Source organism: Abrus precatorius, unplaced genomic scaffold, assembly GCF_003935025.1.
Source record: "Abrus precatorius isolate BTA unplaced genomic scaffold, Abrus_2018 Scaffold9, whole genome shotgun sequence".
Taxonomy (NCBI): domain Eukaryota; kingdom Viridiplantae; phylum Streptophyta; class Magnoliopsida; order Fabales; family Fabaceae; genus Abrus; species Abrus precatorius.
Window position 1 is genome coordinate 12,781,241 of NW_020874439.1, and position 129,924 is coordinate 12,911,164.

Genomic DNA, 129,924 nt, shown 5'->3' on the forward strand with positions numbered 1-129,924 from the left:
GAAAACCCCTTTTCACTTTCTTTTTAGAGGACAAAACATGGGCGAGGAAAAGGGTACACCGATTACAAATTACAAGCCTTTAACTAAAGTAATGCTTCAAATGTGTAACATTTCAAGTTCTTGGTATAAGCTTTCCTTCTAATGTCTCCAACTTGTATGTTCCATTGTCTAATCTTGCCGATACCCGAAAGGGTCCTTCCCAGTTAGCTGCCAACTTCTCTTCTCGTCAGTCTCGTCATGCATCTCCGGTTACTTGCCATACCAAGTCATTCTCATAAAATTGTCTTTGGTTGATTTTAGAATTAAACTTCCTAGCCATCACTCTTCTGCTAGCTTCGGTCATTATTGTTGCTTGGTCGCGTACTTCATCTAGCAAGTCCAGGTTGACACCTAGAGATTCGCCATTGGCCGATTCCTCAAAGTTCTCCCTTCGAAAACATGGTTCTCCAATCTCGACCGGTACCATGGCATCAGTACCATAGGTTAGTCGAAAAGGGGTTTCTTTTGTGGTAGTTTGCGGTGTACAACGATAAGCCCATAGTACCTCGAATAGCTTCTCTACCCATTCTCCTTTTGCCGACCCCAACCTTCTTTTTAATTCGCGTAAGATGACTTTGTTTGTAGCCTCGGCTTGGCCATTGGTTTGGGGATGTTCGACGGACGTGACCCTGTGTTTGATGTGAAGCCCTTCTAAAAATTCGTTGAATCGTTGATCTGTAAATTGCAGCCCATTATCTGTAACCAACGCATGGGGGAGACCGAAACATGTAATGATGTTTTTCCAAGTGAACTTTTGAACATTATTAGCCGTAATGGTAACAAGGGGCTCAGCTTCAATTCACTTAGTGAAGTAATCCACAGCGACAATGGGAAATTTACACTGCCCTTTTGCTAAGGGAAAAGGGCCGAGGAGGTCCATACCCTAAATAAGAAAGGGCCAAGGAGAGCTAATAGGGCAGAGGGTGTCGGCATGTTGGTGCAGGTGAGGATCATGTTGCTCACAGGGGATGCATTTCTTTACAAACACATGGCAATCTTAGGCGAGTGTTGGCCACCGCTGAGGATGGAAAGGGTCAAGACCTTCTTCACGGCTTTCCAATGACCCAAACATGGGTTGCTCAAGTATCTATCCAAAGCATTAACAACATAAGCAATATCGGGACGAGTACAAACTTAAGCATACATCAAACTCCCAACAGCGGAAGTGTATGAAACTTTCTCCATTTCAAACAACTCTCTATCATCATGAGGACACCAAAAAATTAGAGAGTTTCTTACCCCTTTGAACAAGCGCGACACATAGGGAGCAAGAATACATATTAAATCTTTTAAGGATCCTATCAATGTACCCTTTCTGAGACAATCTAAGAGTAACACAAGACCTATCACAACATATCTGGATGCCTAGAATAACATAAGCATCATCAAGGTCTTTCATATCAAAATGGCTACTCAATATATTCTTTGTCTCATTCAAAGATATCATCAACATGTACGACAAAGATGATAAAATTGCTTCCACTCATCTTCAAATAAATGCACAGATCTCAAGCATTTTCGTTGAAGCCAATAGAAGTGACCACTTGGTCAAACTTCAAGTACCACCGTCTAGAAACTTACTTCAAACCATAAGTGGATTTTATTATTTTATAATTAAATTCAAGTTATAACAAAATTTGATTTATGTTAGTCCACACAAAATATTCAACAATTTATCTCCCACTTGGACAACATAAATCAAAACATCTTATTATTCTAGACAGCACGATTAAACAACATGGTTTAATATTTTGACATCTAATTAATCTAGAATTAAATTCAAGTTATAACAAAAAATTGATTTATGTTAATTCACACAAAATATTCAACAATTTATCTCCCACTTGGACAACATAAATCAGAACATCTTATTATTTTAGATTAATCAATAATCTGTGGCCATAACAAGATGCCAAAATAAACTAACACAAAATATAAACATTTTAACAATGCAGAAAATCATACTCGAATGAGTAGTGATATCATACATTATAAGATACATTATAAGATACTTATATCATATGACTCAACAACTCTAGTGGTATAAGTTGGACAATAAAATCTAGAATCCCTGGAGTCTACACAATATCCTACAAAGAAACTGCTAATTGATTTTTATGAACAATAAAAGATAGTAAGCTTTCTCCGTCTTATCAAATTCCTTAAGTTTCTTGCCTAGAGGCACTATTAAGATTTCACAATTTTGCGACGAATTTTTGTCAAAGAATTTGTCACTAATTTATCGGCAACGGATATTGTGACTAAACTTACTTCTTAGTACTACTCATCTTAAAAACATTGTCTATAATGAACTTCATAATTACTAGACATATTTTATTAGAATGAGCCCATTTAACATGTTTTACTATAACCGCAGCGAAAGATTCAGGTGTAGAAACTTTAGACTTATTCTCAATAAAGGCAACATTCACATTAGAAAATGGCAAGAAACAATTTAATAGAGTCAACTCAGTCCTCATAATTGGTCCTATTCAAAGTTTTCACCGAAGTGGGCATAGACACTGATATAGGAAACAACAAAGTTTAATATGCGCAATTAGCTCAAGTGCAACAATAATATGCCCATCACAAAATTTCTTACTTACTATGATCCCACCTAAGGGTCCCGAATCACAATAAATAAGAAAGACGAATACAATGCACAAAACTTCATGTCACAAGAATCCTAACACCGATAGGGTATCAGTACAAAATTGACATAAGAAAAACACAATTGTATAGTATTTTCAAATCATATTAATAACAACACATCGATAGGATATAATTATTATTAATGCAATATATAATTATATAATTTACACAAGTCATGTATAAATGGTCTCACGATAGGTGGGATGACATTTATACAGAATAATCATGGATTAAGAATTAATTTAAATATGTATATTATGCATGAAATCATAATTATACCAAAATTACATCAAATAATTTATATAAAACTAAATTATTATTTTTTAACATATATGACATTCAAAAAGAGAGTGAATAGTATAAAAAATGTCATAAATATCAAATATTAGTATAATCATGTATATAAAAAAAATTGGATCATATTCCATCAATACAATAATTATTTAATTAATTTAGGCACGAGTTAATTAATTAAAAAATATTTATAGTGCCCAAAAAATTATGAAAATTGTCCAAAAAATTTAATATTAAAATAATCCTCTACTCGACGCTCTCTCAGCCACGCGAGGGGGCTTCATACACTTAAAAAAACCCATCAGCTGCAAAACGGGTCCAACAAATTTAGAAACTCGACCCAGTTCAATCTTGCATTCTAAAGTACCAATTCATATTATTACAAATGGTGTATTTTGAACAACAAAAGAGAGTTGCAAAGGCCAAAATCCGCACAGCCATGGAGGATTCAAAGTAATTGAGAATTCAAGCAACCCAAACAGTTTCTTTCAACGAGTAGGGTCCACTACGTTCTTTGCAAAAATAGGGCAATGACGAACGCAAAATGAAAGAAAGAATAAATTCTCAATCTAAAATTGAACGAAATAATGAATTAATTATTAGATTATGTTCGTGTTTAATTTATTAACAAAAGCCCTTAATCAATTTTTAAATAAACCTTTGCCCTGATGAGAGAATTTGAAAGAAAACGATTTTAGGGTTCATAGTTTCAAAAAAATAATAAACTGGAAAATTCTCTAAACATACCCGGTGAAAATTAACAATTTTTGGATATGATATTTATGAATATAAGAAGAACAAAAAAACCTAAATTATTTTCCAAATCCATACATAAAATTATAGCATTTTGGTTGCTCAAAGTTGGAAAATTACGATGTGTATTAAGTTGGCTCTGATACCATTTGCAGGAATTTTATATATAAAATTAAATATAACACAATTATATATAATACACATCATAACAACTCAATATAATTCCAACTATATATAATTAAATAATTACGTTAAACGCGTACCTGATGAGAATCACGAGTCATAAGCAATCCTGATGAGAATTCATAAGTCATAAGCAATCCTTGTTTTGAGTGAGCATGTATTACTCTCTGTTATCCCACACTAGAGACTGTCTAATGGGGCAACAATTATATAAACTGAATCAGATGAGAGTAGAAACTTCTCATTGGGCACATAGAATAGTCTAACCAATCATAGACTATTCACACTAAAAGCCCAATTACAAAATCTATATAATAATAATTATTATTATTATTATACACATTTATTTTACGTCATAATTAATAACAATATAACCATAATAATTTAATAATATTAATTCATAAATTAATATAAATATTAATATTAATGTTAAAAAATCTAACAGAATTACCATACAAATAAAGAGGGACCATCCATCATTGCCACTAGAATCACGTCCACGCTTAATGCTGCGCCTTAAAGCTGCAAAACCAAACACTCCAATAATCACAACCACCAAAACAACTCCCCCAGCAATTATTCTCACTCCTGTATGTGTATGATTCTTATTCCTTGACAAGGAAGGGTGAGCTTCAACTGTATCCTGCTTAGGAAGAGGAAGAGGATTAGACCCTGTTAAACTTCCCGTGGTATCATTAATCTTGAACACTTCAATCCCATTCAGAATTGCATCATAGTACTGAGATTTGGAAAACGTGTGAGGGTGAAGTGAAAGCCAAAGATCTTGACGCGGTTCCCAGTTGGGAAGAAACACAACATAGTCCTTATGCACGGGAACCCCATTGGAATGCGTGAGTCCAAACTCTTTAGTCCATGCAATGACATCTGCACCCTCCATGGCTGTCTGGTTGTTGAGGAATATATCGAACACCCTCTGATTCACCTTGGTGATATTTCTAGACCCTTCACAAAAGTGAAGCCTAACCAGATAAGAGAAGCCAGAATCAACGTCCAAAATCCAAGTCAAGTTGTAATTGACGTTGATGTTGGCATTTGGACCCATGGACCTGGCAGTGGCATAAACATCAAGGGGTGCAACGTAAGAGGGAGTAGCCGGAGGGTACTCGATCTTCACCTCGTCATCAACAAGCTCCACCACTCCACTTGCAGCAGCATACAGAAAGAGTGAGTCATCCCTGCATGACCTGAACATGCCAGTGTCACGCGAGGGGGAGATGTCGTTCCCACCAACGTTCAAACGATAAACGTTCTCAAGGGCGGTGGTGTTGTCAACGGTGAAAGGTGTGTTGGTGCCCACCAGCATGCTCGTGCTGGTTGCATCATCACCAGAGGGGGAAGCATAAATGTCAGGCATGGACACGATCTCGATGCCGTTCACGAACGCATAGGAGTTGGGGTGGGACGTGGAAGGAGTGAAAGTGAGGGTGAGCTTTTGGGTTTCCACGTGGATGGAATATTCCTTCAAAACGAAGTTGTAGTTTAAGTTTTGGCTGGTTTCGAAGACGCTGAAGCGGGCGTCGTGTTAAGTAAGAAGTCCCACATCGGTGGGAACTTCAAAGGCATGACCCCTCCTTTGCTTATAAAAGGGCAAGGGGGCTTACTAATCAATCCATCCCAAAAATCATCTTTTCCTCATATCTTTGTATTACACTGAGATCTTGTACTCGGTAGTAATAGTCTCATATTTTGAGGAGTAAATTATAGAGTGAGGATTAGTGTAATTTTTCTTCTGTGATAATTTTATATTGCATTTATTGGCTCTTATTTTCTCATCTCTTATTTTAGTTGTGTATTATTATACCGTTACTCTGGTCCTAACAGTGGTATCAGAGCATTTGGTTTAGTTTATTCTGCTGCTATTGTCATTAGAATAGTGTTGGTAAAATTCTGAGTATGCTCTGTGATTGCGGTTTAATCCGATCTTTCACATCAGAAAAGAGTTGTTACTGGAAAAGTTTGGTAGTGTGAAACTGCTATCTGAGAAAGTTCTGGCTAGGAAAGATTTGGTATTTAAGAGTGTCTATAGTGACCCAGCTCTCTTTCCTGGGAATTTTTTGGTGTGTTAGTTCATGGTCTACCTGTGTTATTCCAGTAGACAATACTATTCATAGTGAGAAGTGCATAAGTCGGTATAATAAAGAGAGAAAATATGGCAGCAAAATATGAGATAGAGAAATTGAATGGGAGTAATTTCTCCCTGTGGAAATTGAAGATAAGAGCAATTTTGAGAAAAGACAATTGTCTTGATGCAATTGAAGGCAGACCTGCAGATATTTCAGAAGAAAAATAGAGAGAAATGGATAATAATGCTGTTGCCAATTTGCACTTGGCATTGGCAGATTCAGTGTTATCTAGTGTTGCAGAGAAGAAGATTGCAAAGGAGATTTGGGACACACTGATCAAATTGTACGAGATCAAGTCACTTCACACCAAAATATTCTTAAAAAGGAAACTCTACACTCTTCGAATGAGTGAGTCCACACCTGTGACGGACCACATCAACAATCTGAATACGTTGTTTGCTCAACTTACAGCTTCAGATTTCAACATTGTAGAAAATGAACGTGCAGAACTTCTACTCCAGAGCTTGCCAGATTCATATGATCAACTCATCATCAATATTACAAACAACAACATCATTGGTCATCTATCCTTTGATGATGTTGCTGGAGCAATTCTTGAAGAAGAATCCAGGCGAAAGAATAAGGAAGACAGACTGGAAAGTTGTAAACAAGCAGAAGCTTTGACGATGATGAGAGGGAGATCAATGGAGCGTGGTTCCAGTGGGAGCCAAAATCATGGTAGATCAAAATCTCAGAGAAGGAAGAACCTCAAATGCTACAACTGTGGCAAGAGAGGGCACGTAAAGAAAGATTGTAGGAGCAGGAAGAGTGAAGGAAGGAAGAATATGGAAGCATAAACCTCACAAGGTTGTGTTGCTAGTACCTCAGATGATGGTGAAATTCTATACAGTGAAGTAGTAAATTCTAGAGGCGGAAGACAACTCCATGAATGTTGGATATTGGATTCAGGTGCAACTTGGCACATGACTCCATGCCGAGATTGGTTTTCTACTTATGAACCTATCTCAGGAGGATCTGTATTCATGGGAAATGATCATGTCCTAGAAATTGCTGGAATTGGTACTGTCAAATTAAAAATGTATGATGGTACCATTCGAACAATTCAAGGGGTACGACATGTGAAGGGTTTGAAAAAGAATCTATTGTCCATTGGGCAATTGGATGACCTCAAGTGCAAGATCCACATTGAAGGTGGGATCATGAAGGTAGTTAAAGGCAATTTGGTAGTGATGAAAGCAGAAAAGATCACAACCAATTTATACATGCTTTTGGGAGATACGTTGAAAGAAGCAGATGCATCAGTTGCAATTAGTCAAGAAGAAGAAACAATGATGTGGCATCGTAGACTTGGTCATATGTCAGAACGAGGCCTGAAAATTCTAGCAGAACGTAATCTCTTGCCCGGGCTCAAAATGGTAACCTTACCATTTTGTGAGCACTGTGTGACAAGTAAGCAGCATAGATTGAAGTTTGGCAACGTGACTACAAGAAGCAGACACATACTGGACTTGATTCATTCTGATGTATGGGAATCACCGGAAGTATCTATTAGAGGAGCAAAATATTTTGTATCATTCATTGATGATCACTCAAGGAGATTGTGGGTGTACCCAATCAAGAAGAAGTCAGATGTGTTTCCAGTATTCAAGGAATTTAAAGCACTAGTAGAACTTGAAACTGGGAAAAGAATTAAGTGCTTAAGGACAGACAATGGAGGAGAATATGTAGATGGTGATTTTCTGGCATTTTGCAAGCAAGAGGGTATTTCAAGGCAATTCACAGTGCCTTATACACCTCAGCAGAATGGTGTAGCAGAGCGGATGAACAGAACTCTTCTAGAAAGAACAAGAGCTATGCTAAGAACAGCAGGAGTAGCTAAATCTTTCTGGGCAGAAGCAGTGAAAACTGCTTGTTATGTAATAAACCGATCACCATCAACAACAATTGGTTTGAAGACACCAATGGAGATATGGAATGGAAAGCCACCTAATTATTCTTCATTACATGTGTTTGGATGTCCTGTGTACGTGATGTACAATTCACAAGAAAGAACAAAACTGGATCCAAAATTCAGGAAATGTATATTCTTGGGTTATGCTGACAATGTTAAGGGGTATCGCTTGTGGGATCCCACTGCCTGCAAGGTTGTTGTTAGCAGAGATGTAGTCTTTGCAGAAAATGAACTGCACAAGGAGCAGAAAGATGACAGTACTACCAAAGACACTACTTCAGTAGTGATAGAAAGGAAAGCTAAAGAAGATGACAACTCTGAAGCAGAACATGAGCAAGGAGAACAAGAATCAAATGATGCCAATGATGGAGAAACTCAACAAACAAGACGTGAGATAAGAAGACCATCTTGGCACTCAGACTATGTTATGGCAAGTCATGTTGCATATTGCCTTCTAACAGAAGAAGGAGAACCATCAACCTTTCATGAGGCTTTGAGGAGTTCAGATGCTTCTTTATGGATGACAGCAATGCAGGAAGAAATTGAGGCCTTACATAGAAACAATACATGGGAACTTGTTGAGCTTCCAAAAGGTCGAAAAGCTATTGGTTGTAAATGGGTTTACAAAATCAAACGAGATGGCAATGATCAAGTGGAGCAGTATCGTGCCAGATTGGTGGTTAAAAGATATGCTCAGAAAGAAGGCATTGATTTCAATGAGATATTCTCGCCAGTTGTCCGATTAACCACAATCAGAATTGTTCTGGCAATGTGTGCTGCACATGATTTACATCTTGAGCAACTTGATGTAAAGACTGCTTTTCTACATGGAGAACTTGAAGAGGAAATATATATGCTCCAACCAGAAGGTTTTGAAGAACAAGGAAAGGAAGACTTGGTTTGCAGGTTGACCAAATCTCTGTACGATTTAAAACAGGCGCCAAGGTGTTGGTACAAGAGATTTGATTCCTTCATTAATAGCCTCAGATACAACAGACTGAGTTCAGACCATTGTACGTATTACAAGAGGTTTGGTGATAATGATTTCATCATTTTGTTGTTGTATGTGGATGACATGCTGGTGGTAGGCCCCAGCAAAGATCGAATTCAAGAATTGAAGGCACAATTAGCTAGGGAGTTTGATATGAAGGACTTAGGACCAGCAAACAAGATTTTAGGGATGCAAATACACCGAGATAGAAAAGATAGGAAGATTTGGCTCTCTCAAAAGAATTATCTTCGTAAAGTCTTGCGGCGCTTCAATATGCAAGACTGTAAGCCAATCTCTACCCCACTTCCTGTCAGTTATAAATTATCCTCAAGTATGTGTCCTAGCAATGAAGCGGAGAGGATGGAAATGTCTCGAGTGCCGTATGCATCAGCGGTGGGAAGCCTTATGTATGCTATGATTTGTACTAGAACAGACATTGCACAAGCAGTGGGAGCAGTCAGTAGGTACATGGCAGATCCTGGTAGAGAGCATTGGAATATTGTAAAGAGGATCCTTAGATACATCAAAGGAACCTCTGATGTTGCATTATGTTTTGAAGGATCAGAATTTATTGTGAAGAGCTATGTTGATTCAGATTTTGCAGGAGATCTGGATAAAAGGAAATCTACTACTGGTTATGTGTTTACACTTGCTGGAGGAGCAGTAAGCTGGTTATCTAAGTTACAGACTGTTGTGGCTCTGTCTACTACAGAAGCCGAATACATGGCAGCTACTGAGGCATGCAAGGAAGCAATCTGGATTCAAAGGCTATTGGAGGAACTTGGGCACAAACAGCAAACTACTACTGTGTATTGTGATAGTCAAAGTGCTTTGCATATTGCAAAGAATCCAGCTTTTCATTCCAGAACAAAGCACATAGGTATACAATACCACTTTGTTCGTGAAGTAGTAGAGGAAGGTAGAGTGGATATGCAAAAGATTCACACCAAAGACAACATAGCAGACATAATGACAAAGCTAGTGAACAATGACAAGTTTACATGGTGTCGATCCTTGTATGGCCTATTAGGAATATAAGCAACATGTAATTGTAATATATATATTAGTAATGTGTGTGAAGATATGATTAGCTTAATCATAATCTTCAAGTGGGAGAATTGTTAAGTAAGAAGTCCCACATCGGTGGGAACTTCAAAGGCATGACCCCTCCTTTGCTTATAAAAGGGCAAGGGGGCTTACTAATCAATCCATTCCAAAAATCATCTTTTTCTCATATCTTTGTATTACACTGAGATCTTGTACTCGGTAGTAATAGTCTCATATTTTGAGGAGTAAATTATAGAGTGAGGATTAGTGTAATTTTTCTTCTGTGATAATTTTATATTGCATTTATTGGCTCTTATTTTCTCATCTCTTATTTTAGTTGTGTATTATTATACCGTTACTCTGGTCCTAACACGTCGGAGGGGTTGAGGATGGCGTAGGAGGGGGAGTAGAAGTGGAGGCGGAGGAATTTCCGGCCAGGGGATACCGGAAAGTGTAGGTGAAGTTGGAACGGAAGACGCGGGCGTTTATGTAGGGGACTTGGGCGACGGCGGGGTCTTACGTGGCCGCCGGCGAGGTGGTGGACGGCGCCGGCGAACTTGGAGGCGATGTCGGTGGTCCATTTTCGGGCGTCGGCATCGGAGTTGTCCGGTGGGGCGCCGCAGTTGAGGAATATCTTGTCAGCAGAGTCGTAATCTGCAGCTCCGATGAGTTGAGCACTGAATAAAAAGAGCAGAGAAGAAGGAAGGGGACGCAGGATTTGTTGTTGCTCTTCTTCATCGTCGAAAAGCAAAAGACTTTCTTCTGCTTTAGTTGGTGTGGTTTTCGAAGAATCAATGGTGAAATTTGGAGTGGAGAAAGAGTCACAAAAAACAGTGGTGACGATTTTGCTTCGCAATTTGCACGGTCGATCTGAACTAACTAAGGAGAGAAACTTGGATGTATGTAATGTAAGTAACATAACGTATTTGTGTCCTTCAAAGTTCAAACCAAACCAAACCAAACCTTCCACTGATTGGATGACAGATGAGTTTAGCAGTGAATGCAGTATCACACTTCAACTCGGTTACAGCCTTGCCCGATTCTCCCACTTTAAACGTACCTTTCTTCTTTTCTATAACATGCGATAATTTTATAACTTTTTTCTTAATTGAAATAAATCAAAATTATTAATTATATTTTTTTAAATTATAATATTTACAAGTATTACTACATTAAATTATGTATTTGTTAATATTATAGTATTTTCATACATAATTTAACGCACTAGTTCTCTTAAATATTCTAATTTTTAATGAAATTTTATATCTTTTTTTTATAGAAATTTATATTAATAACTTATTCAGTCACTTTTTGTATAAATTAATATATATATATATATAATTAATTTAATATTTAATATTATGAATATTTTTAAAATATAATATATAATTTATTCATCTCGATAAATTAATTAATTATTTTTTATTAAAAGAATGAAATGAAGTAATATATGAAAAAAATTTATTATACCAATTTAAAAGTTTGGATAAAAAACACTTTATTTCTTAAATAAATAAAATTATTATTTGAGTTTCTATACTCATGCATAAAATTAAGTATAGTTTATCTTAGTTTAAAATAATTTGTTGTAGTTTTTTTTACCTAGTTTAACAATTAATTTTAATGAAGAGAGTTTATTTGTAGGTTATATTTAGTAAAATGAGTTTGTAGCTTATGAAATTAAATTATTTATAAATTAATTATTAATTTAAGTTAAATGATTTAAATATATATATATATATATAATATTAAAGTTAGATCTTAATTTATTTTAACTGATCTTATTAATAAAAAATATATTATTGATTTAAATAATAAATTAAATTTATTTTAAATTGAACATTAATTTCAATAAATATTATATAAATTAATTTAAATAATTAATTTTTTAATTTTAAAAGTATTATTTATCTACTTAATTTATTTTTATTTAATAAAATATACTATTGATTATTAATAATAAAAAGAAAAGCTATTATGAAAATAAGAAAATAAAACAGTTAAAATACTAGAGTTTTAATAGTGTAAAATAAAATATTTTTTAAAATAAATAAAAAATGAAACTATTGATTTTTAAAAATTAGAAGCATCTTTCATTTTTAATTTACAAGACATTTATAAAAACTCATTCACTGATTTATAGCCTTCTCCTGGGATGTGTAATGTGTTTCTTGAAAAGATCATAAAAAAAGACCGAGAATTGAATCTTCAAGAGGTAAACTAGCCACGATTTTGGCTTGATATATGCTTTAAATCATGAATTTCAACCAAAAAGAAAAAAAGAAAAAAAATTATGAATGAAAAACAAAAAAGAGGAAGTATTAATATAGCGTCATTTTAAAGAATTAAAAATAAGTCAAATTTATATTCAGTGCATAAAAATTTCATTAAGATACAATTTAATTAATTCATATAGTCATAACCAATAAAATTTTAACCTTAAGATTTAAAATTTTAACAAATCAATCAATTTTAGTAAAATTAACTTTTAATATGTTTTTACCAATTAAAATAGAGTTTCAAGTTTATTAGAATTTTAATTATAGTATAATAATTTAATGTCTTATGGTGTTACAAATTGGTGGAATTTTTAATCTTAAAATTGTACTAACTAATCAAATTTAATTTGATAGTTAAATTAGTCATATTAGCCTGAATTGAAATATATATTTTATATTTTTAAAAAAAATTTAACATGTAAAATATGTCTAAATCATCTAAAATTTAATTTTGGAAAGTTGTTTATCTTAGTTAGGATTTCAAGACTTGAAATTAGGGTTTAGTTGATGAAAATTAGGTTTTGGTATAGTTACATGCTTAGTTGACCAAGCTAGGCTGTATTTTCTTCTAATTTATTTAAAAAGTAAAGTAAGGCTAGTTCTCACTCACACACTATGGCATACAAAAAAAATTAATGGACAAATAAACTAAAAATGAGTTGAAATTGGGGATATTACTGCAGGTCAACTCTTAACCATCATACCCACAAGCACATACCATTTTAATACATTATGATTTATATTTTGTGAGTTTGAGTTATGTTGGCACTCTTCATGGAAAATTGGGTAGATTGAATGCAAATTCATGAGGAAACATTTGTTAAAAAAAGAAAATTTCTTTTATGCTTTCTCACACTTTAATCAATTATATTAATAAATAATAAAATTAAGAGTTAATTTTTAAATATATAATATCCTTTATTAAAAAAATTAACCGGGTCGGGTGGGGCATAAGTTTCCCGAACTGAACGCGACCCGTTATTAACTTATTACATATAATTTTACCATTTCCCTTTTCGTTCCTTTTTCTCACTGTGTTTTGATTTGCTTTGCCTTCACATCTAACGTCGCGTTGCAGGTAACATTTTTCTTGCAAGACATTCGTTTATGATGCTTTAACCTTCTAAATCTTCTTCATTCGTCCATTTCTTAGCGTAGTTTCTTCAATTTACAATCCCAAATTGACAAAATAAATTTTAGGAGCTAGAACGATTAACAATTTGAATTTTGAGTGTTTATTTTTACTATGAGGTGAACGATTAAATTAATTATTGAAATGCGTAATGCACTGTTGTTAATTCCATTCAGTGGCTGGTGCTCTGACTACCTCTTTCGTCAGGTTTTTCCCCGATGCTCAAGCGTTTGCTCATAAACTGTTCGATTAAATGTGTTACCATGTTTTTCAGAGACGTATTCACTGTTTCTTGCTATGAGTTTATATATATATATATATATATATATATACAGTTTTATGGATATTTGCTGGTTGTATGGCACTGTAACATATGCCCACTGTTGTTAGTTGTTGCTCTGGTCATTAGTCAATTTAACATAGTCCATTCTTTTTTTTCCCTTTCAATTTGTATGTACAACCCAGTTATCATGAAATCTGAATGCATGTGGGTTTATTTGATTCAAATAAAATTTCTTTCCTTACCTATTTACTATTTAGATTGCAGTACCAACATTCTCTGTACTCTCCTATGTTGCAAATGCAGTCACTGTCTTTGAACATGCAATATGGAAAACATGCCTACTTTTCTATGAAGTGTCCTTCACTATACATATTGCATATATTTCTTTTGAGTCAATGTGGATTCTAAGAGATAGCTTGGCTCTTTCAATATCTTCCCCAATGAAAATGGGATTAATGTGAGAGATTATCATGAGCAAATTGACACCTTCTCCCTCCATATATGGCAGATTCATTCTGGTTAATTTTGTCATCAATGCCACTCTGTCTAGGTTCTCAAATTTGTGTCTTGAAGTCCTTCTTAAATCTACAGACATGTGCATGGTCTCTAAGCTTCTTTTTTTTCTTTCTTAAGAAGAAACTATACTATAAAAGGGATGAAAGATTAACTAACTATTACTTGCTACCAGTTGCTATTTCTAGTAACCATTCAACAATATTCACCATTGGCATATAGCTGCAACCTGTTTTAGTCATTGCTTGTTTTCTTACCTCTATGCCAAGGCTTGCTCACTCACACTGGACTGTAACTTGTTTTAAATTGCCGAATTGACTTTCAATTACTAAAATCTAGTTCTGATACCATGAATTTTGTTGAAACTTGTTTAGATACTGAGTTAGTAAATATACTATTTTATGGATATGATTCTTTAGGCTATTGTGCATCCTCAACATTTTTTCTTCACTGGGACCTATGTGTTCTACGGACACTACTTTGAAAGGGATTTTGTTTTTTTTATCACTCATAAGTGGGCTCAACCACCAGAATGTGGTTGAGTGGTTCTTGTTCTGGCAATTTGTGATTATCTTCTACTCATGTGATTTGATTCATTACAGGTCAGATTTGAATTTTGTTTTCTTGGTTTTATATTTTGTATGGTAATACGCCTAATGAAAACTGACTTTTGGACCTATTTCCCTAATATCTCAAATGTAATTATCAAGTATTGACAATAGGGAATTTAGTAGTTATTCATTCTCAACCAAACATGTTCACACTTCACACTAAAGCCTAATGTTGTTTTAATTTCTGTTTTCCTTTTGGGTCATGCTCTCTTAAGTGTTTTGGTGTTGAACCTGCTTCCACCTAAGTGATGGTTTGTAAAACTCAATAATGGAAACAAAATTGACCCTGCATGTCAAGGATTTCCTGGATATTTGTGCTAGGGTATTCATATTTCTGGTTTTATCTGAAGATCTGTACTGGAACTTCTGGCCTGAACCCAAAAAGGTTTTAGACATTTGACATATTCTTGGACTTATAACAAGCCTCTTTCTAACACTATGACAAATGTGATACATGTACATAATTTTGAAAGAGGAAATGTTTCTCTTATTTAGTATTGTTTGATGATATCCGTGGAGTGTAATTGTTGCAGAGTCATATGGTACATTTTTTATGATGTTCTAGACTGCTATTTCATGGACACACTCAATTGTGCTGAATTTTAAATTGATCTATAGTATCTCTGACTCTGACAGCTGCCTTTCTATTTAGCTTGAATATAGGAAAACATCATCTCCAGTCAGAGTTCACTTAATTGTTTATGAGTCACTCACTGATGCACTCCATACTGTTGGTGCTCAGTTTTGTTTGTGGAACTTAATCTCTTTCTTTTTGTTGCTAAGATTTCCACAATGTGGTGTATAGATTTTTTCTTGGAAATGCTGGCTAGTGGCTATTGATGATATTTTGCTTTGCTCACTTAATCTTTTGTTTTCATGGCATGTTGTGGTAGTTTAAGATGTTTCTAATTGTGCTAATGAATATGGAAGATTGTGCTTATATATTAAGCATCCAGTGAATAACATTCAGATTAAAAGGGGTCTTTGACGACATTTTTTTTTATGAAAGTTATGTTACAAACACTTACATGCCTCCTGTTTATGGATTGGCTTTTCTTCTGGGTTGCAAAATATGTGATGTGTGTTTACACTCTTGAGGTTTGGGCTAATATCATTTCTGAATTGGGTTTCATAATATAAGCTTTGCACATATTATAGGTAATATTGTGAGAACATTTTCTTTTTGAGAGAATATTTTACTGTGTCATTTGAATTTACTCCAGCATTTACATGAACTTTCCTAATCACATTATTTTCCATCAAACAAACAGTCAATTGCCTTAAATATCCCTTTGTGCCATTATCCATTTTTCTAATTTGGACTTAAAAAGTCTTTATAGTTTGATTCATCATGATGAAAACTTATATAGTAATTATAAATTGGTCTTAAAAGGTTGAGGTACATCATTATATCAAATCAGCATGTTTAGTGCTGAAATTTTACCTTGTTGTGCATATATATTTTGTCTGTTATCCTGTAAAATTTCATACCAAAGTCTGAGTATAGCTGGTGAAGACTGTGTTTTTTCAAATAATGATTGTAACCTACATATTTTGATTGCTCGGAAGCTCTGTCTAGTGCTTCCAATGGATAGATTACATTAGAAATGTTTATCTAAGAATTCCTTGAGAGGAAAAGTATATTGGTGCATTTGCTGTACACATGAAATAATTATGTGTATTAAATGCAGAGAGGAATGGGATTTGCAGGAGCCCTAAGGAACATTATTCGTCCTCTCTCTGTCTCAACATCAAGAACCTTAACATCACGAATATCTACCAATGCTTCAAAGGAACCATTTCGTACTGCTTTCCCATCTCCCTGCAAGCCTCCCCAGTGGCTTCTTCCTCTTAGGAATCACTTCCACAGCTTGACAGACACTCGCTTCCCCAAGAGACGACCCTCTGATAAACCCCGTCGAAAGAGGGCCAGTTTGAGACCCCCTGGTAGGTCCTTTTTTCACTTTTCGTGCTTTCACTTTTGAAATTGATCTCAAACTTTGAAACCTGTTTTTGTGGTTCAGGGCCTTATGCTTGGGTTCAATATACACCTGGCCAACCCATACTTCCAAATAAGCCCAATGAAGGGAGTGTCAAGAGGAGGAATGAAAAGAAACGTATGAGGCAGCGGCGTGCCTTTATATTGGTGTGCTCTCCCTTTATAGTATTGTGTTTAAAGAAAATGGAATTGACAACCCTTTTTAATATAATCATGTTTCTAAGAAAAGTGATTTGGAAAAGAAATTGGGGAGAAAATTTCCTCGTACTTGCTAACTGTGAGAAATGGATGATGGTTACAAAACGAAGTTATTCTATTTCTGAATTAGTTTCACCTTTTGAGTGTCATCTTATTTAATGTTGAAGAGGACACCCTTTAATTGGCAAAAAAATGACATGTACTCTTAATTATGCGATTAAATGTTGGATGGGATTTGTAACAACGTAATTTATAAGTCTTTTAGAACTTTATGAATATTGTCTATGAGGGGAATATACAATCTTTCTAGTAGTATAATAAGGTGAATGAGGTTTGAACAATGGTGTTATCTTTTCGTTTAGAGTAGTTTCCAGTGAAAGTTGCATGTTGTATTATCATTCACTGGTTTAGCATTTGTACTTTGCTTTTTAAGATTAATAATATTATAGCATGAACCGACCTTGTTGACTCTTTGTTTGCTCTCACGAGGTTAATTAACATGAATTTGGCCACAGGTTTGCTTTTCGGTTATTGTCACTGAACTTGCAGCCACAATGAAAGCAAATTAATATGAATGATAGATAGGATTTAGTAATCCATTGTAAAAGCTCTAATTAAGTGCATGTGTTAACTCTTGGCCTTGAAAGCATCTGCCTCCTTTTTTATTCATTGACAGTACATTTTGTTACTATATTCCTTTACTTTTTTAGAGGACATTGTTTTTGTCGTTTGTTTCTGTAACCTTCATAACATTACATATGAAAAGTACAACTCATTTAGCTATTGTAGATGGTGCAAGTTTGAAATGCAACCATCTTACTTTCATGGCTAGTTAGTTTGCTATTGGATGTCAGAAGTATTTCATAGACATGGTTATAGCAATAATAGTCACAGCTATGAAATTCAAATTTGATAAACAAGGTAGATGGCCTATATCTATTTTAATAGTATTGGATCATTATGTGATTGTGGTTTTGACAATAACTTTGGAATATATATTGGCATTGTGACAAATAATTGACTATCAGGTGTCAGTCAAAGTAAGTAAGATTGTTTGTTTTGCAATTTCAAAATTTTTTGTGGCTAAAGGAGATGATTATGACCATTTATCTGTCAGTAGCTGTTCATTGTTTTAGGCTTTTAGCTATTAGGGAGGGTGCGATAATTTTCTTAAATCTTATCAAAATACCAGTAGCTGTTCATTGTTTTAGCTATCAGGAAGGGTGCGATAGTTTTCTTAAATCTCAACAAAATACCAGTGCTATGTTTCAATTGATTTTTTTGTTCGTAAACTATAAGTTTCTCTAATGCATCAGTCTGAATATCCCTTATTGGAAGAGATGTTTAATTGGACTCTTGCATACAGGCGGAAAGGAAGAAAAGGAAAGCTCAGCTGCAAGAGGCTAAAAGGAAGAAAAATATTAAGAGGGTAGAACGTAAAATGGCTGCAGTTGCAAGGGAAAGAGAGTGGGCAGAAAGACTGGCTGAGTTGCAGCGACTTGAGGAAGAGAAGAAAAAATCTCTGTCTTGAATTTGTTTGAGATCTCCTAGAGTTGGTAATAGCAGCTTTGAATTCTCCAAACACACTTTCCTTCAATATGTTCTATGGTGTCTGTTATTTGGGAGACCTTGTGCCTATTTTAAGCAATTTTTTTTAATCTTTTCTGAAACATGGAAGTGTGAAACTCCCCCTTACTTTCTCAACCCCTCTCCCCAGCTTGGATAGTAATATGCTCACCCTTGATCTAGAAACAAAATAGAAAGAAAGAGAAAACTATCTCCTGTTTCACAATATCACTCTGTACATTACTAAATCTAGCGATCTACATTCATGGGATACTGTTTGTAGTCACGCAGATTGTTGTTTTGGATCCATTTTGATAGAGGTCCAAGATTAGGCCCAGAGGAGGAAAGCCCTCCAGAGTGGCTGGTCCACACTAGAAGAAGGAAAGGAGAGGGTGAATTGGGCAAAGACGAGGAGAAACCGTTAGGTATATTGTTCAAACTAATATAATTATTAAGAAATTTAATTGGTGTATTGAGAGTGTAACAATTTTGACTCTGTTATCTAAATATGACTTATTAAATTAAAAAATTATTAAATTTTAAAATAATTTACAGTCATATCTACCGTGCATTTTATTTAGTTGCAGTATAAAAAAAAATACAGCGCATTAAAATTAAACTCATTATTAATATAGTTGTGACGTACATATAATACATGTTGATTCTTGTGACACAAACATATATAAAATAAAAAAACGTGCCAAAAATGTAAAAAGAAATAAAATGAATGGTTATATTTAATTGTAAATATTACTTCATGTGTACAATTTTTTATTCTACATAATTATAAATAAATAATATTTATTACTAACAATTATAGTAAATGCAAGTTTATTTCAAAACTACACACAAAAGTCTGAAATCTACTTTAAGCATAATTTAAATACATTGATAGCAAAAAAAAATTTATTTATGTATATTTCACACTTTTGAATTTCTATATATATTCTGATATTTTTAATCTTGAACATTTAGAATTATCACTTTTACAAAACTTGGAGCAGTTGGATATGAGTTACAATAATCTTCGCAGCACCTTTAGGCCTCAAGGTACATGTGTTACTTTTGGGTTATGTTTGAACTTGGAACGTTTCAAATCTCAAAGGCTCCCTTCATGACTATTATATTTAGTGATTTGAAACTTTTAAAGTTTTTTTTTTTATTATTTAAAAATGTAAAAGTTTCTATCAGCAATGTAAAAACTAACGAATGATATTACTGCACATGCATAACAAATTATTGATTTGTTAAAATGTACTTTTTTAATCATTTATATAAATAAAATATTATTTTAAAACTCACTTTAAATATTATTTGACATTTTAAACCTAAATTAATTACCTTTTTGTTTTTACCATTAGTTTTACTAAATTCTAAACAGAAAAAGATACTTAGTAATTGCTAACTCATAGAGTTTATTTATGACGTCAATTAATAAAAAATACTTTAAATATAATTTTTAATTATTATAATAATTAATATTTTTTAATTACACTCTTATAAACTCCACCAACTAAAAGCAAAAAGATGACACCACCAAAGCATCTTTAATAGATTAACATAAATAACACATCCAATGCATAATTTCTCGTATATGTAAATAAAGCTGTCAAAATGGACCATCCAGCTTAATATGGGTAGCAAGCTCAAATGAGTCAGACTTATTTAGTCTAAGATAAAAATAAGCTTACTTTTTTTACTGTCCAAGCCTTATTCTATGCAGACTATGGACTTTTACGAGTCAGCGCGACAACTTAAATATTTTTTTTTATTTTCTTTTTCTTATTTTTTTAACAGACCATTATTTTTTTTGCTGTTTTCAGTTTTCGTAACAGGCCAATTTAGGCTGTTTTTATAACAGCCTAATTGGTCACTTATTTTTTTGTCTAATTTTTGTATTAGATTTTTTTTTTTAAGTTGTAACAGGCCACTGGTTTTTTTGTTGTTGTTATTTTTGTAACAATCAATTTTTTTTTAATTTTTATACATACAATAAGTACACAAAAATATAAATAAGTTCACAATTAAACAAAATTTTAAAGACAAAAAGTCCATACACATAATAAGTTCACTAAAATATATTCTTTTCCAAACTCCTTAAAACTCAACGTTTACAACTCTTACACTCAATTATAACCATTCATTTAACTTACATTTAACGGCTACATTTTATAATACTATTTGACTTACACTCAATTTCTCTCTCCCACTAACCTTATTTAATGTTATAATTTATTACTTCACTACTCTTACTTTTTATTTCTCTTTTCTAATACTCTGTCTTATCCTATTACCTGTATTTTACTTCAAACAATACAAGCTAACACTTTTGTAATAAACTTATACAAATAGTATGACTTATTAATTAATTGGTATTTTATTTTATAAAAAATATATAAATAATTTAATAATCAAAAAATAAAATTTTATATTTTATAAATAATTATATATAATAAAATTATTTTAAATAATAATTTAATATAGTTTTGTAATTACAAATAGTATGTTTAAAATTATAAATATTTAATAAAAATAAATAAATTTAAAATATAAGTTATTTAAAATAATATTTTTATTATTTAGTGTAAAAAATATTTAATATATATTGATAATCATAAATTTAAGAAATAAAACTCTTAATAAATATTTACAATGAGCTTCTGTTTTTATTAATTCTTATTGTTCATTTTTCCTGCCTATTCTAATTTTTCCCTTATTAAATTCACCTAATTACAAATTATCTTATTAGTAAGAATATAATATAAATTATTTTTATGATATATTTAATTAATTACAAATATACTTTTACATGTAAGAAAAGTGTAAGTTATAATATTATTGATGCGTGCACTATTCTGGTTCCGTGCATAAGATTTATTCCAACTTTAGGTGTGTGTACAGATTCTTGTTTGAACCGTAATGATCTATAATTATATTAACATTATTAATGCAATTTTTATATTTATAATATTTTTAACGTGTTTTTATATATACACTAAATTGAAAGACATTTGTAACTAAAATATTAATGAATGTGCTATAAACTTAATCGGATGAAGTAAGATATTTTTCAAAATAAAAAAGATCTCAAGAAGGTACTTACTGTAGTATTTGTGACTGGGAATTTAGACTAGGTCAGGCCGACAAAGTGACAAAACATGTCAAAATCCGTAATCATTTTTTATATTGTTTCATTCCAATTCCGTCGTGAAAATATATATTATAATTACCCACTCATCTCTTTCCAACATTATTAGTTGTTATTAATTTAGATTCATTTTAAAAATTGATTATTTTTCATGGAATATATTAAATTATATAATTATGAATAAAAAATGATATATAAATGATGATTACGTGGAATGTTGCAGAACTGAAAAGAATGGTAGATAATTTTGAAAGCTGATGAAGATGGGAAGAGGAAAGGGAAAGAGTTTTTCGCAAGAAGTTCTTTGAAGCTTCGAGTAGGGCCCAAAGGTTTTGGGGATTAAAAGTGAGTGTGAAGCTGCTCATTCTCCGCCCAGAGAAAGCCCCAACATATCTATCCTCTTATTTATTTTTTCCAGTGGGCCAATCCTAATGCCAACTAATCAGCCAGATTCCATTTTCCCTTAATCAAAGATGATGTTGAAGATGAAGACGAAGATAGTGCACCGATTATTGGGCGGATTAACCTATTTGTTAGCCTTGTTAGTGAATAAGCTTATGACCATGATTGGGAACCCCAAACAGAGTCCTGCGTCCGAATCCGAGGAGGATAACGAAAGGTACGGCCTCAGTTGGAGGTTAGCCGTAGAGGCAAACAATGTGCGTCCATGGCGAACGGTCCCTCCTCAGTGCTTCAACCACATCCACAACTACATGTCTGGTGGCCAATACCATCACGACCTCAAACTCATCGTCGACCATATTCTCTTCTACGCCTCTGACATACCCCTCTCTCACGATGGCTTCGATGCCTGGATCTTGGACGTTGACGACACTTGCATCTCTAACATTTCTTATTACCAGGCCAAGCGATTTGGGTATTCATACTCTTACTATTTATTCTTTAATATATAATATTATTTTTTATTCTAATTAAAATGCCCCATGTGCAGGTGCGACCCCTTTGACTCCACCATCTTCAAGGCATGGATCATGAAGGGAATGTGCCCCGCAAATCCTGTGGTTCTTGGATTGTTTAATGCGTTGAAAGAGAGAGGATTCAAAGTGTTTTTGCTAACTGGTAGAGACGCAGCAACACTCGGCAAAATCACCACTGACAACTTGCATACCCAGGGATTCATCGGCTACGAACGTCTTATCATGAGGTAATTAAACACACATAAATTGCTTACAAACCACCCAACTTTCTTTTATTTCATGCTATTGCTATATCGACTTAATTGGGTAGATAGAGACTCCTCCGCCGGAAAGAAGAAAAACCTGAACTAGTTAGGACAAATAAGTAGCAATTTCACACGCTTCAAACACGAACAGATAAAACTATCTAGAAATAGGAATATACGCTAATTAATAAAATATATTCATCGTGTACAAGTAAAACGCATAAATGTGACATTGGTAATCACCACAGACATAGGACAAAACAGGTGGCGTAATTGATGGTGTGAAGGGGATTCCAATTATGTGTTGACCTTGCGTAGCTTCCTAGAACCACTGCTCTGTTCGTCTCTATCCACTCATTATTTTATGTCCTTCGGTCAAACTTCCACCACATGCATGCCATTACCACTTTCATTAAAGGAAAATAATTTCCAAATTTTTAAACTCAAATTTCTGGTTTAACTCATCCGCGTGTTTGTTCATAATAGTATAATGCACGCACGCGAAGTCGCCAACTGAAAACAGGTGGAGTTAGGTATCTAATTATCTGCGTATGGACTTGAAAATGACACAGCCAAATAAGCTTGTTTTGAAATAAGTAAAATCTAGCATATATTATAATATTGATATACTGAATTTAAAAATAAATCACCTCTAATTTTTCATTGAAAGAAAAAAGAGTTTATGTAATTGACTGCACACAGTTAATTTAAGGATAAAAATATATGAAAATTACCGACATCCATTTTAATTTTATAGCAAGATAGGGATTAGTGACTTGGTTGATTAGAAGTTGATAGGACAGGGTCGCAGTATAAGTATGACAAAGTCCGTTGTCCAAATGGCATTTGCTGTGCCTGCATTTTCTATTATTTAACTGTTTAGTGGATACAGGAAACTTCCTCCGATAATGCAATCTTGTCCCAGAATTAAAGATAAAAAGGATATGGAAAATATGTGCTGAAATCATGCATTTCCATATGCAATTTTTCTACCTAAATTCTTGTTATATTGGATGACTTTTATGCGAATCCCACAATTGCCAACTTCCATCTTATTTAATCTTTGATTTAATTAGTGAATTGCATAGTCATATCGTGGCAATGGGCACTTAGAAAGTGTGTGATTAGATATAGCAACCACACTCCTTAAAATGAGAATGCGATTTTGAATTTTAAAAACTTCTTGCGTAAGAAATTGCACAACTTGTGCTTCCGCAAATGAATAAAAATTTATTTTATGGTTAGTTAAAAATGAACCAAACATGTTACGATCACTCGTGATGTCACGAAGATATTACATCAATTCCATGTGCATGATATGTCATTAGGTAGGAAAATAAGGTAGATATATTGAAATGAATATCTGTGTTTCACTGCGTACGCTGCTATCTTGAATGCCCCACCCACCATTTTTAGGATCGTATTTTGTGAATTTGGAACTATGCTTTTTCTTTTTACCATGGAAATAAGCATGCCTTTTCATTTATTATACTCCAAACTCTTTTGATAAAAACAGGTTTGCTTATTTTTTGGTTATATATGTAAGAACTCCTAACATCTCTTTTTATATATAAAAATAGAACTAAATAGAGAATTGCATCTTGTGTGAATTTACCTTGCTTATCATTTTTCCTTTCATGGAATGACCGTTGTCCTATCATCACTTTAAATTTTCTTTCTAGCATTTCTTTTAGTAAATAAAAATAAATTAATAACAATAGATTAAATAATGAATATTTATTTACAATAATTAAAAATTTATTATAATATTTAATTAGGAAAGTTTTTAATTATTCTCGCTGAGAAATTTACTCTTAGGATCTTCGTTTCCTTTTTGTTTAGTTGTGAAAAGAAATAGGATAAAGGATAGAAGAGAAGAGAAAATGAGTAGAAAATGGATGGATTTCTAAGTTACTTAAAATAAGAAAACTAAGACAGAAATTAAAAATCAAACTCTCTTTTTACTTATTTAATTGAATGCAAAATATAATTATGTTATATGATAAAACTAAAGTAAAATAAATATATTTTAGTAATTGTTACAAAATCTCTTCCTTTTGTCACCTTCTTTTCTTCAAATTGGAGAGATTATATAATGTTGGTCTCATAGTATTTTTGTTTTCCTTTTCTATTTCTTTCCACATGACCAAATGAAGTACATTTTTTTTGGGAGCATGACCTCCATGCTAATTCGCTCCTCAAATTCGAAAGAGTTTTAGGAAGGGTAAGTACTCTTCAAAAATCGTATCTGGTCTGGTGCCAAGACGTAACACTGGATGATGTCATACTAGCAATATCACGGTCTTTTTTCACTTAAAAAAAATTAAAACTTTAAATCATAACATCTGTTTTTCACTTTTTGTAACACGACTAGTTATATATAATTGACTATTATAGTTAGTAATTGGGTAGAAATGAGCAAATTAATGTGTTGGAAATGAGTCGATTAGCATATTAACATTCCTAAGCTTTTATACTATAGATTATTATTGGATTTTGACCGTTTGTTATGAAATTCCTGTCTGAATGTAGAAAAAAAAAGGCAATAGACTCAGTCAGTCAACTATTTTTCATTCTTTTTGAACTTATGATTGTACTTACAAAGTCTACACCGCCATGCTGACATGACAATGCCAAACTTGGCCTGCTTCCGTATGTTGTCCAAGTCAACGTCCGTGCATGCAAAATGAAGAAAGAAACATTTTGAAAGCTTCCCCTTTATTTACTTTTCGTCTTGGTATGGCGTGGCAGACAACGTTAGCCAAACGACACAGACAATTTACTTTTGGTCTTGTGATTGGAAAAGTCTCGTTTAACCAGCTCTTAATGTTAAATCATTGGTTAATGAAGAGTATTACTTGTGAAATGACTTGGGTCAATTATGTATGCCAAGGCTAGTTAATCATGGGTACGTGTTAACAATTGGTTGTGGATATATGTAGGACTGCTCAGTACAAAGGGCAAAGTGCAGTGAGATACAAGTCAGTGATTCGAAAGGAGATAGAAGGACAAGGCTACAGGATATGGGGAAATGTGGGAGATCAGTGGAGTGATCTCCAAGGAGAGTGTTTGGGCAATCGCACTTTCAAGCTCCCCAATCCCATGTATTTCATTTCTTGATCCATCTATTTACCAACCTACAATGGTCAACCATAAGCAGCTAGCTAATTTCATTTCGTCTTGTGCTCAAGAAAACGATGCTTTTGGATCATTTTAGTTCATGCTATTATCACCGTATTAATCCTTCAGATGTTCAAGATTAACATAATCAACCAAGACCACCTTATTTAATATATCTTTCCACCAAAAAAAGAGAGAGGGAGAGAAAAAAGAAACTTGCGTAATGTATCTTTGTGGGCGTGTACATATATTATATTATGAATGCACGAGAAGATAAAACGCAAGTATACGATCAAAATAAATGATCAACAACACTTTTAATTTGAAAATAATTAAATGTTGTGACTTGGGTTTATATATATACTTAGTGTTTTCCACCGTGTATTGCATAAGATAATATTTAATATTATTTTTTAAAAATATATTATTTTTAAGAAAATATAAAATAAATTCAAGTTATCTAAATTTTAAATGAATAAATTATTTTGTGCAGATTAAATTTTAAAAAATGATTTAATATGACACATTAAAATTTTCACGTTAAATTAAAGTTAAATATTAGATAAAAAATTTCATTCAATCAATTCCAATGATGCTTTTGTTTGCGACAAATCTTTACGATAATTATTTATTATACTTGTTTTATAATAGTAGATACAATTATAAATATTATTTAATATAAACTTTTGTAAGAGAATTGACGGTTAGTCTAAAAAATTATTATGATAATCAATGTCAACTTAGTTATATCTTTATTGTTAATATATATATATATATATATATATATATATATATTAATACTATAAATATATGAATTATTTTTTACTATTCAAATAAATGCAATTTGGATAATATTTAAATCAACTATGATTTTTTAATATTTTAAATTAGATAAATTTAATATATAATGTAATAATTAATAGTTTTTAATTTTTTTTGTAAAATGTATATTTATAAAATATATATTTTGTTAGATAAATATATTATAAATTTAGTAAACAAAATTGAAATATAATTAAACAATATTTAAACATTTTGTTATACCTTGTCACAAATTTCTTTGAAAACTAAATTAGATTTAAAATATAATAAATTATAATCTTAATATAAAATTAATATTTTATCGTTGTTTCTTTCTTACTATTGAAACAACATATAATTAAATAAATCTTTTTATTAAATCACTTCTAATAAATTTTTTTTTACAAGAAGCAGTTATAATTATCACTTATTAAATTTGTGTTATAATAGTGGATACAAATACAAAAATATTTTAACATGAAATTTTGTAATCAAATACATGATAATTAAAAATAAAAAATTATTTATAAGTATTAATGTCATCTTGTGCAAATATTTATAATAAAAAATATATTTCAAATATATATATATATATATATATATATATATATACTATTTATTATTATTGAGCTAAATATAATGAGAATGATATTTAAATCATAAAAATTAAGTATATATTATAAAGGTTTAAATATATATTTGGTCTTTATAAATATAACATATTTTGTGATAAGTTCTTATAAATTTTTTTGTTAAAATTTAGTCTTACTGTCAACTCTTTTTTGTTAAGTACAAAGTTAGTTAATAAAAAGTCAACTAAGTACTTACCTGTGACATGCCATATTTTTAATTTTTTTAATATTTAAATTTAATATTTACAAATAAATTCTTAAATATATTAAATATTTACAAACAAGTCTCTTCGCGTTTCTCTTTCCTTTCCCTAATACCCCATGCAACACCCCCAACCCCAATGTTACCAAGTTGAGAGTAGGAGTTGGACTCTTCTTTAGTTGTTGCAAAAGCTGCAGTTTATATTGATCAAGAATACTACAACAAGAAAATATGATCTTATAATGATGTTTACACTCATGGAAAGCCCACAAGGTAACTTTGCTAAAATCACTATTTTTGAGAAAAATAATTGATTAATAAATTAGTTAACTCATTTATTTTATTTTAATTTGATTAATTAATTTATTTGATTTGGCTGTGACTAAGTTTGTTGTAAAAATACTAGAGGGATTTGAGCCAAAGCAAGTTGTGGAATGGAGGAGGGGATGGAGGTGGGATGGGATTAAGGTTGGGGCAATAGAGAAGGGGAAGGAAAAAAAAACAAGAGACTAATTATTCGCAAATATTTAAAATATATTTATAAATTTATATAAAAATATTAATTTTAAATAATAAAATATTAAATAATATGGTATGTCACATGAAAATACTAAGTTAACTTTCTGTTAGCTAACTTAACATTTAATCGAGCAGAATTGACCGGATGGATTAAATCCTAACTTCTTAACATTCAAAGAACTAAATTCTAACAAAAATAATTTGTAAGAACTTATCACAAAATGCGCCATATTTATATAGACCAATCACATATTTAAATATTATAATCATATGCATTTAATAATTAAGACAATAATTAATGGATTCTAATTAATTTCTGTACAAAATATATATTTGTATGTTAGATCTTTTGTCAAATAAATATATAACAAACTTAGTAAATAAAATTTAAATAAGATTAAGTAATAACTATAAATTTGTTTATATCTTCTCAAATTTTTTTTTGAATACTACATTTGATGTAAAGTGTGATGGCTTCTCATCTTTATCTAAATCAATATTTTTAATCTTTTTTTTTTTTTTTCACTCTTGAAACAATAATATATAATTGACCATGAGACAACATTGGGCTTGATAACTAAAGACTAACATTAGAAAGTGTTTGTTCTTAACTCTTATTGATAGTCATTGCAAAATAAAGAGTTAAAAGAACTTGTTTATGTAAATTTTAAAAGGTAATATTAATACTGAATATGAAAGAATTAAATACTTTTCATTAGTATTTCTTTTTGTAACAATAGTAACTGCAATTATATTTCTTATTAGTCAAGAAGAAGCCTATTGATACCATCAATGTCGCAGTAAATAGTTCAAGTTTGGAGACCGAAACAACAAATTTTTCTACCAGTCTGCTATAATCAGAAGACAAAAAAAGAGGATAGAATGCCTGCTGAATGATCAGGAGGAGTGGGTTTATGATCAAACTTCTTTGATAAACATGGAAGTTAACTTTTATAAGAATCTCTTTACTCTTAATAATGATTTATCTGTTATGCTTGATGCTCCTAACCTGTTTCCACAGGTTGAGGCTTCGCTTATTCAAACACTACATGTTATAGCAAGTCTTAATGAGATTCAAGCATCTCTTTTCAGTATGGGGAGCTACAAGTCTCCGGGTCCTGATGATCTACATGCTCTATTCTTCAAATTTCAATGGGAACATCTTCATCCTATGATCACAGGCTTTGTTCAAAATATCTTTGTTGCTCCATCTCAAATTAAAGAGGTCAATCATACCCTAATTACCCTTATTCCGAAGGTGGACACTCCTGAACATATCAGTAACTTTAGGCACATCTCTTTATGCAATGTGAGCTACAAAATCATCACCAAATTTCTCACTCAAAGACTAAAACATCTTATGCCAGAGCTGGTTTCTCCTAACCAAAGTAGCTTTGTCCTCGAGAGGCGAGGCATAGATAATATCATCACTTTTCAGGAAGCTATTCATAGTATGTGCTCTCTTAAAGGACACAAGGGATATATGGTTCTTAAACTTGATCTTGAAAAGGCCTATGACAAGTTAAGATGAGACTTTGTCTAAGATACCCTTATCAAAGCCGGTCTTGGAGAATTTTTCTCTGATATGGTTATGAGCTGCATCACTTCCTCTTCTTTTGCTCTTAATTGGAATGGAGACACCTCTGAGACTTTCACCCCTTCTAGGGGGCTTTGTCAAGGAGACCCTCTCTCACCTTACTTATTTATTTTGTGCCTTGAGCGTCTTGCACATGCTATTACTTTTGCTATTTCTAATAATAACCGGAGATCCCTATTTTTTGGTAAAAATGGTCTTCACTTATCTCATATTTTCTTTGCAGATAACATCATTCCTATATCAAAGGCATCTAAAGACTAAGTTCAGCTTGTAAAGTCTATCATTGATAATTTCAGTCTGGCTTTTGGCCTCTCTGTGAGCAATAATAAGTCTAAAGTGGTTTTCTCCCCAAATGTCAACAATTATATGGCCCATTCTCTTGGTAGTCAGCTTGGTTTTACTATTAGTACAAAGTTAGGTACCTACCTAAGGACTCCTATCCATATGGGTTGTCCCAATAAGCATGCCTACTCTTTTATCCTAGACAAGATCTGGAAAAAAAACTCTCTAATTGAAAAATCCATTCACTGTCTATGGCTGGTCATATCACTCTCGCTCAATCTTTCATCTCTAGAATCTTGGTGTATGTCATGTAAACTCACCTAATTCCTCTTCGCATTTGTGATGAAGTGGATAAGTTGTGTCAAAATTTCATATGGGGCTCAATGGATGAGAAGAGAAAGTGTCATCTTATATCTTGAGATACCATCTGCTCCCCCAAGGATAAGGGTAGACTTAGCTTCAGAAAGCTTAGAGATGTTAATTTGGTATCTATGATGAAGTTAGGTTGGAGGATTATCACTAATCCTGACTCTCTTTAGACTATGGTCTTTCGGCATAAATACAAATGCAGATTTAGTTATGATCCTTATGTCCGAGAGGTTCAAAATGCTTCACCTACCTAGAGAGGGATATGTAAGGCTTGGCCTTATATGATTTCTAATGTTAAGTGAAACATTGGGGATGGTCAAACTACAAAATTCTGGTCTAATAAATGGGTTACTAATGATCTCACCCTAGAAGACTTGGCTCTTATAGATATTTCCTATGATATGCGGGATATTCCTATTGCAACTTATGTTCTCAATGATTCTTGGAATTGGAATCTTATGGGTCAGCATGTTAATTTAGACACTATATCTTTGATTGCTAACTATCCTGTGCCACATCCCTCTAAAGGCAAAGACTTCCCTTCTTGGTCCCTTACAAGTAATGGGTAATTCTCTTTTAAGTCTGCTTACAATTCCTTTCTAGGCTTCAAGGAATATAGTGCCCTCAATAATATCTTCAATAATATTTGGGATTGGGAAGACCCTCAGAAGATCAAGACTTTCCTTTGGAAAGTAGCCCATGGCTAGCTCCTTGCTATGAGAAGAGGAAGAAGCGTCACTTTTCTGACAATGATAGTTGCGACTATTGTCATGATGCCATCGAGACGGTAATGCATGTTCTTCAGGACTGCTCCCTTGCTAATATTGTTTGGTCCTATTTTGTTTTGCAGGATTCTTTGGTGTCATTCTTTAGCCTTGGACTTCATGATTGGCTAAAAGCTAATATCAATGGGAGCATCAAAACGCAAGAATCGCACTGGAGCATGCTATTCTGCATGATTGCTTGGCAGCTTTGGAATGCTAAGAACGATCGCATATTCAAGTATTCTCCTTCTGTCCCCCAGAACATCATTCATCAATCAATAGACTATGCAAGGTTGAGCCATCCTCTCAATAGTTCTTCTAAAAGGATCTTGAACAGATCCTCCAAATCTGAGACCCTTATCTCTTGGAGTCTCTCCACTACCGACCTCTTAAAGCTTAATATTGATAGTTCAGTCTTTAGTTTTCCTCTTGAAGCCACTTGTGGAGAAGTTATTCATGATGATCAAGATAGCTTTGTGTATGGGTTTGTTTGCAAGATCAGTACCAGCTCTGCAATTAAAGCAAAACTTTGGAGCTTACTTGAAGGCCTCAAACTTATCAAGGCTCGCAATCTCCAATGTGTTGTGATTGAGATGGATTCCTAAATAGCGGTGCATCTTGCCAGGTTCGGTTGTGACACCTCCCATAGTTGTTTTCCTCTTGTTAGAGACATTCGTGATCTTGCCAAGATGCCCAATATAGTTGGCATTTTTCATATCTTTATAGAAGCAAATCGGAGTACAGATCATCTTGCTAGTATTGCTCATAATCATAGTTTAGGATTTCATCCCATTGTATCTCCCCCTCCTACTCTTGTTCCATTTCTTAGGGAGGAGGCCTATGGTCTTGCTTTCTCTCGTCTTGTTGACTAATTTTCTTGAGCCTTAGTGTCCTGATAAGTAAAAAAAATAAAAATAAAAATGATATCTTTAACTTTATTTTGTTAATAACATCAATTATTCTTTTATCATCTTTAAAAAAATTAATAATTTAATAAATAAAAATTTAACCTCTTAAATTAAGATTGAATAAATATATTTTAATGTTTATAAAAAATTATTAAACAAAATAAGTTAATCAAGACTTACTCTTATAGCAAGTGAATCTCTTCTAATTATGTTATTGTTACTTCTTTTAATATGAATTTTTTAAATATTTCTATCTTAATTATAAGAAATTAAGACCTATTTTTAAATAACTTATTTTTCATAAAATTTATATTAATTTGTCATTACTTATTATTCTATATTTATTAATGTAATATATAATCATTAATTTTACTATTTAGTACAATAAATATATTTGAAATATAATATAAATTAATGATGTATGACTATTTTTATTAATTTTAATAAATTAATTATTTGTTTGCTATAGAAAATTTAAATTAGTGTGTATTTAAAAAATAAGAGTTTATAAGTAATAATTTTTCATTAAAACTCATAAAATATTACAAAATTTAAGACATTAATAATATTAAATATTAAAATCTATAATTAAATATTTTTATTTATTAAAATTTTTAAATTTCAATATGTAATATTACTAAATTCTATAATATCATATAATATTTAATAAAAATTATTATACGTATTTTTTATATTCTTAAATATACATTAAAAAGTATAAAATTTTATTAAAATTTATAAGTTAATAAATTTATATTATTAAGTCCTATAATTTTTAATACAAATTATTATTTATTAATTTTTTTTATCACATATACTTAGACACACGTTAAAGTAGTGCAACAGGTGTGTGAAGGTGTTGTTTTATTATCGTGGCGTTATCATATCATTTGTTTAATTAATTAATTAATCTATTACAGTGAGAAAAGAAAGAGATATTCTCCTTCCTTATTCTGATTCATATTCCATTGAACTGGCACTAGGGCTTTGAATCAAGTCTTGTCCTTTCCATTTTGTTTTTGTCGTCATCCCCAGCCCGCAATCACCAATTAGGCATTACAATAATCAATCCTATTTGAATTCTGATTTCGAAGATCAGTTCCTTTTTATTTTTCAAGATGATGAATTGATATATCATATAATGTCAAATTTGGGGGGTATCATGTGTATTTTCCAACGTGAATTGCCATTCCCATTATTTCTTTCATTCAATAGATGTTAATACCTGCATCATTCTTTCTATATTTTAATTTAAACCTCAGTTCTTTGTTATGGAGCTGTATAAATAGTGCGAAATTCGATTTGGGGCCTCTAGGGTGGGTGGCAGGTTTATCTAACACAACATGATTCCGAATCTGAGGCCCAAGTTGTGTGTTCCATTCTTCTTGTTACTGCTAACGGCTCTTTCCTTCGCTATTTCACATTCTAAAGCTGAAATTGACCAAAAGCTCAGAGCTGTTACACATAAGAATGTAATTGAAATTGATGGCAATGGTGTGGAGTTTGAGGAAACCAATAACAGAAAGGGTGCAATCAGTAGAGTTTCGGTTTCCACGGTTGCATTGTTTACATTGGCAATGGCAGCTGCCACTGGTTTAGGTGCTGTGCCCTTCTTCTTTGTGGAGCTTGATCCACAATGGGCAGGGTTATGCAATGGAATGGCAGCTGGTGTCATGTTGGCTGCAAGCTTTGATCTCATACAAGAAGGCCAGGATTATGGTGCTGGAAATTGGGTTGTTTGTGGGATTCTAGCTGGTGCCATCTTTATTTGGTTATGTAAGAAGGTAAGGTACCACTATCTTTCTCCTTCTTGTTGCACAGCCTGGTGAAAAACAATCTAAATCATTCATTCATTATACACTTTGATCGTATAGATTATGTTCTAGTCCTTTGCTTATACTGTACTGTTTTCTTAGGATAACAATTAGACCACCCCAGTGGAATTTTCATATTTTTTGCAATTTCAAATCTTGAAAAGGGTTGCATATTCACTTCTCTGGTTAGAAACCATCATTAGCAATTTTAAGTGAATTTTGCTACCAATCTACTTTAAGGGTTGTAACAATTTTGTTGAGACAATAATTTCTTGTTATATAATAAGTAGGTTTATTATGGTCTCATTTGTGTCTTGCATAACCTGTTGGATTTCAGTTTCTTGAGCAATATGGAGAAGTAAGCATGTTGGATATAAAGGGTGCTGATGCAGCCAAAGTTGTTCTTGTAATTGGAATAATGACTCTCCATTCTTTTGGGGAGGGATCTGGGGTTGGGGTCTCCTTTGCTGGTTCAAAGGGTTTCTCTCAAGGACTATTGGTAACGTTGGCTATTGCTGTACACAATGTTCCAGAGGGGTTGGCTGTGAGTATGGTGTTGGCATCAAGGGGTGTCTCCCCTCAGAATGCTATGTTATGGAGCATTATTACATCTTTACCTCAGGTACTTGTTAATTTCAAAGTTGAATTATCTATACATTGTGAAGGAGAAAGTATTCTAAATCAGCCAGGACGATAGTTTGACCCTTGAAGAGATTCCTTTCTTAAATTTTATTAGTAGATCTTTAACCTCATCAGTCTGTTGTTAAAAGTCTAAGTTTTGTTTTCTGCAATTGACATACAGCATGTTAGAATTCTCCCCATAAGAGTGTGTTTGGTTAGGTCTTGAATGTTGTATGTACAGTATTTGGGAAGGCTTTAGTCTGACTCAAGTGAGGTGTAATCTATTAAGTGATTTGGCTATTTGATTCTATGGTTTATTTGCTTTTTACCAATTCAGTCCTTTTGTATTGATAAATAACACTAAACACATAGTCAAGTGTCTCACTTTTGGCTATTTTTATCCTATCTAAAAGTACTAATCTGTTTCTAATGTTATCACATAGACCATGTCAAGGATTTGCAGGGGATAGCTTGAAATTATCTAAATGTTCTTGTTTAAAATGGAATCACGTCCTTTGTAAAATTGCTTGTGCTTTGCAGTCAAGTTGCATGGCCTGTCACTTTATGCCTTAAGGGGCTTCTAACAAGTTAGTGTTTTTCACTACTACTATCAATATGTCCATTAATACGAAAAATTTAAATATTATAATTGTCTAAGTGCTGTAGAAAACTTTTAGTAGTGTGCTTTATTTTGTTGAATTCAACAGAAGAAAATTAAATCTCTAGGATAATAATTCTTTGCTTTTTTCTATTATTATTATATTTTTTTTAAAACTTGTGCTTGAACTCTCTTAACTCTGCCTCTAACATCTCATGTCATGCATAATGTTAATGCAGCCAATTGTAGCAGTTCCTTCATTTATTTGTGCTGATGCATTTAGTAAGTTCCTGCCTTTCTGTACGGGATTTGCTGCTGGATGCATGATCTGGATGGTTGTTGCAGAAGTGCTTCCAGATGCATTCAAGGTACGTATAGTATCTTTAATTTTCACAAAATTGAATCCTTTTTTTCCTTTCATCTTGCATGGCATTTTAAAGGAATTAAAGTTCATTTTCAGCAACTACTTTATTTTATTTTTTTATTTTTAGTACTTCTACAACTGGTAAAGTAATGTATAACATATTTGATTTGAACCTTCAAATTAAAAAAAGAAAATGACACGCAGCAGTACTATTAAGTTGCGAAAAATATAAGCCTCCATTTGGAAATGATTTGGCATTTGAAAAGCCGCCAAGTTTATGGAAACTTCTGTGACTCTGCTTTCTACAAGTCAATGGTGCTTCAGTATATTTCCCCAGGGGATGACAATAGTCAAAGTAGTTCTCTCTTCTGATTAGTAATGATTGACTTGGGAACAGTACAATATATTGGAAGAGGGAAGGCAACATCTTAATTTCAAAAATGGGTGGTTGGAGTATATCTTACTTGGTTGTTTTATCTCGTAGTTTCTTTCATGGATTTGTAAGACTTCAGCTCTTTGGGCCACACCTGTGTATAGATCTTTTGCTGTATCTTGTTTTCAGCTACATAATGTCAAATTCAATTGCTTATGCTTTTGGATACAGGAAGCCTCTGCTTCTCAGGTTGCATCAGCAGCAACACTTTCGGTAGCATTTATGGAAGCTCTCAGCACCCTCTTTCATAATTTCAACCATCTATAGGTGTGTTTATATATTATTTTTAATCATCTGGGTAATGTTATGTTCGGTTGGGAAAATGCTGCTTGCTAGATTGAAATTTTTTTGTTGCCAATATATTTAATGTAATGAGATGGATATATTTATTGACACTTGATTGGACGAGTAGACTCTACCACTATCTTATCCAAATAACTGGCGTTAAATCTAGTTGAATTTTGTCAAAATATTGGCTGTCTTTTCATGGGCGTGTAGCACTACTCGGTTTTATAACTTGAATGAATATTATTAATATCATTTCTCAGCATGTTTGATTTTGTTGCTAAATTTTAAAGGCAAGAAATTTTGCATCAGTTTTTATTTTTATATAATGACAAAACTTTTTGTATTCCACATCAATCCTACCACAGAAGTTACACTAGATAATTTTTATTTTTGTTGCAGCCCTGAGGATGCTTCTGGCTTCTTTGTTTCATTACTCTTTGGCCTTGGCCCATTACTTGGTGGGATTATTCTAGTTGCATTTGCTCTTGCATTTCGTCTTCAGCATGCTCTTCTCATGGGCATAGCATGTGGTATTGCTTTTGTTCTTGGTGCCTGGCGACCAGTGCAGCTTATTTTGTCTTCAAAACTGGGATTTTTTCCCATTATGTTACTCCTTGCAACAGGTGCTGCTTTCATCCATGTTTCCAGCTCTGGGGTATTGAAGGTGGCAAGTCGCAAAAAGACCTCAGTGAATGACTTGCCTACACTAACTGGCTTGCCAATGAGTGTTCACACCCTCCAATCATTCATATCATGTGGTGCAGTCGCTTTACATGCTTTGGCTGAAGGACTTGCGTTGGGAGTAGCTGCATCAAAAGCTTATGGACTAGGTCGTTACATGGTCCTTCCAGTCTCTCTGCATGGGCTCCCTCGAGGTGCTGCTGTCGCTAGCTGCATCTTTGGTGCCACTGATAGCTGGCATGGTTCTCTAGCAACAGCTGTCTTTGTTGGATTTATGGGACCAATATCAGCAATTGGATCTATTCTCGCTGGTATTGATTATAGTGGTCTTGATCACATAATGGTTCTGGCTTGTGGTGGATTAATTCCGAGTTTTGGAAATGTAGTTAAGAGAGCACTTAGCTTGGACAATCGGAAAAGCACCTGCGGGCTCATTATTGGAATTGCGTTTGCTACTTTATGCCTAATGTTCACTAAATTGGTTTGCTTGTATACACCTTACTGCAATTCTGCACCAGAGGCTGTCCGATAATACAATTGTGTGGCATTTCCTGCATCCTCTATCGTCAAGTGCTTACAACATAAGTATATATTTCTACAGTTTGTGTCTCCCAAAACTCGCAGCTCAACTTCGGAGAGATCCTAAGTGATTTCAAGAGGAGGTTTCTTCAGAGGATTGAATACCAAGCAGAGAAGATTGTAATGCATACACACACAGAATAATTATTATTCTTTTAGTTAGTTTCATGCTACCTCTTTTGGTCTCATTTGTTTGGGGGCAGCCCTTGTGGGCCTCTAGGAGGAGGAAAAGAGTTCAGGGTAGATATACAAGTGATTCAAGTGAATGTTCCAATCACATGTAATATAGAATGTAACCAGCCACGGTCTAAAATGCCTACTTGTTAATATAGAACTGATAATATTTTTTCCTCATTAGAGTTGTTGAAAATAGAACCCCACGTTTTATTGGAGCTACTTTAAACCAGACATTTTGCGAGCAATGATACGTGTTTCCCTTGTGTTCAGGAAATTTTATGAAATAATTGCACGGTATATGGTTACCGCTGGTGAATTGTTTCTCGTGCTTATTAGAAACAGCACTTGTAGCAGTTCAATAGGTTTTTCATTCAATTTTTGCATTTTTAATATAAATTTGGATATTGTATATTGTAAATTATGATGTTTGATACCCTACAAATATTGGAAAAAAGCTTGGTTCTTGGTGGCTGATTGTAGTCTCCGGTTACTCCACAAAATAATAATTGAAGTTTGATGTCGTCCAAGACAAGATTGGCTTGCTTTAAATGTAATGTAGGTCCACATCAAATTAAGTTCCACAAACAACTGAAAGAGTTCGGGGACAACCCAAAGAGTTGGTAATATCACGCAATCTAAAATGATGTCAAATTCGTGGAAATAATGGAGAAGGGACAAATGAAGTGGTAGTTGATGTAGGGGGTTCACCTGGTCAAGGGTTGATGCACAAATCACAAAGTGGAATGTTGTCCGGGATCAGTACAGAACAGAAGTTCTACCTTTGTGGGATGTGTATGGTAATCATGATATTTCAGTTCTAAATCACAAACTAAAGCATCTGACATAAACAAAGCTTGTTATTGTTCTTTTAAACTCAGGCCAAGGGGAACAAGCATATGCTAGATTTTGAACAGCACTCCTAAGTTAAGAACAGTACAACTAATCAAATTGAATTGATTGATTCCATCACTTGGGAAAATCTTCTTTGGGGTAGGAGGCAACAGTCTGAGAGCCCGTGAACCTTGCCAACATGACAAAGGTCATCCCTCCAAGAACATTGTTCAACAGTCTCAGGGCAAACACTGAGGACTTGAAGACCAAAGGAGGAACACTTTTCTCTAAAAGGAACTCCACACCATTGAGAGTCTGATATCTGAGATTGCTACTGACACCCATGTGAGCGGCCCAAGTTAGAGCATTCAAAAGAGTAGGGGGAGGCTTGTTGGGGGTCTCAAAATTGGGGTCCATCCTCTTCCTCATCATGATCAACCCATTAGAAATTGCAGTTCCAACCAGCCCAGCAGCGAAGCCAACAAGAGCAAACACACCTCCCTTGTACACCAGAGTCCCACAACGCTCCAGAATGGCATAAGGACCCGGTTCAAACATGTGGCTACTGGGGCAAGTGGCAAACATTGCAGGGAGTGTGGAAGAAGAGGACAATGTGGGTGCCAAGAGATACATGAGCGTGAAATTGAGAATGGAACCAACAACGAGAGTTGAGAAAACGAAGTCAAGCTCGTTGAGACCAAAGTTGGGGCGAGTGGCCATGTCACCCATAACACATGCACTGACACCCACCAACTCTTCCATCACAACCTTGAAGGGGAATTGTGGATCGGCGGCTACCCTCGATCTCCATCCATTTACAAGCTTACCCACAACCCCAAATCCAACGCCATCTCCATCCGAGTCTCCCCCTCCTCCTCCTCCTCCGAAACCTCGCCCAACCCCGCCGCCGCCGCCGTCGCCTCCGGAGAAGGAAAGCTGGAATCTTTGGTTACGGGGATGACGTGGCGACGGAAAAGAAAGGGTAGCATGGTAATTGTAATGGTAATGGTAATGGTAGTGAGCGGAGTGAGGAGAAAAATGGAGGTGAGCCATGGCTTGTGCTGCCATTGCCATTTTGCTACTTTGAACTTTGGAGTGATTCAATTTACAAAATCCTGTGCGTGTTATACAAAATGTAAGATTTGAAAAGCAAGTTGAGAGTGAGGGAGAGGGAAGAGATTTCTTACCCGAAGAAGTGAGAAGATAATAGGAGAGAAAATAAGTGGTGGAGCGATCTGCGAAGAAAGTGAAGAGTGAGAAGAAGCTAAAACCTTCAAAACCCTACGACAACTAATGTGACAGCCTGACAGAGAAAGAAGCTGAGTGAGTGAGTGAGTGTTTGAATCTGAGAGCTCAGAGATTTCTGAGCTGCCACCTGTGCTACCACCTCACACGTTTTCATTTTTGCGTTTATTTAAATTATGTCTAATTTTCATCTCTTCTTAATATTTTAGTTAATTCAACTTTTTTTTTTAATTCTACAAATTTAGTGCCACTCTCAATAAAATTCAGAATCAATTCTTGCTAAAGCCAAAAATTACGTGCATTCAATTTCGTGCTTTATAAATTGTGATTATTCTTTTTGTTGTCAGAATCAATTAGGCAGGTTTGCACCGCTAAACCAATCGGGCCGTTAGATTTTCATCAACTTTTTTTTTAATCTAAATCTTTTAAATTTTAATTTTTTATTTAACATTTTAAAAATCGCACTAGTTAAATTGTTTACTACTAAATTATTTAATTAAAATAGTAAATTTCACTCAAATTTAAAGTGTTTTTCTCTTCAAACTCCAATCTCACATCTTAAAATCTTAAATATTATCAACTGTTCATTAAGTTTTTATTTTTAAACTTTTAAAATTATTTTATATTTAATCTTTCAAAATTTTAAATAAAAGATAAAAAATGTAAATATTGTAAGCAAAAGAAAATCATAGAAATCTAATTTTTTACAAATTTTAAAAGTAAAAGTGTTTAATTAGCTAAAGAATTAAAAGATCACAGAATTACAAATAATTCAAATTAGAAAGACCAAATATGAAACTTAAAGCATGTTTATTTTTCTTTTTAAAAATAGTTTTCTGTTTATAAAAGATAATTTTTTATTTTTAAAAAAGAAACAAACATGCTCTTAGTCTCTATTTTTTCTATGTTTAATAAAGTATGCTTATAATTATTTTTAAGTAAATAAATTAATAATTTTGTTAACTTCAGCTTTTAAAATTAAATTTAAACATTTAAAAGTAATTTTAATTAACAAATATTTATCAATATTTTTTATTTTCAATATAATAAAAATTTATTAATAAAAATTTTATTTTTAAATATATAAACTCAAATATAAAAACTAATATTAAAAAATTAAAAAATTAATATCACTATTCGCTAAATCACAAATAAATAGAGTCTATAATTTATGAAAGTTATAAAACTACTCATTAATTTTTTTAAATTTATTTTTTAAAAAATAAGCAACAATTTCTAGCATACTTTTTTTATTACACTTTAATTATTAAATAAATTTATTTTAAAAAAAAAAATAAGAGAGAAAACACAAGGATAACATTCCACCTAAAATATTTTATATTTACACGCCCCCCCTGTTAAATGGTTTAGCAATAAACTGTATTCCTTTGTTCATTGGATTGATGTCTAATCAGGGCGCCTTGTTTATGCATTATTGTGAAATCAGTTGAAACTGAATGCTAGTATGTACTACTTTGATGTTCTTTTAGAGAGTACAATGTAAAGTGGGAACCTTGATGAGCAAACAAAAAAGAGTGGTTTCCCCAATCCATTATTTGACCTCCAAGGTTGGAGAAATTCTTCGTATGCTAATTTGTAGATGTATGGAGGAGTAAGCATGTGTTTGGGAGCTTTTTCTTTAAGGAAAGCTATGAGCTTGTTATGACTTAAGCACGTTCAGCTAGCCCAACCCAAAAAATTAGTTCATTAGGTGTGAGAACCAAAAAGTTAATTGGTTTTTCACGCTGGAACATGGCAAAATAGACTTGTGATGGCTTTGAAATATTTGTTGCCCTTTACGTGTTTAAGCATTTTTGTGCTTCAGTATAAATCTCGAGTTTGATTGTTGATGAATAATTAGACAAGGCAGCCTGCACTCCCAATAATTGGAAAGAAATGAGAATGATTGTACGCTGTTTTTAATATCTTTTCAACAAAACTTCTTGAACTCAAATTCACATCATGGGTATACAATCCAAGATTTTCTGGCAGAAATGTTGCTGCATTGCAGTTTGAGGTTGTGCTAGTTTGTCTTAGAGCATCTTTAATGCTGCTGTATGACTAATTGCTTGTCCTGATATTTGAAAAAGTGAAGTCTATCAGTGTTGTTTAGAATCACGTTATTTTGTTGGTGAATGCACATTCATCAAAAGCCAACAAGAGCGTTTTCTACATTTTAAATGTACATATGATGAGATGTGATGGGCATCCAATTCTTACGTATTTTCATATCTCCTTTTTCTCTATCACATTTTCTTTTTCTCTCTCTTCTTGTTTATCTTTTCTTCATATTTTTGGGGTGTGCAAGAATAATTAATTTTTCATTTCATTAGGCGAAAAGATTGAAGTTACACAATAAAAGAAGTATTATGCACTAAAAATTCAGTTTGGTTTTTAGGCGGAAAGCTTGCAGTTTTGTCATATACTACGTGACTTCAAAGTTTGCTCAATTGAGTAGGCGAAAAGTGAAAAGGCGTGAACTGTGGTGGAAATTATAGTTGTGTTGTTCCGTCACATGCCTTTGGAGAAGGGTCGACAATTCAATTTGGGGAGCTGTCTAGAGTTGAGGATTCGAAAGCACCAAAGAATAGATGTAAATATCACTAATGTTAGCTCTGTAAGAAGACACAAATTAATAATTGAGTTTTAAAATGCCCGAACTGATTGTTTGGGGTAGGTTGTGCTGAGCTGTGAACGTGATTCCTTCATCGGTCATCTTATCTCATCAGTCCATCTACACCCATTGCTCTTCTTTGTTTCGTTTGCATGGGTCTTAATAAAACACACATTTTAAGTATCGACCGGTAAATGTAGGAGAGAGAAAGAGAGATTTTTATAATTTTTTACTTGTTTAGTTCAAATTTGGAGGGGGACTAAAGGATTTAAAGGAAAGAGATGAACTTTTACATTAATTGGATTAAAAAATCTTTAACTTAATAGTTTTATTTCATTATTGTAAATGTAAAAAGTTTTTTTTTTCCTCTCCTCTCCTTCATTTGTAAACCAACAGTAAACTCTCTCTCTCTCTCTTTCTCCTTAATTAAGACTCTAGTTCTTTTTATTCCTTTATTAAAGTCCCTTCCTCCTTTAAACTAATTAGTGCATGATATAAACTACACGTTTCATATGTTTTTTGGTGCTTTTGTCACTCAGCAATTCAAGGTACATATATGTCTCCATTTTTGTTTAGTGTATGTTTGCAAAAGAAATTAAGCTAACAGAACCTGATTTTCAACGGTAGGTCAATGGCTGAGATTGATTAAGGCATGTATCTCAAAGCAAAGAATGGTGAATGGTAAGAGATTATTTCGCAAACAATACAAATAAGCCCTTAGGTGGCATGCAAAGATTTAGGACGTCGCACTTAAAATCAGGACAGACAAAAAGTAGTAAATAAATTAATATAAAGGATTTGTTCGTTTGTGTCCACATGCGTATTTCTTTTTGAAGAAAAATAATGTGTAATAAAAATGTTTTAAGAAATTATAATAATTAATTTTAAAATTCCAACATTTTTAGAAATTTTGAATGATGACTTGTGACTTTTTCAAAATTATATTACTGTTTATGTTAAAAACTTCAAAGAAAGGAGGCTAAGTGATGGAATCTTGACGGGTTCACAGCTTGAAGTCCTGGCAAATTAATTGGATTTGGATTCGTTGGTCATGCGCTGTCTCAAGTTTTATGACAATAACATGTAATGGAAAATAAAGTGACGGAGGGAGATACCGTGATAGGAGCAATTGCATGCAGGTTTCGACATCAAATTTGTTGAGTATACGTTTGTATGATCCTTTAAAACTCAAAACCAAACCCCATATAACAAGTCAAGCTTTCTCACCCTTTTGAATTCAATTGGGGAAGGGAGATCATTCTTGTACCTACCTTGTGCGCACGGACTTTTTCTCACCAAAATTCAAAATCTTTTACTGAATGTCTATAAATCTTTCTAATTATTAAATATTTTTTGTTTTTAAAATAAAAAGTATATGCATTTTTTTTTATTTAATACTTATTCTATAAAATAACAGAAAAATCATTAAGAAAATATGCATGATGATATAGTAAAACTCTTTTCTTACTCAGTATTGTTATCATTGATTTAAATGAATGAACTAGACAATAGGAAAGGAAAAAATGGATGGTGTTATTTGTTCAAGTAAACTTTTTTATGCGCAACTAATAATTCATTGGGCAAGGAAGCCCCTTCTTTCCTTTTGGTTTTTTCGAAGGCGAGAGGAGAAGAAGTTATTGCAATCAAAAAGTATGAAGATTAATGTGCTACAAGGACTACCACTCGGCAGCAGATCTTGACATTTACTGCTATTCTTTAATTACTTTGCCCATTTGTCTGCTTGAAAACAAATTAGGAGGCTAGGAACATACAGTGAACACAGCCGTAGTTATTACTCGAATACTTTTCTATATAACTTAATTCTAAGCCATTTGCCTTCTTTTCCGCTTGATCTATTCTATGTATTTTTTTCGGCACAGACATTATATATTACTTACCCTAAGATACTGCATCCAACCTAAATCCTATTAGCAAGACAATGCCAACAAAAGCAGGGAGAGGAGGCAAAAGAATCACACATTAAATTTCCAAGAACCCTTTTAAAGGAGCAATAGTATGATGGGGGTACAAATACAATATATAAATAAATAAACATGATGATGAGAAATGGTGAGGGAGGCAATAGGCATTTGTGTGTCGACAACGTTGATACAAGTTAAAAGGTTTAAAACTCGGGGAGGATAGTAAAAATAATCCCATAAGTAGGAGCTACATTTTTATTGCTTTTCAATGGAACAACTGAATTCATTACATATAGAATCACTCTGGGCTGCTACATTCACACCACAATGAATCATAAAGAAAGACAAAACAGATTTACACAAAAATCTTATATTACCACCGGTATAACCTTAACGAACCAAGAGAGGGGGAATGGACACCACCGAAAAAAGGTGTTTGGAAGAATTTGTGAATACAGACATGAGTGGAACAGCAGGAGAAGATTATGCAGAAACAGGGTGTCAGGGGGCATATTCATGTTCAAGGGTAGGTTGTGTTCGAGTGACAGTGGCAGCAGGTGCTTTTGTGTCCCCAACAGAGGCCATATGAAGAGCTTCTCCAGCGTCTGCAGCCCTTTCCATGTTCTGTATTTCCTTGTTTCGTTTGTACTTGAGCAACCACAAAAGCAGTAAACACAACAACACCAACAACACGAGTCCACCCAGGACAGACCCCACAATAACCCCTACCTTGCTATTGCTCTCCTTTTGAGCAATTGGCGGTAGTACAGGTGGAGGAGGAGCAATGGACTGAGCCACTATGGAGAAATGACCCTGTGTTGAGGTAGAACATGTGTTGCCTCCTGTTACATTGCTGAAATTGGAGGAACCCTGCAAATCAAAGCAAACACATTTTGCAACGGCACCTAGAGGAGCAGATTTAACATCGTGGAACATGACCTTGATAGGGTCACCATAGGCAGTGACATTGAGCGTTAGTAAATTTGTTGCTGACAAATTGGAACCGTTATAAGCGAGGAGTCCCAGGACAGGAGCGAGGTAAGTATAATTAGGCAAAGGGTAGTACCTGATGGACCAATCACCCAAATTTTGGTACACCAAAACCAGCCTCTTAACATATGGCTTCTCAATGACCCACTTGGGAATTTCAAACTCGTTGTACATTGGAAATCCGTATCTCCTCATACTGCCACTCCTTAATCTCAGTGCAGCAACCTTAATCCCACTCAAATTTGAAGGAAGTTGAGTCGCATTGTAAATGGTACCTGTTTTGGGTTTCACCAAAGCCCTGTAAGCATATTCTTGGAGAATTGCGTCAAGGGACTTGGCTCGGCTCCTGGATGTAGCCGGCTGAGCCCTGACACGAGGAGGAAGGCATAGAAACAGATGCAGAAGCAGAAGCAGAAGCAGAATAGGAAGCTTCATGGAGAATAAAGTTGTGAGTTAGTTGGAGCCACGTTTTGGTAATAACGGGCAGGGTAAGGGTAAGGGAAAGGGTATAGGATAAAGAGCAATATTCTCCTTCCCGGGATAAATACAATAAAGCAGCTTTGAAGGTTTCAACCGTTAGAAGTATATGAAAAAGGTAAACCCAGGAACGGAGAATCTAATATTGTTCTGCTTCTTTTGCCCATTTGCATTTCATACCTGAAAAGATGAGCTGAAAGCCCTAAATTATTAATGGATTTCACAATCGGTTCGGTTATTTGGTGGAGCTGAATGATGGCCACATCACCCAGTCCCAGTGGATGGCATCAATCTTCATCGTCTCTGCTTGCCTTTGCCTTTTGCTTGTCTGAATCAGAGTCCCCCATTACCGCATTCTGCTCGGGATCATGCTCGATTCGATTCAACTAACTTATTCTTTGCAATTTCTGCTTCCACTCCACTCTACAGCCAAAGAATGCAAGAAGAGAAGAAAGAGAAAGCGAGAGAGAGAAGATAAGTTTCTCTTTCTAGAGTTGTTGAGGTCCACTCGAGACTCACCACCGCTGGGACACCAGAACAAAAGCAGAAAGCAGTGTTTTTGTGTGTGTGGGTGTGTGTGTTTACTGATTATCACCCGTGGGAAAAACACCAACATTGTAAAATGCAAATCTAAACTCTTACTCCTTACCATTTAAAATACTTAACATTGTTTAATAAATATTACCATAATTTTTTACCAATGATATATTAAATTAAATTCTTATTGTTTTGCACTAACTAAAATAAATGATTTAAAAAAAAATAAAAGTCCAAATCGTGCCCCGTAAAGTCAACGGAAGTGCTCTGATGATTAGACCTAGGATCAAAGAAGTAAGCAACACGAGAAGGGAATTGAAATTGAAAAACAGAACATTTGTGATATGAAATCCTAATTCGTCAAAGGAAGTAGTACTACAAAAAATAGAATTACAGTTACAGGGACGAAAGAAAAAAATAAAATCTTAAAGCTATACATGACTCGTCACCAAAAAAATAAAAAAAAAGAAAGCAGGCCCACGTGACTGAGTCATTTTACACAGATGTCCCTACTTGTTCGGTATACATACTAAATTGTCCTGCCTTGGCTGTGTATTCTTGGAGTGCAGCGCAGAAACACGGGAACAATGGGCTTGCATCAATATCAGCCTGCTAAAGAACCAAATTCTTCTATTGTTTAGAAAATATTGATTCTATTTTATACTTACTTTATAAAATATTAAAAATAACATTATTGTTTAGAAAGAACATGTAATATATCACAATTACAGTCATTGAAATTCATTAACCTGATATCAATATTTTTAGACCTTTTTTCATAAGTAGTAGATAATTTAGTCGGTAATAATTTTTATCAACCTCAAAATAAGAGTTAAGGCAGAAAATCCATCTCTAGTAAAAGAATAAAATTTAAATGCAGTAACATAAATAATTTTTTTTATTATTCTTTAAGAGTTTTATCTTAATCTGCAATAACATTAAATTATGCATTATTTCATATAAATAAATAATTATACTTTTTTATTTATTATTAAGAAAAGCAAGTTCATTTTTCACACGTGTCTTTCTCTCGATTCATTACTTTTTGCTTAATTTTTTTCTGGCCCGCGCAAATGCAGAGACAATGTTACTCGTTATCACATTATTAAAATCAATTAATCGTTCTTTATTCAGAGTAAAGTAAAATTTAGTGTGATAAGATATATCGTTATTTATTTATAAGAATCAATAAATAGTTTATTATACCAAATAATACATAATTTATTAAGCTGATCTTGGTGATACTAGAGTCTTTTACAGATCTAAGAGGAGGAGAGAGATGAGAATAAGAAGAAGAAAGGGCGCATTAGATTCCAAAAGCGGGTGGAGTGGCAATTGGAATGTTAAATCTTGGCATAATGCGTTTGTTGGGTGTTTTTGTGTAAAGATAACAAACAAAACCCAATAAGAAATTACAAAAAAGAAAGAGAGAGTAGCGACATTGCCAGCTCATGGAAACTGACTAGTTTTTGGCTTGCAATGCAAATATGCAATGCGCAGCATGATATAAAATCATTGTTCATTAATAAGAAGAAGGTTGGAAGCGACAGCAAAGGAGGTTTGGTCCACATTGCCTTTGGTAATGGCATGGCATGTCATGTGACTCTCTTACTCTTACCTCCATTTCCATTTCCATTTCTTTCTCTAAAGCAAACCATGAAACCCACTTCCCTCTGCAGGTTTACGTACCTAAACCTTTCTTCAAGCTACGGAGTTTATCTTTGCCTTACTTCCACCATATATGAACATAACGTGCATTTCGAAATAGACTGTTTTCATGGTGCTACCACAAGTCATAATTTACATGGTCAAAGTGCTTGGTTTAGGGTTAAAAATTATTAATTTCACTTATAAACAGTATTTTCTTTTCAATTATATATATATATATATATATATATATATATATATATAATTAAAAAGTATTATTTTATAATTTAACTCTTTTAAAATAAAAATATATCTAATGAGAACAAATATTTTTAATGAGAGTGAGAGAAATAAATATATATCATACAATCATACACAAAGATTAATTTTTTTAAAAAAAATTACATAATCACTTAAAAATTATGTTGCTTTATAAAAATTTCTTAAATTTCACATTTTAATATATATATATATATATATATATATATATTCCATCATTAATTAAGAATAATGAAATATCATGTCAAATAATTTTAAATAAATCTAAATCATTAACATGAAAAGTGCATTTCAAATAGTTTAAAAATCAAATATCAAAATTAATTAAAAAAAAAAATCAAGCAATAAGAAAAATGAATTCAAATAGAATATTTGTTTTGTTTTATATATATATATATATAAAACAACGTGAAAAGAGGACATCTTACAATACTTAGTAATGACGATTTCTTATTTTTGTAACATCGTAATAATGAGGGTTTAGACTTGTGCATATGTTACTTTTTCCCACGTAAAATGAAAAAATGAAAGGTAATGGGAGTTTTGGGACTATTGTGACTAGACTTTTGATAAATGTAATAATATTTTTAATTAAAAATGTTAGAAAAAGGATATATAAGAACATTGCGCTGTGGAATTATTATTTTAAAAGTGCGCAATTAGGATTGCATCAGTAGAGATTTTAGTTCAAAAACTAATTAATATTTATTAAATAGCGTTCAATAATTTAAATTTCAGATGCATGCATAGTCTAACCTGGTAGTTCATGTGATTTTAGTTTAACAAGTAATCAACGTGCATGCTAAAATGTCTAATGAGAAACAATTCGTCGTAATCTATTCTCATCAAAATGTCCAATAAATAATATCCATCATGATAACATATTATTATTATCTTTTATAATTATGTAATTTAAATAAATAATTAATGACAATCTGCAAAATAAATTTTAAAAAATCTAACAAGTTAGTTTTAGTCCCCATAAATTTTATTTTCTCTTAAATCACGTTTTAATGACATCACATATATTCATTAGTCATATCACTAGTGAATGGCGATAAGAATTTAAAAAAAAAATTCAAAAGTTATTAAAATTGAAACTAACAATTTCTAAAGAAATAAAAACTAAATTTAGTTATATTTATGAATTCAAGGCATACTTTATCTGTTTTCTTAATTGGCTAAAGTGTTCAGGTTTCATCATGAGGATTTTCATATGCATCACACTTGTTTCACCCTCAGACATCCTTCACATTCCAATATATAGTAGAACAACTATTTTTCTTAAACTTCAAATAATAACAATAATAGTATATAATAAATACATAATCAATATATAAGAAGTAAGTATTTAACATTTTTTAACCCCAATAATGAATTCACTAGAAAAAAAACTTCCTTGACCTCTATCTTATTACTTGTTATTCTTCTAGGATTGAGTGGAAGGGAAGTGTGAAATAAACAAAAAGAAAAGGTGACTACAAAAGAAGAAAGGAGGTGGAATGCAGAGGGGGGACCATATGCCAAATACTAAAATGACAAGAGTAACCCACTTGGTAGTATCAACGTTAATGTTATTTATGTTGAAGTGTGGACAAATATAGCATTTTGACTTGAGTAACATTGTCATAATTTCGTTTTCATATGAAAAATGTTGGACAAATTGAGACTTCCGTATATGTGGCAATTGACATGGAACTTCAAAACTATATTAAAAAATTCTATAACACGTTACTGACTTTTTCCTTTGTTTCTGTTTTGTCGGCAGATGGAATTGCAAGTGAGGGATTTGGCTGTATAAAACAGTTGCTTGTGCAGTGATAAATGGATATGGCGCGATCACTGTCATTCACCTATTGTTTATTGTTTTTGAAAAATATATAAAAAAAATTAAACTATTTATTTGTTGAGTGTAATTTTTAAATAACAACTCTTTCAGCTTTAAAATTAAAACACCTTTAGGCTTTTTTTTAGCTTTTTATTATTCATGTCCATCCATTCATGATTATATCTTTTTGTCTCCATTTACTCTCTTTTACATTCGTTAAGAAACTGTTTCTAAAATTTGTTTTACAACATATTTTTTAAAACTAAAAATAAAAAGTACAATCAAACCCTCTACTAGCTTCCACTTTTTCTTTTTCCCTTCCTCTCTTGCAAATGCATGACAATCAATAATAACTTCCTACTCGTATGACATGTCAATTTCATTTTGGTAAGATAATATAATATGGTAAGGAGTTTGAATCATAAACAATAAATTAAAAAAGGAATTTGATAAGCTTTTAGCTGTGCGATTGTGCCATATCAATATCATTGCATATTCCAAGAGAACAAACACAAATTCAAGTCGAAGCTCATTTTCAGGATTAGTGACGTCATAACAAATCCAGTAATGTCTAGATTGCAGGGACAATATCATTCACATGTTTCTGCGGTTATTTTTTAAGATGGGGAAAATTAAAAAATATTTTTTTAAGAATAGACTTAAATAAAAAATATTTTTAATCTGTCATAAATTTTTTCACGTCATTTCAAATATCGTTTTTATAAGAAGCTATATTAATCTTTAATAATAAAAAGACAAGCATTGTATTTACAGGCACGATACTGTTTTTTAAAAGCAGAGGCTCTCCCTTTTTGTTCAAAGCATCAATATTGGTTGGTTATCAAATGGAAGAATATGACAACAAAAGATGGAAAAAAGAAGTTGACGAGCGTGACAAAGATTTGACTACAAGACAATGTCTTAGAGTCCAGCTTAATAATAACTCAATTAACGCCCATAAAATGAGTTTTCAAATTAAATTTTTAAAAATACTGTCTCTTAAAAATTATTTTTAATTATCAAGAATATTTGAGTTTTAATTATTAGAATATAAATAATGCGTAATAAAATAAAATAAAAATATAAAAAATTTAAGAAAAAGATAATTAAAAGATAAAAAAATATAATTTCTAATAAAAAATTATTCAAAAATAAATTTAAGGTTTTTGTTTCATCTTTAATTTTTTTATTTTTAGTTTAATTCTAATCTCAATTTTTTATAATAATTAATTATTTATTTTAAAATTATTAATGCTTAATCATCATGTAATGTTAATTTTTTTTCTAAATTATTACTTTTAATAGTCATATATATAAGGCGCAAAAAAAAACATAAAAGAAATTACAAGTTTATTAATTTAATAACGATAAAAAAAATTAAACTTAACTCTCTTATAAATTAACTTTTAAAGTAAATTATGTTGAATTTTCTAATCTGATATTAGAATTTATCTAATTTAAATATTAGATTACATGTAAATGTTTAATTTTTACAAATTTTATGTATTAAATATTTAATCTTAAACATGAGAGTCTATCAAGACATCACACATTTGTTTATAATAGAGTTAGAATACTTCATGTAAAAGTTTGAACAATTTTTTTTTATAAACTAACATTTAGGAATAAATTAAACTTATTTTTGTTAACAATATGCAAGGAGCCTCTTTTCAAAGCCAGTATCATTTTTGTTTTAAACATCCTTCATCAGCAAGAATTTCTTATATGACTTGATCATCTACCAATAATCTCTTTTTCACTAAAGATACAAATCGTATACGAGCATTAACGTGTTTCATTGTTTTAAATTTCAATTCTTCTTAACAATTTCACTTTCAGCTTTCCATCATTATTCTCAGCTATCCGAAATACTCTCAAAACAAATTTATAAACAAGTCTTTTAGATAAATAAATAAATAAACCTTATCTTCAAATAGATTAGTCGTATTGAACTTATATATAAATCAATAAATTCAAACTTTTAAATAAAAATAAATGAATACTAATAAATAATAAAATATTTTGAGATACATATTTATTTTATTCAAATACATAAGTTCACTTATTTGCATGTATATTTAGACTTTGTAGAGTATTTAAATGTAAGGTTTTTTACTTATTTGAAAGATCACATTATAAGTTAAATTGACCTATATTAAATTGACCTATAGACTAAGTCATACCTTTAAAAAGGTCAAATTAGGTTTTAAAATATGATGCATATCAAGTATAAATAAGTTGGGCTTTAACCTTGTATTCTAGAATATATTTTTTAATTTCCTATATAAAAAAGAAAAAAATGGTTGCCAAATGTCTAACAATTAAGTTTATATATTGTTGTTTGAAGAGTGCAAGCAACATATTATCTAAAACACTTTTTTGAACGCATTATTAATTATTAGTTAATTTTTATTGAAAATTATAAAAATATGAGAGAACAATTAAATTAAGAGTAAGAGTAAAACTCACAATTTTTTTTGTGATTTTTAATATATATTTTAATTGTAACGTCCCAATTTTTATAAGGATATATATATATATATATATATATATTATTTTATTCATGTGAATGTATGTATGTTGAATTGTGTGATTGGTTTTGGTTGATTTGAGGAATTGGCTAAGTGTGTAGTGCAGTGGTGTTCTTGCTGTAGCTAAAGTCTCTAGCTATAGCGAGAGAACGACAGTAAGGGGTGCATTTCTGGGTGCAGTCTCACTGTAGTGAGATTCTGCAGAAATTACAGTGCAGTTTTCTCTAAGATTTTAGCTGTAGCGAGAGAGGGTGTCGCTGCAGCGAGAATGTCGCGACACCTTGTGTATTTAAGGAGTTTAAGGTTAGGAAAAATGTATTCCCACTTTCCTCTCTTCTCTTTCTCGTCAGTTCTCTCAATCCTTAGCCTTTTTCATCAATCAAATCGCTCCTTAAGCCATTTGTACCCTAGATTGAAGATTAGAATCGTGTGTGAAACGTTTGGAGGTGAGTATTTGAAGTTAGGATTTTCGGTTTTATTTTTCTTCAACCCTCTTAATTTCTCATAGATTATTTCATGTATTTAAGGCAAAAATCCGTGTGAGAGGTGTTTCTACTGTTGATTTCATGGTGGGTCTTCATTATAAGGTAAGTGGGAGTAAATCCCAAACCATAACCTCTCTTGGGTAGTTCAAAATGGGAAATCCTTAACTACTTAATAACTATCTAAATGTAAATTGTAATAAAGGCTTTAAATAAAACGGTCTTCGAGGAGCATTAGAATTTTACTAAGTAGACATTGTTAGGTGTGATCAGAATATGCTATTTGATACTTTTGGAATAATGAATTATGCTAGACCTTATGATAGGCGACTTTATTATTATTATTGAGAAGATGTGCATGTTAATCTGTGTTATGTATAAACTATTTGAGGATTTCTGTGTCAAGTGCTCATTGATGATTGTGGTATGTAGATATTGGTTGAACTAGGTTGTAATAAAAAGTGGTAAAGTATTGTAAATGAATGAGTTGGTTAGTGGTTTCATGAATTGCTGAATGTTGTGATGTTTGAGGCATGTTGAGACTAATTGATGATAATTTGTGAAACATGATATATTTATGTTGTTTGATAATTGGGTATGTCAAATAAGTGAAACCATGTTATTGATATGAGTGTTTGACTATTTTTAAATAAAGAAAATGTTTTCTGTGTGATGTGATCATGGTGCCACAGTGAGCGTGGCTAAGTGCAATGAGCACACGTGTGAATGAATTAAATGAAATGCTAGAAAAAGTGATTATAATACGGGAGTCAAAATAGATGAATGGATGTGATTGCAATACAAATATTGTGGTACGACCCCGAGGGTGTACTCATAACATATGTATTGTAATACACCAAATTATTTGATCAATACTCATATATTATGACATGTTTCCCTATAAAAGGGTGTGGAAAGGATTGAGAAGTGTTGGTGGTGAGTTTAGATAGCTACAGAGTTATAATTGGGGGTATAGAGTCCGAATAAGATTTAGAAAATCTTGGATAAATGAAGGTAGTGAATGCTAAGTGTGAATAAGTGCACAATGATTTGCTAAAAATGAAAGCATTTATAGGCCACACACTCATATTTCCTGAGGAGACTCTTAACTATACCTTTGCTAGAAGGGGCTGGGTTGGCACACGTGTATCCTTGTTGCTGCGGCTAACCAGCGGCTATCTAAATTATGAAGTCCTCAAGGAATCCCAGGGGTATTGAATATGAAATTAAAATAAATGTGAAAGTGTGATGTGTGTGAAGTGGTATAGAAATTGTATAGTCATAATATATGCATTGTAACATTTCAGTTGATGTTGTTATGATATATGTGTTGTAATACATCAACGAATGCGATTAGGACACAATGTTGTGACATATTGATTAACGTGGTATAATACATATATTAAAGCATGCAGATTAGTAAAAAGATGCATGATTTGAAGTGAACATAATTGATTGTTTGTCCTGTGTGCTCCTTGTGATGACAATTTGGATGATATGAGTGTTATTTCTAATACAAATCCATGTTAAATTATACTTCTAGCATTGTATATATAAACATGTAATTATCTTGCTTATGTTAACAAGAGATTTAGTGGGGCAGGATATACTCACTCTTACTAATATTTTCAGGTGATGAAAGTGAAGAGATAAAGGTATTGGGTCCATCCTAAGATCATAATCCAAGGGTATTGAAAGGAAGATTGTAACGCCCAAAATTTTGGTAATTAGTATTATTATTATTCTTATATTTTTAATATTCATATGTGTGTTGATTTATTTGAAAATGATGTTTTATGTGTATTAAGTACATGGATATGTGTATGTATGACTGGTTGGGCTGAAATAGGCTAAGTGCCTAAGTGCAGGGCGTGATACTGGGCTGTTCTCGCTGTAGCGAGAGGATTCTCACTGTAGCGAGAGTGCCCTAGGAGAAAGGATCAGAACTGTCGCTTTCTCGCTGTAGCGACAGAGCGATAGTTTGGGGTGCATTTCTGGGTGCAGTCTCGTTATAGCAATAGGGTCTCGTTGTAGCGAGATTCTACAGAAACCAGAATGTAATTTCATCTGAGATTTTCACTGCAGCGTGAGGGCGTGTCGCTACAGTGAGAATATCTCTGAAAGATGTTTGAAATGACTTTCCAGTGTACGTCCGAGATGCTCAATAGGAAGATATTTTCCTGCAAGATATGATGAGGTAGAAGGCCGAGGGAAAGTTGGAGTTCCATTGTGATAAGAATGGGATGATCAAGTTCCGGAACCGAGTGTGCATTCCTCAAGTGGATTAGCTGAGACAGATGGTGCTTGAGAAAGCCCATAAGAACAGAATGAGTTTTCACTCCGGTGCAACTAAAATGTATCAATCTTTAGAAGAGTTTTTGGTGGAATGGAATGAAGAGGGACATGGCTGAATATGTGGCTAAATGCCTAATTTGCCAGAAGGCGAAAGTAGAGCACCAGCATCCACTTGGGTTGTTATAGCCGCTGGAGATCCCTGAGTGGAAATGGGATAATATTTCCATGGACTTTGTTTCTGGGTTTCCTAAGACCAGGAACGACCATGACGCCATCTGGGTGATGATGGATCGATTGACCAAGGCTACACACTTTCTCCCGATCAACATGAAGTATAAGTTGGAAAGACTTGCGGAGTTATATGTGCGAGAGATAGTCAGGCTGCATGGAGTGCCGACTAGTGTGGTGTCAGGTAGAGATCCAAGGTTTACGAGGTTTTGGGAGAGCCTGCAATGGGCGTTGGGGACTAAGCTGAGACTGAGCTCAGCTTATCACCCATAGACTGACGGTCAGACTGAACGGACTATCCAATCCCTGGAGGACTTGTTAAGGGCTTGTGTGCTTGAGCAGTAGGGGATTTGGGAAGAGTGCTTGCCATTAGTGAAATTCACGTACAACAACAGTTATCATGCTAGTATTGGAATGACAACGTTTGAGGCTTTGTATGGGCGGAGGTGCAGGACCCTGTTGTGTTGGTATGAAACCGCAGATGCGACTTTGTGTGCACCGGATATGACCTAAAGGCAGAATGAGCAAATCAGAATGATCAGAGATAAAATAAAGGTTGCGCAAGACAGGCAAAAGAGCTACTATGATAAGAGGAGGAAACAGTTAGAGTTCCAAGTGAGGGACCATGTGTTTCTGAAGGTCTCACCTGTAACCGAAGTGGGGAGAGCTCTAAAATCTCAAAAGTTGTCTCCTAAGTTTATTGGACTGTTCGAAGTGCTGAGTAGAATTGGTCTAGCTGTGTATAGGATCGCGTTGCCTCCGAATCTCTCGAATCTACATCCGGTGTTCCATGTGTCGCAGCTTAGACAATATGTGTCAGATCCTTCCCATGTGATTGATCTTGACCCGGTTCAAGTGAGAGAGGACTTGTCATATGATGTATACCCGATGAGGATTGCTGACTACCGTGTTAAACAGCTGAGGAGTCAAGAGATATCATTGGTGAAGGTGATTTGGAGCTCAAGTGATGAGGGAGATGCCACATGGAAAACAGAGAGTAGAATGAGAGAATTGTACCCGGGGTTGTTTTGTAGTTTGTGTGTATGGTTGAATTTCGGGGACGAAATTCCTTAAAGGAAGGGAGAGTTGTAACGCCCCGAATTTTGGTAATTAGTATTATTATTATTCTTATATATATATATATATATATATATATATATATATATATTCATATGTGTGTTAATTTATTTGAAAATGATGTTTTATGTGTATTAAGTACATGGATATGTGTATGTATGACTAGTTGGGCTGAAATAGGCTAAGTGCCTAAATACAAGGCGTGATACTGGTTGTTCTCACTGTAGCGAGAGGATTCTCGCTGTAGCGAGAGAGCCCTGTGAGAAAGGACCAGAATTGTCGCCTTGACCAAAATTGTCGCCTTCTCGCTGTAGCGAGAGACGTCTCGCTGTAGCGACAATTTGGGGTGCATTTCTGGGTGCAGTCTCGCTGTAGCAAGATTCTGCAGAAACCAAAGTGCAGTTTTCTCTGATTTTTTCATTGTAGTGAGAGGGCGTGTCGCTGCAGCGAGGAGACCTCGCTGTAACGAGAGTGTCGCGACCAGAAAAGATTTAAAGGGAGTTAGGGTTCAGGGAGAGTTATTTCTTCCTCTCCCTTCGATTCTCTCATTCCCCAAAGCCCTATTCCACCGATTAATTGCCTCCAAAGTCGTTCGAGAGCTTGATTAAAGGTTGAATTCGTGTGGGGGACGCTTGGAGGTGAGTTTTAATGGTTAGGGTTTTGGTTTTTCATCCCCTTTCTCTGTTTTCGTGGTTTCCTTGGGTTCTCATGAAATTTCTCCATGTGTTTAGGACGAATCCGTGAGGGGGAGCACTTCTTGGTGGATTTAGCATGTGGGTCTTCAATCCGAGGTAAGGGGGACTCTACCCTATCTCAATGCATTATAATTCTTGTGTGATTGTTGATTAATGCAATGTGGTTGAGATAGAGAGTAGGAATTGTGTTTGATGGAAATTAGTGTGTAATGTGATGTGTGCTGGAATAGTTAGACCCCGTGGGGGTGATTGTGTGATGGATTGCCTTTGATTGGTGAAATAATGTTGTTATGAATAAATGAAGGCTATGTGCCGTATATTGTGAACAAATGTGCGCCGATGGCTGTGTAATATAGATAAATATTGGCTGTGTGCCGTGTAATGTAAAATGAATGTGGGTCTAATGCCGTGTATTTGAATGCAATGTGGGCTGTGTGCTGTTTGTAAGCATGACTATTGTATGCGTGAATGAAATATTTGTGAATGGGCATGTTAGCGCTGTTGTAAAGTGTTGTGAATGGTTCAGCGATACACTAAGGATGTGGGAGATGAGGATGGTAGAAATACCTTGGGGAAGAAGGAGTGGTGGTGACACCGACTGTGGAACGGGTGCACCACAGGTCACACACTCTCTTCCTAACTAGACCCCTGACCACTATCTTTCCTGAGCGACCCATGACTGCCCACGTGGTATCTGTGAGGTGGGGGTAATCAGCAACCATTCATGGTGTAAATCTGTGATCACAGTGCTATATTGAGTGTAGCTATTGTGCGTATGCACGCGTTTGTGTATTGTGCTTGTGAATGTGAAATGTTGCGTGTGATTGTATTTGTTTAATGTATTGGAAATGTTCTGGAGGTGAGACTCTACGTTTATTTTGTGTTTTTGGGTAGTGTAGAGTACTAATTCTTACATTCATTTTTCAGGTAATCAAGACGATCAGCATCGGACTCAGTAAAGGGGTGGATGGAACTGTTATGGGACTTAGGATATCATTTTGAAAACTATTGTATTTGAATAAGTCCTGTAGCAACTGGTTGATATAATTTGTAACATCTTTCTTTATTTGAAAATGTTTGATGAACTTGGATTGAAAATAGAAATTTTATTATTTTAAAAATTTGTGAAATTCCTTATTTATTGAAATTAAATTTAAGGTGTTACAAAGATTGCTTTGTAGGAACTAGGACCATTTGAAAAATTGTATTATTTTATCTTAATTGTATTTCGTGATGAGTAAATTTGGCAATGATTTTAAATATTAGATATTAGAATTTATGATACTTGGGCCAATTTCATTGTAATGAATATTTTAAAAATGTTCTTAGTAAAAATTCTAAATTTACGTATATTCAATATAAACCAAATAAGTGACTAGATGTAAACTTAAATTTTATTTATTATCTTTAAAGTTTCAGATCATTCTCTTGAAAAATGCTAAACGTTTTAGAATTTTATGAAACTTTCATGAGAAAAGAGTGTAAGTCTTATTTTTATGAAATTCTCAAATTCATGAATAAAAATAAATATTTTTTTGTCTATTTTTATTTATCCGTTATAAATTTATTTATTTCAAAAGACAAAATTGAAGATGTTACATTAATCAATAACTAATAATATATTAGAAATGTATTATATTCATAAAATAAAAACTTATTTTAATTAAGGACATTGTTTAAAAAATTAATAAATAATATTGAAGATTTTTTTATTGAAAATTATGTTAAAATGTATTGAAAGTTATCGGAGTAAATATTTTTTTTTAATGTTTTTTAATAAAAAAAATTACTTAATACCCTAAAGACACTTATCAATCTAGTCTACACAAACTTTACTAGTTATTTATATGCAATAGTTTCTGATAATAGTTGTTCGTCCGTGATATCTATTGTAGGCCTATTTGTGTTGAATTATTCTAGATTTTGTAGAGTTCTCTTGAAAAAAATCCTTCATATTTAATGAATTATGTAGTACTTGCTCCTTTGTTGCTTCTTCGTATGGCTTTTTTTCCCCTTGAAAGTAAGGTGTTCCTATTAAGGAAACATTGATCTTTAGAATATTCTCCTACTGCGAGATGGGATGACGTCTTCCTGAATATTGCAAGTCTTTCTTTGTCTGACGCAGGGGAGTGTACCTACAAAAGGTACTCCGATGATAAAGTCAGATGTCAGTTTAGGTAATAAATTTTTTTTATAGGCAATATTATGGGCTAATAGGCTTTGTGAATCAGCCTTGATTTTAGCCCTATAATTAAGTAAATAATGATTTAATTATTTACCTTAATAGATTTAATTATTCTTTAATCTGACCAATGGGATACTCGTCTTGCTGAGGCCGAAAGGGTATTCATGTTTCTTCTTTTATCTTTAAAACCAACTGGTATCCTATTCAATACACTAGTCCCTAAGCCCAAAGAGGTACGTCTGAAGGGTTTATCAAAACTTGTTAGGTCTTTTGTTTGGTGATGCCCTTTAATGCATGTAATGAATGGTGTAGAGGCTTACTACTTCCTTATTTGGTTTTGAATATGAATCCGAGTAGGTACTCAGAATCCTTTTGTTGATGGTGAGGCCGAATACATGTTTGGAAAATTTCTAAGACTGAAGTTTTTCAGCAAATTAGGGTTTTAGTTTTTTAGGGTTTTTCCTCGAGGTTCGAACTCATGAAATGAAAGGTTGGTTGATCATATTTGTTCATCTTGAAAAAGATCTAACAGTTAGAACATGGTGCGATGCTTCATCTGCCCGAAACCTTGTGCTCTATAAATACGTGGTGGACCAGGCTTCATTTCACACTTTCTGCTCTAAACCGAAGGGGTATACACTTGTCATCTTGTTTTAGACTCTTTTTGCTTTCTTCTGTCTCTTTAAGGTACACATTGTTTCTTCCTCTACCTTTCTCTTTTCTTGCTATTATCATGGCCCATTCACTTGAGTGGGAGGATTTGCTGTCAGATCATGTGAGACTGACCACTGATGCTGGGGTTGGGAGCCTCGGGAATGCCGAAAGGTTTGAAGAGATTTCTTCAAGGCTGAATACTACTGAAGATATTCCTGAGACAACGGTCAGGGAGTGTGAGGACAATGTCGAATAGATGCTCTCGAATTGTCGGCTTTATGAAAGAAGAATGCCAACTTGAGAGAAAAAATCAACTTACATACCCTCTCAAACTACCCCTATTGTGCAAGAGCAAGGGGAGTCCTTGGCGCTACAGGAAAAGTTAAATATATATCAACCGAACAAATTCTCTTTTGAACGAGACGGCGTTTCAAGCTGAAGTCCTTTTATTCAACATATTTTAGAAGCTAAACTACCTAAGAATTGGAGGGGTTTAACACTAGAAAAGTATGATGGGACATCTGACCCTGAGAAACACTTAGATATCTTTACAACACAGGTCGGCCTTTATATAGAGAACGACGCTTTGTGGTGTAGAATAGTTCCTACTTCCCTTCGCAGACCAGCTCTCAATTGGTTTACCAAGCTACCTCCCTTGTCCATTGATTCGTTTGCAACGCTTGCCAAGCAGTTCAATCTACAGTTTGCTGCAAGCCGCCCCCATCCTTTGATGTCTCTAGCATTGGTTAACATTCGTCAGGAAAAAAAGGAAACACTTAGAGCATTCATGAAGCGCTTTGGCAAAGTAAGCATCTCAATCCACAATTTGGAACTGACAATTGCAATGCATCATCTCACAACAGCCTTGAGACCAAGACCTTTTGTCAACAACATATATAAAAAGCCACATGTTGACTTAGATGAATTAAGAAGACAGGCAACAAAGTATATGCAGATGAAAGAATTGTCTGAATACCAAAGCCAAGTTCGATTGGAATAGGGGTTCAACTCTAAAGACGACAAAAGGGATTCTTTTAAGGCTAAGCAAGAAAACAAGGAACGGAGAGGAGAAATGGAACGATTACCAAAAGGGTCCAATTATACAATTTATACTACTTTAAACACTAATCGGTCTCTCGAGTACTCGTCTTGCTAAAGTCAAAGGGATATTTGGATGTAGTTTACTTCTAATTTTAGGTTAAAAATAATATTTTCAATCGATTGTCATTGTAAACCATGTATTGGTACTTCGGCCAAAGAGTTTGCTTTCTTTTTTATTTATTTGATTATAAATACTTTCAACATTATTTTTTCCAAATTAATTGTTATAATTAATAGATAAAAATTAATAAATATTTTCATCTTCTCAAAATGATAAATCAATTTATTTACTGTTTTATAGGATTTTTTTATTAAGAGAGTGTATTTGCAGCATATAATATTACACTAAATTACTTCCTGAAAGTAAAGTAAATATATAAAGGTAAAATGACCTGCTTCATAGTCCTCATTTTCAAAGAAAGTAGATCAAATGAAGGGTAGTTTAACTGTTAAAAATGTGAAGATGAAGAAAAAACAAAAATATGACCACTTAAAAAGATATAAAAGTATATTTGTTTATAGATATAATTTACAATAGAACATGACGACTTAGTTTGTTGGTGTGTGATACAAATCAACCAACAATATATAGGTACAGAGAAACAAAATGTGTGTTTTGTTTTGGGGGAACACAACACTAATCCCCGGCCCTCGGCCCTCCTATTTCAATTTTCCCTTTGGTAATGAAGAGAAAAGGTGAATAAATATTACAGTTATGCATGCATAATAGTAAGATTAATTACGCATATGTATGCTTGGCGAATAAGAAACCCATCTAAGGCTAAATTAAACTAGATACGTAAAATTAAGGATCAGTTTGCATGCTCATCTGTAGAAACTGAGACTGTGACACTAGGAGGAGCCCCATATTCTGATGCATGCTCATCGTGTTCTTCTTCTGGCACAGAAAATATTGTTTTGGTCTGCGCCGATCGACTTGCGAATGTAGAGCGCGGCGAGCGTGGGGACAAGGGTACCCGAGAAAGGGCGTTGGCAGTGGGATCTACGGGATATAGATCTGCGACTTCTTCCATGCCTTCATCAAGATACACCACATCCTCCATTGTCAACTGATGGTATTCCAAAATTTCCCTTAGAAAACGGTTTTCCCGAGCATACATCTCATTCTCATTAGCTAACCGACCCTTCTCAGCAAGAAGTGTCTCTAGTTGAAACCGGATCTGATCCATCACAAACTTTAACTAATTAAAATAACTTAAATTTGTGTCCCTCATCACTCTAAATTAAGGAGATAAATTAATAATTTATTGGATTAGGGAACAACTAGCAAACTCAAATATCAGTACCAGGTCGTCGTCTGCACGATTTTGTCCCTTCTCTGGCCCCTCGCGGTCCCGGAGTAGTTTGTTTTCTTCTTCTAGTTGAGCACACCGTGCTTTTGAAAATGCCAAATCTGCTTTAACGGTTTTTAGCTCGCGCAGAAGTAGTTTTGCTTTGGCAGCTGTCGCCATTGCCACCTATCACCCAGCCAATTGCAAAACAAAAAAATGTGGGTCATGTCATATTAGAAACCGAATGAACTGAATTCTTTTTCTTACAAAAATGCCTTTCTTCTAATTAATGGCATGATGATGAAATCAAGTACTATCATATATTTATAATGATTAGCCTTATATGACTGCATGAAGCAGTGAGGCAGTGACGCCCAATTAATTACATAGTTGCCAGTGCCACCTTACGTCTCGAGATGCCATGAGTTGTGTTTCTTGGATAGATTGAGAGTCTGTTGCCTGGGTGGATAGCGGCCATGGATTCCACGCCCCCGAAGCTTCTTTTGGCTTCATTGGACTTGTGAAATCTCCTCCCTTCTTCTGAGAACGAGAAGCAGGAGAAAAGGTATTGAAAGAGTGAGATCTGAGTTTTTGGGACATACTGGCGTCGTTGTGTTGTAAGAATGAGCTATCGTCCTCGAGAATTTCTTTGGCTTTAAGAGCGAGGACGCCCCAGAAACCAGACTTGGAAACATCCCCGTCTTGATAATTAGGATCAAAGCTCTGCATTGCACGGAAATTAATTAAAAATATTGAAGTATTGGTATATGATATATGAATGAAAATGAAGTAACCTTGGATCTGTGATGTTGGTGTTCAGATTTGGGGGCGAAAGCAAAGGAAAGAGAGGGATGATGACGGCGAGCAGCAGAGGCTTTGATGGCCTGAGCAGCGAGGGAGGAGGAGGATGAGAAAGGGGAAGGGGATAAAGATGAAAGAGAAGGTGGATCATTGCAATCTCCATTTCCATTCCCATTTTCATTCGATATCTCTTCCTTCAAGGTTGAAGCCTTTGATGTTCCCTGCTTTCTCCTGTATGCCATTGATTTGCCTCCACCACCACCACATCCACTGCACCCACTCTATGGATTCGATGGATATGGATGGATGGATGGATGGATGGATGATCACAAATAAAACCACCTTTCAACTCATAACAAACTCTCTCCCATTATCTCACAATCATTTATATAACACACACTTCCCTTCCCACCTCAATACGTACGATTCCTAGCAATTCACGCTCTACATACATCTCTCTCCAATCCTCACCGCAGACTTTCCCGCTCAAATTATAATCTCATCTATATTTTATTATATCTTTACAATAGAATCTTATCATCTCTTTTTATATCTTTACAATTTTATATTATAAATCTATTTCATTATCCTAATCAAAATTGATAACAAAATTAACGTCAAACTATAATAAAATTTTCAATTTGAAAATTTTGTGTAAAATTTTAAAATAATTCTGTTTATAAAAATGTTGACATGCAAGATTATTTTTAGAGTTTACGTTAAGGAATATTGATAGAGGGATTAAATTTACTCAATTTTAAGAGTCAAAATACTAAATTGTTTTTAAATAAATTGAAAGAACAAAATTATTCTAATCCAAATTAAAGAGGCTATAGATATAATGAAGCCTATTAAAAATTAATCTAAAATTAAAATGTGTTAACAATATATTATAACAAAATTTTCAATATTGATAAATTCGTATAATTATCATTCTATAATATACTCGTAAACACTAAAATATATAATGACATATAATATTTAGAAAATTTAAATTTTATATATGTTATTTTATTCTACTTATATTATTCTACTTATAATATTATTTTACTATAGTATGTTATTATATTTTTTAATCTTATGTTTATAACATTAAATTTAATTTTTGTAAGATGACTTTATTTTATGAATAAAATTATTTGTGTAATAATATAATCATTAAATGAAATAGTAAAAAAAACCATTACTATTATAATAAAATACTATATAATTTTAAACGACATTATAAAAAATTTATAATGTATTATTATGATAAATTACAATAAATATAATCTTAGTTTTGTAACATCTAAGACAAAATAAACTATATATCTATTTTTTATTGCTGATTTTATTTCATTTTTCTTCTTAAATAATATGATTATAAAAAAATTATATGATTAAGTTTATTTTACAATTAAAATTAATTTTTTTCCTCATTCCACTGTGAAATATATTTTATTATTTGTAATATATATATATATATATATATATATATATATATTGTGTTTTAATATTTAATTTTCAATGGAGTCGGGTAAAACACGGGTATTATGACTAGTCTAAAATATAATTTTTTAAACAAAAACATGTTAATATGGTATTTGTCTTGGCAATGGAGCTTTATACTAATGTTTATGGGCATTTATTTTTATCCAAAGTAAAATCATATAAGACGAGAAATATAAATGTTGTATTTATTGAAAGATGGACGGGCTTTACCATTTACAGCAACTTAAACCTTGAAAATGCAAACTTAAACACTAGGCGAGAGTAAGGCACTGAATCTCAGTATATGCTATTGCCGCTGTTTGTGATTGCTAAGGTTGTAAGAACCCATACTGCTCCGATGAGTTTATCTGATCAAGCCGTGTCCTCAAATATGGAAGATTGAAAACAAAACTTGAAGCCAGTGGCACACACTGGTCAGATTTTAAAATCTTCATGGACTCAGATGACCAACTAAACTCCTTTGTTGGACACTGGGCTAATCGATCACCCAATACGCACTTTGAACTAGATTGGTGCATCTGGCTTCTATCTTGAGCGAAACATGAAACATTACTACTTTCCATGGCCCAAGGTCGTGGTTGAAACTTGCATTTACTTTCCATCTTTGATTCTAACAAATTAGTTTGAGAATTCTCTTGGATTGACACTGTCAGCTGTTCTTGATTGACAAACTTTGATTTGTCCAACAACATCTTCTTGCCAGTTTCTTTGAAATCTTCAGCACAAGCTCGTGAACAGTGTGAATCAAAACAGAAACTCTGGTTTGGAAACTCTCTATCACACCCTAAAGGCCACCCGTGACTTCCTTGAGTATTACCCTCTAAGGGATTACAGCGGCTCTCTCTTTCAGTATTCAATGTCCCTTCAACCCCTTCCCTTCTACTCGCAATCTTTTCCATGGGGCTTCTCATTTCATTAGGATAATCGGGAAACCGATTCAAGGGATACTGAGACATCAAGGCAGAGGCAGTGACTGTATAATTAGAAGTATTTGGTGTACATGGAACAGAAGTAGATGCTGTACGAATTTCACATCCTAGTAATTTCCTTTTAGCTATATTTTTAGCAGTGGTTCCTAAATCTTTAACAAACAACATCAAGCTATCTTTGTAGCCAATATCTTGCTGATTGACCTATATAAAGGATAAGAAACAACAATTATGATCAATCCAAACTAGAATATATATATGCATGCATAAGACAATGGGCGCAAAAAGGACTCACTTGCTCTAGAAGTTTCAATTTACCATAAACCGTGGAAAATATTGACTTATCCTCGTCCAGGGACAAAGGTCTATAAGTACAGCGTCTATCAACCTCAAAAGATCTGCATCTGCTACTGTCTTTAGTACCTGATTGATAAACTTTTGTTAACCAGATAAGTTTGCATGTCTTTAAGATGTCCAAAATACACAAAACATGTGAGAATAGTTTTGTGGAACAAAGGATGCATAAGAAGCTTTGGTGCTAAGCTTTGAGAGTAAGGAGGAATACAGAGGAGATTTTCCAGATTTTTAAATGTACAACAATGACAGAAGAAATGGTTAGCTGGTAGAATATCAAACTAAGTACAAGGTTACACAAGAGTAAAATAAGAACTACGGTGCACAATAAACTTAGAAGGTATGAAAACACTAATCAAAGTTGGTAGATTATTCATAATTCTATCCCACCACATGCAGTGATCATCAAATGGAAAATCATTCTTTAATTTCAAAATCAAATAGGATGCTACAAAATCTTCCTTTCAGACTAGTCTTTCCTCTTACCTGAAGGAATCTCAACATCTCTAGCATCAACATGCTTAGCAATGTCAGGACATCCATGATTTGCCCTAATGCTTTTCCGGTTTGATGTACCACGAGAAGAACATGGTACAGTTTTTGAGGGCACACCAGTATCTATTTCACAAGAATTCATGTCTATTGAATCCCTAAAGTCTCCTGGGTTCCTCCGACCTACTTTTCGCCTTGTTTCTGAGAATTCCAATTCAAACTTCTCAATATTGTTTTTTAATAGATCAAAAACTTTCTTAGCTAGTTCATTTATAACACGAGCCTGAAAGATGAAAGGGTTAATAAATTATTTCATCAAGATAAATTATAGAATTTATAGTGGAACTTAGTGCCAAAAATTTCATCAGCTTTACATTACGTACCTGCCTGAAATATATGGTACCCGAAGAATTAAAATGCATCGCATTGTCGAATATTAAAAAAACATCATGCTGCATAATGGTTTAAATAGCATGCATTAGATAACAAACATTTAAACATAACATGAACCGAGGCATCATGATTCATGGTAGATAGAATAATAAAAGAGACAATTACATGAGCATATAAATAAAATAAAATAAATGCTGTAACCTCAAATTGTTCCAGACTCGTATACATCCCCTCATGTAGTTTAGCCCGCATGGTGCCAAAATCCATAGGCTCTTTAATGATTGAATAATAATCCTCAACCTTTGTAGAAAATTCCATCAAGAAAGTGAATTAGAAGGGGAATGCCATGTAACATCCACAAGAACTGAAACTAATGTTGACACACACCTCATTTGGATCAACTGGTTCAGCAAATATTTCATAGGTGTCTCTCCTGCACGAGTTTAAATATTATACTGAAATTACAGGAGACAAGGTTTTGAAATGGCAACATAAAGACGATAAAAGCAATGTACACCTTTGCAAAGTGTCAAGGACGAGTTGAAGTATTCGTTTCTCTGGCAAAAAAGTTGAAGATGGCAGTTTTGATGGGCGATCTGACACATGAAACACGCAGTAAATGAAATGCATTAGAAGAACTTTAATCATGTTGAAAGCCACCTCAGTATGATGGTGAAAAAGGTGAGAAGACCTCACTCACCATCGGCACTTTTCTTTTGAATATCTTCACGCGAAGAATGTTTCACACCCTGCACTATGGCTTGTCAAGTGTCAACTAAAATAAGGTTTAAGGAAGGCATGAAAAATGTAAAAGTAAGCAAGACCTTGTTTGGTTGTTGAAGTGGCATGAGTTTTGTGTTCTTTCTACCCCTAGTTCGGAATGCAGGTCCCTCACTGTTATCCAAGTGCCGACTCATTGAAAGGCTGTGAGCCTCAGCCTCAGCCTCCAACGCCGATATTCGTGGGCTCCTCCTTTGCCCTTCCGCTTTTTGCAGCTTTCTGTCACACACCACAAATCCAATTCCATGAAATGTAAATGTAACTGTAAATGTAAATGAAAGTGATAAAGACTGAACCCACCTCAACCTTCTCATTTTGCATTGACAGACCAGACAAAGAGGGTGGGTGATCAAGGCCTTTTAAAAGTCGAGATCGAGCAGAGCAGAGGAACCATGTCCATGACCATGTATATTTAGTTGTTTACTTACTTCTGCATTCAGCTTGGGCCGATATCATATCAAAATGCCAAACCTGGTATTAGTATTAGGATTGAGATACGTGAATTAAGTGACTATGATCTTCAGGTAATGTCTGTGGGCCACAAGATCAAGGATTCTTCTTCAGCCAAAACACACAAGCTAATTTCATCGATGATTTCATTAAAGCTTTAGCTTTATAATTTTTATGTTATTTTCCCACGGCACCAGAAAATAAAATAACACATTTACCGTCATTTTCATGCATTTCAAATGTTTCATAATAAAAGTTTACTTTTCAAATTAATAAGTTTACCGAACTTGCGTATGATCTTCCTAGGAAAGCAGATACTTTCCCAAAATGTTTATCTCTTAAAGCATTAGTTGATAAATTACTATATTCTTTGAAGAATAATAATGAGATGCGTGATGACGATATTATTAAACATGCACTTGTTAAGCATTTTTTATCATAGTTTTCTAGTTCTAGCTCAAATCAAACTCAGCTTCAGGAAGTATGATGTTAGCTTTGTAAAAAAAAGAAGTGTACTTGTTTTATTTGTAACAAAATATATAATTTCGCATCTTGTTTTGTTTGTGGTTGTGCAAAGCAACATGACTTGTTTTTCTCATAAATAAAATAAGAAATTTAAAATACATTGAAATAACAATAATCTTCATAAATATATTTTGTTACATTCTAAATAGACTCAAATACATTTTTAATCCTTTAAAATTTGTGATTTTGTCATTTAGTTTCTTTTTTTGAATAAATTCCCCAAAAATCCTTTTTCATTCTCACATGATCTCTCCGTTATTAATTCATTATTTTTATTATTGTTATCTAATTACGTGGCTAATAAGTTTCATATATTATTGTTTAAAATTATAGTCATTAATGTTAATATTGATTGTGTTAAGAGTATATTTTCTAGGAATTTGTAAAGTGTTAAGAATACATTTTAATTTGAGTATGTAAAAATTTTACAGTAGTATATGTTAATTTTTCTCTTTTAAGTTGTAAAATTCATCAATTCTTTTACTTTTGAATGCAAGAATGATGAGTCCACATTTTATTAGTTTTTTACTTGTCATTTTAATATTTCTTAATAGAAAAAGTAAACTTAGGAATTGTAAATAACATAAAAATATAATTTTGGTCAAATATCATAGGTTTCTTAATTTTTGGTTAATTTACATTGATTCACATAGATATAGTTTGCAATTTTGATAATTTGAATAATTGTGCAGGAGTTTCTAGACTTTTTCCATGAATTTTTAGCATTTGAGAAAGTTTGAGGTGAAAGTGATCACTTTGGAGTCCATAGTGAACACTACAGCAAGCTAGTTCCAGAAAAGGAGACCAGAGTGGTCACTATGAACCCATAGTGACAACTCCAGAAAGGCCAAAAAATACAAGGCTTGCGTGTAGCTACTATGGAACCATAGTGGACACTCTGGAGCAGCCAAAGTTATCACTCTGATGCCAAAGTGACAACTTCAGAGAGGGCAAAAACATAGGACCTGCGCGTAAACACTATGGAGCGAGAGTATCACTTTGGGGCGTTGCGTGTTATCACTATGAAGCCAAAGTGATAACTCCAGAGAGGCCCAAATCACAGATCTCGCGCGTAAACACTATGGAGTGCACATAAACACTATGGAATGCTGCGCGTTATCACTATGAAACTATAGTAGTCACTTTGGGCGAAAATTTCTGCACTATAAATAGAATTTGAGAAATTAGGGTATGGAGCTTTTGACATTTCTTTATATTCTTTTGCCACTTTTGGAGCATTTTGCAGAGTTTAGGATCCTTGGGTGACAGCCAAGGCTAATTTAGGGTTTGATTTACAATTTCCTTTCATTTCTTTTAATTCTTGCATTATGATGTTGATTTCCTTTTGTTTCCATCTTGAATTTGTAAGACCCATCCCTATGGAGGGCTAAACTTTCTTGTAATCCTTAGTGAGTTCATGGGTTCTTGAATCCCTGGGTATGAATGTCAATATAATTTCCTTTCTCTCATGAATTTACATTTCTCAACTCTTTGAATTGAATTAATGGTTGAATGAGGGGGATATTACTTAATTAACCCTAATTCATTTTAATAAAATTCTTAACTTAGTTTGCTTAATCCTAAGTTAATTTCTAAGGTAGCGTTATCTTGGGGATGAGAGGTTGGAGCCCATATAAATTGCTTAATTCGTATGGGAATCTAAGATTAATTCATACTTTTTGAGTTACCCTAATTCAGAGGAAGAGGAAAAGTATTGAATCTTGAGAGGGATAAGGATAGAATTGTATGAACAAATTAAGGATTGCATATTTCATTAATTGGATTCATTAATTTCATCACTTGCCTTTACATTAAAATTAGAATCACACAAAACCCCCTTGTTTTAATTACTTTCATAGTAAATGTTCACAACATGTTCAATGTATGTTACAAACTAAAGTCTTTGGAGACAACCTAGGTTTGCACCCTATATTACATAAATTTTTCTGCAAGTTTTGATGAAAGTTAATGACAAATCTTTTTGCAAAACAAAATAAAAACCTATCGTTCATCAAAGAACAATTTAAAGATTTATTGCTTGGAGTTCAAAATATTATAGTCTATATGGGGTGTGTGAAGTTGTTCATGACTGTGATGGAAGGGATAAATCCTTAAAGTATACTTAGATATTTCACATGACGAGTTATGAAAAAAATACTAACTAATGAGGTTATGCGAGCATAAGACTTAACTATATATGTGCCCACACAAGTTTATTGGGATGAATTGATTCTTTTGTGTTGTCACACAAAAATGGGTTGTGACTACTATAGCAATTAGGAAAGTTTATTATAAACCATCAAATTAATTAATATTTGTAACTTTAGACTTTTACAATTTTAAAATCCTTTTAAGATTCTCTTAAAGTTAGGATTCATGAGATAGTTAAGATGTGATGAATTTCAATTTAATTTGCATGTAAATTAACTCTCTTATCTCAATATAAATTTATTTATTTTAATCATGTGATTACTTCTATGTGATGCATGTTGCATGTACTACATGGTGAATTGGGCTAAATTTTATTTAGTGAATTGGACTAAATTTAATTTAGATTCACAAAAATAGTGTTTAAAATGTGTAAATCTCATTTTTTTTTTTTTAGGTTTTTGCAAGCTTAACCCGCATTGAGCTTGATCATATCAAACTAAAATTATTTAAATTTAATTTAGACTCAAAATTTTAAAGTTTAATAGTTGTAATTTTATTAGACAGGTTTGGGTAAAGTATTTTTTAAATTAAAAATCCATAAAAAATAAGGAATATATATATATATATATATATATATATATATATTTACAAAAGTTATTCTTATTTAAGCCAAAAACATCCATAGCATGATGGAGTAAACTCTTTTTTTTTTTTTTCATTCTCAAAATTCAAATTTGAGACCTTATTGAATTAAATCAAGCAAATATTACCTATTTATGATTATGGTAGTATTAAAATATTGTTTTTTATAAAGTATTTGATATACCATTATTGTTATTATTACATAAATAAATATTATTTATTAATGTAAACAAAATGGAATGATGAAATTTTAATATAGTAAATAAATTCAAATCGTTGTATACAAGTAAATAATAACTATTGATAAATTAGCAAAAATAAAAAAGTATATTAAAATATGGCTATAATATAATAATAAACTTGATTAAAATGGGCTCACAATATAATATTTTTCTACAATTATAAATTATTATATCAATATATTTTTTTATTTTTGTAATGATTGATTTAAAAATCTTATTGTGTATTCTAATATATTGATATTGTAAAAAATTTTACACCTATAGTACATCAAAAATAAACTTTACAATGATAAATGTTTTCATTTATATGTAAAAGAAAGTGATAAGATATTTGAAACAAGAGAATAAATCCACTTACGTCTTGAGCACTTAATCTATTTAATAATATTTTTAGATACTAAATTTTGTTAATTTAACTATTAAATCATTCAATATTATTTTGAGGACTATATATATGCTATTGAGTTTGACTGTGTACTACGTCAGTGATTTGTGTTAAAGTGATACAATATTTTTATATTATTTTTTATAGAATTGATAGATATTTGAAAGTATAAGATAATTGAGATTATACTAAATAAATAAAGTTAAAAATTTTGAGAATGAAAAGTTAAATAACAAGTTATAAGATAATGTTTATTTTTGTGTCAAATACAAATTTCATTTCAATAAGATATCATAATTGATATTTTACTTGGGAATGTGCAACGGAAACACAGGGAGTAGTTTTCAGTTTTAAAATAGACGCATCTAATTTAATTAGTTTTAAAATAAAATTATTATGAATGATAATTTTATATTAGCTTCAATCTTTTATTGACTGTGTAGACAATTTATTAAACTTTTCACTAAATCATCTTTATCTAAAAATATAATTTCATAATTAATATTTATTTATATTTTTAAAAATATATTACATGTTAAAATAAAATGAATCAATAAATTATTAATAATTTTAAAATTATATAAAATTTTATGAATTTGATATGCTTAATCAGTAAATTTGTTTAATTTAATAGTTAAATTAGTAAAATTTAATATCTAAAAATAGTTGTTAAATATAATACATTATTAAAAAATTATTCTTTATATAAGTTATTCTAGAATGTAAATTAAATTTTTATTTAATTATTCGATTTTTTTTATTTTTATAAAATAATTATATAACATTTGCTATAAGATATTTTTAATAAGGCGTGCGTGCAAAGCACATGTAATACCATTAATTTAAATATACGTAAATGAGTGAATAAAGTTTGAGAAGTAAACGAATATTAGAAAAAGTATGAAAAGTAAACATAAATAAAATTACAACGAAAGCAAAATATATTAATTTTTTTATATAAAATAAAATAAAGGAATAATTCTATTTTTTGTCTTTTTAATTTAGCATATACGTAATTTTTTTATTTTTAAAACTATACAAATTATTTTCTTTGTAGATTTTTATTTAAAATATTCAAAATATTTTATTTTTTTTAAAAAAATTAATAAATTCAAATAATGGAACGGAATAAAACCCTACTTTGGGGGGTTGGGGTTAGTGGGAGGGATGAAATTGGAAGCAGAGCGGCCATAGACGTGAGCAAGCGAAAGAAAATATTGTGACAGAAGATGGGAGGCGAAGGAAGGGGTGCGAAGAAGGAGAAGAAGAAAAAGAAGAATGCGAATTCTGGTGGGTTTGAGTCACTTGGTCTGAATCCTAATGTTTTCAAAGGAATCAAGCGGAAGGGGTACCAAGTGCCGACCCCAATTCAGAGGAAGACAATGCCCCTCATCCTTTCTGGCTCTGACGTGGTTGCCATGGCTCGCACTGGCTCTGGCAAAACGGCTGCGTTTCTTGTCCCCATGATTCATCGCCTCAACCAGCATCTCCCTCAGGGCGGAGTTAGAGCCCTGATTTTATCCCCTACTAGGGACTTGGCCCTTCAGACTCTCAAGTTCACCAAAGAGCTTGGCCACTTCACAGGTTCTTTCTCTTTTATCTTTTACGATGATGCTACTGTTACTTACTACAAGGGCATGCTTTGATAGTTTTTTTCTGTTTTATTTTATTATGTTCCTCAGACCTTCGTGTTAGTTTATTAGTCGGCGGTGATAGTATGGAAAGTCAGTTTGAGGAGTTAGCTCAGAGTCCAGACATTATAATTGCCACTCCCGGTAGGCTTATGCACCATCTGTCTGAGGTCGATGACATGTCGTTGCGCAGTGTGGAGTATGTTGTTTTCGACGAGGCTGATTGCTTATTCGGCATGGGTTTTGCCGAGCAGCTGCATCAAATTCTTGCTCAGCTGGGCGAGAACCGTCAGACCTTGCTTTTCAGTGCCACGTTACCCAGTGCGCTTGCTGAATTTGCCAAGGCCGGTTTGAGAGATCCTCAGCTTGTCCGTCTCGATTTGGAAACTAAAATTAGTCCTGATTTGAAGCTTGCCTTTTTCACTATGAGGCAGGAAGAGAAGTATGCGGCCTTGCTGTATTTGATTAGGGAGCATATTGGTCCTGATCAGCAGACATTAATTTTTGTATCAACAAAACATCATGTGGAGTTCCTCAACATTTTGTTTCGTGAAGAGGGTATTGAGCCTTCTGTATGTTATGGTGACATGGATCAAGATGCTCGCAAAATCCATGTATCAAGGTTTAGGGCTCGAAAGACAATGTTGTTGATTGTGACAGACGTTGCGGCTAGGGGTATTGACATTCCATTACTTGATAATGTTATCAATTGGGACTTTCCTCCCAAGCCTAAAATATTTGTCCATCGAGTTGGAAGGGCTGCAAGGGCTGGTCGTACTGGTACGGCATATTCTTTTGTGACTTCCGAGGATATGGCTTACCTTTTAGATCTTCATCTGTTTCTCTCAAAACCAATCAAAGCTGCTCCCACCGAAGAAGAGGTCTTGCAGGATATGGATGGAGTAATTTCAAGAAATGACCAGGCAATGGCTAATAGAGAAACTATTTATGGTCGTTTCCCCCAAAAAGTCATTGACCTTGTTTCAGACAGAGTTAGGGAAATTATTGATACTTCGGCAGAACTGGAATCGTTGCAGAGAACCTGTAAAAATGCATTTCGTTTATATTCTAAAACAAAACCCTTACCCGCAAAGGAGTCCATCAGGAGAGTAAAGGATTTGCCTCGTGAAGGGCTGCATCCGATGTTCATGAATGTGTTGGAAACGGGGGAGTTAATGGCACTTGCATTTTCTGAGCATTTGAAAAAGTTTAGGTGAGTGCCAAATTATATTCATATGCTGGAATCCTTTCTACTTACTGCTTTTAATAGATTGTACATTCACATAGTTTTAATAATTCAATATCAGGCCAAAGCAGACCATTTTGGAAGCTGAAGGTGAAGCAGCAAAATCTAAGCACCAGCAGGTGAGTTTCTACTTTAAATGCATTATCCTTCTTTTGTTCAGTTTAGGATTCCATAATTTGGTCGAATTGACTTTACTGTTTGATTTGGTACCTAGAATGACATTTTTCTTGTTGCCCCCTTCCAGTGATTAAAATTCATGCTTCTCTTATACAATTTAACATTTTCTATTTTAATATATTCTCATACATGAAAGTTGGATAATCATAGAGGATGATGTTGTTTTTCTATGTCTTTCTATCATCTTTTCATGATTCTTCAGAATTCAAATCTATTTTCTAATTCATGCTTTGCTGGGTTAATACAATTTAGGTTTGCTATGAAATATTTGTAGAAAGTTATATGTCAATTCCTCATTACTTAAACGGTTGTCTTTATGTCAATTTCCAGTTGCATTCTTTTGTTTTGATTTTGGTTACTTCTAAGTCAATTTCTTATTTCATTCTTAGATTGAATTGGGGTATGTTGTATTCAGGATTAGGTTGTGTTGTGTATATTGAATGTTCTTGTCAATGTTTCATTTATGTTCCATGATATATCATGTTGGAATTATGATAGACTGCTGGAATATACAAGTAGAAGTAACTGAAATAATCTACTAATTTTCCCAGAGAAAGAATCCCACTCCAAGAGAAATTAATTGCCAAAGTAGAATCTCCAGGGAATATAAGTTTTTCTTTAATTTTCTTATGTCTACTACAAACTGAACATGGAGTACACATAGACTAGGATTACCCCCTGGCTTCCTAAAACTGACTGACTGATTCAGAAAGCAGGATTACTGGACCTGGTCATAATTATTTTAATTTAAAAAATAACTGCAATGAAGCACTAAGCTTGACCACTACATGAACTCTTCATAATAGAAACAGATGACACAATGCATGAAAGAATAACTTCTGCAGATAAAAACTGAAAATCAGGTGTTGTTATGGCTAAACCCATGTGCCTGCTTCCACTGATATGTGATTATAGGTTTATCAAGTTTACGCTGCATGCCACCTGAAAACCCTCTTGAAATATCTGTTATGATGTGCATGTCCATATTGTTGGCTTTCTGCTTTAACTTTACATTGAAAACGATGATCAATAATTGCAGGGCCCTTCTGGCCAATGGGTTGATGTTATGAAAAGGAAAAGAGCCATTCATGAGAATATTATAAATTTGGTTCATGAACAGCAATCTAAGATTACTAAGGAAAAGGAAAAGGAAAAGGTATGTAGCTGAAATTTGGATTTGCATTATTTGACCTCCTTTTTTAAGTAACCTGCTGACTGATTGGAATCAATCTAGTTAGTAGTTTTATTTTGAATTTTCTTTTCTTCGTATTCATTGCTTGAGGATATGTATATTTGCTTCTTGCAGGAGGAAATTCAATCAGAAATCACTTCTTTTGTGGAGAAAGGAAGAAAAGGTTTTGTTTCATATATATTGTCATTATACTTTTCTATAAGTTTGATTTGTATTTTTAAGTTTGTAAGTGGATTATCCTCGTTGTGATGCCTTTCCCCCTTGTTTTGAGTATAGTATCTTATGCAATGGTTTTATGTTATTTGTTAATCATGGTCACTTTAGTTTCTATTTCAACCTAGGGTGTAGAAATGTGGTTGAGGTGATTTCTATGAATTTCCAAGTTCAAGAACTTCTTGTCATAGGCTTTAGCAAAAGAAAAACATTAAGGGAAAGGAAAAAGGTTAATGTGGAAATACAATTGATTAATGACAAAAAGGAGCTAAAAAAATATGCTTATAACATGGTTGGCAGAGTTGGTTTTGTTAATTGCTTGCTTTGACTAAATTGAGTTGACCTTATATCCTCCAGGGTAGTCACTAAAAATCACTACCTATAACTATAATTCATTTATAGACCAAGAGTGTATAGTTGTTCTGTCCAACAGCATCCCCCTCCCAGTAGCCTGGGCCCCCATCCACCTGATATTGAATTTTTTCTTTCCCTATTTTATCAAGCAAGTACCTTTTTTGTGTTATAGTATCATGTACTTGAAAGAACCTAATACCTGAAGCTTATTACCTCTTTCTTGGCAGTTAGAATTGGGTCCTTCTAAGTATTTAAAATTGATAGAAAATTTTAAGGTTTTCATTTACTTGGGTATGCTTTATTAGGATTTTGAGTGAAAGGAGACTGGAAGGGGAAGACAAACGGTAATGATTAATTTCTGATTCTGTTTCCTTTGGTTTTAGCAGCATGTGGTTCTAAGAGAAAGCCACAAAGTTTCAAGGATGAGGATCACTATATAAGTTCAATACCAAAAAATCAAGTAAGTCACTATCTGGATTGCGATTGCATAGTTCATCATACACATGTATACTATGCCCTGTGGTGGTTATACTTTTTTTAAACTGAAAGTTAGTTGCCCATATAACTTGTATCTCAATATCATTCTCAGCACATGGAGGCAGGCCTTTCAGTAAAAGCTAATGAAGACTTCGCGTCAAATAGGTAAATTTTGTTTTATATTTATAATAGCTAATCAGTCCCCCTTATTTGCTATTTTGAGGAGGGGAGGGGGGAGCAAGACTGGCAGGTGTTTTCATTATGTTTGTTTCTTGTTTTTAAAAATATGTAGGAACAGTAAAAAAAGATGTTTCCTGTACGGGGCTGTTTTGTCTTCCAAGATGTTTTCACTGTTTTTACACAAATATTTAAAAACCTAAAAATAATGAAAACAAAGTGACAGTTTTGTTATTAAAAGTGAAAACAGAAAATGAAAAATAAAATACTTCTTTTGAAACCAAATAGCCCCCTAAACATCCTGCTGGCCCATAATTATTAGTTCATAATCAAGAGGCTGTAATGCTAAGCCATTTATTTGATTCTGTTTGTTCTGTGATGCTTAACAAGTTTACTTGTATGTTATATGATTCTGTTTTACTTATACTACCCATCCTTTCTTAATTTTGGTCCTAATGATATGCAATATTTTAGATTGGATGCAGCTGTCTTAGATTTAGTAGCGGATGATGGTGCTGGCATTAAGAAACAAAGATCAATGTATCATTGGGATAAGGTAATACTAAAGTTGTAGTTGAATGATAAAAAGAAAGACTAAAAAGTTACTTATGAAAATTTGTTTATATTTTGTGCAAAACTTTTGGTGTCAGAGGAGTAAAAAGTACATCAAGTTAAACAATGGTGACCGGGTTGCAGCTAATGGAAAGGTACAATATTTATAAGGCCCTATTGTTATATTGGTAGTACTTACTACACGAGATAAGATTCTTTTATTCACCTACCTCGACATAATATTTATATTTTCTATTTGAGAATAGATCAAGACAGAGAGTGGTGCGAAAACGAAGGCCACCAAGACTGGTATTTATAAGAAGTGGAAAGAACGCTCGCACAGTAAGGTATCTCTTAAAGGGGCAAATAATGATGGTGATCCTCAGGAACCAACAAGTTTGGCAGGTAATGTATCTGGTTTTTCACTTTTTTACATTGGACGCATATTGTTATATTGGTAAATTAGTTCTTGTCATCCAAAAGAAATATATTGTAGGAGATTGCATCAGTTTTCTTATCTTGTTTCCGCTCTTATCATGTCATTTACATTTAAAGTGCTCTTATGTCTGCTTTTTGGCTTCTTTAGAATATGGTACAACCGTAAGAGTTTACTAGATTCAATGAAATATTTAAATCCAATAAACTTGTAAGAGGATCAGACTTATAACATTTATTACATTAGATAGTTTGTTTAACTTTTCAATCACAATATGGGTTATGCATAGTAAGCATCTAAATTGGTCTCATTATATTATATCAGAGACTACCTCTGTTCCTATTTATTTGTCTAGAGAGAAGAAATTACACAGACCAAGGAATTAAGTTATTTTGTTAGAATTTATTGTTGAACTTACTAATTTAGCCTTTATTAGTGGGTCTTTTTTTTATTCTTGAATTACTCAAATAGTATAAATATTTTATATGGACAAAAGGATATTAGTAGAAGAATAGCTATTAATATTGTCTTGAATTTCTACATGGACAGATAAATAAGAACAAAGTAAGCCTTATATAATATTACATTATAGTTGCAGTTAGTGATGAGATTTACATAGGAAATATATTTATAGCCAATAATTGGATTTACATTTTTTGCCAAAAAGCATTAAAGAAAAGAAACAGGGGAATGGTTGTATTTTAGCTCAGTCAAAGATGCACTAAACAACCATTCCAAAATAGCATTTGAAATTTGAATACCTTATGGTGGTGTAAGTACCACAGTTATCAATCTCAGATAGCAGGCAATCCTGAAAGTACTATAGCAGGATAGCGCATAGCTGGATGACAACTATTCTGATGTTTTCATATAGTTATATAATCTGCACTTATGCACATAATTACACAAATAATACTCATAAATTAATAATTCGCAGCATATGCATAATTATGAACAAGTAAAGGATAAGAAAAAAATATGTTGGCAGTCTAAAACCCTAATATAATCTGATTCAATTTCTTAAAGATAATCCTCTTCATTGTAACTCTAGGTGTTAGTTTTGTAGATGTATTCTTCCTCCCCTTCAGTTTTTGTATCATCTTCCATATCTTCCTATTGTAATACCCTTCCCCTTCCTAGAGCCATTAGCAGCATCTTTTTTCTTCAATCTAGTATACTGCCTAGTGTAAGTGTAGGCCATTCAGTCACAATAGCATCAGCAACCAGTCCCCAAATTAAAGTATCATCATGTTCATTTTCAATAGTTTCCTCATTTTCACCCATTTCTCCAATTTTCCGGTCATTGCAATCATTAATATCATTGATGGCAGTGGGATCAATCATATCACAACTTCCATAAAGGTCTTTCAAGGTTTGGTTATACTTCACATAAACCAAAAATTTACAACTTTCTGAATTCATTTTATGCAGGATCTTACCGAGGAGGTCGTAGGAACTTTAAAGGCAGCAAGAAGCAGCATTTGATGCCCAATTCCCATGTGCGTTCTGAAATCAAAGATATGGATCAAATTCGGAAGGAGAGGCAGAAAAAAGCCAACAGGATTTCTTATGTAAAGAGCAAGTCGACAAAGGGTAAAAAATTTGGCAAAAATGGTAAAAGAAGAAAAGGCAGGTAGAGGTTGTTTGAAGCTCTAGAAATTGATTGTGCGGGAAAGGGAAAAAGTTTGTCGTCAAAATTTTTGTGAGAGGTTGGAGGGAAGTGAACCCAAGTGATGGCAAAAGTGGATTTTTGTTCAAATTTTTTATTGGTTCGCCAGCGAATTTTGTTTGTTCAAAGTAATCATTATTACACTTGTTGCTGTATACGGGGATCACACCTGGGCACTTCTGCCCCTTGATTACTTTTCTTTGGAATAGCGGATCAGTTGCAAACCCTTATTCTTTTTTGGTCCATAATCAATGCTCTGCATGGGTTTACCCCACGTGCGTTTAGAGTTTAATTATTTATCTTTATATTCAATTTAAAACAACTACTTATTTCTTGATTTTTTTTGTGTAAATAGCAATTTTAGTATCTGTCCTCATTTTTCGAGAAAACTTCGTTTTAGTCTTCAATATTTATAGGACAAGTCAAATTGTTCCTTAAACTAAGTAAAACTACCGTAAACACTTGGCATATGCAATCATCGATTGTTAATATTTTACTATTAGCTAGACAATAGTTGTTCTCATGAACTTGCTAATTTGACACGTCAAGTATTATTTGAATGTGACATTTAATAATGACGTGATAATTTGATCTTGATGAGACTTTATAATTTCTCTTAAAATTCATTTAGTATATAAAAAAAACCTAAATCTCAAAATCTATCAATTTGATTATGAAAAAAAATCTTAATGACTCAAATTAGTCCCTAAATACTCGCTAATCAATCCATTTGGTCCTACAACTTAAATCAACAAACTCCAACTGTTCTTCTTTTGTTATGGTAGTAGTGAAGTTTGTGTTAAATAGAAAACAATAATGACTAATTGGAAGGTGATGGCATGGTGTTTCTCATAGCTTGTCTTATGGTGGTACCTAGGTTTGTGATGATATTGTTGTGAATGGTGATGGTGGTTAGTAGTTGTGGTAAGAGTAGGATTTGGTGGTTCAATTTTAGCAATTTTGATGGGGGTAGAGTTTAAGTTCCAGTGTTTAGTGTCTTGAGAAATAGTTCCAGCCATCATCAACTTAAAAGGTATGTTATCCAAGAGCATTTTAAGAAATTGTAATAAAACTTTGACCAATTAATCTTTTAACTTTTTTGGCAATATAAATGTATTTAAGTATCTTTTTATAAAATCATAATAAAAATATATTTTTTATTTTTCTTCTAAATAAATATGATATTAAGACTTTTTACCGGAGAAAATTGATTTATAAGTTTGTTTTTAACTGTTAATTTTTTACTAGTTGGTCTTGATAGTTAGTCTTGATAAAGACTGTTGACTTTTTACTGGTTAGTCTTAGTAAAGACTTCCGACAATGTATATATATATTTTTTGAAATAAAGTCTTCTGTAATGTGACATAAAGATTTCTTTTTATTAATGTAAAATTTTATAAATTAAAATAAAAACTAAACTAAATAAAAAAATTGATAAATGAAGTAAAATTTATGAAAGTATTATACTGAAAAGAATAATTAGATGAATGATTTTGAAAAAATTTTCAATGGTGTGAAGTGATGAGTTTGAAGTTTTTAAAATAAATAAATAAATTATGAAATAAAGATGATAATGATAAGGAAGAAAGAGACTAAATTATAATAATTAAATCAATTAATTAAAAATTATAAATATTTTAGAGATTAAGTTGACAAATTTTGTTTGAGATATTTTTAAGAATCAAAATTGATGAAATTTTTAAAAAATTATAGATTTCTAGTTATGTCATCATTAAGTGTTATTTATCAAATTAATGCTAAGGTAATAATTAATGTGTCACATGTTTATTAAGAAAACTAACGTTAAGGTGATAATAAAGACTTAAATGATTAATGAAATATATGTTGAGAATTATAATATAATTTTACTTAGTTAAATTAATTTGACTTATCTTAAAATTATTGAAAGAGCTAAAATGAGAGTTTTCTCCGATGTTTAAAAACCTACATCCACATTCATTACCTATATTTTTTTAAATGTTACATCCTAATGATAAACTTGAACTTATTAGGTAATTAACTGACAAAGCTTTTTAACTATTGAAGTTGAAAAATAACTTCACAACACAACATTACAATACAACTACGACGACAAAGATGTTGGATGAAAAATGTAAAAACTTAAAGTGATTAAGAGATTAAATAATTAAAATAAGATTTGTGAGTGGAGACTATAAAGTTGTAGGAATGCAAGTGTAATTTTATTATTTTTTATTAAGAAATTATTTTAGTAAATAAATGCAAGTATTAGGTAGGTTGGATAATAAAGTGCCTATAATCTCAAATTCTTATAAAATTTTATAGGCCAATAACTACACTCAAATCTAAACCCACTTGGCAAGAATTTCTCTTTCTATTGTAGGTGTTTTTTTTTTTTTTTTTGACAGTACCCGTTGTCATTCTTACAAGGGCTTTAATTAAATAGTAGTTAAGAGGGCATTTTAATATTTGGGGACAAAAGCATAGTTCGATAAAAAGAAGATAAAAGTCAAGTAAAATTTGTGCAATATGTGACATTTCAGTCTTTCAAATATTTTTCTTTCATTTTAAATATGGAATTGATTTTAAAAACAACTGTAATACTAATTTAGTCCCTAACAAAATCAGTATTGGCCTAAATTGATTTTTAAAAATGTTGACCATAATGGATGCAATGTTTTGCATTCATAATCTTAAGGGACATTTTTATTTTATTTGAAGGCTAATTTGGGTCAGGTATTCTTTTTTGTGGGTCAAATAGAGAGTTACTCTAAAAGTTGAGTGTAGTAAATTTCTTGAAGTTTGACCATCATAAAATGTCCACAAAATAATTGTTTTGATCCTCCAATAGTCCTAGTCAACCTTGTTTAGAAGTTGCTGATATGCTACCTTTACGATTTATTCTTAGTAGGCAGGTGATATGAGTAAAAAGAAGGCAAAAAGATAAAATAAAATAAAATAAGGGGATGATGTGTGTAACTCAGCCTTCGTACTTCTATTTAGTTGAGAGTGCAGTGCAACAAATGCAAAGTACATACAAACCAACTCCATAGACTCTCAAATAACTCCTAATAATTCTTATCTCCTGTAAATAACTATTAACAAACATCTACAATCAAAATAAATATTTATAGATATTTATTAAATTTAAAATACTAGTATTTTCTACTAAAATACAAAATCTACAAAATTAAGGGTATTAATTAAATTATAAAATTGTTGAATGATAGAAGGTTTAAAAGTATATCTAAAGTTTTATTTTTTTTTGTTGAAAAAATGTATTTTAAGTATAAAATAGATTTCTTGAGCTTCTAACATTGTCATTTCTCGAGTCCAATTTTTAACCTCGAAACTTTTAAAAATACATCACACCCAAAAATACTTAATGTGATAACTCCAATACCATACAAGTTATACATAAAATAAACTTAAAATCATATTCTTAGCAATGTAATTAAGTATCATTAAAAAAATGTAATTAATTAACCACAATCTAAGTAATATTCATAAACATCTCTTAGTAATTCCAACTAGAAGAATTATCGAGTCATGGAAATAAATATTTTATCCTTGTGTATTTTTTCTAATGTTAAAAATATTAAAATAATAATTTAATCAATATTAATACATATTTGACATATTGAATGTGAATATAGGTAAAAACATAAAAAGTACTAATTCAAAATATGTAAAAATTGTAAATTAAAGTAATAAAAATTTATTTATTAATAATAAAAATATAAACATATAGAAATTTCAAGTTTTCGTTTTTCAATGAAGAAAAAAAATTAGCTAAGAGTATTTTGTTTTTCAAAAAACAGTTATAGTAGTAATTAAAAGAACAGAAAAGTTGAGGGAGGATATGGCGAATAGACGATTGACACGTGTGATTGATGGGACATATATATACGGCGAGGGGTATTTGGCGCTATTTGGTACTCACAAGACATCCTAGGCAACAGAGCAGTGGCATCTGTATCTATTCACCATTTCCACTTCTCCATTTCTCGCTTCCAAGTGTCTCTCACGCAGGTACTCTTCGTCTCTTTCAGCATCCAAAATAGATATACAACTTGATAAGGTAGTGTTTGAAATTGATTTGATCGCTTTGGCTCTGAAAATATTCCTCGTGGGTAGTGGGAAGGTAAATTAGGGTTTATGGGGGGAAATGGGCGTGTATAGCGGAGTGCTAAACTAAACCCCATTTGTGATGTTCTGTAGCTAATGGATTCGACGGATCTATGCAAAGAGTCAAAGGGAGATGTTCCTCCAAAGCCAAAGATTGAGGCTGAGATCACTGATTGTCTGGTTCCTATGACTCCTGATACTGTGGCAGAGAACGGGGAGTTTCAATCCCCTCTCACACTCACAGTGGTTAGGAAACAACTGAAGCATGCCTCCATTAATTCTGATAATGACAATGATAATGATAGTGGAACTCCCCGAACTCCCAAGGACGGTGTTTTTGACCCCTTTGCACCTGGTCCTGATAACATGGCGCGTGCACCCCACAGTAACAAGTATCTTGATGAATACAGGACCACCGTTGCTCGCCGACTAAATTTTCATTCCTCCTTTGATGCTGATGTTGAATCTCTTTCAGATGAAGATATGGTTGAATCCGTATACGAGAATCTTTTGCAAGTTATTGTTTCAAAGCAAGCTGAGGCTGCGTGGCTTCTTTCTCAAATGTCAAATCATTCAGATGATTGTAAAACGCCTCCTTGCCCACTCCGATTCACTGGAATTTCTGATACTTGTCCTGGTGCACCCATGAAGCCAGCAGGGAAACCAAGGAACATTCAAGTGGGGTTATGCAAGAAGCTTGAATTCTGACACAAATTCACCTGAATTTGTTTGTCTATATATAGAGAGAGACTAGACCAGTTGCAAATCACATTCATTCGTAACTGCATTTGGTGCTGCTAATTTTGTCTTACTGTTTTTTGTATCTCTAATTTGTAGGTTAGCTTGTTCTGGGTAATGTATTTTTACATGGCACAATTGCATCTGACCAAGCTGATAGATGTAGCAGCTACATTGTATAGTAAACTATTGCTAGTTTATTTTACAATGAATTATTCTCCGGTGTTAACTCAAATATATAATTTCTTTTTTAAGTCGGTCTTCAGTTCTATTGTATGTTTTATAAATCTTGTTACTAAACTAATTTTAATATCACAAGTTGACTGAAATGGTTCAAGCTTAAATGGTACTTTCTCTCCGCCCATTGGTCATGTTCTTCTCAGCCAATTAAGTGTTATTTCAGATTTGGGTTTAAAATCGGCGTATATGTGATTATTAGTGTGAAATTTCATCCTTCTAGAATCTCAGCTAATGCTTGGAGTGATGCCTGACTTCTATTTCCTTCCTTTTTTATATTACTTGTGCAGAAATTTAGCTCTAGACTACAAGTAGAGCAAAGGATGATGCAAGGAATCAATTTTGTTTGTGTAACTTTTCTTTTTTATATATTTTCTGGGGTTGGCTAACATGGAAAGTGTTTTCCTTTTTCCCTATTTGCCCCGCCTTACCTCTTTGGTATTACATGATGGATGTCCAGTGTTGCGGGTCGTTCCAAAATCCAAACAGTTGGGAAGTGTTATTTTCCTTTTCAGATTTAAAAAAATTGTCATTCAAGATTAAGAAGGCATGCGGAGAATTACAACCCAAATACTCAAAAGCGAGCTGTATTGCTGCAAACCTTAGGAGTGGTATATGAGATAGACTTAAGAAAAACTACTCGTATAAGTAAATTAAAATGGTCTTAAGAGCTTTTATACATGAGTGTTACAAAAATAATAGCAAGTGCAAACCTGTGATTAACCCAAATAAATTCATGATACTCGTTGGAATGCTAGGATGTAGCTGCAATTGTAGATCAAGTCTGCTTCTGTCCAATCCGGCCGAAGTGCATACATAATCTGCCCCCTGAATCCTAGTGTTGTGTTTGGGTGAAATTTTTTTAAATTACTGGATTATATGAATTTGGATAATAAGTATTTATAAGATATTTCAGAGTATTAACTAGATAATTTTTATATCAAATAGAAAGAAATTTAAATGACATGTCTTCAGAAAAAAATTAATAATTTCTCTATTATGTTTAATTTTTTTATATTATCATTTATAATCCCTTTCATACTTTACTTTCACTAAAATCATTTCTTTATTTTTGTATTCTTTTTCTTTAAGATTTCTAAAATTTTTCATCCAAACATAAACCTCAAACAATCATGCACAACCTTTCTTTTCTTTTTTATCATCGATTAGTTTAGTTATGATTAATATACACCAATACATTAGATTTTTTGTTTTCTTGGTCTTGAAGATATACAATATGATTATTATTTTCAATATTAAAAAATATATATTATACATAAAATACATCAAATAGTTATTTATGATTATTTAGTATTGAACTTAAAGGAAAGTTCTAAAGGAACAATCAAAGAAAAAATTGAATGAGATAAAATTAGAATGTTAAGATGAATGAGTAGTAACTTGAAAATGGTAGAATAATAAATATCTATATATGAGAGAATATGTTAAAATAATGAAACTGCAAAATATGCCAATTTATATATACTTTTGGATTTTAACTGGAATCATGGAACCTTTCTATTAAACCAATCCATTGCAGTAAGATCCTATTTAAAAAAACTCGAAGCACAACTCGCTCTAGATACCCTAAAGCATTTAAACTTTTACCAGCGAATTTTAGTTGTAGGATCAGCTTTGTCCGAGGTGAATGGTACGGCTATTTGTTATGCGTGAGCCCACACACAGAGACGTTTGCTCAGATGAATAAAAACATGAGAATGGGTCAATATATTAGGGATAAATAGAGGAAAGAAAAAATTGCAGTAGCATGTAACATTGGAATGTCTTTCTGCACTGGGAGCAAATTTTCAATACTTCTGTAATTCATACTTCCTAAGTAGTTTTCGCCTTCAATTATACATTTTTCTCTCAATTTTTTGTATTAAGGAAAATTAAATTGGAGAAAAATAGCCACACATGTCAGGTGTCATAAACTGAAACTTTTCCTGAACTGGAGTCTCAAAATTGCTTTACTCGTTGAATTATAAATATAACAGATATAAAAATGCATTGAATTAAAAAACACATAAAATTGGAACCAATTAAAAGCATGTTAGCAGAGTACCAATACCGTAATAAAATCGTACTAAAAACTGGACGAAAATAGAAGTTAACTTAAAAAAGTAAACATTATGTTGAAGAAATGAAAATGGGAATGTTAATAACAAATAAATTCCCAGAAGCAGCCCAAGAGGGAAAGGAGAGTAGGATACACATCAGAATTGCAAATGAAACAAAGTGAAATATGAACAAATTAATTGAACATTAAATAATACGTGTATGGTCTACTCATCTAGAGTCTAGTTTCACTCTAAACAAAAACTATTAATCAAAGTTTTGTCTTGTATTGGCACTCTTGGTTCCCTATTGTTCTATTGGAAAGATTAACTGAAAAATCACAAGATGTGGAGGAAACCACATGGACTTTGATAAAACCTAAAATGCTGACTTTGCCAGAAATCCTCACGAAAGTATTTAGGGGCAATGAACCAGATGTGAAATCTGAGTAAAGCTGGGAATTGGAGAGCAAACGGTCAGCCATAATGGTGAGGGTGAGGTTGAATCCTTTGGTCTCGCCAGAAGAAATCTCCCCAGAGGGGATTGGGACCTCGCCTATCAGTTGCCCTCTGTAATTGAGGTGGGCAGTGCTGTCTGAGTACTTGAATCCCACCTTATTAGGGTTCTTCACAGAGACATCCACGTCCAGGGTCACATTCAAATCTACCCTTAGTTTTGCTATATCCAAACTCATGTGAAAATCTTCTAGTGTCACTGAGTTCACTGTGGTAACAGGATTCTTGGCTTTGAACACTGTCAATGCTAGTATCACCACTAGCAATACAATTGCAATCACAGCACTTGTCACCGCCAGGCACACTTTTCTCCCTTTACCAGATCCTACTTTCATTCTTCCTTTTCCTTCTTATCAGTCTATATTGTCAAGCAAATGCAGAGTTTTAGTTAAAAACAAATACAGTGATTCATGACATACGTAGCATTGATATCATACAAAGTATCCTTGGGGTATCAACCTTTTAATTTTGCTTCTTATATGCATTTAATAGGAATTTGGAGGGAAACATAACACCTTACAGGGTTGTCCTCTCCAGTGAGACGCCCAATTACTATATAAAATAAAAAGTACCACAGTTTTTAATCATAATTTTTCAATTTTCATTTTGTTTGTATTGATATTTTCTAACAAATGCAAAAGCCGTAATTATTTGCACATCCTTAATGAAGTGTCAGCCTAGTGAATTTTAAAGTTGACTGAGTAGTCCTGGTATACTGCTTGGATCTTCGGTAACTCTAGTCTTGAGGTAATAGGAATGTTACCTACCACTCTAAGATTATTGGTCTGATCCACTGAACTAAATTTCGGTACCAATAGTAAAATATACATATGTAGTGTATCACATATCTAAAACTGCGAATAGGCATTCCGTTTAGAGGCTAACATGAACTAATGCACCATCACTTGGTTGCAATAAGTTTTTCTCAGCAGTCAGCACCCAATACACTCTTGTGCAGGACTAATCCATTTGGGCATCCGTCGGCCCAGTCTCAATTCAGAGTGTAGTGTTGATTTATTCTGATAAATTTGAAATTTCAATGACAAAAGAAAAGGAACATTATATATACATAACATTTCTTATAACAATTAACCACGAATTTAAGCATATTATAAATATTCAGATATATGACTAACAATCAATCACTCTTCTCTTTCCTTTCTATTTTTGGTAAATTTTCCTAAATTTAGTGTTTTGATCAGCAGAATATTAGCTGGCTTGGACCTGTATTTTAATCCATGCAGAAATCTTTTCAAAGGACTTAAAACACTTGGGGATGTTAATGACTGACACAGATCAATACTTATACTGGTATGACTTATCCAAGTGAATGACAAACTGGGGGAGCTGAACCCCCTTGCCCATCCCAATTATTTACTATTTTTGACTTTATTCTCTTAAGCTGCCTATTAAGATAATAATCATTCTGGTTGCATAAACATTTGGAATCAATCCTTTTACCCCCTGAAAGAAAGAAATTATTCATGAGGTCTCTGAGTCTTTAATTAGTTGGTCATTTTACTCGCTCAGTTACCATGTTTGCAAAAACTGCATAGACGAGGACATTAATTGCGACAGTAGACGTACATGTAATAAGAAATTAAAGTTGGCAAAGTGAAATCTGGCCCATTTGGGCTAGCCTGTGATGAGTAGCAGACTTTAGCAGGCCAGGCTAAGAAGGCCAGGATCTAATTCAAGCTCACAAAATAGTGCCTAAAATGGATAAAGACCGAATTTTTGCAAGATTTTATATTTACAGGCTTAGCCCGAGCTTGATTGGATCAGGCTAAGAAGACGAAGATTTAATTCGAGCTCAAAATTTAAAGATCAAGCCCTACATTTTATTGGGCAGACCATTTTGCCAACTCCACAAGGAATGTGTTGTCCCATGTAGTTTGTACTCTGCCTTCGGGAAAATAATGATCAATTTCAGTACTTGAAGGATAGAAATGACTGACCCAAATCCCAATCTTTTCAGGACTAAAAGGAGTACTAACTCGTTGCCTCCTATAATTTAATCGACATCTAAATCAAGAGTGCACAGTGCAAAGTCCGAGCGGCAGCAATCATAAATTTGAGAAAGGACTAAGGAGGCCAGTTAAAAGTCAGAAACATGGTGTGTTTGAATATTGCATCGGAACGTCTTAGGAACAACAAAATGATCTCAAATATAAGCAAGACGAAAATTGGATACCTGGAAATTGAGATTATCCGGGGTGTGTGTTTGTCGCATACATCCACCGCGAATTGAATCGGCTCCTCAAAGATGAAATCTCTCTAAATGCAATCCCAATTCACGTCAGGATCACGACTCATATTAAAGCTTTCTAAGACGTAATTTGCAAACCCTATATGGACCTTGGAAGGCTTCGCTATCAAACACTTCCGCTATTAAGAAAATTGATGAAAGAGAAAAATCATTATCACAGAGAAGAGAGATTGATCAATGGGGATGCATGAGTTTACTGTCTGTTCAACGGATCTGCCAGAGTTTATATGTTTTGTTTGCTTGTGATGGAAAGAACTTGAACACTTGACGTTGGACGACTTACATGAAGCAATTGAGATTATATGTTTTGTTTCGTTGGTTAATTCCTTGTTTACATGAATTTGGTACGAGGGTTTTGTCAACAAAGTTAAAACACTTAAATTCATTTTTAAAGGCTTAATTTTTTATTACAAAATTTTTTATTATACTTTTATAATTTTATTATAATAAATATATTTTTTTAGAAAAAAATTATTATTTTTAATATTTAAATTCACTTTTAAAAGATGAGATAAACAAAATTTTCACAAATTTTATTAATGGATAATTATATTTAATAAGTTAAACTTTTATTGTTAAAAAAATTTTAAAATACAACTGTACCTCGTATCAAAATAGCATGAGTACCTCGTATCAAAATTAAAAAAAAAACTTTTATTAATTATATGCATTTATAATAAAATAATATAACGAAATGTTTAAAAGTTAAACTTTTATTTTGATATTTATAGAAAGAGAATGAATTATCAAGCCACCCAAGTTAAAAACTATATCAAATCAAAGTATAACAACAAAGCAAACTAGCAAAGCAAAGTAAAATAAATTATAAACTAGTACATAGATAAATTAGCTAGTTAAAACAAGCAAAATAATAAAAATTTTAATTTATAAATTAACAACAAAACAAGTTATAAATCAGCAAGTAAACAAACCACCAAGTTATAAATCAACAATAAAATAAGTTATAAATTAGTAAGAAAACAAATCAGCAAAGCAAAACAAAACAACAAGAGTTTTAAATAAATCAACATCAAAACAAGTTATAAACCAATAGAAAAATATACCATCAAAGCAAAACAAAAGAACAGGAGTTTAATTTACAACCTAGCAACAAAACGAGTTATAAACCAACAACAAAAGAAACCTGCAAAGCAAAGCAAAACAACAATAATTTTAATTTATAAACTAACATACATAATAAGTTATTACCAAGCAAGAAAACAAACCAGCAAAACAAATCAAAATAATTCATGTGTTGTATGCAACAATGTTGGAAATAGAACCAATTCAATCTAGAAAAAAAGCTACACACATCAGAAAGAAATATGAAAACTCTGGTAAGGAGAGGAGAAATAGCCTTATAACTTGGTTTTCTATCCTGCTAAGTGAAGAAAGTCATGCCACTTCACAAACAAAAAAGAAAATCACAAACAATCATTGTTAATCGTGCAATTGAACTCTAAGTACATACAAATTACAAAGAACAAATCAATTTATTTATTATTTTCAGAAATAAATATTTCAAAATTTATTTATTGAAAACTCTAAACTTAAAAAAGGGAAACAAATTTTTCAAATAAAAAAATATTCATTTTCAGAATAAGCACAAAGAAATGATCCTTCTTACTACATACGCAGAGAGGAAAGGTAGCAATCCAAGCTCTTTTTGAATCAGATATTGGATGTGCTAAGCTAAGTGTAGCCTGTTTAGTATGAAGGATTGAGATTAGATATCCAATTAGACAATGAAAGAGGTGGATATTTCCGCAAAGCTTAGTACGAGGGACCGTGGACGGATGTTAAACACTCTCAGGTTTATATTCATGAAACAATAGCTTTTAAAATAAACAATACTGTTAACTTTTAACATAAACATCACTACTAAGGTGTACGTTTGCAAAATTTATTCATTAGAGGAACTGAATTGAAAATAAAAAAAAATTATAAACAAAATATCTAAATAAGATATCATAACATAATTGGTTATTTATTGAAATTACATTGAAATACACTTGTTAAAGACCTTTTTAGTTGTCATTGAAGAGTACGCCCATCTCTCCTATATCACTTTGTTACAACATTTGAATATTATTTACTTTTTTAAATATATTTGGTCTAATTTAATATATAATATAATTAAATTATTATTGATTTAATTATACTTTATCATGATTAAACCGGTATACGAACCGATAGTTTCATCAATTTAACAATTAGTTGAATTTTTATAAATCACAACTAAAAAAATATTGTTTTTTAATGTGAAACAGACAATAATTTTTTGGTACCTTAATGGTCATTTCCTTAACCAATATAGAGTTGAAAAATGTTTTAAGTTTAACATTTGTAAGTAAAGATTTAATTAGCTGATTTGTCCTTGATTCGTGATTTTTAAAAAAAATTTAAAACAGAAAAGTTTAGATTAACGGGATACTCACTCCATTCAAAATTCAAAAATAACACCAACTTCGGTGTTGTTTTTTTTTTTCCCTTGAATTTTATTAAAATATTAATGCTTTTTTTTTACTTCAGATTTTTTAAGATGTCAAGTTGTATATAATAAGCAAAGATTACTCGCAGCTATAATTATAATTTGTTTTTATTTTATAGATAAAAGGTTACAATTAAAAGTTTTTAAAGTCACATAATTACTTTAAAAATTCATGTAATATTTTTAAAAACTCACATAATTTATATAATTTAATTTTAATTATTCATGATAAAATTTAGTAGTTAAAATTTATTTTCACATTCTTACAACTTATTTGATACGTTGCTGAGTACTTAAAAAAAAAAATATTTTCAAAACTTTATGCAAGAAACAAAGAGGTTTTTTTTTCCAGCTATTGACATATAAAAACTTAGAGTATGTTTGTTTTGATTTTTAAAAAGAGTTTTTTTTAATTTTTTTAAAAACTCTTTTTAAAAATCAAAACAAACGTACTCTTAATATTCATGTTTTGCAATATAATTTTTTGTTAAAAATTACTATAATTTATGATAAATAAAAGCTTTTAATAGAATTTGTAAAATAAATATTATATATATATATATATATATATATATATATATATATAATAAGAAACTAAATTTATATCAGTAAAATTCACCGTGACATCCATTAATTTAAAGAGGTACAAATAGTTTCTCAAGTTTACAGATATTATAACAAACACTATATATATTACTGCTAATTTAAATTAAAATATCTCTTAAATTTAACTAATTTAATTTAACGACAAATATGTCCTTATTATATACATCTCCTCAACCGCAGTCCTTTTTAGGCAATTCTTTTTTCTTAATTCTTGGTTAAGGGATTGATCGCTTGGACGATGAAATGCATTTAGTTTGTGCACGAGCTTTACGCTTTAGATTATATAAACGATCCATCGTTATTTCTTCTGATTTTTTATTTTTTATATGAAGGAATAGAGAAACAAGGATCCATCAACAAATATTTAATGCTTATCGATTATAGACAGATAGGTTGTCTGTTTTTCCATTTTTTTCCTTTTCTTTAGTGGTACATCTAGGTTGTCTGCTTTAAGCTTAAGGAAATAAACATGCCACTTTAATGTATAATTGTTTTGATGATCGTGAAGTTTTACTTACATAATCAATGTGAAAAGAAAATGCGTTAGTCCCATTGCCAAATAATAAGAATAACAATGATAGTCCCAAGTTCCGAGTGACATATAGAGAAAATTAATTGCGCTGTGAAAAGGAAAAAGAAACAAGAGAGTGGCTTGATAGGGATATATACAATTTTGTGGACGAATATCCTCTTTTCTAAATTCTAACTGGAGGTACTTTACATGGATAATGAGCAATGGGAGGAGATAGGTTGAAAAGAGTGGGAGTTATGTGGTTCTTCCTTTGAAGGGTTTGAGAATCTGAAATGAACAGAGTAAAGTTGGATCGACGCACATGAGAGCACCGGCATTATTGAACTCTCCACAATAGTTTGGGGCTGAGAAAATTGTAACTAACTGCCTGTCTGCGAAGAATTGGTAGCCATCTTCAACAACCTGATGAGCCCTGCATATAAGATCAAGATCGTGTTTCTTCAAGAACTCGGCGACCTTATCTGGGCCAAAAGTGTAGGAAACACCCCTATCATTCTCACCCCATCCTCTGATTTCTTTGTCAGGATCAGCCCAAAGCAAGTCACATAAGAGCCCTTGGTCTGGCACGTCCACTGGCCTCTCTATAGCCTTTATCTGATCCAAACTCTCCATCTCAGGGGAAAGACCTCCGTGCATGCATAAAATTTTGTCGTCAATCACTGCAGATACGGGCAAACAGTTGAAGCAATCTGTGAACATCTTCCATAGCCGAACGCTGAATCTTCGCTTGCATTCGTCGTAGAAGCCATAAATTCTGTTAATAGAGGCACATTCATGGTTTCCTCGGAGAAGGAAAAAGTTTTCTGGGAATTTGATCTTGTATGCAAGTAGGAGGCATATTGTTTCTATACTCTGTTTTCCTCTGTCCACGTAGTCCCCAAGGAAGAGGTAATTGGAATCCGGCGGAAACCCACCGTACTCAAACAGTCGCAATAGGTCTGGATATTGGCCGTGTATGTCGCCTGAATAATGAGATTATCATACATGTTAATTACCGCAGTATCATTGCCTAATACTACTTTGGTAGCTTAAAAAAACAATATCAATTACCGCAAACGTTGATGGGGGCTTCCAATTCCAGCAGATTTGGCTGTCTTAGGAAAACTTCTTTTGCCGTGGTGCAAAGGGTGCGAATTTCTGACTCTGTCAGTTGAATTCGTCTACCCCTATTCTTCCTTGCTTCCAAAAGCCTCTCTATAAACCCATCCAATCCTTCCATTCCCTAATTCCTTCTTATTTGATTTTATCTCTTTCGATAATAATAAGTTTTCTCTTCGTATTCTATGATTCTCTTCCCAAACTCAGTCGCCAAAAAGGATGGCATTTCCCGGAAAGATATATTCCAAAAACAACGGAATGTTAAGGATATATTTGGGGGTGTCGAGGCAGATTTTTGTTTTTATCAAATTGACTAGTTTCTATGGTTGAGAAGCTGAGGATCTAACAGTTGCCAATGAATGGAAGGGAGAAGAGGCACCCAGCTTCCTTCGCTAAAATTAGTACTAAGATAAAACCGGCTTTTTTTATTTAAAAATAAAAAATCCTTTAAAAATTTCTCATTTCATAAAATTTAAAATATGTCCAAATTGTAATTATTATATAAATGGTAGTAGGGCATAACTATTTATAATTTATACATAAATTATATTAGGTCTAAATAACTATAATAACGTAACTTAAATTTAATACATAAAATTTTTAAAGTGTGACTTTTAAACAAGTAAAGTGGTATGACTAATAAGCATGTAATTCTACTTATTAGAAATTTAGAATTTAGAATATAATTTATTTTATTTTAATACGACCTATCTTATAAATTAAATTGTCTAAACTTTTTACATCTTATTGACCACTCTTATATATATTTATTGAGAATTTATTTGCTTATAATTCATTTTTCTCAATTGTAGAAAGTGTTAAATATTTATATTTGGCTGAAAGTTGTTATATATTTGTTCATTAAAATGATATAGTTACAAATATTATAAAGGAAGTTACTTTCAATAGTGAATGGTTAATTTACATTGTTGTTTGTCTAACTATAAATTTTGTAATTGTAAAGGAACATATTCTAGCAGTTAGGCCAACCAAACAATAGACAAATGGTGTTTAATTTTCAAGTCCAATCTCTAGAGATTTGCATAATGGAGATATTCGTAACTTTGTGAGAAAGTCAATTCAATTCTGGAGGTTCTAATACTATTGAATTAGTTTTTGAGGCATCCTCCTCCCAAAGAATAAGGTTGGCATAAGTGATTGTAAATGGCCAAGAGAAAATGTTGGCAATATTATGGAAAATCCAAGTTTTGCATAGTTTCCTCAACTTTTGGATGTTGACCTTATTGGTAGTTTTGATTTGTCAAATTTTATTGAGTACAAAGAAGATGTTGAAGAAGAGCAATTTGATGGGCCTATACAAAATGAGAGCAATGATAAAAGTGATAAAAGTGATGAGCAAAAATATAGTTGGAAGTGAAACAATTGTTCAAGAGTAAGGTAGCTGTGTTTTTTTTGCAATAAAGAGTTACAATACTCAAGATCAACTAATTATAAAGTTTATGACTCAGATCATATAAAAAATATGGTTAATGTAAAGTTTGGCAACATATACAATTGGAGTAAATTGTAGATATGGGAAGTTTGAAAGTATAATAGACCACACATGCGTATTTGATTTGGTTCTTGATAGTCATTTATAATTGAATAGTGATTTTATTTGTGCTAGCAAATTGTCAGTGGTGCAATCTGATCCAACAATATCTATTGAAGTATTGGAAGGATCTGTTAAGTCGCAAATTAAATTCAAGACAAAATATACAAATGTATGGTATGTGAAACATAAGGAAATTAACATGATTTATGGTGAGTGAGAAGCTTCCTAGAATGAGCTTCTGAGATGTCTTATTGGCTTGAAATGTTATATGTCAATTACTATACCACATCTTTTGACGCAACCATACTATGTCTCGGTAATGATATTAATCATAATTATGTAATATTCTCGTGCTTGTTTAGACATTTTCTCAATGCATGGAGGCATTCAATGTTCCAAGCCATTTATTTCTTTTGATATAAGGCATTTGTACCGCAAGTATAGTGGAACATTGTTATGGTTATTGTTCAAGATTTATGGCCATCACTAAACTAACTAAATTAAGCTAATTTAAGTAAAAATTAATATAATCTAAGTAAAAAATTAATTTAACAACTAATATTTTTAAAATTTTAATTAAATACTCAATGTAAATAAATTACTAACTTTTACAACTTTACAAAATTGTGCTCATTATCATCATAACAGTTAAGAATTTGTGGCTCCATGATGTAACATATTTTATATTTATATTTATAATTTTATTTTAATTAATAAATACTTTCATATGCTTTATTTTTATAGTTTTTATCATTTTTTACTTATTTGAATAAATTGAGCCTATTACAAATAAATGTTTTAATTTCATATTTTTGGTTATTCTTACTTTTGACTGCTATTTCAGCTATAACTTTTTCTATAAATATCGTTTTTGATTGATTCCGGTCGCATTAGATTCTATACATCCAAGGCTTCAAAATATGGATAACTATATTTGGAATTGTTTTTTATTTTTTATGATTTTTTGAAGCTGAGGCAGATTTGCTAAATTTTTTTGCGAAATTACATTTATACCGTTGTTATTTAATAATTGTATTTGGACTTTTAGATATTATTGAGGCTCAAATTTTGGCTACTTAATTTACCCTAATTAGAATCTATAAATAGACAAATAAAGTTCTAAATTAGGGTATGATGTGATTAGACACTTTGAGATTTTGAGACTTGGCCGAAATAAGAATCCTTATTTTTATTTTCTCTCGAACTCTCTTATTCTTTTTTCATTCTTGCGTGAGTTAAGCGTTTCGATAAAAGGATAAACCTCTTGTTCAATCTGCAAAATCCAAATACCGTAATTCTAACTTGAGTTTTGCGCTAAATTGCTTCGAGTTTGTTTTCTTTTCTCTCTAATATCAGAATTGTGTATTGCGATCGTAATTGACTTTTCTGTTGTTAGAATTTAAATTATGACTCGATTGATGCTCTGATTTGATAATTAATGCGGATTAAGTTAAATGATTATTTGATTTAATTCGTAACTCTATTCAATTAGGTTATTAGATTGAATTAATAATTGAATTGAGTGATTGTTCAAATATGAATTTAAATCTTTAGATACTGTGATAACCAAAGTTACACACAATTAGTATTTTTTGGATTGATATTTCTTAATTCATTTTTACTCACTTTAATTTTGTCTGTAATTTAATTTGATTAATTTGTAATTTTTAAAATCTCAAAAACTTTATTTGTATTTTTTTAAAAGAAAAACCTAAAATTGAATTTGACTGAAAATCTGTTTCCGTGATTAGTGTTAGTTTAGATTTTAATAATCCTGCAAAATTTGGTAAATATTTAGGCATTCCTATCAGTCCCCTTAAACCCTCTTAGCATGATTTTGCTTTTATAATTGATAAAATTAGAAAAAAAAATTGTCTGTTTGAAAAATGAATTCTCTATCTATGGCTGGTCGAATTACCTTGGCTTAATCTTGTATTATGAATATTTCAAATTATTTTATGCAGTTTGTTTTGATCCCTAAAACTATTTGTAAGGAAATTGACTCTATTTGTAAAAAATTTATCTAGGGTTCTCTGAATAGTAGGAAGTGTCATTTAATTGCTTGGAAAAAAATCTGTAAACTTAAGAGTGAGGGTGGTCTTGGGTTTAGAAATCTAAACACGGTTAATCAAGCTTTCATAATGAAACTTTGGTGGAGACTTATTTCTTCCCCTAATGAACTTTGGTCCCAGGTTATCTGTAGTAAATACAAGTTTTCTATTGGTAAAGATCTTATAATTATTGTTTGTCGGAAAGAGTCCCCCCTTGTAGAAGGGGATGGTGGGTGTGTGGGAGGTGTTTAGCAAAGGCTTGGGTTGGATTTTAAGAAATGGTATGTTTGTAAGATTTTGGAAGGATGATTGGGTGTCCTTGCAGCATAGTCTATCTACTGTTGCTCATCATCTCATCCCTAGTGTTGAGTTAGACAGTCCATTTACCCTTTTTTCCTCTCAGCATGGGTAGGATTGGGATAGGATTCGGCCTTTTCTTCCTGAATAATTTTGTAACCTAATTGCTTAAATTAATCCCCCAGCAATTACTAGTGATCAGGATCAAGTGTTCTGGAAATGCACAAATAATGACTTTTTTCTATAAAGTCTGCTTACAATCTTATTTTTGAAATTCAACAGTCCAACCAGCCAAATAATCATATTTTTAAACTTGTTTGGGATTGGGAGGGTCCTCCTAAAATCAATGTTTTTTTGTGGAAAATAGCTAATGAAAAACTTTTAACTAATCTTGAATGTTTTTATCGTAAGATGGATAATTCCCAAATTTGCACTAGATGCAATGAGGCTCCTAAATCTATTGTTCAGGTCCTTAGGGACTATTGGATTACTAGTCAAATCTGGGGTCATTTTATTCCTTATGATAAATGGTCTTCATTTTTCAGCCTTGGTCTTTCTAATTGGATTATTTTTAATTTGTCTAAGCATAATTTTCCTTTGTATCCTTTTTAGAGTAAATTATTTGGCATAATTATTTGGAATCTTTGGAGAAATAGAAATTGTGTTATTTTTAATAACTCTCCATTGAATTCTAATGCTTTATTATATAAAATTATATCTAAATTTGGTTTCCTTCAAGCTTATGGCAGGGGCACCCATAATTTTATGAATGGCTGTAAGGAGCCTTAAAGTTTAGTCTGTTGGCAGCCTCCTCTGAATAGGCAATTTAAGTTAAAGTCTGACCGGAATGACGAGTTATGGGGGACTTATTCGTGATCATAATGGCACATTTGTAGCTGGGTTCTACCATCCTCTTACTCCTTTTACTCCTACTTGTGCTGAGCTTGGGGAATTCTTAAAGGACTTGAACTTGTTATTTCTAAAAATATTAATATTATTTGGGTTAAATGTGACTCCAAAGAAGTTATTTTTTTGATTGTTAACCTTCAAAGTTGTTAGTATCCTTTGTATCTTGTAATTAGTGAGATTAGATTGTTACTTAGGAAAATTAAATTTGTTAGGTTTAATCATGTTTTACGAAAAGTTAACCAATGTGCTGATTAGTTAGCCAAATGTGAGCATGAGGAGGTAGAGTTGTCTTGTAGGTTTGATTCTGCTCCCGCATCTTTAAATTCTTTGTTAAGACTGGATTCTCTGGGATCTTTCTGTTCTAGATCCTTAGTCTAGGTGTTACTTTGTTTTGTGGTTGAGTCCCGTTCTTAAGCAAAATTTTTTTTTAAAATAATTTTAAAATAATATTTTCATTATATAGTGTTAAATTTTTAATTAAATATAAAAAATAATATATATTAATAACCAGAATTTTAAAAGATAAAGCTCTAAAAAATAACTCTAAATTTAAGAAATAAAAAAAATTAAGAAAATTTTTATAAATAAAAAATAGATATTCACAAAAAAATATTAAAATTTATATAGAATAATAAAAAATTAAGTTACAATTTTAATTTTTAAAATTTAGAAATAAATTATAAAAGTGTTAGTAAAAAGTAAAATTATTATAATAGAAAAAAGTTTAATTTATTTATAATTCTCAAATCATTTCAATATTAAAATGTTCATATGACAAAGTATAAAAAAAAGTAGTTTCTCTAATGTTTCACTTCTTATGTAATAAACTCTTATTTATAATATAAATATTGATATATGATTAATTAGAAATTAATTTGAGTGAAAAAAATTCAAGGAACCAATTTTTTAATATTGTATTAAAGCCTTAAATATAAACTAAATCACAAATTAACGTCGGATTCTAAAAATTTATTTTTATCATTGGTAACGATTAGTGTAAGTTACTTTTAAAATATATTAAAATATGATAAATATAAATGTCATACCATAATTATAATTAATGATGTTAAAATAAATATAATTCATATTTATTCAAATATTAATCCAAACGTATCAGAAGTGTTAGATTAAAAGTCAAGGAAGATATAAAAAAAGAAAAGAAAAGGTCAAGGGAGTGGCGTTGAAAGAACTGGAAATTGGAATATAAGGAAAAGAATATCCGGCATATTCGCTCATGTCCAGGTTATTTAATTTGACGTTAATTTCATTTGTTAGGTCGATTTATTAAACAAAAATTGCTATGATCACCAACCCCACTTTGATCAAAACGGTCAAAGGACTTATAGCTCGGTCAGTAACGGGACAAACAGTAATATGACGTATAATGAATGAATCATATATATATATATATAATGTGTGATTTTTATATTTTTATTTTTGATTTCTCATTTATTTTTTTAGTTTTTTAATTGTCCAAATTAAGTTTTTATTTTAAAATTTATTTAATAATTAGCAAAAATATAATAAATATGTAATTAATCATTGAGTTATGGATTCACGGAATCACGATTTTATATAAAACAATAATATATCACACTTTTATTTTAATTAATTACCGGATAAATTTTTGGTATAGAGAACTTAATTTAAACGATTATCAAATTAGAGAGCAATTAAAACTAAAAGATCAAAATGTCACATATTTGAAATATATGGGAAAATATAATGACGATAAAATATAATATAACTCTTTCTATATTTGAAGATAATTATGGTATGCTTGTATTTACATCCTGACTTGGAGCTTGGGATTTTATATAAAATGAAAAAACCAAGCTGGAGTGAAGGATGACAATAGAATTGGAAATACAATTATACGTTGTATACAGTGAAGGGAACATAGGGAGAGCGGTAGCTGTTGCAGGCATTTAACCTATAAAATTGTTGAGGAAATGATGACAGAAGTTGAAAAGGTGATGGTGATGAGGATGAGGATGAGGACGTATTAGTGAACGAGATCCGAACATGTGATCGAGGAGGATGACAAAAGCCATGGCTAGAGTGGGGTCCATGTGAGGCTGTACGATGAGACGGAAGATGTCTGCACCAAAAGCTACCCCTCCTGACACAGCTTCCTTCCTCTTGATCTCTGCAACTTTTCTCCTATTATTGTCATAAAACGTGCAGCAACGTTGCATGTATGAGCCCTCAATCTCATATGCGATTTCCTTTTTCTTATTGCCAATTTTGCTCCTCCATGAAGCGTCTTCATTTGCTGAGCGGAGGAGGTGTGCCAAACACTTGTTGTTGACATGCTTTCTTGCTGTAAAAAGGAGTTTGACAGAGTCCTCTCCTTCAAAGATGAGCCAGGTGTCTCCCAGACTTAGCCTCTGATTCATTTCATTTTTCTCCTTAAATATTAGTTTAACTGAATCAACTGCATAAGACGAATGAAATCATTTAAGTAATTAAGAAAAGAAGGCACCTTGCGGCGGATGGTGAGGAGGGGTGTGCCTGCAGCGTCCATAAGAAGTATCTCATCCTTATTTCCTGCAATGTAGTTATCTACCCTAAATACCAGATTCCCTTGCCCATCCAAAACCGTGAATCCATTGCAGTTTAGCAACAAAGACTTCTTCCACACTGTCAACACCACTGCCACTGCATCCCTGTTGCCGTCTATCGACACAGATTCATCGGCTGTGTTTGGGTATACCTTTGTCATTGCTTAACCTAGCTAGCTTTCAATTACAACTGCCGAGGCAAGTCAACGGCCCCAAGCACGCGTACCCACAATTATTTTCTACCCAACTCGGGGAAGGACCATATATCCTCTTCCTTTTCCTCCTGTATATATAGGACGGATTTTAATAATAATAATAATAATTTTTACACTAAATCTAAATTTTTTTATATTTAATTAATTTAATTTTTTTATTTAATTTAAATTTAATAATTAATAAAATAATAAATTATAACTCATTAGATTTAAATTAAATATAAGACTAATATAAAATGATGTTACTCCTAATAATAATATAATTTATTACTTCTCAAGAGTAGAAACGATAATCCACGATTGTTAGTGTTCTCAATTAATCAAAACTTGTAAATTAATACGGAAAATTTGTATTATTAAAATTTCAAATGCTATATAACACTTTATGCCCAGTTTGTAAATTATATGGCTAACTTATTTGAATCCTTGAAGAGTGTCTTTATACATGATATATATAAATCACAAAAAGTTGTTACTAATTTCCTTTTAGATGAAAATGTTGTACGCAACTTACTTTGATAAAAATAAAAATACGTTGTATTAAACATAAGTTTTTCCACATATTTACATTTAATGGGATGTTAAGACATCTGTTCACTTGGTTTTTTTTTTACTAAAGACGAAAATAAAAGAAATCTATAAATATCTAAATTATTTAAAATTAAAACTCTAAAAATTACATCCGACGAATTATTACAAGGATAAAAGAAATTTTCAGTGAAATGAACTATTTTAATCGGCTAATAAATTAACTTCACAAAAAATATGACATGAATATATGAGACATGAGAGGATTATCATTAGCTTACTTTAATTAACAATAACTCATAATTAATTAAAAGTTTATGTTAAATTTATTAAATGTGAAAGTATGATTAAAAAAATATAAATAACAAGAAGTTTTAATTAAAATATTTTTGAAATAATTATAAATTAAATGAATATATATATATATATATATATATATATATATATATTATCAATTTTAATCAATACTCAAACTAAGTCCGAGTATATATATATATATATATTATCAATTTTAATCAATACTCAAACTAACTCCTCGGACTTATTGCAAAGGAGAAAATCCTTTTAAAAGTAAAAGATAGAAGGTTAGGAAAGAATACAAATCTCCACCTCAAAGTCAGATTTAAAAACGGCATTGATGAGCATCATTATCAGCAATAAAATAGTCTCTGCAATAAGGAATGGGATATATTTAAAAATTTGTATGGCTAGGAATCGTTTAGCGGTGTGGAGGGAGGACGGCTGTCCATTATTCCGCGAAGATATTTCTCTACCTCGTGACAACTTCTGTTTTTAACTTTCATCACCTAATTTTATAATTTAAAGCTTCTAATATAAATAAGGATGACTGCAATTATAGTTAATTATTAGTTTAATACACATGTCCAAATGACGTACACCATTATGCTGTTATTTTATCCTCCATGGGTTAGGGCGGTTTGTGCGACTCCTTCGCCCATCCAATAGACAGATATCTTTTGGGCTACACCTATGCCTAATGTCTTTTCTATTTAGGATATTTTTTGGATTACATGTATATTAAACAAATTTTATTATTAAATGATTTTTATCAATGATATACGTATTCAGTGATAAAATTTATTTAATATATACATGATAAAATAAAAATAATATATAAAAATTAAATAAAATATAAATAAGACAAAAATATTTTTAATTATATTTATATGATAAAATAAATAAATTATATTAATTTTACTATGGTGAATTTAATTTGGGTCCTTTATATATAGGATGAAATTTATATTAGAATATGATATATCTCCAACTTTTTTATGATGTTTATAAAATGAATCCTTATTATACTCTCAAATATTTTTTAAATTAATTTTATATATATTGTCCTATGGTGTGTAAAAATCAATTACTTGGTAAGTGCACCCATTGTCAGAGTAATATTACGAAAATTGGAGTACCATGTGTCATATCCACATGAACTGTTACAAAAAATTACTTCTTTGATTGCCTAATTATTAATGAATATTGGTAAGAAATTATTTTGATAAATTTGCTGAACTAAGAAAATAATAATTTAAAAGAAATAGATTTATATGATAATAAAGCCTAAAAAAGTATGATTAAATGTATTCAAGAGAAATAAGTGAGTATCTAGGTTGTAAATCCTCTTAATTATCCAAATAACTAGAATTCTCCTTCAATTACTTAGTTTTAGCCCCTTGTTGTTGCAGGAATTCCTGAAATAAACCAATACCTATCTCAAAGATAATGGTTCCTAACCTTCGGTTGATTAATCATAATCTCTTCCTTAATTAGTTCCCCTAGGTTGCATTAAGTTCATTATGAATTCTATAATTAGAGTTATTCCTAATACAGAAAACTCATGCCTTTCTATCTCTAGAAATACATTTAAGTCCTTTTAATTGAGCAATGATAAATTCATACAGGATTTTTACTTAAAATCAAACAAAAAAAAATAAGATAGGAGACAATTAATACTACTCAATTAAACTCAAGAGAAAAGAACATGAAATAACATTAAGAAGAATTCCAGAAGGTTTGGTCAATTAAGATTCATTGCGTCTAGATACTCTAAGAAAAATTAGAACCTAAACATCCCAAAACTACAATTACAAAAGAGAAATTAAAGAGCTTGGTTCCATTCTCCAGCCATCACTGACTCTGTCTTTCCCAAAAACCGTTCCCCAGGTTTCTGTGCCAAGTTTCCTTTTATATAAGTGGTCCCAGGGTTAATCTTTTCGCAGAAGTTCAAATTCTGACGCACGTTAAAAGTACACGGCCATGTACACGGCCATGTACTTTGGCCGTGTGCATCTCTGGTTTTGATGATGCACTTCAATTGACACGACCAGTTAGATATATGCCCATATACACGAGCGTGTACTTGCTTGTGTATATCTCTGACTTGATTGTGTGCTTGATTTATGCAACCAGTGATATACACGCTCATGTACACAGGCGTGTACTTGCTCATGTATATCTCTGGTTCTGATTTTTGCTTCAATTCTCACTATCATTTAAAGCTTTCATTTCTTGATCCTTTTCTTTCCTGAAATATGAACAAAATGGACTGAATAATGAATTCTCTCAATGAATAACTCAAAAATCTCAATTATCATTCATGAATTATATTATAAGACCAAGTGTGGAATGAAATTATCATCCTACTTTAAAGACATTACACTAAAGTCTATTATCTTATCTTATCCCGCTAAGAAGGGATTTAGCACTAAAAGCTTCCCGTTGACTCGTTAGAAGAAAAATATTAATTTAAATGTATATTTTTTCACACATTTCAATTGTTTTTTGGTGTTAGAGAAAGTAAAAGGGAAAAACAAAAAGCAACTCACTCTAAAAGGAACAAAGTTTAAGTTTGTACAAATGTCAGAGATATACTCTGATGAACCCAATCAATATCTTAGACTCTACCCAATCTAGCCAACCCGTCAGCTATGCTATTACACTCACGATTCATGTAAACATTATTCACACTTCAATTCATCATGATCTAAATCTCTAATGTCCTTAATCAAGTTGCCATGAACAGCAAAAGAATTAGAGGTTGCATTCAATGCCTCATTGACCGCCTCTAAAGAATCTGATTCAAGAATTAAATTTCATACTCTAAGACGCCAAGCAAATTGGAGACCATGACACATGGCCAGAAGCCCTGCTCATGTAGCATTATCATTCCCATTAGTTGCTAAGAATAAACCAAGCTAGTGACTCTAATGATCCCTCAAAATACCACCTATACCTATAAGATCAGCACTAGGGTCAAAACTTCCATCTACATTAAGTTTCACCTTATCTGTTGGCGGGGCAATCCACTTGATTCTATCGGAGTATAACCCATAGGCACTTTCAAGACCCAAAAAATGAATGTACTTATCATGAGTTATAAAAACTGACTCAACACATAGCGAATACTCCATTTCTTGTTATTGAAACAGGTGTTGTTCCTCCACCTCCAAAGCCACCAAACTGCTACCAGAAAAAGGGAAGCTTTCTCTGAACGCACCATTTTAAACACCCAATCATACACATCCTCATTATCGAACCCATGCACATGAACTATGTCAAGTTTGTGCCAAACCTCCAACAAATGAGGACAATAATTAAAGACATGCATGATGTTTTTAACACATCCCGAGCAACAATTACAACTAGCATTATCAGTCAAGTTACAACGCTACCTATAGGCATTAATCGGCAGAGAATGGAGCATAATCAACCAAGTTAGAAAATGAACCTTCTTAAGAGCATAAAGACACTATACCTAGCCCCAACACATCTCAGTTCCCACTTTGGATGATGCATCCAACAACGACCCATACCCTTTAGCTACCGAATAGCTTTCTAAAGCAGCAACTTTCCAATACCAACACTCCTTCACACCCAAAGAAATATGCAGGACTATCTCTATGAAGAAAGCCTAAATCTAGTCATTGATAAGAGAAGTAAGGCCAAGTAAGTTTCAAGTCTCCTGTTGCACGCTTTCTTTCAGTTTTAGGTTAGTATCTTTAATATGAACATATGGGACCATATGGCATAATTTCCTCGCCTTTGTCAATGTGTCAAACCAAACTGAGGCTTCTCCATTTCCCACTAAGTAACCAAACGCCTTTTCCAAAGCATCCTTAGCAAAAAGAAGATTCTTCCAAACACATGACTTGGACTCAAAGTTTACCCGGGTCAGTCATCATAGTCCATACTAACTGACCTAGCATGGCTACATTCAACAACCTCATCCTCCTAAGACCCAAACCTCTACTCCCCCTAGGTGTAGTTAGTTGATCACAATTAACAAGATGCCAACCTCTCTTATCCAAACTGTCTGCCCAAATAAACCCCTCATCACCTACTCCATACAATTGTAAACAGCCTTGGGTAACAAACATTTTGCATTGTGTAGGCAGGTATTACTGATAACACCGACCTCACCAAACACACTTTACCTGCTCTATTTAGAAGTCTCGATTTTCAAGGGATAGTTTGCATTTTATCTTGTCTAGAATTGGGAAGAAGTCTTACTTCCTCACCTTACCTTGAAACAAATGGAAGCCAAGGTAAATCCCAAGATCATTCACCATTTTGATAGAAGACACTAATTGGAGGAGATATTTTTTCCTACCCAATAAATTCTTTGAGCACATCCCTTTGGATTTTTCTAAGTTAATAGATAATCTAGAGAACTCATAGAACTCACTATTTTGATATAATCCTTGAATATACATGTGCCCTTGACATGATATCAAAGATGTTTAAAATAAGAATAAAGGAGAAAGGTGAGACTTTTCAAATACTCATAAAATAGTTGGGATTTGGAAGAAAGGAAGTAACATATAGGTGAAAATATAATTTGTGAAAAAGCTTAAATTTTAATAAAGAGCGCATTTGTCAATATCATATAAAAAATAATGTTACAAACACATTATGTAAACATTTCATCATACATACAACATAACACAGTTATATATGCTGAGTGTGTGACAACCTATCTTAACCATATCCAAACACAATAGGCACATAACCAAAATACAATATTTTCTCCTAATTTCATATATATACATAGATATAGGATAGTTAAAGTGTATAATCACATATTCTTTTAGTTATTTGTGTGTGTATTTAAAATATATGTCGTTAAAATGGTGAAGAAGGCAATTTCCACATAATGAATTCAAGTGCTAAATTAAATACAAAACGTGTTGTTGTACAACATCCAAAACAAGTTAATTCACAATACATAGTCACACACATAAGTTGACAAAAGACTAAAGGAAATAAAAGGGTCTCAACACTTATGACACTCTAGAGAGAACATCATGATACAACTTCCAAAGACATACATATATATACAAAACAATATTAGTCTAGAGGAGTGTATTCCTTTGAGAGGTTAGAGTCTAGTGAAGTGGATAAAGTCACATTAGGGTCGGTAGGCAAACTGAGCAGGTCTTCATCCACATATTCCAACCAGCCAAGAGTAGGTGAGAGTATGTGGGAAAGTGGAAAGGACAAGGGTGGTGACAGGCTGCAATGTGAGGGTCCAGCTTCATCAATGGGTGAAAGTCAACGAGGTTGAGTGGGCAGAAGTGTTCAAATAAATGACTTAATTATCTAAATGTCAACACAGTCAGGTTCAGCAAAAGGAAGGCAAGAAGGTCAAGGTACATGGGAGTCAAGGGTAATATCTAGGATACGTGCAGGAGTAGGGACATTAATGTCTATGGGAGCCGGCGCAGTCCTAGGAGTGATAAGGGAAAAATGTATAGTAGTAGCATATAACGGTAGGGGAAAAACAATCTCAACAGGTAGGTCTGTGGTACAATGGAGTTCCCAACCCATCTCAGTAACCGAACCAAGAGTTATCCTAGCAAACCCTTGGTAGATGGTTTGCTAAGTAGTATCGTCATAGATCCATAGGTTATCCGTGGTCGGAAGTACTGACATCTTGATCATGTCGAAACCCATCTGCATACAACACATAAAACACACCAAACAAGCAAACATACCAAACAAAAGAAAGAAAAAAGAAAAGGACGAGTCTATAAAATCCAATTAAAACATATCATACGCATACAGAGGGCACTGCGCATCATATATATATATATATATATATATATATGCATAAATACAATATTATTACGCTTGAAATAAAAATAAGGAGATCATCTGTAAGATGAATGAAATGATGCATGATGGAGATTGATTATGAAATTCCTTTTCCTTTAACCACCTTTTTGCAATGCATGGGGATCCCATATTCTTCCTTTCAATTTACATTATTTTCTAGCCTTAAGGAGATCGGATGACTCCATTCTTTACTATCATATTGAACACATTTGAAATTGATAACATTTGTCATTTTCATGCCTCAAGGGTGCCATTCAGGAATGGGCCTACTGCGATATTGGTAACGGATGTTCATGTTTGGTTTGGCAAGGGTTTGTTGTAATGCCTTGGGTTATGTGTGTTGAGAATGATAAGACTTGAGTGTAATGCTTGCCATGAGTGAATGTGTTTATCTTATCTTATTGCGTTGATTGTTGAATTATAATTGAATGTACTGTGTGTTGAGCTGATGTGAATATATATGTTTATATATATTGCGTAGTGGCTAAATTCGAATGAGAGGGATAGCCTAAGTTCTGGTGTAGGGCCTTCTCGCTATAGCGAGAGGATTTTCACTGTAGCAAGAGGTCCTAGGGAGAAAGGCATGCGCCTGTCGCCTTCTCGCTGTAGCGAGAGAGTGACAATTTAGGTTGCATTTTTGGGTGCAGTCTCGCTGTAGCAAGAGGGCCTCGCTGTAGCATGATTCTGTAGAAACCAAAGTGCAGTTTCTTCTGAGTTTTTCGTTGTGGCGAGAGGGTGAGAACATGTCGCTGTAGCGAGAACATGTCGCTGTAGCGAGAGTGTTGCGTTTCAGACTGTATTTAAGGGTTCTAAGAGAGCTGTGTGAGGGTTATTTCAAAACCCTCGACCCCTCTCTTCTTCCCTTCGCATTTTCGGTTGATTTTTGCCCTAAATCACTAGAAAACCCCAACCTTTTGCACGATTCTAGGCTGAGGGGAGTGATTGAAGCCATTTTGGGTAAGTTCCATGGTTTCCTTTTTGGATTTCTTGAATTCCTCCAATCCTCATTCAATTTTCGGAGCTTGGCTGCGTTTGTAGGGAAGTTCTTGCAGATTCTAGGCTTGAATAACCAAGAGCACCTTGAAAAACACCAGATTGAGGTAAGGAGAGCTTGCCCTAGGTCATTTTGATGATTTGGAAGTGATGAGAGGTGTTAAGAGAGAACTAGAGCTGTGTTTTGGAATAAAATTGTTGTATTGACGTGATTGATTGTTGTTAAACCCTAGGAGAAGTAGTTTGATAACCGAATGATAGAGTATTGTGGTTGAATGCTGTGAAAACCCTAGGGAGGATGACCCAATGTGCTGAATATGACGTGTAGTAAATTGCTGGGCTATTTGCTGAGTTAATAATGCTGTATTTTCTGAAAATTACTGAATTAGCTGAGCTGTTACATATTTACTATTGCTAAAATACTGAATGAGTTGTTGCTAACATTTTATCCATGTAATTGCTGAAATTATTAATATGCTGATTGTTGCATCATACTAGAGCTGAATAGGGTTGTCATGATAGGTGCTGTGTCACATGCTAGGTGGGTAGTCATGTGGCTTTAGAAAGCTGAGCTGTACTATCTGGATCCAGATACTGGAACGGGTCGCTCCCGGACCGGCACAGTTCCTCTGGACCTGCTGAATGTGCTGTTAAAGGCCAGATGGACACTGTTTCTCATTGCTGCATGAGTATGCTGGGATGGGCTGCATGGGCTGTAATTGTTGTTTCTTGTTGATTTGCTACGATTATTTTACTTGATATGCTGTTTCTTTTAGTAAGCTCACCCTTGCAATTATTGTTGTGATGTTGTGTTGCGATGATCGTATCTTGGTACGTGAGCAAATTAGGCAGGTGAGGCTTCGGCTTCCCAGGCTGACCGGAGTAGCTGATAGAGAAGCGGAGGATTAGGCATTAGGATACGTTAGGACTTTCCCATGTATTAGTCTTTTGCTGCAATTAATTTTGTAATGACAACTAAGACATATTTTGTAATACTTATTTTGTTTAAGAATTATTCTCTCAATTAATACATGTTGATTCCCTGATAATTATCCATGAATGCCTAATTAAGAGTAATTATTGTGTATTACTGAGATTTAGTGGATTACGTCTATGACCTTGCCCTTGGGGTCGTGACATTTAATGGTATCAGAGCAGAGGTCAAGGGAAAACCTATGGGAGTAGGTCACTAGGCTTTGATTTTGCATTGCATGTAGCAGGTCTAACTGTAGAACCTATATCATGACGTCAGACACTGTGTTGTGGGAGAACAAGTTTGATCACCTTGATTCTCGTACATGACTAGTGAAAGGGGTTTTGGTATAGGGGTTGGGTGAGCTTTAGGAGAATCATGCTGAATGTGATGTGCTGTATGAATATGGTTGTGTTAGCTGATTGTGATGCTGTGCGTGTGTGGTAGAATAGATGAGATGATGATGTGCTGATTGCCAAAATTGCCTGACGATTGATTAGTGGAGATTGTTTTGCTGAGCTAAAGTTGATTTTTGTTTGCTTAGAATGGCAAGACTAAGGAGAACTACTCTGAACCCTCCCCCTCTAGTGGACATGAACCAGATGGCTCACGCCATGGAGGCTATGGCAGCTACGGTTCGGCAGAGCTTGGACCTTCTCCAGTAACAGCAGGCTGCTAACCAAGCTGCTGCCGCTACTGCTCAGGCTGCAGTTGCCACTACCTCTACTGCCTCACCTGAGTACCAGGGGTTAGCTAAATTCAGACGGAGCGACTCACCTCAGTTTACTGGAGTAGAAGGGCCGAATGCGACTGAGTAGTGGTTGAGAGACATAGAGAAGATCTTTTTCACGATGGGTTGTGTGGAGGACCGCAAGGTATTATATGCTGCTTATATGTTGTCTAGGGATGTAGAGATGTGGTGACATGGGGCTCGTGCTATGCTGGAGGCACGGAGAGTGATCATCACTTGGGAAGTATTCAATAATAGCTTCCTGGGTAAGTTCTTTCCTCCCCATGTGCGGGCGGCGAAGAAGAGAGAGTTTCTGGGGTTAATGCAGGGAAGCTCTTCTGTGTACGAGTACACCACTCAGTTCGAGAGGCTGTATAGGTTCTACTCCCACCCTACTTCTGAGGAGTGGAAGTGTCAGAGGTTCTCTGAGGGGCTAAGGACGGATATTAAGTGTATTTTGATACCTCTGAGAATTTCTGAATTTGCTGACTTGGTAGACCAGGCCACCATCATTGAGAGTCTGAATGCCGAGGACACGGATGGAGTGGGGAAGGCTCCACCGAGCAGGGAAGCTAGTACCTCTAGCAGTGGAGGTATCAGGGATACTAGGAGAGCACCATACAGTCGACCGCCTCGATAACAGCAATGTAGCGACCCAATTCACTACATTGTTGATAACTACTTTATAATATGATAATTCAGAAAACACCAAAATCTTGTCATTATTTTTTTTTTCTTCAGACATACAGTTTGTAATAATAGTTCTCTTTCAAGAAGAGAGTTAACATGCATATGTTTTCTCATTTCATCAATCTATAACTTACTATCAATAATATACTCATATCAGATCATCACAACTCATCATCAGGAAATACCTCAATATATTAAATATAATTTGTGGAAACGATAGGTTCATAGTTAAACAGTATAGTCAATATGATTCAAATATAGCATAAATAAAATAGAAACATACCAAACTCCCTAAGACCAATTCCACTACAACATAAATAAAAACAACATCCATCAAGAGGCGAATAATCCTCAATAGGGTCAGACTCCTCAGATGATGTCGGGGAAGCAGAACTAGGAGTTGCAGCCATAGAATTTCCACTATCCTCCTCTATCCATCCAGCAGGGTGAGGGGATGAACGGGTGGCAGTAGGTGGAACCAAAGTAGATGGGTGTGTAGGATGCATGTAAGAAGGCATGGTGGTATACCTAATGGAGGATTCCACCGCATGGATATCCTTCTCCATTGGCACAAGTGGAGAAGTGGGGGACATAAAAGAGAATGGTGCAGGTGCAGGAGTAGATCTAGCAATAGGTGTACGGGGGTTTACGGGCATGGGTGTGGGAGAAGCAAACAAGGCAGGGTAAGGTAACTGAGTGTCACTAGGAGGTACAGAGAAGAAAATCTCTATGGGTGTGTCGGCAGTATACTGGGTAATCCATGAGCCTCCACTATCAACTCCATGAATCACTCGAGCAAATCCGCGGAAGACGCTCTGCTAGGTCGCGTAATCAACCACCCATATGTCATCCTCAGAAGGAAGGATGAACACCTTCACCTTATTCCTGTTCATCTATATAAATAAAAGAAAAGCGATACGAACAACACAAACACAGGGGTGAGTTCTCCAAACACAACATCAATCACAGCCATACCCCGAGGAAGGCGGCATCACAGTCACAAATCTATTCAACCATTCACACTCAGCATTATACAAGGTTCAAGCATATAATAGGGAGATAAATGAAATCACAATCATAGTCAATTTCACAAGTATTCCACCATCCCTTATAATAATGCATATGATGCATGAATGCAGGTTTCCATCTCACCTATATAGTCACTCATGTGTTAATAGCATGCAAATGATGCATGGGGATCCCATTTCTCTATGACTGGCGACTTGCCCAACATTTACAATAGAGATAGATAGATAGATTCAAGTCATGTGGCAATCGGAGGACTCCATTCCCTACTCTACACAGATATAACAGATAGAAAATATAATAATAGCACATCATTGATGTGTAGTGCCATTCGGCACGTTCAGGAATGGACCTTTACGACCCTAGTATTATGGAGTTCACGTCAGGTTTGGCTAAGGTCTTGCAAGCAGGTCACGACCCAGCTACAGGGAGCTCAGCTGCCATGTGCCACTTAGGTCGGATGTTCCCCTTTTGGCCATCCCCAGAAGATCTACTTTGGACCGAACTTCCAATACCTACAGTTGTGCCTCTGTAATGCCATCAAGTCGTTTCACAAGATTATATATGATGCATGAATAGCATTTTCAGTTTTCTTGTGATTGTTTTCTCAACTCATATCATCCAGCCATTCGGGCTATTGCACAGATATAATAGAAGTCACAACGAACTTAAAATCATAGCATATAGCATCAAGCTAAAAGTCATCATAGACTTAGCAACATGGATAGATAATCTCCATGAGTCACATGCCTTAGCATGGATAAATAGATACCATGAGTCTCACAATAAATCTCACTGAGTTCATAATAATAATCTCAAGATAATATAATTCAGGAACTCAAGGCATAACATATAATTTCTCATCAAAATTCATAATCTCATGGTTTTATAATTTCATACTCATGGAAAGCTTTAGTGCAGCATGTTACATCTTTGGACCTTAACTTAGGCGAATCATTCAAGCCTTCATAATTCATTCCTCTTTCTCACTTCATTCTCTTTTAAAATTCAGCACCATCCCATTTCTCAATCCTTGTAATTTCACCATTCAAATTCATCATATTCATTTCATTTTGCTTATTAACCTCTATCCCCTGATTATCCATAATTCTTTTAATTCAAACTCTTATTTTCTCCATCTCTTTCTCACGGTTTTTCTCTCCATAAATGGACAAATTATTAAACTTATCTCCTACCTAAACCATCAACCAAACAATTTAACTTTCACTAGATTTAAAGGCATTACCTCTCGGTTTCTTGTTTTTATTTAGGGAAGACAAATCAAGCTTATGTCCTTGTTATGCTACTAACTTAAATCAATTCATTTCACCATTTTTTCTAAGTTCCATCCTCTCGGGTTTTCACACTTTTTCTTATAAGATATATGTGGTTTCTTCACTCCACTTACTCAACCACTCAATATGTGTCAAATTAATAACATTCCCAATAATTCCATTTAGGTCCAAGGTCCTTTTTGATAATTCAGCCCTCAAGGGCTCTAGATCAACATCAATATATCATTGTATAATTATTTTTTCGCTGTTCAATCTCTTGGTTCATCAAGTCTTTTGTAGTAAGATGCAAATGATGCATGTAGCACTATCAACATGGCCATTTCTTGGCATAATCATAATAAATAGTAAGTCATTCAAATTTTCCAGCCAAGTATCAATTCAACCTCTTCACAATTTTTCAAGGAATAACACAATTTATGAATAGTACACTATTTCACATCACTTCTAATTTTTCAGCAACTCATTCAAGCAAACATCACCAATTTCAAGTACCAATACCAAGCAACATCAAGGTCAATCACAATCAATTTTACAATCAATCATTCAATCACACACTCAACCAAGTCCCACACGGTTCAAGGCATCTAAATCAAGACAACACATTTTCAAGTTCAATCTTAGTTTCCTTATAATGCAAAGTCCACACAAAATATTTTTCTGAATTTTGCAATACTTTTTAATGTCAAAACCGAGACCATCCAAGTCCATTCTCACTTCCTCCTTTATAACATTTTCTCTCATCACTCTTAATAAACTTTTCAAACTATTCCAAGGTTCCAAATCACATTAAGTTCAACCTTTTTCCTCATAATATTCAAATCTGTCCAGCCTTCAAAATCTCATTATTTGTCAAGTCACTAACAAGCAAAATAGGGAAAACTCATCATGCAAACACAAAGTTCCATCATCCAAGTGCAGTATTTTAATTTTCAGCAAAGGACTATGTTTAAAAAGTGTAATCCGAGACAACACAAGGGCAATTTAGTATTCAAACTCTCAAAATTACTAAAGGAGTTCTTTTTATGAAATTAAGTTTGGTAACAAAGTGTTCAAGACATGCAAACTCACGGTTCTAAGATCTCAAGGGTAGATTTTTGTTTACTCAAGAGATTTAGCAAGAAAACCTCTAAACCGAAACTTGTACAAAAGGTTTCCAACATATTTTCAAACTCAAAATTTTGTATAAAGGTTGGATGTCACATACAAGGGTTAAAAATTCAAACTTTCTAAAGAATCTCTTCACACAAAACCAAAACTGAGACTTTGAAAGTGAGTCAAATAATTTTCAAGTGAAAATCCAACAAGCAAGTGAAGGAATACAACATGCAAACTCATGGATCATGGCTTTGAAGGTGGATCGTCATAGAAATCAAGAATTTCAAACATGCAAAGGCAAAATCGAAATATTTTCAAGGGAGAAATTGCAAGCACTTAATAAAGTTCCAAGCTTTGAGAGAAATCAACACATCTAAGCATGAAACTGAAAATTTCAAAGAGATAAAATGGAGTACAAGACAAATACTCAACATGCAAATGAAGGAAATTGTCTTCCAAGCTCATGGTTACTTGATATCAAGGGTGGATTATCATTGGAACAATAAACTCCTCCAAGGAAGTGAAAAACCGAGACATTCACAAGGAGTAAACAACATGTAAATGTCTAAAGTACAAACTTTTAGGGAGATTACCTCTTTTACACAAAAACTGCAAGCTTAGAAGTAAATAAAGTGAAGAAATCAAGTGGAATTTAACATGCAAATGGTACAATGAGCTTGCTCAAAGTTATTGGAGATAAAGATGGAACCTTTACAAGATTTTACATAGTTTTCAACCAAGGAAAGCAAACAAAGGAGTAAAGGATGAGAACGCCTCCTTGCCTTGAGTTTTAGGCGTGAAATGAAATGGAGAAGGGGCTGGAATAGATGGATCTCCAAGGAAAGCTTTGCTGGACCAAGAAAATAGCAGCCAAGTTCTTCAAAGTTCTCCTCCAAAGTTGGTTCCTTCCACACGAAAATTGAAAGGATGAAGGAGGAAGAAGTTTGTGATGGTGAGGTAAAGTGTTTAAGTGATTTGGATGAAGGAGTGGTAGTGTTTGAGGGGTTGCAAGCTCTCGGTTTGCTTGAGAGAAATTGAGAGTGGAAAATGTGAGAGAAAGGTAGAGAAAAGAGAGAGAGATTCTCGATTTTTGGCTTCCAAAAGGCTTAATCTCCTTTAGCAAATCTATTTATATGGAGGGTTCAACCTTTAAGTGACCAATTTCCACTTAACATTTGCATTTTGGCTTTCTTGGTAAGACTTCCAAACTCAAAAACTGCACACGGTTTTATTTGAGTAAAATTTGAAGTGAATTTGGTAAATTGGTGAAATCAAGGGTGTCACGATTTTTTGTGCATGAATAGTAGATTTTTAGGCAAACTTGCAAGCAAAGATAGTGTAATTTCAGCAAGTTAAATGCATGGAATACCCTAGGCTGCATGCACACGGTTTGGATATCGCAAATCCCAAAATTTTGCACAAAATCTTAAGGTAAGATTTGGACATCAATTGCATGAAATTTGGCTGGCCGAGAAAAATGCAACATGACTAGGTTGTCACTTGGACAAGACTTTTGAGGTGGTGCTAAATTCAAGAGAATGTGATTGGTTAGAATAATTACGGTGTCGGCAATTTGGAAGACAAGAGAATGTTCTAAAGTGATTTTGCCAGCAAATCGGGAGACAAAATCTCGTGCATGGAATTCTAGTGGTCAATACTAGATTTCGGAATATTCAGGCAATCACAATGTTTGTAAAATGGGGGACAAAGTTTGTTTGCATGAAAATCTAGTGGCCAATACTAGATTTGGAAATCTTAGAAATAATGATTACTAGATCTCGCGGAATTTTATGCAACAATTTTGACGGCTAAGAAATCATTACTAAATCTTTGTAATGATTAGAAAATCTCACGTTTTTTGAGACAGATACTTACGATTTGACAATTATCTAAATAAGACAGAAATTGACTTTTTGGATAAATCTCTCAGGAATATTTTAGTTAGTACTGCTGAATAATATCAGGAAAATTCTTGGATGATATTGGAACCAAATATTTTGCATGTAGTTACCCTAAAATGCCGAACTCAGAATTAAATCAATATTCTAAAAAATAAAATTCTGCATCTATCTAATTATTCTGACGCTAGCAAGCCAGAATCAGCTAATAATTAAAATCTAAGAGCTACTAACTAATTTACGAAAATTGGGGCGTTACAAGCAGCCTCGACCCTCACAGTCTAGAGGGTCTACCTCTTCAGTTTCTAGGACAGTGGGGGACTGTTGTACCTACTCTGCAGCCTAGGGGAGTTTCTGCTCCGTCCCCTAGGGCTCCGACGACGACCCCTGTCAGATGCTTCAGATGTGGGGGATCGCACTAAGTCAGTCAATGCTCTTAGATTGACAGCATAGTTTACTTTTCGTGCCAGCAGCTAGGGCACCTTACCAGAGATTGTCCAGTTTCTTCGGGCAGGGCTGCTTCTTCTTCGGCGAGTGCCTTGCACTCTATTAGATTGAGAGCAGTGAGAGAGCCGCATCAGATTAGGCCTCAAACTGAAGGCCGAGTGTTCGCTACTTTTGGAATGGAAGCTGCTCGAGTCATTGATTTAGTTCATGTCAGAGGAGTAGTAGCAGGTACTGCACTATTTGTTATCTTTGATTCTGGGGCTACCCATTCTTTTATTGCCAATGCTTGTGCCAAGCGGTTGAAGTTGTCGGTGAGTGACTTGGAGTGTGAGTTAGTAGTGTCTACGCCGGCGATGCATTCGGTGACAACCTCCTCTGTTTGCTTGGGATGTCCGATTGATGTTGAAGGGCGAAGGTATAAGGTGAACCTCATTTGTATCCCCATGGTTGGGTTAGATGTGATTCTGGCTATGGACTGGTTAGCTGCCAACCATGTTTTGATTGACTGCGCTCGGCGATGTTTGATTTACCCAGAGGTGCAGAGTAATGTTGAAATAGTGTTGCCTCGCCGGGTAGAGGCATCTTTGCTAGAGGGAACTACGTGTTTTATCCTCTTGGCAATTGAGGAAGTCAGTGAGGAGCAGAGTCTGCAGTTGATACCTGTGGTGCAGGAATTTCCTGAGGTCTTCCCTGAGGATGTTCCTGGTGTGCCTCCACCCAGGGAAGTAGAGTTCGGAATCGACTTAGTGCCCGGAGCTGAATCGGTATCAGTCGCACCTTACCGAATGGCACCAAAGGAGTTGATAGAGCTAAAGGGCCAGATTAAGGAGTTGATGCAGAAGAAAATGATTCGACCTAGTGTATCACCTTGGGGAGCTTCAGTCCTCTTAGTGAAGAAGAAGGATGGGAGCTCTAGGCTGTGTGTGGACTATCGGAAGCTGAATAAGTTGACTATTAAGAATAGATACCCGCTGCCCCGCATTGATGACTTGATGGATCAGTTGAGAGGTGTAACGCCCCGAATTTTGTAATATTAATTTTGATAATTATAATATATCTAAATGTATATTCATGTGTGTATGTATGTATTTATATGTATGATTGTTTGGATTGGGCTGAGTGCAGGGCGAGATACTGGGTTGTTCTCACTGCAGCGAGAGGATTCTCGCTGTAGCGAGAAGGCCCTGGGAGGAAGGACCTGAACTGTCGCCTTCTTGCTGTAGCGAGAGAGCGACAGTCTGGGGTGCATTTCTGGGTGCAGTCTCGCTGTACCGAGATTCTGCAGAAACCAAAGTGCAATTTTCTCTGGTTTTTTCGTTGTAGCGAGGGGATGTCGCTGCAGCAAGAATATCTTGCTGTAGTGAGAGTGTCGTGATCAGAGGGGTTTTAAATGGGGGTTTAGAGATTTGAGATTCATTTGTTAAATTCCTTTCTAAATCCCTTCAATCCTCTCGACCCAGAACCCTTGTCTACCGATAATTGCCTCCAAAGCCGTTCAGGAGCGAGATTAGAGCTCGAATTTGTGTGTGGAACGCTTGGAGGTGAGTTTTAAATGGTTATGGTTTCGGTTTTTCTTCCCTTTCTCTAATTTTGGGTGATTTATGGGGTTCTCATGGAATTCTCCCATGTATTTAGGCCGAGATCTGTGTAGGGAACACTCCAGTGGTCGACTTTGAGCGTGGGTCTTCAATTCAAGGTAAGGGGGGACTCTACCCTACTCTCTTATGTGTATTGATGAATTGTACGAATTGGGTTGAGTCCAGAGGTGTCTGACCTCCGGCGTATTGTGTGAAATTGAGTGATGTGCTTGTGTTGGTTGCCATTGGATGCAAAGAAATGATGTGAATTATGTACTGGATGTTGTGAATGAATATTGTGTGAAAATGTGGGACCGAGGGCCGTGTAATATAAATGGAAATAGGCTAGGGGCCATGTGTCTTGAATGAATTGTGAGCTATGTGCTGTGTGTGTTGTGAAAATGAAATATGGGCCTAGTGCCGTGAACTGTTAATTGTGGGCTATATGCCGTATACCGAAATGTGTGTGACTGGGGTGTGTAACGTCGTTGTAATGTGCTGTGAATGGTTCAGCGATACACTAGGGGTGTGGGAGATGAGGACGATAGAAATGTCTTGGGAAAGAGGGAGTGGTGGTGACACCGACTGTGGAACAGGTGCACCACAGGCCACACACTCTCTTCCTGACTAAACCTCTGACCATTACCTTTGCTGAGCGACCCGTGACTGCCCATGTGGTATCCGTGAGGCGGGGGTAACCGGCGACCATTAATGGTGTAAATCTATGATCACAGTGTAAATGTGAGTGTGGCTGGCGTGCGTATGCATAGATTCATGAATTGTGTTCATGGATGTGACAATGCTACTTGTGCTTGTAATTGTTTGATGTATTGGAAATGTGCTGGAGGTGAGTCTCTATGCTTAATTGTATGTTTTGATAGTGTAGAGTACTCACCCTTACATTCATTTTTTAGGTAATCAAGATGATCAGCACCGAACTCAGTGAAAGGGGTGGATGAAACTGCTATAGGACTAGGATTTTAATTTGAAATTAATGTATTTGAATGGGTCCTGTAGTAGTGATTTGATAGAAATTGTAACTCCTTTTCTTATTTTAAAATATTTGATGAAACTAAGGGTTGAGAATCCTATTTGAAATGAAATTTATTTTATTCCGAATTTGCGAAATTATGATTTATTGAAATTAAACATAAGGTGTTACAAGAGGTGCTAAGGTGTTCTCTAAGATTGATTTGAAGTCGGGGTACCATCAGATTAAGGTGAAGGATGAGGATGTCCCCAAGACCGCTTTCCGCACTAGATACGGACACTATGAGTATATAGTGATGCCGTTCGGGGCCACCAATGCTCCGGCTGTATTCATGGGTTACATGAACCAAATCTTTTGACCGTATTTAGATTAGTTTGTGGTAGTGTTCATTGATGACATTCTGATCTACTCCAGCACTCTGGAGGAACATGCTGAACACTTAAGGATTGTGCTGGGAATCCTGAAGGAGAGGCAGTTGTATGCTAAGCTGTCCAAGTGTGAGTTCTAGCTGAGGGAAGTGAAATTTTTGGGGCATGTAATTTCGGATGAGGGAATTTTAGTTGATCCTTCTAAGGTAGAAACGGTACTGCAATGGGAGAGACCGAAGACCGCCACCGAGATCCGTAGCTTCATAGGGTTGGCGGGATACTATCGAAGGTTTATTGAGGGATTTGCGAAGATAGCCGCCCCTATGACGCGGTTGACTCGCCGGGATCAGCCTTTTGTGTGGACTGAGACTTGTGAGCAGAGTTTTGAAGAGTTGAAGCGGAGGCTAACCACTTCCCTAGTCCTTACACTTCCGGATACTAGCAGGCCGTTTGAAGTGTACTGTGATGCTTCACACCAAGGCTTGGGGTGCGTGTTGATGCAAGATAGGAGGGTTGTGGCCTATGCATCACGCCAGCTGAGGCCCCATGAACTGAACTATCCCACCCATGATCTTGAGCTGGCAGCTGTGGTCTTTGCACTGAAGATTTGGCGGCATTACCTATATGGAGCCAAGTTCAATGTGTTTAGTGACTATAAGAGCTTGAAGTACCTGTTTAATCAGAAGGAGCTGAACATGAGGCAAAGGAGGTGGGTGGAGTTCCTTAAGGACTACGAGTTTCAGCTCCAATATCATCCTGGCAAGGCTAATGTGGTGGCTGATGCTTTGAGCAGGAAAGTAGTCCAGGCTCTCTCTTTGAGAGTTAGTGAGTCTCTTCTGATCGAACAGTTCCGAGATTTGAACCTCCATACGGAAGTGTTTCCCGATAAGATAAGCTGTGGCAGAATTGTGGTCACCAGTGGTTTTCTGCAAGAGATCAGGGATAAACAGTTATAGGACTTGGTGCTGTGTAAGATGGTGTTTCTGTTGGGAACGAATAAGGCTGAGGGTTTCGGTAAAGATACCGATGGTATCCTCCGATACTAGGGTCGAGTCTGCGTTCCTAAGGATGCAGAGTTGGTAAGGGCTGTATTGGAAGAAGGCCACAGAGTTAGCCCGAACCTTCATCCCGGTGCCATTAAGATGTACCAAGACCTAAAGCAGATGTTCTGGTGGTCAGGCATGAAGAGGGAAATAGCTGAGTTTGTAAAGGCTTGTCTGACTTGTCAAAAAGCAAATGCTGAACACCAAAGTCCCCCTAGAGAGCTGCAGACAATGGAAATTCTGGAATGGAAGTGGGACCATGTGACCATGGACTTTGTGTCCCACCTAACAAAGACCGTCAAGAACCACGATACTGTGTGGGTTGTGGTTGATAGGTTAATGAATAGTGCCCACTTCTTGCCTATCAACATGACCTACAGTTTGGAAAGGTTGGTAGAACTGTATGTCAGAGAGATTGTTAGATTGCATGGAGTGCCTTCTAGCATCATCTCTGACAGAGACCCCCGTTTCACTTTGCAGTTTTGGCAGAGTTTTCAGGAGGCTTTGGGCACACAGTTGAGGCTTAGCTCCGCCTACCACCCGCAGACAGATGGCCAGTTAGAACGGACTATTCAGACCTTGGAGGATTTGCTGCGGACATGTATAATTGAGCAGAGGGGTAGTTGGGAGGAGATGTTGCCTCTGGTGGAGTTCACTTACAACAACAATTTTCACGCGAGCATAGGTATGGCTTCTTTTGAGGCACTGTATGGACGGAGGTGCAGAACTCCCATCTGTTGGTTCCAGGATGGAGTACACCTTATGGTGGGACCAGAGATGCTTCAGAAGGCGAAGGAGCAGGTTGATCTCATTCGAGAGAGGCTGAGGGCCACTCAGAGTCGTCAAAAGTCCTATGCGGATAGGCGCCGACGACCCTTGGCGTTAGAGGTTGGGGATCACGTCTTTCTGAGAGTATCACGGACCACCGGTGTAGGTCAAGCATTGAAGGCAAGGAAGCTGACTCCCAAGTTCATCGGGCCGTATCAGATTTTGCACCGGAAAGGACTGGTGGCCTATGAACTGGCTTTACCATCGCAGCTGGCAGGATTGCACAATGTCTTCCACGTGTCTCAGCTGAGGAAGTATATACCGGATCCTTCGCATGTGGTTAAGCTGGATGAATTACAACTTCGAGATGAATTGGCAGTGGAAGTCCCAGCAACCCGAATAGAGGATAGCCGGATGAAGGAACTTAGAGGGAAATCCATAAAGCTGGTGAAGGTGGTATGGGACCTAAGTACTGGGGATGCCACTTGGGAGCTGGAGGAAAAGATGAAAGAGCTATACCCCCATCTTTTTCCACTCTAGTAAACAATTTTTGAGGACAAAAATTTATTTTCGGGGGGAGAATTGTAATGCCTTGGGTTGTGTGTTGAGAATGATAAGACTTGAGTGTAATGCTTGCCATGAGTGAATGTGTTTATCTTGTCTTATTGCGTTGATTGTTGAATTATAATTGAATGTACTGTGTGTTGAGCTGATGTGAATATATATGTTTATATATATTGCGTAGTGGCTGAATTCAAATGAAAGGGATAGCCTAAGTTCTGGTGCAGGGCCTCTCGCTATAGCGAGGGGATTCTCGCTGTAGCGAGAGGTCCTAGGGAGAAAGGCATGCGCCTGTCGCCTTCTCGCTGTAGCGAGAAAGCGACAGTTTAGGCTGCATTTTTTGGTGCAGTCTCGCTGTAGCAAGAGGGCCTCGCTGTAGCAAGATTTTGCAGAAACCAGAGTATAGTTTCTTTGAGATTTTCGCTGTGGCGAGAGGGCATGTCGCTGTAGCGAGAATATGTCGTTGTAGCAAGAGTGTCGTGTTTCAGACTGTATTTAAGGGTTCTAAGAGAGCTGCGCGAGGGTTATTTCAAAACCCTCAAACCCCTCTCTTCTTCCCTTCGCATTTTCGATTGATTTTCACCCTAAATCACTAGAAAACCCCAACCTTTTGCGCGATTCTAGGCCGAGGGTAGTGATTGAAGCCATTTTGGGTAAGTTCCATGGTTTCCTTTTTGGATTTCTTGAATTCCTCCATTACATCGCACTTGGTCTGCATATAAAGTTATTTTCAGTCAAGTCTTTTCTCTTTATTCTTCATTTTATGACTCCTTTAATTTACAGATTTTAGACCCTATGATTCTTAACCGTTTGGGATGTTTACTAATTATGTTCTTTGCATAGTTTGATCATTTATCTATTTCCTAATTATGGATTTGTTAATCTAAAGCCGAACCATGTTTAGAATTATTTATTGTGGGGTCTATGTTCTCTGAGGCCTCCGAATTTAAAATCTTGTCATTTATCTTACTGATGTACTATTAATAGAATTAAGGTAAATGGTGAATAGGTGTGATCATTTATAATTAGAGTATTTGATGGTTCCTTTTCTTTGTCCCCTCCTTTTCATCCTTCTCAGTTTTACTCTTATTCCCTTAGACTTCAATTGACTATTCGATCTTACTTTTCTAATTAGAACCTTTACCATTTACGTTCTTATTGTAATCCGTTCTTTAATTTGGCTTTTAATAATTTGCATTATATCTCCTAAAAATCCTATCATTTTGCAACATTAAGGGTTTCTAGCAGTATATTATAGTCGTGTTTATTATGTGGTATTTTAGTACTTATGGTCTTTAAGAGTATATGATGTTATACCCTTTTTAATTATTTATTCTCACACTAATAAACTTTATTGCACGTTAAATAAGGGAAAAACGACACCAAACTACGCTCTCGTGTTGTAATTTGTCTTTGTATTAGCTACATCATTAAACACGTCATTCTTTTTATACTAAACTAATCCACTATATTCACTGTAGCACTTTTCTTTCGTATAGGGAGTTATTGGTGATTTCCAACACTCGTCTTCACTCTTTCCTCTCTACTTATTTACAAAAATTCAATTACTAATTATCTCAATTTGAATATTCAAACTATCCAACATATTAACCATTACTATGTGCAATAAAAGGGCATCAATCCACACATCATATGTAACGCATACAACATAAGGCAATCCTTATATTCATTTTTGTCTCCTTTACCATAACATGTATGCATTTCACAAAAACAAGTCATGCCAATACAACCACTAACGAAAACAAAATGGAAGAATTTTTCATACACATGGAATACCTATTACATTCAATCCAACAATCATTACATGCAACACAAACAAGATCATACAACGTTTTTGTCTACTCCTTATTCAGTCACTTAGTAATAGCTATATCATGAGAAGCACATCGTACAATACAACTTTCACATGTAAGGACAAAAGACATGGGGCTATCCGATTTCTACGTAGCACCGATTTGTATCTTTACACTTGACATATTATTATTCACTCTTTTTTCAGTAAGGAGGACAGTTTCATTAAATCACATGCAGCAAAAACAAAACATGTAGTAAAAATTTAAAAAGTTTTCATACAATATGGACCCCCTTAACATTGATAGTGAGAATCTTGTGGTAAGGAAGAGAAATGATGAGTTTGGTAGGTCACGGTTCTACTTGGTGCGGTCCTTGGTTTAGTCCTTCTAGTAACAAGAAACAAAATGCAGAATGATGAGGAAGAGTGAAAGAGAAAGAAATGAGTTAAGATTATGAAGTTAGTATATTTTTAAAGTAAGTAACCGAGAGTTATCCCCCCTTCTTAGTACATGGTTGCTCTTTGATTGTAGGCAAAAAATATTTAATTCAACCTTCCATTTACTTTTCTTCTCTCAGTGATAGGAACTCCAGAGGATTTGGTGCAGTAAATATTGAATTGATGAGACTATGAATAGCCTCACTTGGATTTTTGAAGCCACTTAGGTAGCATGATAGATAAGTGAGGCTGTCGTGCCATAATTGTGGGAAAATGACATAGTGGTTTAGCCATTTCAAGGCTGAAATGGAATGCTAATGCAGCGGCCAGCAAGCAGGAAGAAGGACACGTCATGGAGCATGAAGGGATGACCACATTTATTTTGAAATTTGCACATTATGATGCCAAAATCTACGTTGGGAATTATGTCCTCCCTTTCTAATGTTTATTTACACTCTACAAGGCTAAGACTCAACAAAACTAAAAATGGTGTGTGAGTGGAGAACACGTGCAGTTTGAATGGGAGAACCGAGAATGCCACGTCATGCAGAGATTAGGTGGAGATTAGAATTTTTCTGTCATGTTGTGCAGTTACATGTGTGTAAAATGGGATAATGGAGCAATTTAGCAAATTTGAAAGTTCAATTTTGAGAATTGATGAGTGGAAGAATGGACATGGAGTCTTAGGAATAATGACACCACCTATCCGTTATGTAGTTTATGAACAAATGCTGAGACTGCATTTTCTTGCAAAAGGAAAAATAAGATCTGGTTGTATGTTAAACCACATGTGTACATATATAAATACTTATGGAATTCAAAGTAAGAAGGAAAAAAAAAAAATCTTATATGGTGTGAGTTCAGCAAATTTCTAAATTAAATGATTCCAACCAAATTAAGGCATAAAATGAATATTAGAAAGAAATAGTTAAGAGAAAATGAAATTCAAAATGTTGACATATAGGAAATAAGATAATTTTTGGAGTGTTACAGAGTGATGCATGATGCAAGTTATTTATGAAACTCTTCCTTATTTAGTCATATTAAATAATGTATGAGGTTCTCAATCACTCAAAACATAATCACAATTATTTAATGTTAGAAATGGTCAGGTGACTCCATTCCTTACTTCAATAAAACGCATATAGGTCATAAAACAATTTATTGAAAACATACACTTCAGGAGCGCCTTAAGAAATGAATATACTACGATCTAGCTAATGGTTCATCCAAGTTAGGATTGGTGAAGGTTTATCCGCAACGTGACCCAGTCATAATGAACTAGTTTGTACCATTGGGTCAACCCACATAGAAAAAAAAACTCTAGTATATACAATTCATACCAATCAACATATAATTAAGGATATCTTTTATTAAAGTCAAACTAGAATCACAACATGTAATAGTTCATTAATAGGAAGGATTTAATCGCAAAATTAAGAAAATAGGAATAAGCCATTCATGAAACTGTTAAAATAGTTATGTGGCTTAAGAAGTAGTTAAGTTTGGAGGAAAAGTTAGTTTTGTGAGTTGAGGGTTATAAATAAGACCATTTTATAAACAAATAATAACCAATCAATAATATCATGATTTCTTGAGTTTCCTCTTCTGTCTTGTGAGAGAGAAATAGTGAGTGTGTTGAAGGAGAACGATAGTTTCTTCATTGACAATTGGTATCAAAGCTTAACAACGATGGTAAGATTTGTGATGAACAAAGACCTTGAAAAGCATGCATGGATGATTTAGAGAAGGTGGTTGTAGATTATCAGTAACAAACATAATTAGGGTTCGCGAACATGCAAAAATTAATCAAAAATCTTATGGCTTCAATACATACTAAAAGGAAAAAAGAAGTTGGGTGATGATGTTAAAAACGAGACGTTGGTATTCGAGAACACAATTGTAGAATGAGATCAAATTCCATTTCTCTCATTTGATGGTTCTAATTTTTGGATTGGAGGGCAGAGGCAAAGCAGTTCTTTGAGTTGGAAAGTACACCAAAAGCGAACCAGGGCAAACTTATACTCCTATGCATGGATGGAAAGGCCTTTTCTTGGCAACGTTACTATATACAGAATTCTAGGTTTAAAGACAAATAATGGCATCAAATCATTGCTATTGTGGGAAATCATTTTGATGATAGGGTTTATGATGACCCAGTTACAGAATTATCAAGATTGAAGTAAGAAGGTAACTTGGTTGATTATTTAGAACATTTTAATAAACTTTTGGCTCGTATAGTTGTGAGTGAAGACATGGCCATTAGTTTTGTTCTTGCCAAATTGGAAGTCCAATTGGAAATATCTGTGTGTGTTCATAATCCCAAAATAATCCAAGAAGTTGTGTGCCTGACAAGATTGCAAAAAGAGGTACTCAAAGAACTTAAAAAGAAATTGTCAGTGGGTAAATCAGGACCTGCTGAAGCATAAAACTGTTATAATAAGTCGTGGTCCACACAATTTATGATTCAAAGGAGCCAACCTATAATGAGTTTGCAGAGTTAGACTTCTTCCAAGACCACAACTAAAAGTGATCCTAAGTTAAGTATTGCTAGTTCTCCTAGTAGAAAAGAGGCTAGTGAACATATTGCCAAATGTTTTGTAGATTTTGTGGGAAAATTGGGACAAGAATCATAGGCAGAAATGCAAAGTCTAGGGCAAATAAATTGTTATATTTACGGCATAAGAAGATTCATAAATTGATGAGGTGGATAAAGAGGAATTAGACAATACTGACATGATGTTAGATAGGAGTTTAGCACTAATAAATGATGAACATGTGCATATTTCATTGCATGCTTTGTCAGGTATTGTTGGTAGACATACCTTATAACTGAAGGGGTTGATTAAGAAGCAAGAAGTGCTATTTTTAATGGACACCGGTAGAACTCACAATTTCCTAAGTGACAAATGAGTAAAGTAATTGGAACTCAAGATACAATTCATCAAATATTTTCTTATAGTAGTGGCCAATGAGAAACAAATTGTAATTACTGACACAGGGTCGTACACGGGTCAAAATAAACCTAATTACTATAGTACGGGGTAAGTAACTAGGGTCGTTTCTCAAAGAATCACAATGACAAATTAATCTATTTGGAGAGTGTATAAGACGGGTGGGGTTTGTTTGTAAAGGAAACAAAAATGCACTTAATTATAATTAGAATAAAGAGTGAACAGAAATTAAAATTCCAATCCAAGAATTAAGAAGAAAAATGACTACTCTATCATCGGATTTTTAAGAGAGTATATCAACAAACAATTCGGTAATTAACAATGAATCCGAATGAAACCTCAATTCGAACTCAGCATTCACATGAAGACCTTCATGCATTCGATTAGCACATAATTAATTAAAATTCAGAAAACTCTAGAACCTAATTGAATTGTGCCAATTTAATTTACCAATGCCGTTAATCGTAGTTTTCAAACCTGAAAATTCAATTCATGTTCCTTAAAACTCAATTACATACATCAATCGAATAATACGTAATCAACCACATGCATAATCATCAATCCAAACGAATAACTTCAATTCGAAAATATAATTAGCAAAAGGGAGAGAATAAGGAATAGATGAAACCCGAAATTGTTATTGAATTTATGCCAATGTGCGATCAATCAATCCTCAAGAGTGTCACGTCTCTTTTAATCCTTGAATCAGATGCGAATCTAAGCCTCCATGAATGGAGGGAAACAATTCATGAAAGGTGAGAAAAAAATGAAAACAGAGAGAGAAGAGAGGAAGAAGAAAAGAGAGGAGCCAAAAATAACTTCAAATTCAAAATTCAAAATTCAAAATTTCTATTCGTCACTTTGTTCCTTTTTTTCGGCTATGAAAACAGCCTCTTTTTGGTTCGTGGCCTGAAGGAGAATTGTATCCTTGGATGTTAGCTTCAAAATGCCATTGGAATGGGCTTAATCGGACATCTGTGGACTGAGATATGGCCCAAATACTGGACCTTA

General features: G+C 33.6%; 13 protein-coding genes and 2 pseudogenes across 22 annotated transcripts; 7 read left to right on the forward strand and 8 right to left on the reverse strand.

Moving 5' to 3' along the window:
- Positions 1 to 235: 235 nt before the first annotated feature.
- LOC113850837 lies at positions 236 to 10,753 on the reverse strand (annotated as a pseudogene).
- A 2,559-nt stretch (positions 10,754 to 13,312) lies between these two features.
- Positions 13,313 to 19,008, forward strand: LOC113849812. Of its 4 annotated transcripts, none has more exons than XM_027479994.1 (5): positions 15,872 to 15,931; positions 16,525 to 16,780; positions 16,858 to 16,979; positions 18,397 to 18,586; positions 18,929 to 19,008. In XM_027479994.1, exons 1-4 carry the CDS (start codon positions 15,875 to 15,877, stop codon positions 18,559 to 18,561), a joined length of 600 nt encoding a protein of 199 aa, XP_027335795.1. In that variant the 5' UTR covers positions 15,872 to 15,874; the 3' UTR covers positions 18,562 to 18,586; positions 18,929 to 19,008. The 4 variants fall into 4 exon arrangements, with proteins under 4 accessions (XP_027335797.1, XP_027335795.1, XP_027335794.1 ...); XM_027479993.1 differs by having other exon boundaries at positions 18,880 to 18,973; XM_027479996.1 differs by lacking the exon at positions 15,872 to 15,931 and adding an exon at positions 13,313 to 13,372 and having other exon boundaries at positions 18,397 to 19,007.
- Positions 19,009 to 21,965: 2,957 nt separating this feature from the next.
- Positions 21,966 to 26,405, forward strand: LOC113849811 (acid phosphatase 1-like). The gene is made up of 3 exons (XM_027479991.1): positions 21,966 to 22,621; positions 22,697 to 22,909; positions 25,870 to 26,405. Exons 1-3 carry the CDS (start codon positions 22,218 to 22,220, stop codon positions 26,045 to 26,047), a joined length of 795 nt encoding a protein of 264 aa, XP_027335792.1. The 5' UTR covers positions 21,966 to 22,217; the 3' UTR covers positions 26,048 to 26,405.
- A 4,445-nt stretch (positions 26,406 to 30,850) lies between these two features.
- On the forward strand, positions 30,851 to 31,818 carry LOC113850839. The gene is made up of 3 exons (XM_027481366.1): positions 30,851 to 31,014; positions 31,110 to 31,236; positions 31,300 to 31,818. The coding sequence occupies exons 1-3, from the start codon at positions 30,851 to 30,853 to the stop codon at positions 31,816 to 31,818; spliced, it is 810 nt and encodes a 269-aa protein (XP_027337167.1).
- A 1,237-nt stretch (positions 31,819 to 33,055) lies between these two features.
- LOC113849400 lies at positions 33,056 to 37,817 on the forward strand (annotated as a pseudogene).
- Positions 37,818 to 38,147: 330 nt separating this feature from the next.
- Positions 38,148 to 39,818, reverse strand: LOC113849401 (protein RETICULATA-RELATED 3, chloroplastic-like). The gene is made up of 2 exons (XM_027479296.1): positions 39,685 to 39,818; positions 38,148 to 39,586 (listed from the first exon to the last, which is right to left on the reverse strand). Exon 2 carries the CDS (start codon positions 39,579 to 39,581, stop codon positions 38,643 to 38,645), a length of 939 nt encoding a protein of 312 aa, XP_027335097.1. The 5' UTR covers positions 39,582 to 39,586; positions 39,685 to 39,818; the 3' UTR covers positions 38,148 to 38,642.
- A 4,545-nt stretch (positions 39,819 to 44,363) lies between these two features.
- Positions 44,364 to 46,361, reverse strand: LOC113849402. The gene has a single exon (XM_027479297.1). The coding sequence runs from the start codon at positions 45,711 to 45,713 to the stop codon at positions 44,790 to 44,792; it is 924 nt and encodes a 307-aa protein (XP_027335098.1). The 5' UTR covers positions 45,714 to 46,361; the 3' UTR covers positions 44,364 to 44,789.
- Positions 46,362 to 56,116: 9,755 nt separating this feature from the next.
- Positions 56,117 to 58,356, forward strand: LOC113850840. Its single transcript, XM_027481367.1, has 2 exons — positions 56,117 to 56,530; positions 58,282 to 58,356. The coding sequence occupies exons 1-2, from the start codon at positions 56,117 to 56,119 to the stop codon at positions 58,354 to 58,356; spliced, it is 489 nt and encodes a 162-aa protein (XP_027337168.1).
- Positions 58,357 to 62,106: 3,750 nt separating this feature from the next.
- On the reverse strand, positions 62,107 to 63,629 carry LOC113850841. Its single transcript, XM_027481368.1, has 4 exons — positions 63,381 to 63,629; positions 62,995 to 63,309; positions 62,602 to 62,772; positions 62,107 to 62,475 (listed from the first exon to the last, which is right to left on the reverse strand). The coding sequence occupies exons 1-4, from the start codon at positions 63,627 to 63,629 to the stop codon at positions 62,107 to 62,109; spliced, it is 1,104 nt and encodes a 367-aa protein (XP_027337169.1).
- Positions 63,630 to 65,186: 1,557 nt separating this feature from the next.
- LOC113850842 (bromodomain-containing protein DDB_G0270170-like) lies at positions 65,187 to 68,140 on the reverse strand. The gene is made up of 9 exons (XM_027481370.1): positions 67,871 to 68,140; positions 67,747 to 67,795; positions 67,564 to 67,642; positions 67,434 to 67,479; positions 67,218 to 67,346; positions 67,037 to 67,105; positions 66,648 to 66,936; positions 66,103 to 66,230; positions 65,187 to 66,011 (listed from the first exon to the last, which is right to left on the reverse strand). Exons 1-9 carry the CDS (start codon positions 68,138 to 68,140, stop codon positions 65,187 to 65,189), a joined length of 1,884 nt encoding a protein of 627 aa, XP_027337171.1.
- A 5,225-nt stretch (positions 68,141 to 73,365) lies between these two features.
- LOC113849081 (putative DEAD-box ATP-dependent RNA helicase 29) lies at positions 73,366 to 80,680 on the forward strand. Of its 5 annotated transcripts, none has more exons than XM_027478681.1 (11): positions 73,366 to 73,805; positions 73,904 to 75,065; positions 75,160 to 75,217; positions 76,315 to 76,431; positions 76,582 to 76,630; positions 77,418 to 77,494; positions 77,624 to 77,676; positions 78,163 to 78,244; positions 78,339 to 78,395; positions 78,507 to 78,645; positions 80,108 to 80,680. In XM_027478681.1, exons 1-11 carry the CDS (start codon positions 73,451 to 73,453, stop codon positions 80,311 to 80,313), a joined length of 2,355 nt encoding a protein of 784 aa, XP_027334482.1. In that variant the 5' UTR covers positions 73,366 to 73,450; the 3' UTR covers positions 80,314 to 80,680. The 5 variants fall into 5 exon arrangements, with proteins under 5 accessions (XP_027334482.1, XP_027334483.1, XP_027334486.1 ...); XM_027478682.1 differs by having other exon boundaries at positions 73,379 to 73,805; positions 77,421 to 77,494; positions 80,108 to 80,633; XM_027478685.1 differs by having other exon boundaries at positions 73,379 to 73,805; positions 76,585 to 76,630; positions 78,507 to 78,657; positions 80,108 to 80,514.
- Positions 80,681 to 84,257: 3,577 nt separating this feature from the next.
- LOC113850365 (cyclin-dependent protein kinase inhibitor SMR11-like) lies at positions 84,258 to 85,545 on the forward strand. The gene is made up of 2 exons (XM_027480887.1): positions 84,258 to 84,356; positions 84,546 to 85,545. The coding sequence occupies exon 2, from the start codon at positions 84,549 to 84,551 to the stop codon at positions 85,158 to 85,160; it is 612 nt and encodes a 203-aa protein (XP_027336688.1). The 5' UTR covers positions 84,258 to 84,356; positions 84,546 to 84,548; the 3' UTR covers positions 85,161 to 85,545.
- Positions 85,546 to 87,656: 2,111 nt separating this feature from the next.
- On the reverse strand, positions 87,657 to 90,525 carry LOC113850032. 3 transcript variants are annotated; one of them, XM_027480343.1, is made up of 3 exons: positions 90,195 to 90,525; positions 88,886 to 89,019; positions 87,657 to 88,358 (listed from the first exon to the last, which is right to left on the reverse strand). In XM_027480343.1, exon 3 carries the CDS (start codon positions 88,333 to 88,335, stop codon positions 87,757 to 87,759), a length of 579 nt encoding a protein of 192 aa, XP_027336144.1. In that variant the 5' UTR covers positions 88,336 to 88,358; positions 88,886 to 89,019; positions 90,195 to 90,525; the 3' UTR covers positions 87,657 to 87,756. The 3 variants fall into 3 exon arrangements, with proteins under 3 accessions (XP_027336144.1, XP_027336143.1, XP_027336142.1); XM_027480342.1 differs by lacking the exon at positions 88,886 to 89,019; XM_027480341.1 differs by having other exon boundaries at positions 87,657 to 89,019.
- A 3,607-nt stretch (positions 90,526 to 94,132) lies between these two features.
- Positions 94,133 to 95,126, reverse strand: LOC113850843 (serine/threonine-protein phosphatase PP1 isozyme 1-like). The gene is made up of 2 exons (XM_027481371.1): positions 94,949 to 95,126; positions 94,133 to 94,860 (listed from the first exon to the last, which is right to left on the reverse strand). The coding sequence occupies exons 1-2, from the start codon at positions 95,115 to 95,117 to the stop codon at positions 94,133 to 94,135; spliced, it is 897 nt and encodes a 298-aa protein (XP_027337172.1). The 5' UTR covers positions 95,118 to 95,126.
- Positions 95,127 to 101,701: 6,575 nt separating this feature from the next.
- On the reverse strand, positions 101,702 to 102,574 carry LOC113850590 (protein LURP-one-related 8). Its single transcript, XM_027481173.1, has 2 exons — positions 102,294 to 102,574; positions 101,702 to 102,198 (listed from the first exon to the last, which is right to left on the reverse strand). The coding sequence occupies exons 1-2, from the start codon at positions 102,531 to 102,533 to the stop codon at positions 101,737 to 101,739; spliced, it is 702 nt and encodes a 233-aa protein (XP_027336974.1). The 5' UTR covers positions 102,534 to 102,574; the 3' UTR covers positions 101,702 to 101,736.
- Positions 102,575 to 129,924: the final 27,350 nt, after the last annotated feature.

Bases quoted from the DNA above. Each gene is read 5' to 3' on its own strand.
- LOC113849081 (XM_027478685.1), top strand. From the start codon at position 73,451: ATGGGAGGCGAAGGAAGGGGTGCGAAGAAGGAGAAGAAGAAAAAGAAG. The intron at 75,218-76,314 runs GTGAGTTTCTAC...CAATAATTGCAG, and splicing joins CAAAATCTAAGCACCAGCAG to GGCCCTTCTGGCCAATGGGT. The intron at 78,658-80,107 runs GTTTTTCACTTT...CATTTTATGCAG, and splicing joins TTTGGCAGGTAATGTATCTG to GATCTTACCGAGGAGGTCGT.
- LOC113849401 (XM_027479296.1), bottom strand. From the start codon at position 39,581: ATGGCAATGGCAGCACAAGCCATGGCTCACCTCCATTTTTCTCCTCAC.
- LOC113849811 (XM_027479991.1), top strand. From the start codon at position 22,218: ATGATGTTGAAGATGAAGACGAAGATAGTGCACCGATTATTGGGCGGA. The intron at 22,622-22,696 runs GTATTCATACTC...CCCCATGTGCAG, and splicing joins TACCAGGCCAAGCGATTTGG to GTGCGACCCCTTTGACTCCA. The intron at 22,910-25,869 runs GTAATTAAACAC...GGATATATGTAG, and splicing joins TACGAACGTCTTATCATGAG to GACTGCTCAGTACAAAGGGC.
- LOC113850365 (XM_027480887.1), top strand. From the start codon at position 84,549: ATGGATTCGACGGATCTATGCAAAGAGTCAAAGGGAGATGTTCCTCCA.
- LOC113850839 (XM_027481366.1), top strand. From the start codon at position 30,851: ATGCGGGATATTCCTATTGCAACTTATGTTCTCAATGATTCTTGGAAT. The intron at 31,015-31,109 runs GTAATTCTCTTT...GGGATTGGGAAG, and splicing joins TGGTCCCTTACAAGTAATGG to ACCCTCAGAAGATCAAGACT. The intron at 31,237-31,299 runs GTAATGCATGTT...TTTGTTTTGCAG, and splicing joins GTCATGATGCCATCGAGACG to GATTCTTTGGTGTCATTCTT.
- LOC113850842 (XM_027481370.1), bottom strand. From the start codon at position 68,140: ATGAGAAGGTTGAGGTGGGTTCAGTCTTTATCACTTTCATTTACATTT. The intron at 67,796-67,870 runs GTCTTGCTTACT...GCCATAGTGCAG, and splicing joins CACTTCAACAACCAAACAAG to GGTGTGAAACATTCTTCGCG. The intron at 67,106-67,217 runs GCTCATGTAATT...ACCATTATGCAG, and splicing joins TTATTTTATTTTATTTATAT to CATGATGTTTTTTTAATATT.
- LOC113850840 (XM_027481367.1), top strand. From the start codon at position 56,117: ATGATCAGAGATAAAATAAAGGTTGCGCAAGACAGGCAAAAGAGCTAC. The intron at 56,531-58,281 runs GTGATTTGGAGC...TTCATTTTTCAG, and splicing joins AAGAGATATCATTGGTGAAG to GTAATCAAGACGATCAGCAT.
- LOC113850590 (XM_027481173.1), bottom strand. From the start codon at position 102,533: ATGACAAAGGTATACCCAAACACAGCCGATGAATCTGTGTCGATAGAC. The intron at 102,199-102,293 runs GTGCCTTCTTTT...GAAATGAATCAG, and splicing joins TCCTCACCATCCGCCGCAAG to AGGCTAAGTCTGGGAGACAC.
- LOC113850841 (XM_027481368.1), bottom strand. From the start codon at position 63,629: ATGGCATACAGGAGAAAGCAGGGAACATCAAAGGCTTCAACCTTGAAG. The intron at 62,773-62,994 runs GTAAGGTGGCAC...GCTGGGTGATAG, and splicing joins AACTCATGGCATCTCGAGAC to GTGGCAATGGCGACAGCTGC. The intron at 62,476-62,601 runs GTACTGATATTT...GTGATGGATCAG, and splicing joins ATCGTGCAGACGACGACCTG to ATCCGGTTTCAACTAGAGAC.
- LOC113850032 (XM_027480342.1), bottom strand. From the start codon at position 88,335: ATGAAAGTAGGATCTGGTAAAGGGAGAAAAGTGTGCCTGGCGGTGACA.
- LOC113850843 (XM_027481371.1), bottom strand. From the start codon at position 95,117: ATGGAAGGATTGGATGGGTTTATAGAGAGGCTTTTGGAAGCAAGGAAG. The intron at 94,861-94,948 runs GTAATTGATATT...CTCATTATTCAG, and splicing joins AGCCCCCATCAACGTTTGCG to GCGACATACACGGCCAATAT.
- LOC113849812 (XM_027479994.1), top strand. From the start codon at position 15,875: ATGGATTGGCTTTTCTTCTGGGTTGCAAAATATGTGATGTGTGTTTAC. The intron at 16,781-16,857 runs GTAGGTCCTTTT...TTTGTGGTTCAG, and splicing joins GGCCAGTTTGAGACCCCCTG to GGCCTTATGCTTGGGTTCAA. The intron at 16,980-18,396 runs GTGTGCTCTCCC...TCTTGCATACAG, and splicing joins AGCGGCGTGCCTTTATATTG to GCGGAAAGGAAGAAAAGGAA.
- LOC113849402 (XM_027479297.1), bottom strand. From the start codon at position 45,713: ATGAAGCTTCCTATTCTGCTTCTGCTTCTGCTTCTGCATCTGTTTCTA.